This window comes from Aotus nancymaae, unplaced genomic scaffold (assembly GCF_030222135.1).
Source record: "Aotus nancymaae isolate 86718 unplaced genomic scaffold, 86718_ANA_hifiasm-v0.15.2.pri h1tg000081l, whole genome shotgun sequence".
NCBI classification, from domain to species: Eukaryota; Metazoa; Chordata; class Mammalia; order Primates; family Aotidae; genus Aotus; species Aotus nancymaae.
The window spans coordinates 1,253,400-1,397,578 of NW_026988496.1; the positions used below are offsets into that span (position 1 = coordinate 1,253,400).

Consider the following 144,179-nt stretch of genomic DNA (forward strand, 5'->3'; position numbering starts at 1 on the left):
CGCATCAGCCTCCCAAAATACTGAGATTACAGGCTGAGCCACCGTGCCCGGCCTCAATGGTTACTTGCTATTTGAAGACTTCCTAACTTCCCCAGGCAGTACTAGATGATCCTTCTCTACTCTCATAGTTTTCTACTTTATCAATTTCTCTAGATTAACCTAATCAGATTAACCTATAAGGTGGTAGATTTTATTTACTCATATCTATATCCTAAACTGAGGACTACTTGAGCATAAGAAATCTGTCTTTTATTTTTTTAAGACAGGGTTTCACCATGTTGGTCAGCCTGGTCTTGAACTCCCGACCTCAGGTGATCCGCCCGCCTTGGCCTCCAAAGTGCTTGGATTACAGGCGTGAGCCACCACGCCCAGCCAAGAAATCTGTTATACGTCAGCATCTAAAGGATGTCTCCCATCTGACACACACACATACATGCACACACATTCTCTAGATCCTCATATGCCCCTTAAGATAACTTTCTCTCCTTTCTCTCCTCCCCTTAATGACAAAACTCAAAGTTGTCCATACAAGCTGGGTATGGTGGGATGTACCTGTAGCCCCAGCTACCCAGGAGGCTGAGACAGGAGGAACACTTGAGTCTAGAAGTTCTAATCCAGCCTGGGTAACATAGCAAGACCCTGACTCAAGTTAAAAAAAATTTTTTAGCTGGGTACAGTGGCTTATGCCTGTAATCCCAGCATTTGGGGAGGTGGAAGCAGGAGGATCACTTGAGGCCAGGAGTTCAAGACCAGCCTGGGTAATATAATGAGACCTTGTTTCTGCAAAAAATTAAAAAATTAGTTGGGCATGGTGGCACACACCTGTGGTCCCAGCTACTCAGGAGGTTGAGGTGGGAGGATTGCTTGAGCTTGGGAGGCTGAGGCTGCCGTGAGCCGTGATCATGCCACTGCACTCTAGCCTGGGCGACCGAGTGAGACTCTGTCTCAAAAAAAAATGTTTTTCAAGTGTCTACACTCACTGTCTACATTTTTCACCTCCCATTGTTTCTTTTTCTTTTTTTTTTTTTTTTTTTGAGAGGGAGTTTCGCTCTAGTTACCCAGGCTGGAGTGCAATGGCGCTATCTCGGCTCACCGCAACCTCCGCCTCCTGGGTTCAGGCAATTCTCCTGCCTCAGCCTCCTGAGTAGCTGGGATTACAGGCACGCGCCACCATGCCCAGCTAATTTTTGTATTTTTAGTAGAGACGGGGTTTCACCATGTTGACCAGGATGGTCTCGATCTCTTGACCTCGTGATCCACCCGCCTCGGCCTCCCAAAGTGCTGGGATTACAGGCGTGAGCCACCGCGCCTGGCCTCCCATTGTTTCTTAAACCAACTTTAATCAGGCTTTCATTACCACCACTCCACTGAAACTATTGTCAATAATAGAATTACCTTCATTTTGCCAAATTCATTTTGCCTCAGTTCTCAGGCATTATCCTACTGCATTTCTTCTTTTTCTTTTTTTTCTTTCTTTCTTTCTTTCTTTTTTTTTTTTTTTTTGAGATAGAGTCTCACTCTGTCACCCAGGCTGGAGTGCGGTGGTGCAATCTTGGATCACCAGAACCTCCACCTCCCAGGTTCAAGTGATTCTCCTGCCTCAGCCTCCCAAGTAGCTGGGATTACAGGCATGCACCACCACACCCAGATAATTTTTGTATTTTTAGTAGAGACAGGGTTTCAGCATGTTTACCAGGCTGGTCTGGAACTCCTGACCTCAGCCTCCCAAAGTGCTAGGATTACAGGCTTGATCCACCGCGCCCAGCCATCCTATTGCACTTCTAAGCAACATTTGATACAGTTTGATTTGATGCCAGATCATGACTTCCTTTTTGAAATTCTTTTCACTTGGCTTCTGGGAACTGTATTCCCCACTCCATTCCCACCCACAATTTTCTTCTTACTTCACAGACTGTACGATGGTCTTCTTATTGGCCTCCACATTTCTTGGAATACCTTGGGGCTCAGTCCTCTAATATCTTCTATGTTTGCACTCAATTCTTAGGATAATTTATCTAATCCCATGGCTTTAAACACTATCCACATAGTGATAATTTCCAAATTTATATTTCTAGTTTCAACTACTCCCCTCAACTCTAGACTCACATACCCAGTTGCCTATTCAATGTCTCCACTTGAATTTCCAAATGGCAACTCAACCTAACATGCCAGACAGATCTTTATTTTCCCCTCCGAACCTTCTTTTTCCTCAATGTTCTCTATTACATTAAACAGCAGCTCCAGCCTTCCAGTCTCTCAGGTCTGGCAGTCATCCCTGACTCCCCTCTTTGTCTCATAACTCACATCCAATACATCAGCAAATCCTGTTTGCTCTAGCTTCAGAATACATCCTATCCCTTCTTTTTTTTTTTTTGAGATGGAGTTTTGCTCTTACTGCCCAGGCTGGAGTGCAATGGCTCCATCTCGGCTCACTGTAACCTCCACCTCCCGGGTTCAAGCGATTCTCCTGCCTCAGCCTCACAAGTAGCTGGGATTACAGGCATGCGCCACCACGCCCAGCTAATTTTGTATTTTTAGTAGAGACGGGGTTTCATCATGTTGAGCAGGCTGGCTGGTCTTGAACTTCTGACCTCGGGTGATCTACCTGCCTCGGCCTCCCAAAGTGCTGGGATTACAGACGTGAGCCACTGCGCCCGGCCCATCCCATCCCTAATGACTTCTCACCATTTTCATTACTACCAACCTCATCCAAGCTACCATCATCTCCTGCCTAGATTACTATAATAGCCTCCTAACTAGCCCTTGCATGTATTTTCTCTTTGCCTGGAATGATTTTCCCCCAGATTGCCACACAATTTATTCCCTCACTTCACTGATGTCTCTGATCAAATGTCACCTTCTCTGAAAGGCCTTTCCTGACCACCTTATCTAAAATAGCAACTCTCCCCTCCTCAACACATGTACGTTCTCTTTATACCATTTATACTTCAGTGTTCTTTATAGTACTTATCGCCACTTTACAGATATTTATTGCCTCTCTCTACCTCCATGAAAGGACTTTTGTTCAATGCTGTATTTGCAGCACTTAGATCAATACCTGGCACATAGTATTCACTTAATAAATATTTATTGAATGAATAAATGAATTATTTCTGGCTTTTAGAAGAATAGGTAACTACATAATTGAATAAATATATCTCTGTACTCCAGGGCCCAGCATACTACGGGGTACACAGTGGGAATTCAATAAATGTTTGTTGAATGAATCAAGGCTGTCAACACACTCATACATCTCTTTTTTTTAACCAACAGGATCCGTGGTGGAGTGCAGTGGTGTGATCGTAGCCCACTGCCACCTCCAACTGATGGGCTCAAGGGATCCTCTTGCCTCAGCTTCCCGAGCAGCTGACTACAGGTATATGCCAGCATGTCTGGTTAGTTTTGTTTTGGGTTTTGTTTTTTGAGACAGACGGTCTGTTGCCCAGGCTGGAGTGCAGTGATGCAATCATGGTTCACTGCAGCCTCAAACTCCTGGGCTCAAGTGATCCTCCCACATCAGCCTCCCAAGTAGCTGGGACTGCAGGTGCACACCATCATGCCCAGATTTTTTTTAATTTTTCATAGAGACACGGTCTCTCTATGTTGCCTAGGCTGGTCTGGAACTCCTGGACTCAAGGGATTCTCCCACCTGGGCCTCCCAAAGTGCTGGGATTACAGGCATGAGCCACCGCACCCGGCCAGGAATTGTACTTTTCTTTATGGCTTTCTCACTCGTGTTTCTGAACCTTGTATACATAGAATCATATCATATGAATTCTTCTGAACTTTCCTTCCACATTATGTTTGTGGGATTAATCTATGTTGATATTTGAAGTTGTAGGCATTTTTACCAATGTATATGTTTCCATTTTTTAATAATACCGTAATTTACTAAACCATTCTCTTACTGAAGAACATTTGAGCTGTTTCCAGCTTTTTGCTATAAAGATCAGTGCAGCTATTAACACTCTTGAATTCTTGTATATGTCTTCTGGTACAGTGGTGCAATAACTTTTCTAGGGGTGGAATTGCTGATTATGTCATAGGGTGTAACCGCATTCAGATTTGCTAAATATCAAAAGGTATCCAGAGTGAGTATATCAGTTTATACTTCTGCTAGTAGGATTTCCATTGCTCAACACAACACTCCTGACCTCAAGTTATCTGCCTGCCTCGGCCTCCCAAAGTGCTGGGATTACAAGCATGAGCCACCATGCCTGGCTTCAAAAGTTTATATTTTTTAACATAGTTAAATGCATCCAACTTTTATTTTATGATTTGTCCTTTATATTATTGTCTAAGAAATCCTTTTGTATACCAAGGTTGTTGAAATATTCTTGGTGGGCACAGTGATTCACACCTATGATCCCAGTACTTAGCACTTTGGGAGGCTGAGGTGGGAGGATAGCTTGAGGCCAGGAGTTTGGGACTGGCCTGGGCAACATAGTGAGACCCTGTCTCCATAAAAAATACAAAAATTAGCCAGGCATGTGGCATGTGCCTGTAGACCCAGTTGTTCAGGAGACTGAGGTGGAGGATCAATTGGGCCCAGAAAGTTGAGGCTGCAGTGAGCTGTGATTGCACCACTGCACTGTAGCCTAGGTGACAGAGTGAGACTATGTCTCAAAAAAAAATTAAAATTAAAAAAATTTAAATCATCTTATATTTCTCCTAAAAAGTCTAAAATTTTGCTCAGGCACAGTGGCTCATGCCTGTAATCCCAGGCGTGATGCATGTAATGCATGTAACCTCTCATGCATAATCATGGCTCACTGCAACCTCAACCTCCTGGGCTCAAGCAATTCTCCTACCTCAGCCTCTCAAGTAGCTGGGACCACAGTCATGTACCACCATGCCTGGCTAAAGTGTTTTTTTTGTAATTTTTGTAGAGCTGGGGTTTCATCATGTTGCCCAGGCTGATCTTGAACCCCTGGACTCAGGCGATCCTCCACCTCCACCTCCCAAAGTGCTAAAATTACAGGCACGAGTCACTGCACCCAGCCTAAAGTAAGTCTTGATATCAGAGAGGGCAAGTTTCAGTTCCCTCACCCTGTTTGTCTCCTTAGTTATTTTGGATCAGTTCCTCTTCCATATAAAGTGTCAAATCATTTTGTCAAATTCTGTGAAAAACCTTATTGAAATTTTGATGAAACTGCCTTGGAATTCACAGATCAATTTAACATATAGCCTGGGCGTGGTGGCTCACGCCTGTCATCCCAGCATTTTGGGAGGCCAAGGCAGGTGGATTATGAGGTCAAGAGATCGAGGCCATCCTGGCCAACATGGTGAAACCCTGTCTCTACTAAAAATACAAAAATTAGCTGGGCATGATGGCACGCACCTGCAGCCCCAGCTACTCAAGAGGCTGAGGCAGGAGAATCGCTTGAACCTGGGAGGCGGAGGTTGCAGTGAGTCACAATTGTACCACTGCACTCCAGCCTGGCAACAGAGTGAGACTCTGTCTCAAAAAGAAAAAAAAGATATCTTTCCATCTGTGTTAGTCCATTTGCGTCACTATAGAGAAATATGTGAAGCTAGGTAATTTATAAAGAAAAGAAGTTTAATTGACTCATGGTTCTGCAGGCTTTACAGGAAGCATGGTGCTGGCATTGCTTCTGAGCAGGTCTCAAGAAGCTTACAATCATGGCAGAAGGTGAAGCGGAGCCAGTATGTTACATGGTGAGAGTGGGAGCAAGAGAGAGAAGGAGGAGTTGCCACATTCTTTCAAACAACCAGATCTCAGTGAACTAATAGAAAACTCACTCATCACCAAGGGGATGGTGCTAAGCCATTCATGAGGGATCTGCCCCCATGACCCAAATACCTTGCACCATGCCTCACTTCCAACATTGGGGATCATTTTTCAACATGAGAGTTGGAGAGGACAAACATCCAAACCATATCAATATGTTTACTATATTGATCTTGCTATTCATGAATCTGGAATGTCTTTCCAGTTATTTAAGTCTTTAATATCTTTCAGTAAAATTTCATTATTTTCTTCATAAAGATTTTGAAAATCTTTTCTTTAGATTTATTCTAAAGTATCATATTTGTTATTTTAAATTATGTATATGCTGCATTTTGTGTTTGTTCAATTGTTCTTCAAGTCAGTGCAAATCTATTTCTACTCCTACCACTCCACTAAACTCTTTATTTATTTTTTATTTTTTTTGTTTTGAGATGGAGTCTCTCTCTGTCTGTCGCCCAGGCTGGAGTGCACTGGTGCGATCTCGGCTCACTGCAACCTCCGCCTCCCAAGTTCAAGCAATTCTCCTGCCTCAGCCTCTTGAGTAGCTGGGATTACAGGTGCGCACCAGCACGCCCAGCTAATTTTTGTATTTTTAGTACAGACGGGGTTTTGCCATGTTGGCCAGGCTGGTCTCAATCTCCTGACCTCAGGTGATCCACCCACCTCGGCTTCCCAAAGTGCTAGGATTACTGGCGTGAGCTACCATGCCCAGCCTCCACTAACCTCTTAATTGCCATATTCAACAGATACTTTTCAGTTCTTATCTTACTTGACCTCTCTGTTTTGTTGTTGTTGTTGTTGATTTGTTTTGTTTTCTTTTTGAGATGGAGTCTCACTCTGGAGGCTCTCAGGCTGGAGTGGTACAATCTCAGGTCACTGCAACCTCTGCCTCCCAGGTTCTAACGATTCTCCTGCCTCAGCCTTCTGAGTAGCTGAGATTACAAACGCGCACCACTGCACCCGGCTAATTTTTTGTATTTTTAGTAGAGACTGGGTTTCACCATGTTGGCCAGGCTGGTCTTGAACTCCTGACCTTAGGTGATCCACCCACCTCAGCCTCCCAAAGTGTTGGAATTACAGGCGTTGAGTCACCACACTTGGCACTCTGTTGCATTTTAAATACAGATACTGATTATTCCTCCATTCCTCACATTCTGTTCCCCCTCTAGCTGCTTCTACCTTTGCCCACCCATTGAACATTGAGTCTTTTCCCAAGTTCTCCCCTTGGGCCTGATCTCATCTCCATAACTTTACATTCTGTCCATTAGCTAATGACTTAACCCAACCTTTCTCCTGAGCGACACTATTTCCAACTACTTACTGAACATCTCTACGTGGAGATCTCCCAGACATCTCACTCGCCAAATATGACACTTAACGCATTACCATCCGCAACCCAAAACCTATTCCTTAAGTTCTTCCACAGTCATGTCCCACCCCCATCCCTGATTTCCTAAGACAAAAACCTGGAAGAATTCCACTCTCCCCTTTCCTTATTACACTCCCGGCAACTCAAGCAGTATTTCAGTTCCTCGAATACACCAACCTCTTTTTTGCCTCAGACCCTTTGCTCTTACTGTTCCCTCTGCCTAGAATGATCTTCCCCTGGCTCAATGCACTGATGGCTCTTTCTCATCTTCAAGCCTCAGCTAAAATGCCACGTCACTATTAGACACCTTCTCTGCCTACTCCATCTAAAGCAAGATGGCCTCTACTCCAACCCAGCCAAAATTACTTTAATATATCACCTTCTTTTATTTCTCACATTTTGTGTTTACTTGTTCACTGTCTGTTCTTTTCCACTGGGATGCAAGTTCCATGAGAACAGGGTTTATATCCATGTTTTCCCTGCTATATTGCCAGAGCCTAGAACAGTGTCAGGTGTATGGTGGGTACACTATATTTATTGACTGACTGAATGAATCCTATATGCCTCCTTCTTCCTTGTCTGCCAATAATAGTCACCAAATGCGGTTGAGTCTACCTCCTAAACATCTCCCAAATCTAGCCCATATTCTCCAACCCAGTCATTGCTTTAATTGAAGCACTCATCACCTCTCACCTTATAGTCTTATAACAGGTACTTTTCCCTCAAGCCTGGCCCCTTCCCTAGTACATTCTCCACATTCAATACATACATACTCTGAAACCAGTACTAATCTCTCTGCAACCAAACTAAATCTAATCACATCCTTCACCTGTGTGAAATTCTGCACTGTCAATCAAGATCATGTCCAAACTCCTTACCATGGCCTATAAATCCTCTGAGGACCTCTTCTTTCTTTCTTTCTTTTCTTTCTCTCTCTCTCTTTCTTTCTTTTTCTTTCATTTTTTAGACGAAGTTCTGCTCTTGTCACCTGGGCTGGAGTGCAGTGGCGGGATCTTGGCTCACTACAACCCCTGCCTCCTGGGTTCAAGAGATTCTGCTGCCTCAGCCTCCTGAGTAGCTGTAATTACAGGCACCCACCACCACGCCCGGCTAATATTTCCACTTTTAGTAGAGGCGGGCTTTCACCCTGTTGCCGAGGCTGGTCTTGAACTCCAGACCTCAGGTGATCCACCTGCCTTGGTCTCCCAAAGCGCTGGGATTACAGGCGTGAGCCACTGCGCCTGGCCAGAGGACCTGTTTCATGATCTGCCCTGCCTTCTTCACCTTTCCCCAACCCTCACCTTCCCTCCCCATGTACACAATGCTCCAATTATACTGGACTAATTTGCAGCTCTCGAAACATTCCATGGTAGTTCATGTCTCTGGTTTGTTGTTTTTAAGAGTTGGGGTATCATGCTCTGTTTCCCAGGCTGGAATGCAGTGGCTCCATGTAGTGGCTCACGGCTCACTGTAGCCTCTTTGAACTCCTAGACTCGAGTGATTCTCCCACTTCAGCCTCCCAAGTGGCTAGGACTACAGGTGCACACCACCATGCCCAGCTAATTTTAAAAAAAAAGATTTTTTTAAAGAGGTGTAGTTTCACTGTGGCAACGTCTCAAACTCATGGCCTCAAGTAATAATCCTGCCTCAGCCTCTCAAAATCTCCGGTATTACAGGCAGGAGTCACTGCACCTGGCCACGGCTCTGGCTTTGGATATGGTACTCTCTGTCTGGAATAGCCTCACCCCACCTCACCTGCCGACCTCCTGTTATCCATTCAGATTCAGCTTAAAGGTCTTTTGTACTGTAAAGCTTTTCCTCACACTCACCCGCCATGCCTATACCCTGCAAAGTTGATTTCTTTCTCCTCCCAAATTTCCCCCTTCCTGTCATGTATTTCTGCTGCATCAGCCACATTGTACTCCCAGGTTTGTGCCTATTGTGTCTGTGTGACTACCTGTGACACTTGAGGTTGCCTTCACTGGAGGGCAGTCAAAGCTACTCACTGTAGCTTTGACTGTAGAATGCTCTGTCTCATTCTTCGTATTCTCAGTTGTCACATGTAGTAAATGCTGGAATGTTTACTGAACAAATGAAAATGAGAAAAAAAAAAACTCTTTCTAAATAATATCTAAAGTTGTCAAAAGTGTAATGAAATTAGTATGTTTACATAGGACTTCTGGCAATCTTGCCAAAACAAATATAAACTTTTGGAAAGCAATATGACACTACATATCAAAACTCATAAATATCTTGTAACAGATAAAAGTGGTCACCTCTGGAGAAAGTGAGTGGAGGAGAAAAGGGAAGTGGTAGGGAAGGGAACTTGCTATTCACTCTGAGCTGCTCTGATTTTTAACTATGTATTCCATAGATAACGTATTATATTGTATTGTATTTTTCTTTTTTTTTTTTTGAGACGCAGTCTCATTCTGTTGCCCAGGCTAGAGTACAATGGCCAGATCTCAGCTCACTGCAACCTCTCCCTCCCAAGAATCTCCTGAAGTGATTCTCTTGCCTCAGCCTCCTCAAGTAGCTGGAATTACAGGTGTGTACCACCATGCCCAGCTGACTTTTGTATTTTTAGTAGAGACGAGGTTTCACCATGTTAGCCAGGCTGGTCTCAAACTCCTGACCTCAAGTGATTTGCCTGCCGCAGCCTCCCCTGTGCTGGGATTACAGGTGTGAACCACCGTACCCAGCCAATAACAGTTTCAAATAATTGTTTTTGATCTTTGGCCTAATAATTCTACACTCAAGAACCGATGCAAGAGAAACAATGAGACAGAAGTAAAAGCTATGTGGATGAAATGTTCATTGTATTATTGAAAATTCAGAAATCTTAGAACAAACTAATAATAATAGGGAAATGGCTAAGTAAATAAGGATAAATTAATTTAATAAACTATTAAGCCAAGGGGGGCAGATTGCCTGAGCCCAAGAATTTGAGACCAGCCTGTGCAAAAGCTTTTATCTATTAAAAAACTACAAAAAATTAGCCAGGCATGGTGGCACATGCCTGTAGTCCCAGCTACTTGGGAGGCTGAGGTTGAGGCAGGAGAATAGGGTCTGGAGGCAGGGGACCTAAGGCCATTTCACACTGACTTCCTAGAACTAAATTGAAAGGAAAACTCTAACTTTCCATGTCTAAGTAACAAAAGAACCAGAGCAGAGGCAAACCCCCTTCTTTTCTGCCTGGCAGATGGGAAATTGAAAATACCTCAACCAACCAGAGGTTTGCATAGGAGTGTAACTTTGTAATGTCACTTCAGCCTCAGATTGGTTGCTGTCCACAACCAATCAGACTGATTTTGGGCCACCACTTCATTTACATGGGGTGAACACCATCAAGTAGCCAATGGGAAACCTCTAGGGGGTATTTGGACCTGAGAAGATTCTGTATCTGAGCTCTTGAGTTGCTGCTCAGTCCTCTCCTACCCTGTGGAGTGTACTTTCATTGTCAATAAATCTCTGCTTTTTTGTTGCTTCACTCTTTCTTTGCTTTGTTTGTGCCTTTTGTCCAATTATTTGTTCAAAACGCCAAGAACCTGGACACCCTCCACCGGTAACAAGGTGGGAGGATCATCTGAGCCCAGAAAGTCCAGGCTTCAGTGAGCCATGATTGCACCACTGCACTACAGCCTGGGCAACAGAGGGAGACACTGTCACATTAAAAGAAAAAAAAAATTAGGCCGGGCTCGGTGGCTCATGCCTATAATCCCAGCACTTTGGGATGCCAAGGCGGGTGGATCACTTGAGGTCAGGAGTTCGAAACCAGCCTGTCCAACATGGCAAAACCCGTCTCTATTTAAAAAAAAAAATTAAGCAGCTATAAGCAGCTATGAAAAGTGACCATTTCATAAACTACGTAGAAACATGGAAGACAATTTATAACATACTGTTTAGAAAGCATTATATATATCTGGGTTCCATTCATATGCATATATATTTTGAGACATGGTCTTTCTCTGTTGTCCAGGCTGGAGGGCAGTGGCAATGATCACCACTCACTGTAGCTTTGACCTCTTGGGCTTAAGCAATCCTCCCACCTCAGCCTTCCCAGTAATTGGAACCACAGGTGCATGCTACCTGTTTTTTATTTTATTTTATTTTTAGACACGGGTTCTCCCTTTGTTGCCAGGCTGCTCTCTAACTCCTGGCCTCAAGTGATCCTCCCACCTCAGCCTCCCAAAGTGCTGGGATTACAGGCATGAGCCACCACACCTGGCCTATACATTCTTTTAAAAAAAAAAAAAAATGAATGGAAGGGCTAGGGCACAGTGGCTCACGCCTGTAATCCCAGCACTTTGGGAGGCTGAGGTGGGTGGATCACTTGAGGTCAGGACTTCAAGAGCAGCCTGGCCAACATGGTGAAACCCTGTCTCTACTAAAAATACAAAAATTAGCTGAACGTGGTGGCGCATGCCTATAATCCCAGCTACTCAAGAGGCTGAGGCAAGAGAATCACTTGAGCCCAGGAGATGGAGGTTGCAGTGAGCTGAGACCACGCCACTGCACTACAGCTTGGGTGATAGAGCCAGACTCTGTCTAAAAAAAAAAAAAAAAATTAGGCTGGGCACCGTAGCTCAAGCTTATAATCCCAGCACTTTGGGAGGCTGAGGCAAGGAGATCACTTGAGGTCAGGAGTTCGAGATCAGCCTAACCAACATGGTGAAACCCCGTCTTTACCAAAAATAAAAAAAATTAGCTGGACATGGTGGCACGTGCCTATAATCCCAGCTACTCAGGAGGCTGAAGCAGGAGAATGACTTGAATCTAGGAGGTGGAGGTTGCAGTGAGCCAGGATCAGGCCACTGCACTCTAGACTGGGCAACAGAGCAAGACTCTATGTCAAAAAAAAAATTAGCAGGACATGGTGGCTGACACCTGTAATCCCAGCTACTCAGGAGGCTGAAGCAGGAGAATCACTTGAACCCAGGAGGCGGAGGCTGCAGTGAGCCAAGATCACGCCACTGCACTCCAGCCTGGGCGATAGAATGAGACTCTGTCTCAAAAAAAAAAAAAAAAAAGAAGGCCGGGCATGGTGGCTCATGCCTGTAATCCCAGCACTTTGGGAGGCCGAGGTAGGCGGATCACCTGAGGTCAGGAGTTTGAGACCAGCCTGGCCAACGTGGTGAAACCCCGTCTTTACCAAAAATACGAATATTAGCTGGGTGTGGTGGCAGGCGCCTGTAATCCCAGCTACTCAGGAGGCTGAAGCATGAGAATCGCTTGAACCTAGGAGGCAGAGGTTGCGGTGAGCTGAGATCACATCACTGCACTCCAGCCTGGGTGACAAGAACGAAACTCTATCTCAAAAAAAAAAAAAAAAGAAAGAAAGCAAAAAGGAAAATAGGCCAGGCTCGGTTGCTCACGCCTGTGATCCCAGCACTTTGGGAGACCAAGGCGGGTGGATCACCTGTTGCCAGAAGTTCAAGACCAGCTTGGCCAACATGGTGAAAGCCAGTATCTACTAAAAATACAGAAAATTATCCAGGTATGGTGGCAGGCTCCTGTAATCCCAGGTACTCGGCGGCTGAGGCATAAGAATCGCTTGAACCTGGTAGGCAGAGATTGCAGTGAGCTGAGATCACAACACTGCACTCCTGCTTGGGTATTGAAGTGACACTCTGTCTCATTAAAAAAAAAGAGAGAGAGAGAAACAGACTAACTAGTCAGGCACTTCGGCTCACGCCTATAATCCCAGCACTTCGGAAGGCCAATGCGGGTGGATCACTTGAGGCCAGGAGTTTGAGACCAGCCTGGCCAACATGGCAAAACCTCGTCTCTACTAAAAATACAAAAATTAAGTGGGCATGGTGGTGCGCGCCTGTAATCCCAGCTACTCGGGAGGCTGAGGCAGGAGAATTGCCTGAACCTGGGAGGTGGAGGTTGCAGTGAGTCGAGATCACGCCATTGCACTCCAGCCTGGGTAACAAGAGCGAAACTCCGTCTCAAAAAATAATAAAATAATAAAAATAAAACTTCATTATCAATATATTTATTCTGGAGACACTTGATGTGGGAGGATCACTTGAGCCTCAACTCCCCAGGCTCAAATGATCCTTCCACCCGAGCCTCCTAAGTACTTGGGACTAAAGGTGTGCACCGCCATGCCTGGCTACTAATTTTTTACTTATTTGTAGAAAGGAGGCTCCCTATGTTGCTAGGCTGGTCTTGAACTCCTGGGCTCAAGCAATTCTCCCTCCTTGGCCTCTCAAAGTGTTGAGGTTACAGGTATGAGCTACTGTGCCCAGCCACCATTATTATTTTCCAGACCTTTTCTACACTTAACAAATAAAGTGATCATACTTAATTTTGTATATTGTCTCACTTATTATGTTACGAGTGTTTCCCCATTTCCCACGTCCATCTTGTGGCCATACCCTTTTTCTTTGTCACCCAGGCTGGAGTGCAGTGGTGTGATCATAGCTCTCTGCAGCCTTAAACTCCTGGGCTCAAGGGATCCTCCTGAGTAGCTGGAACTACAAACACATGCCACCACACTCAGCTAATTTTATTTTTTTTAGTAGAGACAAGGTTTGCTTTGTTGCTCAGGCTGATCTGAAACTCCTGGGCTCAAGCCATCCTGCTGCCTTGGCCTTCCAAAGTGCTGGGATTACAGGTGTGAGCCACCACACCCACTCTCCTTTTTTTTTTTTTTTTTTGACACAGGGTCTCCCTCTGTTGCCCAGGCTGGAGTGCAGTGGCACAATCATGGCTCACTGCTGTAGCCTTGACCTCAGGCCCAAGCAATCCTCCTGCCTCAGTCTCCCAAGTAGCTGGGACCACAGGCTCACACCACTATGCTTGGCTACTTTTTTTTTTTTTTTTTTTGGTAGAGACAGGGTTTTACCGTGCTGCCCAGGCTGGTCTTAAACTCCTGGGCTCAAGCAACCTGCTCGCCTCCGCCTCTCAAAGTGCTAGGATTAAAGGTGTGAGCCACCAGACCCAGCCTGTTTCCAATTTTTAATATTAAACATATAGCCAGGTGCGGTAGCAGGTGCCTGTAGTCCTCCCAGCTACTCAGGAGGCTGAGGTGGGAGGATCGCTTGAGCCCAGGAGTTCTGAGCTATAGTGCGCTATGCTGATCGGGTGTCCATACTAAGTTCGGCATCAATATGGTGACCTCCCGGGAGCGGAGGACCACCAGGTTGCCTAAGGAGGGCTGAACCGGCCCAGGTCGGAAATGGAGCAGGTCAAAACTCCCGTGCTGATCAGTAGTGGGATCGCGCCTGTGAATAGCCACTGCACTCCAGCCTGGGCAACATAGCGAGACCTCGTCTCTAAAAAAATATATATATTTATTTTTTAAAAATGAAAAAAATATAATGCTTTGATGAGCATATTTTACATGTATCTTCATGTTCATCTCTGATTATTTCCTTAGGATAATTTTCTAGAAATGACATTACTACATGCAAAGGTATGAACATCCTTTTATTTTATATTTTATTTTATTTTATTTTTTGAGACAGGGTCTCTGTTGCCCAGGCTGGAGTGCAATGGCACTATCACGGCTCACTGCGGCCTTGATCTCCTGGGCTCAAGCAATCATCCCATCTCAGCCTCAGAGTAGCTGGGACTACAGGTGCGTGCCACCATGCCCGACTAATTTTTTTTTTTTTTTTTTTTTTGAGACGGAGTTTCGCTTTTGTTACCTAGGCTGGAGTGCAATGGCGCAATCTTGGCTCACCGCAACCTCCGCCTCCTGGGTTCAGGCAATTCTCCTGCCTCAGCCTCCTGAGTAGCTGGGATTACAGGCACGCGCCACCATGCCCAGCTAATTTTTTGTATTTTTAGTAGAGACCGGGTTTCACCATGTTGACCAGGATGGTCTCGATCTCTTGACCTCGTGATCCACCTGCCTCAGCCTCCCAAAGTGCTGTGATTACAGGCGTGAGCCACTGCGCCCGACGGAAATTTTTGTATTTTTTGTAGAGATGGGTTTTCACTATGTTGCCCAGGCTTGTCTTGAACTCCTGGACTCAAGCAATTCACCCACCTTGACCTCCCAAAAGTGCTGGGATTACAGGTGTAAGCCACCAGGCTCAGCCTGAAAATACTTAATATTCTTGATGCACAGTGTGAAATAGCTTTCAGCAAAGTTGTACTGTACACTCTCAAGCAGTGTTTCAGAACCTGCTTTACCACATTCTCATCATAATATTTTCTTTAAAGGTGTATTGTATTTTGTTTTGTTTTGAGATGGAGTTTTGCTCTTGTTGCCTAGGCTGGAGTGCAGTGGTGTGACCTCGGCTCTCTGCAACCTCCACTCCCAGATTCAAGTGAGTCTCCTGCCTCAGCCTCCCGCGTAGCTGGGACTACAGGCATGCGCCACCATGCCCCACTAATTTTTGTATTTTTATTAGAGACGGGGTTTCACCATGTTAGTCAGGATGGTCTCGAACTCCTGACCTCAGGTGATCCACCTGCCTCAGCCTCCCAAAGTGCTGGGATTACAGGTGTGAGCCACCGCACCCAGCCTAAAGGTGTATTGTCTTTAAAAACGTGTTTTGAGGCTGGGCACAGTGTGGCACATGCCTGTGGTCCCAGGACTTTGGAAGGCCGAGGCAGGCAGATCACAAGGTCAGGCGTTCAAGACCAGCCTGACCAACACGGTGAAACCCTGTCTCTACTAAAAATACAAAAATAAGCCAGATGTGGTGGTACATGCCTGTAATCTCAGCTGCTCAGGAGGCTGAGGCAGGAGAATTGCTTGAACCCGGGAGGCGGAGATTGCAGTGAGCCAAGATCGCGCCACTGTACTCCAGCCTGGCTACAGAGCAAGACAGCAAGATTCTGTCTCAAAAAAAAAAAAAAAAAAAAAAGTCACTTAATCGTTCTAATCTTCAGTTTTCCCTTCTGTAAAAACAGGCATACTACTACCTACCCTCAGGGTTATTATGAGGATTAAGGGAGACTACATACTAGATTGAAACATATGAAACTGCCAATATTTATTCATTTTGACCTACAAAAATGTTTTTCATATGGTTAAACCTAATACATAAAGCATATTATATGATCTGGAATATTATATGATCAATAAATGGTAGATGTAGAAATTATTATCATGGATAATAAAAGTGAATGGCATCCTACTGAAACCTCCCAATCTTAGAAGAAATAAGCACAGATAAACCCCTCAAGAAAAACTGGTATTTTTAGAAAAGGATTGGAAGCCAGGAGTGGTGGCACACACCTGTAGTCCCTACTACTTGGGAAGCTGAGGTGGGAAGATTGCTTAAGCTCAGAAGTTCTCGGTTATGATGATCGGGTGTCTGCACTAAGCTTGGCATCAATATGGTGACCTCTTGGGAGTGGGGGACCACCAGGTTATCTAAGAAGAGGTGAACCAGCCCAGGTCAAAAACCAAGCAGGTCAAAACTCATGGGCTGACCAGTAGTGGGATCACCCCTGTGAAAAGCCACTGTAATCCAGCCTGGGCAACACAGTGCGACCCTGTCTCTCAAAAAAAAAAAAGAAAGAAAAAGAGAGAAAAAAAGCAAAGCAAAGCAAAGCAGTAAAGGCCTCAAGGAAGTAATCAAAACTATGGGGAGGCTGGGCGCAGTGGCTCACACTTGTAATCTCAGCACTTTGGGATGCCAAGGCGGGCAGATCACCTGAGATCAGGAGTTCGAGACCAGCCTGGCCAACATAGGGAAACCCCATCTCTACTAAAAATACGAAAATTAACTAGGAGTGGTAACAACACCTATAGCTACTCAGAAGGCTGAGGAAGGAGAATCGCTTGAACCTGGGAGGCAGAGGTTGCAGTGAGCAGAGATCGCACCACTGCACTCCAGCCTGGGCAATAGAGAGAGATTATGTTTAAAAAAAAAAAAGCTAGAGGGAAACAGATGGAGATCACCTTCCCTTTCCCGTCTGTAAATCTCTCTTGTAGTTTACATTTTACTATTCTTAATTTTGGTTTTTTGTTGTTTTAGATGGGGTCTTGCTCTGTCACTCAGGCCAGAGTACAGTTGTGTCATCATAGCTCACTGTAGCCTTAATCTCTTGGGCTCAAGATATCCTCCTGCCTCAGCCTCCCAGGTAGCTGGGATTACTGACAAGTGCCACCACATCTGGCTAATCTGTTTTTTTATTTTTAGCAGAGCTGGATCTCTCTATGTTGCCCAGCTGGTCTTGAACTCCTGAGCTCAAGCAATCTTCCTGCCTTGTCCTCCCAAAGTATTGGGATTACAGGCGTGAGCCTCTGTGTCCAGTCTAAATAATATCCTTACTTTATGAAAGATGGGAAGTGCAAATTTCCTAAATTTCGAAAAGGAAAATAAGGAAACTATACATAAATAAGGAAATTATAGGTTGGGCGCAGTGGCTCAGCACTTTGGGAGGCTGTGGTGGGAAGATCACTTGAGCCCAGGAGTTCAAGACCAGCCTGGGCAACGAAGTGAGATCCTGTTTCCACAATAAAAAATTTAAAAAATTAAAGAAAAATAAAAACTAAAAAAAAAAAAAAAATTTTTTTAAATAGCGGAGTACGGTGGCATGCACCTGCAGTCCCAGCTACTTGGGAGGCTGAGGTGGGAGGATTGCAAACTATAGAATACTGAGGTGTAAAGCCAGGCGCGGTGGCTCATGCCTATAATCCCAACACTTTGGGAAGCTGAGGAGGGCGGATCACGAGGTCAAGAGATTGAGACTAGCCTGGCCAACATGGCGAAACCCCGTCTCTACTAAAAATACAAAAATTAGCTGGGCGTGTGTGCCTGTAGTCCCAATTATTGAGGAGGCTGAGGCACGAGAATCGCTTGAAATTTAGGAGGCGTAGGTTTTACTGAGCCAAGATCACGCCATTTGCACTCCACCCTGGCCACAGAGCAAGACTCCATCTCAAAAAAAAAAAAAAAAGTGAGGTGTATGTCCATGGTTAGCTAATAGAAAACAGGGAGTAAAGAGAAATGATGCATAAGCCAGTGCTTCTCAAATTTGTGTTACAGTAAGAATCAGCTGAGTTGCTTTTTTTTTTCTTTTTTTTTTTCTTTTTTCCCCAATTTTCTTTTTTTTTTTTTTTTTTGAGATAGAGTCTCACTCTGTCACCCAGGCTGGAGTGCAGTGGTGCGATCTCGGCTCACCACAACCTCTGCCTCCTGAGTTCAAACCATTCTCCTGCCTCAGCCTCCCAAGTAGCTAGGATTACACGCACTCGCCAAAATGCCCGGCTAATTTTTGTATTTTTGTAGAGACGCGGTTTCACCATATTGGCCAAGCTGGTCTTGAACTCCTAATCTCAGGTGATCCGCCCGCCTCAGCCTCTCAAAGTGCTGGGATTACAGGCGTGAGTCACCACACCCGGCCTGAGTTGCTTTTAAAACTAATTTCCAAGCTCGTACCCCAGACACACTGAATCTGACTCTAGAGGAGGGGCTTGGAAACCAATGTACCCAGGTGATTATAACCAGACAAGTCTGGGAAACTGCTGTACCTTATGGTTTTCAAGAAGGCAAACTCGCAATAACCTCATGGATGAGGAAATATGAGGTGGATGATAGTGCAGGCAATATTGGTAATGATAAAATTAGGACGAGTCAAAATGGTGGTTTTAACATATGTCCACAACTTCTTGGATATATCTCCCTCTGCAAGGTGGAACTTAATTTCCCCCGCTTTTGAGTGTGAGCTGGACTTAGTGACTTGCTTCTAAAGATTATTGTATGCAGCTAGACTTGGTGGCTCATGCCTGTAATTCCAGCACTTTGGGAAGTCAAGGTGGGAGGATCACTTGAGGACAGGAGTTCCAGACCAGCCTGGCCAACACAGTGAAACTCCATGTCTACTAAAAGTCCTAAAAATTATCCAAGTGTGGTGGTGTGCACTTGTAGAACCAGCCACTCTGGAGACTGAGGCACAAGAATTGCTTGAACCCAGGAGGTGGAAGTTGCAGTGAGCCGAGATTGCACCAGTGCACTCCACCCTGGGTGACAGAGTGAGGCTCTGTCCCCCGCCACCACCAAAAAAATTGTTTTGCAGACACAGTGGGGGGTTCTATTCCCTATGTTGCCTAGGCTGGTCTCAAACTCCTGGCCTCAAGTGATCCTCCTGCTTTGACATCCCAAAGTGTTGGAATTATAGGCATGAACCATCAGGCCCAGCCAACAGCAACTTTATAATGGAGAAATCTAGCATTGCTTTTCAGCTTTCAGACTTTTGGCTAAGATCAAGTGGAGAAATTTGGCAGACAGCCAACTGATCAATGTTAATATCACCAATAATAAGTCATGTTGATGTTATGTGTACCACCTGAAATGATGCAGATATACTTCATCTCTGTGGTATTCTGCCCAAAAATACACTACCCAGTCTAATAATGAGAAAAATATCAGACCCAAATTGAAAGACATTCTAAATACCTGGCCAGTACTCTTCCAAAATATCATGAAAGACAAGGAAAGACTGAGAAGATTCACAGATTGGAGAAGACTAAAAAGACACAATATTCCACATTGAAATACTAACTGAATATCACAAAAAGATAAAAAATAAACAAACAATCAAAAACAAAAACAAGAAGAGACATAATGACCAAATGCAACATGGTATCCTGAATTGGATCCTGGAAGAGAAAAAGGATGTTAGTGAAAAAACTAGTAAAATTTGAATAAAGTCTATAGTTTAAAGAACTGTACAAATGCTAATATTTCAGTTTTAATAAATGTGCCTTTAGTAGTATGTTAACATTAGGGGAAGCCAGGTAAAGAGTATATGGAAACTCTGTTCTATAAATCTAAAATTAGGCAGGGCGCAGTGGCTCATGCCTGTAATCCCAGTACTTTGGGAGGCCAAGGCAGGCGGACAATGAGGTCAAGAGTTTGAGAGTAGCCTGGGCAGCATCGTGACAACCCTGTCTCTACTAAAGATACAAAAAATTATCCGGGCGTGGTGGTGCACACCTGTAATCCCAGCTACTCGGCAGGCTGAGGCTGGAGAATTGTTTGAACCCAGGAGGTGGAGGTTGCAGTGAGCCAAGATCGCACCATTGCACTCCAGCCTGGGTGACAGGGCGAGACTCCATCTCAGGAAAAAAAAAAATCTAAAATTAGTCCAAAATAAAAGTATTGAAGGAAAAATGTGATTTCTTAAGCTAGGTGGTAAGTACACATTTAATGGTTTTATTATTTTCCATATCTAATATATCCTATATTACTTTAGGATAATATTTTAGGATAATTATTTAGGACTTTTTTATTCTATATTATTTTACACATGAACCATTTCATAGTTTATTTTATTTTATTTTTTCTTCATTATTTTTCTGAAGGAATATTTCATAGTTTAAAAACCAAGGCTGGGAGTGGTGGCTTACACCTGTAATCCTAGCACTTTGGGAGGCCAAGGCAGGAGGATTGCTTCAGCTCAGGAGTTTGAGACCAGCCTGGGCAACATAGTGAGACCCTTGTCTCTACAAAAAAATTAATTAGCCAGATGTTATGGCACAAGCCTGTAGTTCTAGCTACTCAGAAGGCTGAGGTGAGAGGATTCCTTGAGCTGAGGAATTCAAGGATACAGTGAGCTGTGATTGTGCCACTGCACTCCAGCCTGGGTGGAGAGTAAGACTCTGTCTGTAAAAAATAAAAATAATAAATAATTATATTTTCCTTTATTAACAAATAATAAAGGAAAAATCTAAGGCTTCTAAAATAAGCCATCCTTGGAAGGGATCTGTGAGATTTTTAACACTCTAAAATCAATTAAGTTTATTTGGGATAAGCACAGGATTACCCCAAATAAATCAGTAGGTGTCAGTAGGTAAGACTCTTCTATTTCAGCAACTACACTGAGCTCTATCTGATGAAATGATGTATTAACAGAATAAGGATAGTAAGCAAATCATCAGATGAGAGTCCAGAATACAGGCCAAATTCATCAATATTCACCAGCACTATCTGGAAGTGGGGAGTGTCCTGGTAGAAATGCATCCCTATAGAGAAAATGGGTGCTTGATGATAACCAGGCATTACAATCATTGAACACGACAACCAGACATCACATGCCTTCTCATGTGATACAACAGGAAGCATATGCCATCACTTATAAAGCATCTTGATCCACACAAATAAAATCATTTTTACCTGAATCTAATCCAGCCTACTGGATTGATGGTCTAAATGTCCACTGATAGTACAGAAAAATACTGGGAGTACAATCAGCCATACCGTGAGAAATTCAGTCATCTGGCTTCCTCAAGAAATAAATGCCATTTTTAGGCTGGGCAAGTTGGCTCACCCCTGTAATCCCAGCACTTTGGGAGGCCAAGAGGGGGGATCACCTGAGGTCAGGAGTTCGAAACCAGTCTGGCCAACCATGGCCAACATTGTGAAACCCTGTCTCTATTAAAATAAAAAAATTAGCTGGGCATGGTGGCAGGTGCTTGTAATCCCAGCTACTCTGGAGGCTGAAGCAGGAGAATTGCTTGAACCTGCCAGGCAGAGGTTGTAGTGAGCCAAGATTGTGCCACTGCACTCCAGCCTAGGTGACAGAGGGAGACTCTGCCTCAAAAGAAAAAAAAGAGAAATAAATGCCATTTAAAAAAAAATCCTGTATAATTAGCTCATGAAAGAAAGAAAAAGATTGGTGGGACTTTTTTTTTGGTGTGTGTATGTGTGTGTGTGTGTGTGTGTGTGTGTCTGTGGAGACAGGGTCTCACTCTGTCACCCAGGCTGCAGTGTGGAGTGCAGTGGTGGGCTCATGGCTCACTGCAGCCTCTGCCTCCAGGCTCAAGTGATCCTCCTGCCTCACCCTCCCAAGTAGCTGGGACTTATGGGCACATGTCACCATGCCTGGCTAAGTTTTGTAATTTTTGTAGAGATAGGGTTTCATCATGTTGCCCAGGCTGTTCTACAATTCCTGACCTCAAGCGATCTGCCCGTCTCAGCCTCCCAAAGTGCTGGGACTACAGGCCGGAGCCACCTCACCTGGCCTAAACTCTTAATATAAAAGACTTCAAAGATAATGTCTAAATCCTGATTTCAACAAGCCAAATGTATAAAGACATTTTAGAAACAATGGGGAAATTTGAACATAGATTGGGTATTAGATAGTATTAGGGGATTATTATTACTTATTTGATAAATGTTATAATGGTAGAAGCGTTTATTTTTAGAGAGGATCTCATTCTGTTGCCTAAACTGGAGTGCAATGGTGTGTGTGATCATAGCTCATTGGAGCCTTGAATTCCTGGGCTCAAGCGATCCTCCCACCTCAGCCTCCCAAGTAGCTAGACTACAGGCATGCGCCACTACGCCAGCCCATTTTATTATTATTTATCTTTTTGTAGAGATGGAGGTCTCGCTATGTTGCCCAGGTTGGTCTCAAACTCCTGGGCTCAGGCAATCCTCCTGCCTCAGCTTTCCAAAGTGCTGGGATTATAGGCATGAGCCACTGTGCCTGGCCAGAAGAGTTATTAATTTTAGAAAAATTTTTCTGTAAGAGATACTGAAGAATTTACTGGTAAAATAAAATGTCTGGGATTTAAGATACCACAGCACCTTTCCAAAAAAAAAGGGTGGAGGCTGAATAGATGAAAGAAGACTGGCAAAATATTGTTAACTGTTAAAGCTTGATAATGGTTCACTGTACTCTTGAAGGTTCATTATACTCTTTCTACTTTTAAGTATGTTTAAAATTTTCCATAGCAAAAAGTTAAAAATTCAATTCAATTCACTGCCTGGTTCTGATTTTCTCATTGAGCAATATTCTGATTAAAATGTCTACAGTCAGCCAGGCATGGTGGCTTACACCTATAATCCCAGAACTTTGGGAGGCTGAGGTGGGCGAATCACTTGAGGTCAGGAGTTTGAGACCAGACTGGCCAACATCGTGAAACCCTGTCTCTACTAAAAATACAAAGATTAACCAGGCATGGTGGCATGTGCCTGTAATCCCAGCTACTCAGGAAGCTGAGGCATGAGAATCACTTGAACCCGGGAGGCAGAGGCTGAAGTGAGCTGAGACTGCGCCACTGCACTCCAGCCTGGGTGACAGAGTGAAACTCCATCTCAAAAAAAAGTCTTCTGATCTTCTGACATGTAGATTTGCCAACCAGGAGAGAATATGCCGATCAACAAATATGAGTATTTGCCTATTTGTTAAATTTTTCATTGTAGATTCTTAATAGTCAATGTTTAGATATCAGTCTGATTTAAGGTTTGGACACACCTGATTGGTGAGACTTGAAAACATGAATTATGATGAATGCTATCAGTGGTCAACTAACTGGATGGTCAACTGGTCTTCTCTAAGAGGATATACTCTCAACAGTTTTATTTATTTATTTATTTATTATTATTATCATTTTAATTTTTCTTCCAGGCAGCACTAAAGGAACTCTCAACAGTTTTGCATTCACTGTTTTACCAGCATGCTGTGCTCTTCTACTTGAACTGCAACACTGGAAGCTTGTGATTGAGGAATTGATGAGCTGTGGAATTAGAACAAGGGAAGATCCACCTCTCTTCTCCTACATTCATTATTATTATTTATTATATGTCATAAAATAACACACTGAATAGTTACTATGTGCCAGACATTATCCTAAGCACTTTACAATAAATTATTTCATTTAATCTTTACAACCATCTTAGTGTCCTATATTTACAGATGAGGAAACTAAGGCTCAGGTGACTTGCCTAAAGAGTCTGAGTTTAAGCACAGGAGTTTGACTTCAAAGCCATGTTCTTAGGTACTAATACTATCTTAATTTGAGAACAATGTCACCAGTCACTTAGTTTATTTTGTAAATCATGGACATGAGCATCTCTGAACAGTCTATAGCAGCATACTCAAACTAGGCAAGCAAATAGGTCCCTGGCAAAATGCACAAGATTAGCTTATGTTGGAGAAAAAAAGTGAGTTAATGGGAATTTGCAGTTATTTTGTAATGAATATTGGAGGGAGGGGACAGGACAGCATAGCCTCTCTTACACTTACACACACACACACACACACGTATATATGTGATTTTGATTCAGGGTCTCACTCTGTTGCCCAGGCTGGAGTGCAGTGGCACAATCTTGGCTCACTGCAACCTCCACCTCTTGGGCTCAAGCGATCCACCTCAACCTCTCAAGTAGCTAGGACCACAGGGGCGTGCCACCATACCTGGCTAATTTTTTGTATTTTTTGTAGTGATGGGGTCTTACCATCTTGCCCAGGCTGGTCTCCAACTCCTGGGCTCAAGCAATCCTCCTCCTTCAGCTTCCCAAAGTGCTGTGATTACAGGCATGAGCTACCACACCTGGCCACTTACAGGCCACTTATTGAGAGACCACCTCTGAAGTTTCAGGGCATTATCTATGGTAAGACTTGACATCGAGGGAAAGCTCCAGGCAGTCCTATTTACACAGCTCCAACTGAAAGCAAAAGCAGTCTAACTGCTTGAAACTTTAATAATTAGAGGTTTGCATGGAAAAACCTAGAATTTGTTATAAAATGAAGAGCCCTTGAAATTAGGTCAATTTGCTACACTGGGATATAAAAATGTATTTTAATGGAATGGATATATTTACTATGTAATAACTTCTAAATATCAATTAAAAATAATCATGCCAGAATTGAGTTAAAGGGAACACCTTCTGGTTTAATTGTAAGAAATTTTTTTTGAGACAGGGTCTGTCACCTAGGCTGGAGTGCAGTGGCATGATCATGGCTCACTGCAACCTCAATCTCTTGGGGTTTAAGCAATCCTTCTTCAGCCTCCCGAGTAGCTGGTACCACAAGCATGCACCACAATGCCCAGCTAATTAAAAAAAGTTATTTGTAGAGACGATAATGGGGGAAGTCTATGTTGCCAGGCTGGTCTCAAACTACTGGCCTCAAGAGATCCTCCCACCTCAGCCTCCAAAAGTGTTGGGATTACAGGCATAAGCCACCATGCCTAGCCTAATAGAAATTTGTCTTACCTTTTAAAAAATTTATATTACACCTTCTGGTAAACAAATTCTGCCCAGTCTGATACGTATTGCTTAAAATTAGGAGACCCCGTACTTACTTGGTGATCTTAAATCTGTTGACTTAGAATTTAATTCCGAAGTTTAAAACAATGAAGAGAAAATGAATTGAGAAGCAAACCTCTTAAAACCCCTGATTCTTACTCTAAACTTGAATTTTGGAAATATATCAAGAAACTGTATTATAGTACTTGGAGCTGTCGAGAGCTCTCAAGTATTTGTTCTGCTTTCATTTGACTGTGTCATAGTTTATTTTAAATAGCAGAGAGTCAAGTAAGTTGAAAAGGTTACTCTTTCTAACCCTGTCAGAAACGGGGGACAAAGTAAGTGGTTCTAAAGCTTTTCCCCTACCGTTTTATATATATATATATATATATTTTTTTTTTGGTAGAGTCATGTTCTTGCTATGTTGCCCAGGATGGTCCTTTATACATTTTCATCTGTAACAGTGGTTCACTAAGGCACTGATTTATAGCCAAGAGGGTACTACTTCTCTAGTTTTTACTATTTATGTTTCCAATTTCCCATTATAGCCTTTTCTTTCCTTTAAAGTATTCCTGATTTCATAGGAAAAAGGAACACAAGGAGAGAGTAATTTTGTGATCATTGATATAACATGGCCTCCAACTACTCAAATGTAATTTAACTGTTTACTCTATTTGACCACTTCTTACATATACCGTAAGATAACCAAATTTCTGGTTAATGGAAGGTCTTATGTAATACATAATAGAGTCACAAACACAAGATACAAGTGTACATTTTTATTTTATTGTAAATTAAAATGAACGAATATTTAAACAAGATGAAACGCTGTAATACGGAGTTGGCTGAAAACACTAGATTCCAAGTCCCCAAAATGTGGAAAATCCAAACCTATATAGGCAAAATTTAAAAGAAACTATTTTCAAACTTTTATATCGATTTAAACCAGCTTGTAGAATTCAAATGTAATTTTAATCATAATTTATGCATGACAGATGAAATATAAAATGTTAAGAGCAATTCATTACTTAAAAAGACCTCAACTATTAAGTTACTAACTAAAAAGCAAAGGATAAATCTGCAATGATATACCTAGTAATTTTTATATATTTCTTCTAAAGTACTTGTATTTACCAAAGGATTATTATTAATAATGTTGCTACTGTTTTTTGGTTTTTGTTTTTGTTTTTGAGACAGAGTTTCATTCTCATTGCCCAGGCTGGAGTGCAATGGCACGATATCGGCTCACTGCAACCTCTGCCTCCCGGGTTCAAACGATTCTCCTGCCTCAGCCTCCTGAGTAGCTGGGATTACAGGCATGCGCCACTATGCCCAGCTAATTTTGTGTTTTTAGTAGCGACAAGGTTTCTCCATGTTGGTCAGGCTGGTCTCGAACTTCCAACCTCAGGTGATCCACTTGCCTTGGCCTCCCAAAGTGTTGGTATTACAGGCGTGAGCCACTGCACCCAGCCTGTTGCTACTGTTTTAGAGACTATCTGCATCAGAATTACAGGTGTGCATATTATAAATGCACATTCCAAGCCCAGGAATGGAAATTTCACAATAAGCAATCTCTACTCCATTTTGATGCATACTAGTTTAAGAACAGCTGATATAGAGAATAACATTAATTTGATAATGTTGCTGGATCAGTTTCCCAAACTTCTCAAGTAAGAATCACTTGGGCCATCTATAAAATATACAGACTACCACCTCTTCTCCAGTAGATATTCTGACTCAAGAGGGCTGAACTGAGGCCTAAAATCAGTATCCTTTTAACAAGCACACCAGCTGTTTATTTTCAAAGTTGGGGGAAGGGAAAAGATCATTATATTTAGCAAATATTGTAATGTAATTCCCAAGACCCTAGATCTGTAAATGAAGTTTAAACTACCCATAGGAAAAAAAATTTTTTTTGGATGGCCAGGTGTGGTGGATCACACCTGTAATCTCAGCACTTTGGGAGGCCAAGGTGGGTGGATCACAGGAGGTCAGGAGTTCGAGACCAGCCTGGCCAACATTGCAAAACCCCGTCTCTACTAAAAACACAAAAATTAGCTGGGCATGGTAGCGCATGCCTATAATCCCAGCTACTCGGGAGGCTGAGGCAGGAAAATCGCTTGAACCGAGGAGGTGAAGGTTGCAGTGAGCCAAGATTGTGCCATTGCACCCCAGCCTGGGTGACAAGAGTGAAATTCCATCTCAAAAAAAAAAAATACTTTTCGGCTATTTCCACTGATTTGGAAACATAAACCTGAGGTCATCTTCTCAGGTTCTACCCCATTCCCACTGAAAATTTCCCACGACTCTTATTGCCCAGACTGATCTCAAACTTCTGGGCTCATGTGATCCTCATGGGCTCCCACCTCAGCCTCCCAAAGTGCTGGGATTACAGACAAGCATGAGCCACCACGCCAGGCTGACAAAACTTAACAGGGCCTACAGTGCGCAAAGGCATGGTTTTACCCCCTTCCTACTGCACATATATGCATCTTTCTGGCCTTAAAGAGAGTTCTTCTCCAGTGCAAGGCTAATACCTCTATCTGTATGACCCTGAACAAGTTCCCTCATTTGTAAAATGGGAATAATACATATCTCATACATGGTTCAGGATTAAATGAGGTCAGGTAAGTAGAGCTCTCTGTGGAGAGGCTGGCACAAAGAATAATAGCTATTATTTAATCAAATCAAGCTCCTAGAAACTGTTGCTACTTCTTTTCATTCAATTCTTCAACCTACTTGTCATCTGATTTCAGCTCCACCCACCATTCCAAAGAAACTGTTTTCACCAGGCTCGCCAATTGCCAAATCCAAATGACAAATTTCGGTCCTTATCTGATTGACCTTTCTACAAGTACTGGACACTGCTGACCACTCCATCCTTTGAAACTTTCCTTCTTTGGCTTCTCTAAAAACAGTATATCCTGGTTTCTACATACTTTTCTGGACAGTCTTTCAAAGTATCTTTCGAGGTTCTTTTATTGCTTGCCTTTTCACACTTAAAAAAATGTTTTAACTTTACCAAAGTAATACATGTATATTTGCGTGCCAATGATAGTTACTCAGCAAGGTCTTCTCTGACCATTTTTAGCACCCTTCATCAGGTGCAGTGGCTCATGCCGGTAATCCCAGCACTTTGGGAGGTTAAGGCAGAAGGGACTGCTTGCGTCTAGGAGTTCAAGACCAGTCCAGGCAAAATAGCAAGACTCTGTCTCTACAAAAAATACAAAAAAATAATTAGCCAAGTGTGGTGGCACGTGCCTATAGTCCCAGGTACTCAGGAGGCTGAGGTGGATCACGTGAGCCTAGGAGGCTGAGGCTGCAGCAAGCTGTGATTGAGGCCACTGCACTCAGCCTGGGTGAGAGAGACCCTGTCTCAAAACAACAAAAAACCTAGCACCCTCACTCACACCCTCTCACATCACTTTTATTTTCTATTTATTATTATTATTATTATTTAAGATGGGGTTTCACCACGATGGCCAGGCTGGTCTTTCCTGACCTCAGGTGATCCACTCACCTCAGCCTCCCAAAGTGCTAGGATTACAGGCGTGAGCCACCGCGCCCGGCCCACTTTTATTTTCTAAATAGTACTTCTCACTGTTGTTTATTGTCTCCTTCCTTCACTAAATTCTAACCTATTTGAGGGAAGGGGCTGTTTTATTCATTGCTGTATCTAGAACAAGCTTGTCCAACCTGTGGCCCACAGGCCACATGCGGACCAGGAAGGCTTTGAATGCAGCTCAACACAAATTCATAAACTTTCTTATAACATTATGAGATTTATGCAGACATTTTTTTAAAGCTCCTCAGCTACTGTTAGTGTATTTTATGTGTGGCCCAAGACAATTTTTCTTTCAGTGTGGCCCAGGGAAGCCAAAAGATTGGATATCCCTGATCTAGAATAATGCCTGGTATCCATTAGACTCAATGAATATTGACACATCTAATCAGTTATCAAATCTTAAATATATTCTACCTCCTAAATTCTCTCAAATCTCTGACCACTGTTCCTGCCTTACAGCTAACTCGTGTCTCACCTAATGATTGCCATAACCATTTCCAGTCCTGCTCTCCTACCATCCACATTCTGAATTGCTGCTGAAATGCTCCTACCATCCACATTCTGAATTGCTGCTGAAATGATCCTAGTCCTTCAACAGATCCCCACTACGTTTAGGATAAAGTCCAAATTCTTTAGCAAAGCATACAGAGCTCTCCAAAATCTGGACCCTGGCTAATTCCTCAGTTTCAATTCTTGCCAGCCCTTCCATGTGCACCATGCTCTAACCATTCCTAATTCTTTAGTCACATGCTCATTGCACAGGCTATTTTTTCTGCCTGCAACGATACCCATTCCCTACCCCTATTGCTTTCTTTGCCTAATTCAAGCTAGTAATCTCCGGAAAGGTTTCCCTTAGATCCAGAGTTGGGATTACTCTGTACCTTCAGAGTATGCCATATGTATTTTATCATTTCACTTATCACACTCTTGCATGGACTTGTCTTAACACTAGACCATGAGCGGTATTCACAGAACCTAGCACAGTGCTTGGTAGAGAGTAGTCAAGAAAGGGTTACTGAAATGAAATTCACCAATCTATTCCTTATAACCAGGTTTTCACCCCAGACTGCTTTACCATATGTGCTTCTACACCCTGACCAGTGGTGCTGCTAAGTACCTTTGGAGAAAAAAAAAAAAAATCACACCACAATAAATTGGCATCATTTTAAATTAAGTCTTTAACCTCCCTTGTACATAAAGCATCCAGTAATCCTTTCATGGATCCCTGGTCAGCTCCAACTCCCATTTTCATCAGTGACTATTGTAAAATTAAAAACAAAAATGCTTAAACTTATTTTTTTGAGATGGAATCTCGCTCTGTCACCCAGGCAGGAGTGCAGTGGCCCAATCTTGGCTCACAACAACCTCCACCTTCCAGGTTCTAGCAATTCTCCTGCCTCAGCATCCCAAGTAGCTGGGACTACAGGCACGTGCCACTGCACCCAGCTAATTTTTGTATTTTTAGTAGAGATGGGGTTTTGCCATGTTGACCAGGCTGGTCTCGAACTCCTGGCTTCAGGTGATCCACCTGCCTCGGCCCCAACAAAGTGCTGGGATTACAGGCATGAGCCACCACGCCTAGCCTGCTTAAACTTACTTAGAAAGGTCTGAAGTGAAAAAAATGAATCCCCACTCCCGATTCCACCTCACTTTTAAGAGGTGTTAATAGTCTGAAGTACATCTTGCCCAATCTTTTCTTTGGGTATATAAACATGGATTTCTTCCCCTTTGCCCTCTAAACAAATGAAATCAAACACTACCTACTAATTTTTTCCCAAGAATATCTTTTCACCTAGCACATATAGATTTTCCTTTTTGTTTTTGAGACAGAGTTTCACTCGTTGCCCAAGCTGGAGTGCAATGACTCGATCTCGGCTCACTGCAACCTCAGTATCCCAGGTTCAAGCGACTCACCTGCCTCAGACTCCTGAGTAGCTGGGATTACAGGCACACACCACCATGCCTGGCCAATTTTGTATTTTTTTTCGTAGAGATGGGGTTTCACCATGTTGGTTAGGCTGGTCTTGAACTCCTGACGCCCAATGATCCACCCACCTTGGCCTCCCAAAGTGCTGACATTACAAGCGTGAGCCACCACGCCCAGCTGATTTTCCTCATTCTTTTAGCAGCTGCACACTTTTTAACTGAATGGATATACCATAAATCAACCTCTCTGCTACTGATGGACATTTAGCTTGTTTCCAGTTTCTCATTATACCCTACAGGACAAGTATTCAAGCCCCTAGTCCCATTTTCACTTTTGTCATAAGGATGATCTTAGTTTCACAGAGGAAGCTGAAGCTATGAAGCGTGAACTCCTCAATTTCCTATCTCCCTATACGCACTGATATATAACTACATCCATTCTTTTCTCTCAGGGTAGAAGATCTCTCAAGGCAGTATCTCTACCTATGTTAGCTAACACCCTCTCCCGTTTTCACAGGTCCTTCCAACAATTATCCTCTCTTGCTTTCTTCCCCAAGCCTACACAGGTATACTTATTTTCCATCTTAAGACTCTCCCTCTCCCTAGTTTCTTAAAAGAATAGTCCATGGGCCAGGCACAGTGGCTCATGACTGTAATCCCAGCACTTTGGGAGGCCAATGTGGGCGGATCACTTGAGGTCAGGAGTTTGAGACCTGCCTGACCCAACATGGAGAAACTCTGTCTCTATGTTTAAAAAAAAAAAAAAAAAAAGAGTAGTCTATGATCTCTATCATCACTTCCTCACCTCCCATTTGTTCCTTGCCCCACTACTGGTGGGATTACAATCTTACTACTCTGCCAAAACTGCTTTTGATTGCTCAGGTCACCAGGGAACTACTAGTTGACAAATCCAAATGCTCTCTCTTGGGCTTGACTTATTTTAATTTTCTGTGGTAAATATATTGTCTTTTTTTCCCTTCATTAAATCCCTTCTCTGGTTTGAGAAACACCACTCTTCAGGATTTCTATTTCTGACTACCCCTAAATACTGGTCTTCACCAGGAGTCTATCCTCCATACTCTGACTCTACACATGCTTCCTGGGTGATCTCACCTACTTACAAGATTGTACAAATCCTATACTTTATACATACCATACTTCAAACTTAACATGCTTCAAACTAAGCTTAGTTGTTTCCCCTAGCTTCCACCCTCAACCTGTTCAGTAAATGGCATCACCATTTATCCAGTCACCCAAATCAGAAACCTAGGTTCCACTCCCTTACTTTCCATTATCCAATCAGTCATCAAGATATACCACTCATTCCATCCCTGCTGCCAATGCCTCAGTGACAGTTTTGGCCTCCATTATGTCTTATCTGGCATCACCCCTTCTCCACTCTACTTTCATACTGCTGCCAGAGTGATCACTTTAAAATGAGCATTTGATTCTGAGCTTGTGATCACTATACTACATATGTTCCCTGCATTCCAGCTGTCCATAACTACTTGTAGTTCTATGAACGTGTCATGCTAAGCATTCTGTTCCCTCTGCTTAGAATGCCTTCCCACCCCCACCCCTATGACAATCTGGTAAATTCCTTTCCACTCTCCATGATTTTAAGGGTCTTCTCTGTGAAGCATTCTTTTTCTTACTTCGTAGAGTCAAGAACTTTTTCCTCACTAGGGATTCTTGTAAATATTTATTGCAATGATCACTTTTTATTAGACTTCTTCATTTACATACCTACCTCTCATTCTAGACCCTAAGTTCCTTGCAATCAGGGACTCATCTTACTCCTATATCAGCATCTGGCAGGCTGCTTATAAAAACAGGTGGCTTCGTCAGGTTCAGTGGCTCATGCCTGTAATCCCAAGACTTTGGGAGGCTGAGGTAGGTGGACCACTTGAGGTCGGGAGTTCGAGACCAGCCTAGCCAACATAGCGAAACTCCGTCTCGGTTGGACGTAGTGGCTCACGCCTGTAATCCCAGCACTTTGGGAGCCCAAGGTGGGTGAATCACCTGAGGTCAGGAGTTCGAAACCAGCTTGGGCCAACATGGCAAAACTCTGTCTCTACTAAAAATACAAAAATTAGCTGGGTGTGGTGGCAGGCACCTGTAATCCCAGCTACTCAGGAGGCTGAGGCACAAGAATTGCTTGAACCTGGGCGGCAGAAGTTGCAGTGAGCTGAGTTCGCATCACTGCACTCCAGCCTAGAAAAATGAGCCTGGCGTGGTGATGAGCGCCTGTAATCCCAGTTACTCAGGAGGTCAAAGCAGGAAAATCACTTGAACCCAGGAGGCGGAGGTTGCAGTGAACCCAGATTGTGCCACTGCACTCCAGCCTGGCAAACAGAGGGAGACTCCATCTAAAAAAACAAAATAGGTGGCATGATAAATGTTGAAATAAACCAATGAATACCATGTATTCACCCAATCCCCCCAACCAAAATTCTGGAAGCCACCTTCCATTCCTCCTTCTCTACCCCCAAATGCCAAGTCCTACTACTCCCTAAAGATCTCTCAAATCTATCCCCCTCCTCCCCATCCCAATGCCATAGCCCCAGTTCAGGATCCATTCTCTCTTACTTGAACTAGATCCATCCAAACTATTCTCCACACTACTGCTGGAATTTTAAAAAAATTTTTATTACAAAAATAATACATACTTGTAAAAAAATTCAAAGAATACAGAAACAAAAGCACAATATCCCACCCTGCACACATACAAACACAGAAGCCCACTCCCCTCCAATCCCGTTCCTGGGGGGCTTATCATTGTGAACAGTTAGCATATCCTTTCAGACTTGAACTTTGCATACACAAGTATATATAAACACATATAAAGAAACATGGTTCTGTCTTTTACAAAAATGGGATCACATGTATCTGTTACATGTGATTCTTCAATTTCTTTCTTCATTCATTACACAGATTTATAAAACACAAACCTGATTATATCACTCCTCTGAGAGCTTATTTCCCAGAATATAAAAATCATACGCATTAACATCAAACACAAAGCTCGTGATTATATGGTTCCTGCCCATCTTTCAGTTTCATCTCTAGCCATTCCAGCATTAAAGGACTGGAATATAAACCACCTTAAATCCTTCCTGGAACAAGGCAGGTACAAACAAACAAACAAACAAACAAACTAGGAACACACTCTGCCATTTCTAGACTGTGACCTTTCCACTTCATATTACACTTTGCCTGGACATTTCCATCTGGCAAGCTTCTACTAATTCTTCAAAATCAAAAATTACCTCTAGGGAAGACTTCCCTGATTTTTCAGACATGATTACTCCTCTATTTCCCCTAGACTTTATAGCTAGCTTCTTAACTGCACTTATCTCACAGTACTATGATGATTTATTAACATGTTTTTAATTCCACTTCCCCTCCCCCAACTCGATGGTGAGCTCTTTGGATAAAAGGGGTTTCTCTTATTTACCTTTGCATCCCAAGGATCTGATAGAGTGCTTATCATGAAAAGCAGATGCTCAGTAATGTATCTGTTGAGGATTTTATGATTCTACGAACATTTACTGAGTACCTACTATGCACAGAACCATATCCTAAGCATGAAAAGAAACAGAAGACAGTCTTTGCTCTAAGAAACTTACCATTTTCCTACCATTTCCCCTTGGGCGGGGCGGGGGGGGGGGGACAGAAAACATTTAGATGGCAACATTATCATTTCTGACATAAAGGCTGTTTTAAAATTTACGGTCATTTGCCTCAAATCCATTTAGGAACTAGGCATTGCATAATTAAATAATAAAATAATGGGCGGGTTGTCTCATAGGTTTAAAGTGTAGCACAGAGTCCACTAGAACCCAATTCTCTGTCCCAGCAGGAGGGCTCTCATCTGTTCCAGCCTGTAAATTAGAAAAGTGAGATAATACCATGCTTGGAAATAGTTTTGTTTTGTTTTGTTTTTTGAGATGGAGTCTCACTCTTTCGCCCAGGCTGGAGTGCAGTGGTGTGATCTCCACTCACTGCAACCTCTGCCTCCCAGGTTCAAGCAATTCTCCCGTCTCAGCCTCCCGAGTAGCTGGGATTACAGGCATGCGCCACCATGCCTACCTAGTTTTTGTATTTTTAGTAGAGATGAAGTTTCGCCATGTTGGCCAAGCTGGTGTCGAACTTCTGACCTCAGGTGATCTGCCCGCCTCGGCCTCCCAGAGTGCTGAGATTACAGGTGTGAGCCACCACGCCCGGCCAGAAATTTCCTAATACCTCAAGAAGACATAAAGTTACTAGTTCTTTCATAATTTCCCCTCCTTCCCCAGGGAAAAATTATACCAAAAGCAGTAAATGGAGTTAAAGGAGGACACGGAAGAATGAGCTTGCTCTTTTTGATAGTGGTAGGGAAAAGGGGGTTGCTTTGTTTTAAACCACAGGGTGACATTGCCCCAGGAAGATCAGGAGAGGTGATTCATTATCATTTACTTATTACTTTTAAAAAGGCTAAGGTGTTAGTTAATCCCATGATTTCAGGATCAGATACTGTACAAATACGAACAAATTGGGGAAAGGTGAACCACCTAGCTGGAGAACAGGGAAGGCTGACCAAGGAGGCCCAAATGAAGCCTCATTCATCAGAGTCCAAGTCACTATCCCCAGCAATGGAGTGGAAATCCTCACTGTCCTCCTCGTCCTCTGACAGGTGGACCTGGCTTAGTACGCTCGGCCCAGAGCGCTGCTCTTCCTCCTCCTCATCTTCTTCCTCCTCTGATACCTCATACCCACCGATGCTGCTGAAGCTTGTGTCTTGGGTGTTCGACTTGGGATCGGGCTCCTCATAGCTCCCATAACTGAGAAGAGAAACATGTCATCTCTCAAGCTCGGACACCATTCTCTAGCTGATCATTCCCATTCTTAGTGCCACCAAATGATCAGCCCATCTCACCTCCCCTGGATACTAAAGTGACTGGTTCTGGACTGTTCTACATGTCCCTGAGAGAAAAATAATCCTGTTCAAAAACTTCAACTTGCCAACTTCATATACACAAGAACCTGAATGAAAGAAACTCCCTTACAGCTGAACAACACACTGCCATCTTACATGACCATAAATGCTCTGTCAGCCTCATGGTTTCATCTACCACTTACAGTATTCAATTAGTCAATAGTCCTGAAGATTCTCTCTTTGATATATCTTGTCTCTATCCCCTCCTTTCCTTTCCTACTCTGCCTGCCTTGGCTTAGTCCTTTGTTATCTCTGGCCTGCACTACTGAAATAAGTCGTTATGCCTCCAGTCTTGCTCTCTTCCAATTACTTCTTCACACTTCTGCCAGAGTGCTCTTTATTTTTTGTTTGTTTGTTTATTCTTAATTTTACTTGAAAAAAAAAAAATCACACAAGTAATGCACGTCCACTGGTTAAAAAAATTAAACATACACCAGAAAAAAAAAAAAGTATCATCAATAACTTCATCATCCAGAGATAACCTTTTGGTATATTACCTTCCAAAATTTTTTGTGCACTTTAGATGCTTAAACACTTTTATCTAATTTACAAAATCGGGATACTCTACATACGCTCCAGCAATCTGCCTTTTTCACTAATGATTATAATGAACATCTTTCTATGTCAATAAACATATGTCTATAGTATAATTTTAATAGCTACATGGTATTCTACCATATGGCTGTAACATGACTTAACACTCTCTCACTAGGACATTTAAGCTGTCTCCAATTTTTCCACTATTAGAAACAGTGCTGTCATAAACATCCTTACACAAACATCTTGATGGTGTGTTAATTATTCCCATAAAATGATTTCCTAGATGTGGATTTTTTGGGCCAAGGGGGATGCACATTCTTAAATGTTTTTATTTATGATGATAAATTGTTAAGACTCTCTCCAAACCACCCCATTTTATCAACTGACATTATCACCAGTAGTTTGAGATTATCTTTTTCCTCATACCCTTTCCAAACACTAGGCGTTATTATTCATTTTAATCACCAATTTGATAGGTAAAAAATTGCACTTCGTGATTTTACTGCATTTCTTTATTAGGGAAGTTATTTTTCTTTCTTTTTTTTTTTTTTTTTTTGAGACAGAGTCTCGCTCTGTCACTACGCTAGAGTGCAGTGGCACAATCTCGGCTCACTGCAACCTCCACCTCCCGGGTTCAAATGATTCTCCTGCCTCAGTCTCGCAAGTAGCTAGGACTACAGGCGTGCACTACCACGCTCAGCTCATTTTTGTATTTTTAGTAGAGATGGGGTTTCACCATGTTGGCCAGGATGGTCTCGATCTCTTGACCTTGTGATCCATCTGCCTCGACCTCCCAAAGTGCTAGGATTACAGGTGTGAGCCACCACGCCTGGCTGAAAGTTATTTTTTCATATATTTATTGGTCATTTGCATTTCTTTTGTAAATTAGTTCGTGCCTTTGCCCATTTTTCTTTTGGGGCACAGAACAATCTTTCTAAAATGTAAATCTGATCATACTAACCTCATTCAATGACTACCCAGAACTTTCAGGCCCTTCATGATTTGGTATTTACCTTCCTCTTTAAATCATTTCTATCACATGAATTATAGATCTTACATGGATCAATCAAAAATTTCCAGTCACACTGAGCTACGTGTGTTCTCTAAAAGTATTTCATGCCTGTGTCCATAAATGCTCTTCCTAGTCTCTGGAATGCCTATTGCTATTTTTCATTTAGCTAATTCCTATTCATATCTGGCTCAGTTTCCTTCTCTAACCAGCTCCCCTCCCCCACCTCTACCTAAGTCCTAGAAAAACCCTATGGTTGCTTATCACAGAACTTTTCATATTACTCTGTGATTGCCTGTTTACCTGTTTTAGGCTTCCTACTAGACTGAGCTCCTTGAAGGAAGGGACCATATCTTAGCTGTTTCTGTACCTATGATAAATATGTGCTGAAATAAAAAAATTTGTTTACAATGTTATTTGCATATTATTTGCTTACTGGTTAGATGTATCATAGGTATATTAAATCCAACATGTCCAAAGCCAAATCCAAATCCATTTTTTCCTCCTTTACTACCCCATCTAATACATATTCTTCCTCTTTCCTCTACTAGAGACATTCCCATTCATCATTCATCTAACCTCCTTACCTCTTTATGTCCCTTTATTTTCCCCACTCCTGACAGGTCCCTATTGATATCCTCATCATCTGTCCCACAATGTCCTAAGTTACACAAATTTGATGTTACTTCCTTTTCCTTAAACTGATGACTCCTATTACCCACAAGTTAAGGTCCAAATGTCTTAGCATGCCTTCTGAAGTCCTCCACAATATAATCCCCTTTGCTACTTCTGAAGCCTCAACTCCCCAACAACTTTCATTTGCTCTGGAACATATGTGTTCTATTTCTGTGTCTTTGAACACATTGTTCCATCAATAAAGATCTCCCTACCCTCTGCCATAATACCTACTTAGTAAACTTCTATTCATCTTTTAAGCCCTAATTCAAATGTTCCCTTGCCCGTGAAACTTTCCCTGATAACTCCAAGCAGAGTGAGACACTCCTTCCCCCGTGGTGCCTTGGCACTTTGTCTTACTTATGCTATAGTATTTATCACATTGTATTTATAATTATTTGTTTGTGTCAGTCTCTTTCACTAGTCTGTGAGCTCTTCAAAGGCAGGATATGTTTTGCTCCTCTGTGTATCCCCAGGGCTTAGCACAGTGCCTGGCCCTAGTAGGTAGGTGCCCAGGAAACGTTTGACGGATGAAAAGTAATCTGATGCTGGGCCCCTTGTCATCATAGTTGGACACTGATGCCACAGCCCTGTAGCATGTTGCTGCCGATTACCTGATGTTGGTATCCTCCAAACCATGGGAAGCCTCCCCACCGTCTCCCTCATAGGACATCATGCTTTCTTCATTTTCCATGCCCATCCTTGTGTTCTCCTGAAGCATGCGGGGTTGTTTGGGTCTTATTCCACCAGATCCCACATCAGAGTCACTTCCACTTTCACTCAGCTGGATAGCTGTTAAAAGAGACAGATTCTGGTTCATCAAGAGTTAAGCTTGACAGAATTAACATCTTTGGCTTGATCTTCCCCAACTAGTCACTCTCACACATCTACACAGGAATCCTGCCTATACGCCTCACCTCAAAGGCCTCTCTTATAACTGCCTAGAGTCAACAGTAGCAAGGTTTGTAGTTTAGAATCTGAATCCAAATAAAAATTTCCTTTTCCATCTCAGGCCAATCTAGCTGTATTTTTTCTACCATCTCCCCCCATACTTTTCCCTGGCCATTGCCATTAATCCACAAAACATCCCCAAACAGGATTTTTTTTCTTAATTTTCCTTCCCTGTTGCCAAATATAACACTTTGCCACTCTGTTCTCATCTTTTTTTTTTTTCCTTTGGAGACAGAGTCTCACTTTGTTGCCTAGACTGTAGTGCAATGGTATGATCATGGCTCACTGCAGCCTTGAAGTCCTGGGCTCAAGCGATCTTCCTGCCTCAGCCTCCTGAGTAACTGGGACTATAGGCATCTGCCACCACACCCAGCTAATTTTTGTTTATTTACTTTTTGTAGAGACTTGGTCTCACTATGTTGCCCAGGCTGGTCTAAAACTCCTGGTCTCAAGTGATCCTCCTGCCTTGGCTTCCCAAAGTGCTGAGATTACAGGCATGAGCCACTGTGCCCAGCCTTTAACAAGTATCCAAATCAAAGCTGTTACTTAGGCACTGTCTTTTCCACTGTTGTCTTTCGTACCTCCTGCTAATGAATATGATCACCCTATGCGTGAGTGCTCAGTACTCTCAGGTCTATTAATAGGAAATCAACAAAAGAGGCAGCTTCCAATAAAAGCATATGTGGTCAAGAGTGCCAATCCGGTCCAGTCCTGAGGGTGCTACAGTGAGTTACAAAGGAACAGAAGCAATTGTCGAGGACTACCAGAGAAAGGATTGTCTCCTTCTTCATCACTCCCAGCATCTTCCTCATCATCTTCTCCTTCAGACATAAGCAAATCCTCATACAGGACACTGGCTTGAGGCTGCTGTACAGTTCCTTCCTCTTCATCTGCAAGATCACCATCTCCATCTTCACATTCCTGAATCAGACCAGTTGGGGGTCAAAGTCCTATCAACTGACCAGACACCAGAAGCCACCACCAGGCACCTCCCTCACCCACCCCTCCACTTGCTGCCTCACAAGAAATTAACTATTTTTGGTGGATAGATTGTTTAGTTGGTCCCAAGGATTAAAGTCTGATTGGGGCTCACTAAGGAGACCACCTGATATCACCTGAGGATTTGGCCTGCCCTGTACTGATGGGGCTCCTATCATATAAGAGTATAACGTAACCATAAGCTTTCTGTAAGCATACTCACTGGGGCTGGAGTCTTAGGTTTCCCATCCTCCTCCTCATCATCATACCCTTCAATATCTACATCAGAGTCTTCCTCGCCCAGCCTACCTCGGCCCTGGCGCATCTGAGTAAGAACACAAATAGCACATCATTGAGGGACGTGCCTGTAGGAGGAGTTAACCAAGGGCTCTCACCCAGGATGGATGCTCCTCCCTGATATCCCAGCCAACTCCACTGCTAGTGGGGGCTGTTTACACAGCTCAAGGCATGCGCATTTTCCCCCATTCTTTGGAAATCACAGCCAGAGTAAAAAACCCAAAGAATAGGAAAGGCACTTAGTCTACTCTTACTATATCATTACAAAGAGACTCTTCCTTTCTAACCCCAAACTTTCCTTATAGCTTGTGTTGAACTCTTTGGGTTAGAAAAACTCTCCTGGGTTTTACACTTTCCAGTGGAACCCTGACTGAGAATAGCTATAGCATTTCTGGCTTCAGACTAGGAGTATCTTCTGATACCTCTAGAAAAGGCCAATTTTTAAAATTATTTTATAAATAATTTTAATTTAAATTATAACACACATAAAGTAGGCCAATTATTTTGAACTGTCTGAGTGCAGTTGGTTGTTCTAGTCACCTGTCAGGCTACTCTGATGCATCATACACTTTTTTTGTACTTGTGCTTTCCCTAAAGTTCTGCTGTGCCTGACTCTGCCCATGGGGACAGACAGAAGATAACACCAGTCACGCCACCTGCCACCATCCCACCTTGAAATCCCATTTCTTTTTTTTTGAGACGGAGTCTAGCTCTGTCACCCAGGCTGGAGTGCAGCGGCACAATCTCAACTCACTGCAACCTCCACCTCCCGGGTTCAAGCGATTCTCCCACCTCAGCCTCCCGAGTAGCTGAAATTACAGGTGCCTGCCACCATGCCCAGCTAATTTCTGTACTTTTAGTAGAGACGGGGTTTCACTGTGTTGGCCAGGCTGGTCTCGAACTCCTGATCTCATGATCCGCCCGCCTCGGTCTCCCAAAGTGCTCGCATTACAAGCGTGAGTCACCGCGTCCGGCCTTGAAATCCCATTTCTAAGCTTTCATTCCCAAGGCCAAAGGGCCCAGTCATTCTTGACATATGTCACATATCACCACCACCATTCCTCTAGCCCCACTTGCAGGCATAATACCAATCTTACAGAGAGAAAAAGAAAATCCTACCTGTGTTACCTGCTTTTCTGGAGTGGCAGTGGGAATATCCAAGACCGACATATTGCTCTCATCTTGAAATACAGAGGCATCTCGAGACATACTGAGGGATGTGTTGGTATCATACAAATCAGGAGGCTGTGGCACAAAACATACAATTTAGCTTCTTATCTAGGAAAGGGAAAACAAATACAGATAATTCCCCTTTAAAGCATTTACTGCAGAAAAAGATCATGCAGAGCAATTCAGTTAAAGAGAAACGCAGTTTGACACAGCTTCACAGACAAGTTTTTGGGACTCATAAATGTTGCCTATTCTAGTATACAGGTGCCTGATGCATGTAATCAGAAGCCTGAAGCAGAAATGCACCAAAGCTATGGGACAATTTTATGTCCTAACAGCCTTTCTGGTCAATAACCTAGTTTTTTCTAAGCCTTGTCTTTTGGTTTTTAGGCCCAAGGCTTCATATCAGTGCTATTTTGATTGTTTGATTAGGAGACATCTAAGAAGAAATGAGATAAAGGAATTTCAATTCCAACAAGAGCATGGAATGCTTTGATAGTTTATGAGCCTATCAGAGGATGCTATAAAGCAAAATGGCATGGTGAAAAACCATAGGCTTTGGAGTAAAATGCCCTGGGTTTGAGTCCTGGCTCCAATACTTGCTAGCTGAGTAACTAACAAATTACTTAACATCTCTAAGCCTTGGTTGACTCAACTATAAAAAAAAAAATATGGATGATAATGTCTACCTCACAGGGTTGTTGCGAGAATTAAGAGATGTATAAGTTCCTTACCCAATGCCTGGTACTCAATAAATTATACATCCCTTCCCTGTTTTCTCCCCTGGAAAGAACAGGGATTTAGCAAATGGACTATTCAGTGACAGGAGGGCAAAAGGGACTAAAGTGCTCACAATATAATGTAAAGTGAAAAGAGTAAGACATAAAACTGTATTGATCATATTTCATTTTAAAAGTGTGTATATAAACACAAATACAGACACTACAGATATGAAAGAAATCAAAATAGGCCAGGCGCGGTGGCTCACGCCTGTAATCCCAGCACTTTGGGAGGCCGAGGCGGGTGGATTACGAGGTCAAGAGATCGAGACCATCCTGGTCAACATGGTGAAACCCCGTCTCTACTAAAAATACAAAAATTAGCTGGGCATGGTGGCACGTGCCTGTAATCCCAGCTACTCAGGAGGCTGAGGCAGGAGAATTGCCTGAACCCAGGAGGCAGAGGTTGCGGTGAGCCGAGATCGCGCTATTGCACTCCAGCCTGGGTAACAAGAGCGAAACTCCGTCTCAAACAAAAAAAAAAAGAAATCAAAATATTCACAGTGGTTGATGTTGCTTCTGAGTGGTGGAAGTGATTACAAGTAACTTATTTCTTTTTATTTTCCAATCTTCCCTAATGAACATGCTACTTTTATCAACAGAAAACCAATATATGTGTTACACTGTGTTTTCTGAAAAAACAAGACTGATTCAGAAGAGGGTTTTGGAAAAATAAGAGACAAAACAAAATTCAAGGCGTTACAGAGCAGATAAATCAGTGTGGAACAGAAGGAGGGACAAATAAAGGTATGAAATTTCTGCAAAACCTTACAGCACAGTGTAGAAACTGCAAAGTCAACACTTTTAGATAAAGTGTTATATTGAACAGATGATGCAATGCAAGTTAAGTGGAAATAGTTGAGTGAAAATATGTTATTGACCCTACCACCATTTAGAAGTTGGAAGGTATGATTACTATCATGCGTCTTACAACCAAAATTGTATTAAGACAGGTTTAACTTTTGCAAACACACTCTGTAACATCTGAGTTTGAGAATAGTAATGTGTGAGGACAGTCACTCATGTACACCTTGCTCAGGTTAAGAGGTAATGAGTTGGTTACTATCTTAAACTGTTTGTGAATGAAGGGGATGATGAAAAAGTGAACTGGAATAATGAAGCAGTACTATCTAATCCTACTCTTCATAGGAAACCCTCTAACTGCACCAAACAATAGCTAATACTAAAGAGAGAGAATACTTGACAGGTTTTCCTTAGCCATTTGAGGCAGTGTGGGAGATGAAGGGAAGAAAGGAAGGTGACTTTGGGGTCCAAGGCTTTGACTCACCAAAGGACTAGGCTTAGGCTGTCCTAGAAATGAGCAAACCATGTGCCATTTAATGGCTAGGCTCTCCTGGGGAATGATGGCTAATACCCAGGCTTTAACTTACCAGAAAGTACCTTGTGGAAGCTGTGGGCCTATTAGCAAATAGGGCCTTCCTGGGCAACATCACTCACCCAAGCCCCCTTGACCCAATCTGCCCACACAATCCAAGAGCCTTTCCTTGTTCTGGACCTTGAAGAAGTATCTGAGGGTTCTTTTATACCTGGCCCCTCAGTAACCTAGGTTGTGGGATGAAAGAGAGTAAAAGATAGATAGGGATAGTGCATGAACGAGATTTAGAGACAGCAATAATCCAACAGAGGTCACACAGGTTGCATTATCAGTTCAGAAGAAAACCTGGATAGAATGAAAAAAAAATTTCCTGGGGAAATTGGCAGAGTTCTGCATTAAAATATTTCATTAAATTTGAAAGGGCCTCGGAGAACAGACAAAGAAACAAGCATTTACTGAATGTTTACTATGTGTCAGGCAAATTAAATTAATTCATTTAATGTTTACAACATCTTGAAAAGATTTTATAGAAAAGGAAACTGAGAGTCAGGTTAACTTTCCAAGATCACAATGCTAGACAGAAGGAGAACTAAGACTCAAACCCAGGTCTGTTTTATGTCAAATCTTATATACTTTCCACCCTACCATAGTGCCACCAATACAGAAACCAAGCAACAGTGATATTCTGTTAAGTCCTATTCTTCAGATACCAACCGTCTAAGAGTACAGTATAGAGGAAATATACCCTTAGTGTATTTCAAGGGTTCAGTTAGACCAGAAAGACTAAAAATTTCTTATTTATCCTGCTCTCTAATTCTTTTGACATGAACATTTAAGAACATTATAAACACTACCTTTCTTCATTTACTAGGAGTCAATCCAGAAAAATGGCTGACTTCTGAGCTACACTGAGATACCTCTGAGGGAATGAGTAACCAAGTGTCTGTAAGGCGCAAGAACAGTGTCCTATGTCTATAAGAAGTCTATACTCTAGGGATGTTCTAGAGTCCCAAATTCATGGACAAGAGAATTCCAGAGACCCAGAGGATGGCTGGGAGAGGAATCTGGTATTCCCAAACACTGCCTAAACAACTAAGGCCCCACCCCACTCATTCATCCCACAGCTGCCTCTTCTGGATTCAAGGCCACCAAGACCCATGGCCCTCACTCACCTTAGCCTTTGAGAAGACAAGAAAGCACACGAAAGGCATATGAAGAGGAAGGACAGAGAAGAATGGTATCTCAGTAAACGGATTTGTTAACATGCTCCCAATTTCCCAAAGCAATAAGAAAACTATTAAGAGGAGGTATTTAGTCCTCAGACTCACCTGAGGTGTGTAGGGCCCTGGGGTCATTGGATCCAGGCTTTCTAATTCTGCTTCCTCCAAAGCTGCTTCTTTAGCTGTACAAATATCCTTCTCAAGCTGAGTCAAATGCTCATCATACTGAGAAATAAAATAAATTCATTCAACATGTATTTTAAGTACTGGGGATACAAAAGCCAACAAATCTTCATGGACAAATATCCCACTTATATTCTAGTGGCAGGACACAGATAATAAAAAGCAGGGAAGGAAATAGGGGATGTGGAGTTGGGGGACAGGGAATACTACATTTTAAAACAGGATAATCAGGGAAAGCTCCTCATTCAAGGGAACAGGATTTCAAAAAGCTAGATCCCAAGAGGACCTTCTTTTATTTTTTGAGACACGGTCTCGCTGTTGCCCAGGCTGGAATGCAGAGATATGATCACTGCTCACTGTAGCATTGACCTCCTGGGCACAAATGATCCTCCTACCTTAGCCTTCCAAGTAGCTGGGACCACATGTAGGCACCACCACACCCCACTAATTTTTAAATCTTTTTTGTAGAGATGGGGTCTCCTTATGTTGCCCAGGCTTGGGATCTCCAACTTTTACCACCTACCTCAGTCAATGTCTGGTAACAGATGTTCACAATCTCCTGAGCAGTCTTAGTATACTGACTCTCAGGCCCTATAAATAAAATAAGAAAGTGTCATTATCTTTGCAGACTTGGTCTAGAATTTTATATTCTGTCACCAGCAGTATGTCCCATTAACCTAGACCTAGAAAAATCATGCTTCGGCTTTAACTTGGACTCTTGTTCTACTTCCAGAGGCAGTAAATTTCAAACATATGCAAAAATACACTAACATAATAAACTCCCATGTACTCACTAGCCAGCTTCAATGATTATTAACACATGGCCAATCTTGTTTCATTTACTTCAATTTTCAGACTCTTCTCAAATTTTTGTGTAGCAAATTCCAGTATCATAACAATTTTCCTTTAATTGTTCAGTATGTGTTGCTAAGGATGCTTTTTTTTTTTTTTTTTAAAGACAGAATCTCACTCTGTGGCCCAGGCTGGAGTGCAGTGGTGCGATTTTGGCTCACTGCAAACTCCACCTTCCAGGCTCAAGCAATTCTTGTGCCTCAATCTCCTGAGTAGCTGGGATTACAGGCATGTGCCACCACGCCCAGGTAATTTTTACATTTTTAGTAGAGACAAATGTAAACGTTGGACAGGCTGCTCTCCAACTCCTGGCCTCTTAATAAGTGGTCCACCCGCCCCAGCCTGCGAAAGTGCTGGGATTACAGGCATGAGCCACTGTGCTCAGCCTAAGGAGGCTTTTAATAAACAATTATGTATGATAATAGAAGGTGGATATATGTCATTATACATTTTTCAAAACCCATACAATGTATATACCACCACCAAGAATGAACCATGGACTTGGGGCGATAATGACATGTCAATGTAGGTTCATCAGCTAACACAATTAATATAGCACTTTGGTGCAGGATGCTATTTTTGTTTTTTGACAGGGTTTCACTCCATCACCCAGGTTGGAATGCAGTGATACAATCATGGCTCACTGCAGCCTTGAACTTCTGGTGTAGGTATGCACCACCATGCCCATTTTTGTTTGTTTGTAGGGATGCGGGTCTCGCTATGTTGCACAGGCTGGTCTTGAACTCCTGGCCTAAAGAATTCACTTACCTCTCTTATCTCGGCCTCCCCAAAGTACTGGGATTACAGGCATGCACCACCACGCCCAGCCTGGTACAAGATGTTGATAATTGGGGAGGCTATATGTATGTGAGGGAAGGAAGTATATGGGAACTCTCTGTAACTTCTGCTCAATTTTGCCATTAATTAAAGGTGCTCTAAAAACAAACCAACTATATCACATATAAAATAATTAACAGTAATTCTTTAATACTATCAAATAGCCTGCCAAGATTCAAATTTCCCAAATTACTTTATAAACACTCTTTTGCATTTGATTTCTTTGAATCATAACCCAAAAAAGGTCCATACATCGCATTTGGCTGATGTGTCTCCTTAAGACAATTTTACCTATAAAGATGATTCTTAACTATACAGTTCCCCAAATGGCCTTAGTTACAAGTTGCAAACTGGTGGCTTGTAGTTTTGTTTGGCTCACATAAAAAATTAGTTCAGTTTTTAAATATGGATTCAGCTATACACTCATAATACATAAAACACTTCTGTATCTAAGTTATATTTCAATAAAAGGGTTTTTGAAAAAAAAAAACTTATCAACTAAGTTAAATGTTATCAACTAACATTTAACAGTTGTGAGATTTCACATAAAAACCTAAACTGTCTGGCTTCTTTTTTAGAAAATTTAAAAATGTGGCCAAGACAGGGTCAGCATTCCCACAAGGCACCAATGGGCTGGGGCTGAGTAGCAGCTGCTCCTTTTAGATAAAGCCTGTGTTCTCCAGGTTATCACAGTCCCTTCCAGGTCTGCTTATCTTATGCCTAGACCCCGAAGGCATTTGAATTTTCAATCCCTACCTTAAATACTTAAAATGTTCTTTAATATACTGATCATTCACTTATTTATTCATAAGACATTTTCTCAATACCTTTTGTGTGCCAGGCACTGGAGATGATAGAAATGAGTGAGATATAGGTCATATCCTCAAGAAGTTTATAGCCTAGTACAGTGAGATTGACTGTAAACAAATACAGGGCAGTACAATGCAATAGAAAAAAAAAAAAAACAGTGGCACAAAGGAAGTGGCTGATTCTGGGAGGTAAAAGGGGAAGAGGAATTAAGAAAGCCTTCACAAAAGGTGATCCCTAAATTAAACCTACTGTTTTATCAGGATATAAAGGATAAAAAATACCACAGGTCAGGCAGGGTGGCTCAAGCCTATAATCCCAGCACTTTGGGAGGCCAAGGTGGACAGATCACTTGAGACCAGAAGTTTGAGACCAGCCTGGCTGGCCAGCATGGTAACACCCTGTCTCTACTAATAATACAAAAATTAGCTTGGCATGGTGGTGCATGCCTGTAATCCCAGCTACTTGGGTGGCTGAGGCATAAGAATCACTTAAACCCGGGAGGCGGAGGTTGCAGTGAGGCAAGATCGCACCACTGCACTCCAGCCTGGGTGATAGAGTGAGACTCTGCCTTAAATACACACACACACGAATTTCAAATTATACCACAAAGCTATGTAACCAAAATGGCATGGTACTGACATAAAAACAGACACACAGACCAATGGCACAGAACAGAATACACAGACAGATATTAATCCATACACAGCCAACTCATTTTCAACAAAGGCAACAAGAACACACACTGGGGGAAGATAGTCTCTTTAATAAATGGTGCTGAGAAAACTGGATATCCCCATCTTTCACCATATACAGAAATCAACTCAAAATGGATTAAAGACAAATATAAGACCTGAACTATAAAATTACTAGAAGAAACATTGGAGAAATGCTATAGGATGCTAATCTGGGCAAAGTCTTTTTGGGTAAGACATCAAAAGCACAGACAACAACAAAAGCCAAACAGACAAAGGCACTCAAACAACCCAATAGCAAAAAAAAAAAAAAAAAAAAAAAAAAAAATCTGATTAAGAAATGGGCAAAAGACCTGAATAGATATTTGTCCAAAGACATTCAAATGGCAAACAGGTATATGAAAAGGTGCTCAACATTAATAATCATTGGGGAAATGCAAATCAAAACCACCATGAGATTGCTTTTTTCTTTTTGAGACAGGGTCTCACTCTGTCACCCATGCTGGAGTGCAATGGCGCAGTCATGGCTCACGGCAGCCTAGCTGGCACTACAGGCAGGTGCCACCACACCTCGCTAATTTTTGCATTTTTTGTGGAGATGGGGTTTTGCCATGTTGCCCAGGCAGGTCTTGAATTCCTTGGCTCAATCTGCCCACCTCGGCCCCCCCAAAGTGCTGGAATTACAGGTGTGAGCCACCACACCTGGATAGAATGGCTTTAATCAAAAAGACAGCGAATAACAGATGCTGATGAAAATGTGGAGAAAGGGGAACCCTCGCACACTGTTGGTGGGGATGTATAGTAGTATACAGCCATTATGGAAAACAGTATAGAGGTTCCTCGAAAAACTAAAAATAGGATTTTCATAGGATGATCCAACAATACCACTGCTGGGCATATACCCAAAAGAAGGGAAATCAGTACACTGAAAAAATATCTGCACCCCCATGTTTACTGCAGCACTATTCACAATAGCCAAATATGGAATCAAGTTAAGTGTCCATCAATAGATACATGGATAAAGAACATGTGCTGGTTGGGAATGCTGGCTCATGCTTAATTATAATCCCAACACTTTGGGAGGCTGAGGCAGGTGGATCACTTGAGGTCAGGAGTTCCATTCCAGACTGGCTAACATGGCGAAACCTTATCTCTACTAAAAATACAAAAACAATTAGCAGGGCATGGAGGCAGGCACCTATAATCCTAGCTACCCGGGAGGCTGAGGCAGAAAAATCACTTGAACCCGGGAGGTGGAGGTTGCAGCGAGCTGAGATCACGCCATTGCATCCAATCTCAAATAAAAAAAAAATTGTTATATATATGCGATGCAATATAAGAATGAAATCAAATCAGTATGGTTGGAAACAGAGATGATTATGTTACGCAAAATAAGTCACGCACAGTAAAAAAATATTACACGTTCTCACTCATGTGGGAGTTAAAAACGTAGATGTCATGGAGGTAGAGAGTAGAATGGTGGTAGCAGAAGATGGGAAGTGAAGAGATGTGAGGGATGAGATAGGAGAAATAAATTCTAGTATTTGATAGTATAGTAAGGAAATTAGTTAACAATAACTTATTATATATTTCAAAATAGCTAGAAGAATTGTAATGCTTTCAATACAAAAAAAAGATAAATGGTTGAGGTGATGGATATCCCAATTACCCTGATTTGATCGCTACATATCATATACATGTATCAAAATATCACAACTATGTACAACTATGATCTATCAATGAAAAACAAAAAAAAAATACATACCATATGTATATGCGAAGCTTTCAGGTCGTATCTACTATGACTATTACAAGCTATTACCTAAATAAAAAAAGTCTTGGCCGGGTGTGGTGGCTCACACCTGTAATTTCAACACTCTGGGAGGCCGAGGCAGGAAGATCACTTGAGGTCAGGAGTTCGAGACCAGCCTGGGCAACATGGTAAAACTCTGTCTCTACTAAAAATACAAAACTTAGCTGAGCATGGTGGCACACATCTGTAGTCCCAGCTAATCGAGAGGCTGAGGCATGAGAATCACTTCAACCTGGGTGGAGGCTGCAGTGAGCCGAGACTGCACCACTGCACTTCAGCCTGGGGACAGAGCAAGACTCTGTCTCAAAAAAAGTGTCCTCTCACAAGTATAGATCATTCTTTAAAATATGTAAAATAAAGTTGTATCCTAACAGAAACTAAGAAAAGTCAATTATCAAGATATTTAGGGCTGGGCGTGGTGGCTCATGCCTGTAATCCCAGCACTTTGGAGGCCGAGGCAGGAGGAACAGTTGAGCTCAGGTGTTCAGACCAGCCTGGGTAACAAAGTGAGACCTTAATTCTACAAAAATAAAAAAGTTAGCCAGACATGGTGGCGTATATCTGTAGTCTCAGCTACTTGGGAGGCTGAGGCAGGAAAATGGCTTGATCCCAGGAGAGTCAAGACTACAGTGTTCACACCACTGCACTCCAGCCTGGGTGACAGAGACCCTCCTTCCAAAAAAAAAAAAAAAAGACATTTAAGACATATATAAAGATAGCCAGAGATGGCTCACAATCAAGAACAGTTTGATGGTCAGGCATGGTGGCTCATGTCTGTAATCCCAGCACTTTGGGAGGCTGGGCAGGATCATCACTTGAGCTCAGGAGTTCAAGACCAGCCTGGGCATATAGCGAAACCCTGTCTATACAAAAAATACAAAAATTAGCTGGGCATTGTGGCGTACACCTGTAGTTCCAACTACTCAGGAGGCTGAGGCAGGAAAATTGGTTGCGCCCAGAAGGTCAAGGCTACAGTGAGCCATGATCACACCACTGCACTCCAGCCTGGGCAGCCTAGGTAACAGAGCAAGACTCCATCTCAAAAAACAAACAAAAAAAGAAAACAGAAATGTTCCTAGAGAAAATAGAAAGGCTGCATACAGGTTACAGGCCTCCTTCACCAAGCTGGTACAATAGTTCCTTACAGTAGTGTAGGCTCTTCTACCTACAGGGACCTGCCTCATGGCTAAAACTCCAGCCTGTAAATTAGGAATTCAATCTTTATTCTACTTTAGTTTCGAAACTTAAACAAGAACCAACTTCTCAATATCTCAATCCCCTCACTTTATAATACGAGGAAAAATTAGTTTTATACATTTGTAAAGTTTCTTTCTTACTTTAATCCATTTTGAAAATGGGACCTCTTCCCTACCCATTTTCTTTGCAACACATCACTCTAAGAAATACCCGCTAATGGCCAAGTGCAGTGGCTCACGCCTGTAATCCCAGCACTTTGGGAGGCCGAGGTGGGCAGATCACCTGAGGTCAGGAGTTCAAGACAAGCCTGATCAACATGGAGAAACCCCGACTCTATTAAAAATACAAAATTAGCTGGGTGTGGTGGTACATGCCTGTAATCCCTGCTACTCAAGAGGCTGAGGCAGGAGAATCACTTGAACCTGGGAGGCGGAGGTAGAGGCGAGCAGAGATTGTGCCATTGTACTTAAGCCTAGGCAACAAGAGTGAAACTCTGTCTCCAAAAGTCATCTACTAATACCTCTAAAATATTTTTTTAAAAAAATCACACACACACACTTACACAGCTGATATACTTAGGTGTTTGATTGTTAGCTGTTTGTGTCTGTTATCAGTTTTAGACAGTCCATGTTCTCAAGTTATAAGGGCTTCAGCTATGAAACTCTATTACACTATTATATGCAAAGGAGCATTTAAGTCTTTCTAATGAAATATGATGGTGGAACTGGCAAACCACTGTTAACATAATGGATAAAAATATCCGCTGTGATGTTTTCTTATCCCTACCTATACCAGGAGTTCTTGGAGTGGTTAATGTGAGAGAGATCTACAAACCCCTTAAAACTATAAACAAAATTCTGTATGCAATATACATTTTTGAGAGTAGAAAAACCATAGTTTTTCATCGGATTTTCAAAGGGTTCCATAACTGTCTCCATAAATCTAAAAATACCGCTCTACATTCCGGAGCAATCAGGAGCTTACTAAAAGTAGGGTGATCAGCTATAGGTTTTGTAGCTTAGGAAGAAATAAGGAATCCAAGTAAAGAGATAGACAAGGACAATAGAGCCTCTATAGAAATAGTAAAGGTGCTGAAGCTACCATGGGGGTGCTGGGAAGAAGATAAAACAGAAACTGAACTCCAATTCCCAGTCCCTAAAGGGTTATTATATAGAAAACCAGAATTAAGTTATAAAGAATTTCTAGAATGACACCAAAATGAATGAAAGATAATCTGTGATTTGTCACTGTACTCAACAGAATAAGCTACCCACACATAAAAAGGAATGTTTTTCTGAGTATATTTTGCTTTTTCTCTCTCTTCTTGTTAAATGATGGCCAAAGCAACTCTACATGTCTCGGAGAAACGTATTTATTTATACTTTGCCTCATACCAAATAAGGAACCATAGAGTCTACAGAATCACATACAATTCAAATTCAAATGTCCTTAAATAGAGATAATTCCAATGACAGCTTTGGAAAGTTGATATTACACCAAGAAAATTTCTTTTCTGGTTTCAAAGTTAATTTCCTTCTTTATGGTGATGTGCAAAGAAATGCAAGTCACAAGCTTCATGGTTCTAGTTAGAGAGGGAAAGCAAGCATTATTGCTGCTAATTTTCTTTTCTTTTCTTTTTTTTTTTTTTTTGACACAGTGTCTCACTCTGTCACCCAGGCTGGAGTACAGTGGCTTGATTTCTGCTCATTGCAACCTCCACCTCCCAGGTTCAAGCATTCTCCTGCCTAAGCCTCCCCAAGTAGCTGGGATTATAGGCGTGCACCACCACACCCAGCTAATTTTTTAGCAGAGATGGAATTTCATCATGTTGGCCAAGGCTGGTCTCAAACTCCTGACCTCAGGTGATCTACCCGCCTTGGCCTCCCAAAGTGCTGGGATTACAGGCGTGAGCCACTGCACCCGGCCTATTACTGCTAACTTTCTGAAAGGTTTCAGAGAAAAACACCAGTCAGGTTGGTAAGCACCCCCTGGGCACCAAGGAAAAAAAGGAAGATCACAAATTCCTTGAGAACTCTCCCACAAATAATAAAAATAATCCCTCCCTATGAAAATGAGTACTCTGTCAAAACAGCATAAATTATCTTGACAGTGGATGGTGTGGGGATATGTATTTGTTCCAATGTGAACCATTAATAATAAAAAATAAAAGCTCAGCAGTAGAAAGCTTTTTTAAAAAATATCAGTGCCAGATATAAAAAGAAAAATCTGCATACTAAATTCCGAAAGAAATTACAATTACTAAATACAACTACGCATAGTCCGAATCCCAAAGAGGTGAGCTCTGAGTTTGAAATTCTTATTTATCTTCAAACTAGATCCAGAACAAGTGAAAATTAAAGAGAAGTAAATCTAATCTTTCACAATATAGCTAGGCTCCTTACATTATGTAGAATGAGGATCAAATGTAAATTAGGATGTTTAGTTTTCAAGATTAAGAGGTTCACAGTCTCTCAAACCTGAGTAACATAATCTCAGTCAGAATCTAGACTAGAAATTCAAGAAGGCAGAAACCATCCAGAGGGAATTGAGGTGATAAATCTCACTGGCCAAGGGTCTATTTGATGAAAAGCCCAAAGACCCTGAAAATGTTTTTTTCCCCACAAATGAACCACCATTCCATTTAGCAACTTAAAAATATATAAATAAATAGATAGCTTTGGCTAAAAACATATCCTCATATCTCTACAACTAGAAAAATAATATAAACACCTCAAAACACCTTTTCCTATAGAGTAAAATTTGTAAAAGGCCTTGACTCTTCACTGTAAAGCACTTACTATAAGCCAGGTACAGCGCCAGGCTCTGGTGATACAAAAATAAAAAAACAAAAACCAAGAGATAGGTCCCTGATGCTCTTTTTAAGGGTTCATGGAAGTTAGATACATAGAAACTTGTAATTTCAATACTAAGGAACTATAAAGAAGTAACTGTGTCAGAGAATTAGGCAGTGTTAAAGAACACTTCACAACAAAACAATATTGTCATAGAAACGAAATGCCAAATGACAGTTACCACTGGGCAATTTCCCTCAATCTGTTTCAACCACAGTTTTTTTTTTTTTTTTTTTTTTTGAGATGGAGTTTCGCTCTTGTTACCCAGGCTGGAGTGCAATGGCGCGATCTCGGCTCACCGCAAACTCTACCTCCTGGGTTCAGGCAATTCTCCTGCCTCAGCCTCCTGAGTAGCTGGGATTACAGGCACATGCCACCATGCCCAGCTATTTTTTTGTATTTTTAGTAGAGACGGGGTTTCACCATGTTGACCAGGATGGTCTCGATCTCTTGACCTCGTGATCCACCCGCCTCGGCCTCCCAAAGTGCTGGGATTACAGGCTTGAGCCACCGCGCCCGGCCTCAACCACAGTATTTTTAAAACAAAATGGAAATCCAATTTAGATATTTTTTTCCAGAAACATTCATAATGACATCCTTTGCCTTTTTTGGGTTCCATATGATGAAGAAAGTCACATACGATTTGTCTACCTTACACAAATTTTACTTAAACAATATCAAATACTTATATGAATAAAAATTATCATAACATATTGTCAAGTTAATACTTGACAGAACATGGAACTGGGCATGGTGGCTCATGCCCGTAATCCCAGTACTTTGGGAGGTAAGGCAAGTGGATAACTTGAAGCCAGGGGCTCAAGACCAGCCTAGCCAACATGGCAAATTACCTATTAACAAAAAAAAAAAGAAGAATTTAACTATTTCACTTGTCAAAAAGGAAAAAGCATATACTATACATAAAAAAAGGTCCAGAATACTGGCTACTAAGGGGATGGAAGGAAGGGAAGAATAAGAGTTTTCCTTTTTACTTTATATAATTCTGTTTTTTCATTTCTTCAATGAATATGTAATTTTTATAATAAAATATTGAGTTATATACTTTAATTTTACAGGAATAATTTTTAAAGTGTTTATTATTCCCAGTGTTAAAGAGGTTATAGGGAAACAGATATTTTCTTTCACTGTTGTTATGACTATAAACAGGCATAGCCTTTTGGAACACAATTTCAAAATATCAAGATTTCCTACAGAAATTTTGCACAAGCACACATCAATAAAATATAAAAATAGTTAACAACTAGGCCAGGCACAGCGGCTCACACCTGTAATCCCAGCACTCTGGGAGGCTGAGGGAAGTGGATTACCTGAGGTCAGGACTTTGGGACCGGCCTGGGCAACATGGGGAAACCCCATCTCTACTTCTATGTAAAAATAAAAAAATTAGCCAGGCATGGTGGTACACACCTGTAATAGCAGTTACATAGGAGGCTGAGGCACAAGAATCGCTTGAATCTGGGAGGCAGAGGTTACAGTGAGCCAAGATCACATCACTGCACTCCAGCCTGGCCGACACAGAGACTCGGTTCCAAAACAAACAGAAAAAATAGTGAACAACTATCTGCAAGCCAGCATTATGGAAATACTTTAAATGCCTATCAATAGGGGAATGGTTAAATTATGATACATACATCCATGCTAAGAAATATGTTTAAAAGAATGTATAAATTTGTATGTACTAACATGAAAAGAGAATCAGTAAAGATGTCAATTCTCCCCCAAATTGATCATGGGTTTTAACACAATTCTTACCCAAATCCCACTAAGACTTTTTTATACATATAGACAAGCCCCTTCTAAATTTAGTGGAATGGTAAAAGAACTAGAATATAAAATAGTTTTGAAAAAGAGTGAGAGAAATCACTCTGACAAGACTTCTAGAAATAAATCAACACCCTCAACTGATTTTGGATAAAGGTGTACGTACAGGACAATTCAATGGAGAGAGGACAGTTTTTTCAATAAATTATGATGAAACATTGGACATCCATAGGCAAAAAAAAAAAAAAAGTACTTCAACCTAAACTTCATACTGTACACAAAAAATAACTAAAAATGGATCATGGATTTAAGTGTAAAAGGCTACAACTTCAAACTTTTAGGAAAAAACATAAGAGAAAACCTTTATGATCTGGGCAAAGACATTTGTTTTTCTTTTTTTGAGACAAGTTTCACTTTGTCACACAGGATGAAGTACAGTGGTGTGATCTTGACTCAATGCAACCTCTACCTCCCAGGTTTAACCAATTCTCCTGCCTCAGCCTCTCGAGTAGCTAGGATTACAGGTTTGCACAACCATACCCAGCTAAATTTTTTTTGTATTTTTAGTAGAGATAGGTTTCACCATGTTGACAAGGCTGGTCTCGTACTCCTGACCTCAAGCAAGTCACCTGCCTCTGCCTCTCAATGTGCTGGGATTATAGGCATGAGCCACCACACTTGGCCAACTTCTTAAGAGATAAAAACACTGGCCATGTCTGTGGACTCACCACTATAATCCCAGCACTTCACCTTGACCTCCTGGGTCAGCCTTGACCACAGCCTTACCTCATGGGCTCAAGTAATCCTCCCATCTCAGCCTCCCGAGTAGGTGGGACCATGGGCATGCACCACCAAACAAAGATACTTTTTAAAATTTTTTGTAGAAATGGGGTCTCACTATATTGCGTAGGCTGGTCTTGAACTCCTGGGTTCAAGTAGTCTTCCCATCTTGGCCTCCCAAAGCATCAGGATTACAGGTATGAGCCACTGTGCCTAGCCTGAAAGACACTATTTAGGGACTGAAAAGGTAAGACACAGACTGGGAGAATCGTATATCTAATAAAGGTCTTGTACCTAGAATATATAAAGAACCCTTAAAACTCATTATTAAGAAAACAGGCAGGGCAAGGCAGCTCACGCCTATAATCCCAGCACTTTGAGAGGCCGAGGTGGGCAGATCACTTGAGTTCAGGAGTTCAAGACCAGTCTGACCAACATGGCAAAACCCCATTTCTACTAAAAATACAAAAATTAGCCAGGAATGGTGGCAGGCACCTGTAATCCCATCTACTTAGGAGGCTGACGCAGAAGAATTGCTCAAACCTGGGAGGTAAAGGTTGCAGCAAGCCAAGCTTGCATCACTGCACTCCAGCCTAGGTGACAGAGCATGACTCTACAGACTGGACGTGGTGGCTCATGCCTGTAATCAACACTTTGGGAGGCCGAGGCGAGCAGATCACTTGAAGTCAGACATTCAAAAAACAGCCTGGCCAACATGGTAAAACCTCGTCTCCACTACAAATACAAAAAAATTAGCTGGGCATGGTGGCAAATGCCTGTAATCCCAGATACTCAGAAGGCTGAGGCAGAAGAATCGCTTAAACCTAGGAGGCAGAGATTACAGTGAGCCGCTGAGATTGAGTCACTGTACTCCAGCCTGGGTGAGAGTGAGACTGTTTAAAAAAAGAAAGAAAGAAAGAAAGAAAGAAAAGAGAAAAAAAAAGGAAACAACACAATTAACACTGGGTCAAAGAAATGAACAATCACTTCACCAAAGAAAACATACAGATGGGGCTCAGCACAGTGGCTCACACCTACAATCCCAGCACTTGGGGAGGCTGAGGTGGGCGAATCACCTGAGGCCAGGAGTTCGAGACCAACCTGGCCAACATAATGAAACACTGTCTCTACTAAAAATACAAAAATTTGCCAGGCATGGTGTTGTGTGCCTGTAATACCTGCTACTCAAGAGGCTGAAACACAAGAACTGCTTGAACCCAGGAAGTGAAGGTTGGAGTGAGCAAAGATTACACCACTGCACGTCAGCCTGGGGAACAAGCAAAACTCTGTTGAAAGAAAAGAAAGAAAATACAGAGATGGCACATGAAAAGATGCCCAACATCATTAGCCATTAGAATAGTACAAAGTATTTGAGGAAATTATTTTAAGACTGAGAGCAAGAAAATGTTTTTAATTTAAAAAAAGAAAAATGCCAAGTAAAATCATAATGGAATAGAAGAACAGCTAAAAATCTAAAAAGTGCTAATAATGGGGCCGGGCGCGGTGGCTCACGCCTGTAATCCCAGCACTTTGGGAGGCCGAGGCGGGTGGATCACGAGTTCAAGAGATCGAGACCATCCTGGTCAACACGGTGAAACTCCATCTCTACTAAAAATACAAAAAATTAGCTGGGCATGGTGGCGCGTGCCTGTGATCCCAGCTGCTCAGGAGGCTGAGGCAGGAGAATTGCCTGAACCCAGGAAGCGGAGGTTGTGGTGAGCCGAGATGGCACCATTGCACTCCAGCCTGGGTAACAAGAGTGAAACTCCGTCTCAAAAACAAAAAGTGCTAATAATGAATGCTGCAGAGAAACTGAATCACATACATTGCTGGTGGGAATGTAAAATGGTACAGACACTCTGAAAGTGTGGCACAAACCTTTTGTAGTTCATAAGCTTATGATGACCTAAGTGTGATGACACTGGGTTTTCACACTCATGTGTGAGATATGTCTCCCTCAAACCTTATTACAATGTCAGTACATTACCCATCTGACGTGGAAAATAAAACTATTATAGTACAGTTTCTTATAAAACTAAACATTTACATTCTATTCTTGGGCATTTATCCCAGAGAAATGAAAAATTAAACCCACCTAAAACCCTGTCCATGAATATTCACAGCAGCTTTACTCATAGTGACAAAACAGTGAAAATCTGAATGTCCTTCAATGAGTAAATTTTTGAACAAACTCTGGTACAACCACACAATGGAACACTCAACAATTTAAAAAATGAACTACTGCAACAACAATTTAGATGGATCTCAAGGGAATTATGCTTTGTGAAAAAAGTCAACCTCAAATTGTTACATATGACATTATTCCATTTATGTAACATGCTCAAATGTCAAAACTATAGTGATGGAGAACAGACAAGTGGAACAGAACAGTGGTGGGTGTGGTGGTGGGTGGGGGTGCAGATACAAAGAACAGGGAGTTCCTTTACAGTAATAGTGCTAAATCTTGATTGTGGTGGTGGTGGTTATAGGAATATATGTGTGGCATAAAATTACACATACATATGCACAAATGAATAGATTTTTTAAAAGGTGAAAACTAAGTTTTGTAATTTACTTAACAGTAATGTACCAATATAAATTTCCTGGTTTTGATATTGAAGTACAGCTATGTAAGATATTGCCACTGAAGGAAGCTGAGTGAAAAGCCCACAGGACTCTGTACTATTTCTTGCAACTTCCTGATTCTATAATTATCTCAAAATAAAAAGGATCAGAATATATTCATGAACAAAAAAGAGCAAATTACAGAATAAAACAAAAACTTGAAAAACATACGTGTAATTTTCTTTTCTTTTCTTTTTTACTGCTCCTGTGGACCAGGGCTACCCTACAGGCAGTGTGCTGAGAGCAGCATGTGTAATTAGTAAACACGTTTTGTGTAAGCATAGAAAAAAGTACTTAAGAATATATACCAAGTTGCTATCTCTGGGGAAATGAAAATATGAGAGACAGGAGTGGGACGGCAGGGCAGAGAGGGCAAGCAGAGGCTGTACCTTTTAATTTTATATATTTCTAAATTGTTTGACCTTTTTGTAAGAGGGTTTTTTCTTTTAATTTTAATTTAATTTTTTATTTTTCTTAAGACAGGGTTTCACCATGTTGGCCAGGCTGGTCTTGAACTCCCGACCTCAGGTGATCCGCCCGCTCGACCTCCCAAAGTGCTGAGATTACAAGCGTGAGCCACCATGCCCGGCTGTTTTTTTTTTTTATGAGACGGAGTGTCTCACTCTGTTGCCCAGGCTGGAGTGCAGTGGCACAACCTTGGCTCACCACGACCTCCACCTCCCAGGTTCAAGCGATTCTCCTGCCTCAGCCTCCTGAGTAGCTGGGATTACAGGCATGCACTACCAGGCCTGGCTAATTTTTTTGTATTTTAGTAGAGATGGGGTTTCACCATGTTGGCCAGGCTGGTCTCAAACTCCTGACCTCAGGTGATCCACCCACCTTGGCCTCCCAAAGTGCTGGGATTACAGGTGTGAGCCACTACACCCGGCCAAAGCTGAATATTGTCATGGAAGCCAATCACAATACAGTTGCAAGGAAAGAATGGTCAATGATGTCAAATACTAGGGTGAAGTCAAGATAAGGACTGAAAAGTGCCCACTCTATCTGACAATTATGTGATCCTGTTTACTTGATAGGTTGGGCAGGGTGGAAACCAGCTTAAAGCTAAATGAGGCATTACTGGCAGGCAAAGAAAATAGTGAGAGATGTTACATATTCATAAAAGAAGTCTGGCTGTCATAAAAAAGAATGAAAGTCTGAAACAAGCTACAACATGGATGAACCTTTAAAATATGCTAAGTAAAACCAATCAGACATAAAAGAATATTGCATATGTTGTATGATTTACTTATATGACGTACCTGGAATAGGCAATTTCATAGAGACAGAAACTAGAATAGAGGTTACCAGGAGCTGGGAAGAAGTGGGGTTATCATGTAAGGGTAAAAAGTTTCTGTTTGGAATAATAAAAAAGTTCTGGAAATAGACAGTGGTAATGGTTGCACTACATTGTGAATATACTTAATGCCACTGATTTGTACACTTAAAAATAGTTAAAATGACAGCTGGGTGCAGTGGCTCACGCCTGTAATCCCAGCACTTTGGGAAGCCAAGGTGGGTGGATCACCTGAGGTCAAGAGTTTGAGACCAGCCTGGCCAGCACAGTAAATCCCCATCTCTACTAAAAATACAAAAATTAGCCAGGTGTGGTGGTACATGCCTGTAATCCCAATTAATCTAGGGGCTGAGGCAGAAGAATTGCTTGAACCCAGGAAGCGGAGGTTGCAGCAAGCCAAGAGTGTGCCACTGCACTCCAGCCTGGGCAAAAGAATGAGACTCCGTCTCAAGAAAAATAAAGATAGATAAAAGGACAATTTTTATATTATATAAATTTTACCATAATAAAAGAAGTCCATCTGGAAAGAGAAAGAGACAAGATAGCAGCAAGAGACTGAAGCAGGATTGGGGGAAAGTTTTTCTTCTCTTCAATGACATGAAGTGACTTAACCTTCATATGGAAGTATTTCTTCCTCTTTTTTTTTTTTTTTTTTTTGGGACAGAGTCTCACTCTGTCGCCCAGGTTGGAGTGCAGTGGCATGATCTCAGCTCCAGGCATGTGCCACCAGCCACAGCTAATTTTTGTATTTTTAGTAGAGATGGGGTTTCACCATGTTGGTGGCCAGGCTGGTCTCAAACTCCTGGCCTCAAGCGATCCACCCACCTTGGCCTCTCAAAGTGCTGGGATTACTGTTGTGAGCCACTAAGGCTGACAGGAAATACTTATATCTTGGTCCCAATCACTGATGGAAAAAAAAAGACCCTTATTATTCATTAGTGGTCAAACTTATAGTAGTACCCTCATAGCACAGACTTAGAAACTAGTATAATAGAAATACCTTAAGCATTATATTTAACTTATGAACAGTACTGAATCATCTATTCATATTCTTCAAACTGATAGAAACTTTTAGACTTAACCAGTTAGAAAAAAAAAAGCACATGCACAATGGCAGTAAAACTAAATTTTATATTGAATATTGACAATGAAAAATAAAGAAAATAAAAACTTTTAAGTTACCTAGGGATAAACTCAACAATGAGAAATTCAAAAGCAACGAAAACTATAAAATGTATAGGAATAAATTTTAAAAAGACGTCTAGAAACTACATGAAGAAAACTAGAAGCCATTATTGGGGGACATAAAAGAAAATGTGAATAAATAAAGAAACCTAAGCTTCCAAGTGGAAAAATGCAGAATCATAAAGATACACAGTTTCTCCAAATTAACCCATGAATTAAATAAAATTTTATAAATTTAATTTGTATAAAGTTGTAAATATATGTTATTTAAAATTATGTAAAATTATAAAATTAAATTTAATTTATGGATTAAATAACATAAATTAAAGTAATCCATAAATTAAATCTCAATCATGTTGAGAATTAGAATCTAACAAAAATGACCTTAGAGTTTATTTAGGATAATTAGGCAAGCACAGTCAAGGAATTTAAAATTGTAAAGCCTTAGTGATTGATAGAAACAATTATATTATCTGGTGATAATAGCATCAGACTAGACAAATAGATTGAAGCAGAACAGAAAGCTCTCAAATAGGTTCAAGAATATGTAAGAATTTAGTATATTACAAAGGTAGCATTTTGGCCAGGTGCAATGGCTTATGCCTGTAATCCCAGCACTTTGGGAGGCTGAGGTGGGTGGACAATTTGAGCCCAGGAGTCTGAGACCAGCCTGGGCAACATGGTGAAACCCCATCTCTACTAAAAATACAAAAATTAGCCAAGCTTGGTGATGTGTGCCTGTAGTCCCAGCTACTTGGCTGAGGTGGGAGGACAGCTTGAGCCTAGGAGGTAGAGGCTGGAGTGACCCATGCTCACACCACTGGACTCCAGCCTAGGCAACAGAGCAAGACCTTGTTTAAAAAAAAAAAAAAAAAAAAAAAAGAGGCAGCATTTCAATTAGTAGAAAAGGTTAGACTGTTCCATAAATGGGACTTGGACGCTTCGGCTAGTATTTGGGAAAGAAAGTAAGTTATGTATTTATCTTATATTTAAGGTTCTATTCAAAAAGTAGATAAACATTTAAATATTTAAAATACTATATGTATTAGAAGAAAATATGGTTTGCTATCTTGGGGGTAGGGAAGATCTTTTAAACAGTTATAATACCAAAGACAAGAATCATATAGAAATAACTAATAAATATGAAGTTTCTGTATGTCAGAAATACCATAAAATCAAAAATTAAAGGACTTTCTGGGCATGATGGAGTAAATGCTATTTGATTAGTCCTCCTACTATAACCAGAAAACTAGAAAAAAAACAAATGAAACAACTGTTTTCAGACACTGAGCAACAAATAGTATAAGACTGTGTGATCTCTGTGAGAAGGTACAATTGTCCCTGGCTTTCTGTTGAAGGCAAGCCAAAGACAGCAATCTTTCTGAGCTGTGGAGACATGCCGGAGTCTGAGGAGGTTAAGACAGCTGGAAATAGCAAAGCATAACTGGAGAAGAGGGTGCTCCACAGAAAAATATCAAGATCTGCAAGGGTTCCCTTTAGTCTCTGGCTGAATAACTACTAAGCTGCACAGGCGTAGGATGAGACTCCAGGATGCCAGGCAAAGTCCTATAACCTGAACAACTATCAGAGCCCACAAAAGTTGGGGGTAGGGGAACATTTCTCAGTTTTTCTTTGTAAATTCTAGATTGTGGAGTCCAACTCAGTCTTCTAAAACTTCGGGCTCTCAGGTTTCATGACACATGTTCTACCTATGTCCATCCCAAAGATGGCTTCTTACTGGAGTTGATTTTGGTTTTAAGAGCACTAGAGGAGAAACTCGCTATGAAATCTTTGGGAAAGGGAATCTCATCATGCCTAACTCAGTGTCACCTATTGGTTCAGACTATGCAGTTCATTTCAAATGAGATCAGGCACATTTAGGGTGGTACAGTCACAGACTATGCAGCTCATTTCAAATTTAACTAAATATTAAGTAGTAAGGCCTCTGCCAACTTTGTTAAGTCTGGCAAAAAGTTTGGGTTGTATTTTTCAGAAGGGATTTATCTGTATGACTCTCTCCTTTAACTGACACAGAATCTTGTGGTCCTTTTGGGACTGCTAAATAACTCCAACTACTTAAAAGTTGTGGGCTTCTTTGATTATTAATGTTCTTTTCAAATGCTATTTAAACATGAACAGAGGTTCTGAGATTGATCTAGTACTTACGTGGTAGCCAGAAGGCACAAGGGCTTAACTCTATAATTGGTGTACAGTCCATTGTCATCACTTAAGGACAAGACTGATTCCTCTGATACATACTGCCTATGTCCAGAGGCGTTTTGTATGGAGTGTTACTTATATTCTGGTTTTTGCCTAATGACCCTAATCTTAGTGCTAAGTATTCTGGCTATATACAATATAGTTCATGGGCTAAATATGTGACTAATAAAGGGTAAGCCAATGAAGTCAGTGTAAAAGGTTATAGAAATATGCTCATATGCAGTATGATATTATGTGTGAAGGATCTGAATAGAATAATGTTAACCGATATACCATTCTACTAATTTAGACTAACTTTAATACCTAGTAGAGAATAAAGTCCACATGGACTTTGTTACTATTTTTATTTTTTGTTTATTGAAACAGGGTCTCACTCTGACAACCAAGCTGGCATGCAGTGGCACACTCATGGCTTACTGCAGCCTTGAACTCCTGGGCTCAGCAATCCTCCGGCCTCAGTCTCCCAAGTAGCTGGGACTACAGGTGCACACCACCATGCCCAGCTAATTTTTAAATTTTTTTGTAGAGACAGGGTCTCTAGCCAGGGCTGGTCTTGAACTTCTGGCCTTAAGAGATCCTCCTGCCTTAATTTTCTTTTTCTTTTTTTTTTTTTCAGGCCCACACTGGCCGAATGCCTTAATTTTCATATCCTTAATTTTCCCCCAAAGCATTAGGATTACAGGAAAGTCACTGCACCCAGCTCAGACTTTGTTACTATTAATTAAAAACAGAGGTGGGATCATATTTGGCTGAAACAACAAAGTTTTAAACAGATATTATTTCATGTATTATTACATGATAGTAGGAAATATTTTTTATGTGCCTTTAATTCCTCAATGTCTTTCTAGATGTCACCATTTCATATCACATGGCACTACTAACCCTTAGAGACCTATTCAGAAGTGTCCTATTCTCTCATCCACTGGTTAAGGATGGGGAAAAGTCAGCCTTCTAGGTTGTCCACTGCTACTACCAAGACATTATTTACTACTACTTGAGGAAAAAAAAAAAATTCTCTCCTACTCTAAGGGCTGGCTTTTTTTTTTTTTTTTTTTTTTTTTACTATGCCAGAGGTTGAAGACTAGGAGCCAGATTTGGCCTACAGATAGACGTTTTCATTTGGCCAATGGAGTTAAAAAATATTTAAACTATTTGCAAGTATGTAAAAAATTGAAAATGTCACATAAAAAGTCCAGATTTTCAGCTTCTCCTGAAAAATATCTAGCAACACTGGATACTCATTTTTTTTAGGACAACCAAATACAAAAAAATTAGCCAGATGCAGTGGTGCATGCCTGTAATCCCAGCTACTCAGGAGTCTGAGGCAGGAGAATCACTTGAACCTGGGAGGTGAAGATGGCAACGCTGCACACCAGCCTGGGCGACAGATTTTTTTTTTTTGAGACAGAGTCTTGCTCTATCGCCCAGGCTGGGATGCAGTGGCACTATCTTGGCTTGCTGCAACGTCCGCCTCCCGGTTCAAGCAATTCTCATGCCTCAGCCTCCCAAGTAGCTGGGATTACAAGGTGCCCACTACCATGCTCAGCTAATTTTTGTATTTTTAGTACAGACAGGGTTTCACCATGTTGGCCAGGCTGGTCTCAAACTTCTGACCTCAGGTGATCTGCCTGCTTCGGCCTCCCAAAGTGCTGGGATTACAGGGGTGAGCCACCACACCAGGCCCAACTGCATTTATTTACTAGTGCAACAGAATACTTACTCATGTTTGTTATTTAATTTTTGTCTTCTGTGATTTGTCCATCTGCCCTCTGCTTACTTTCCTATTAGTTCTTCTGGGTTTGTCTTACTGTTTTACATAAGTTCCTTGTAAGTCTGCCCTATGTCCTAAGTCAGCCATCAGGAGGTCAAGTGCCTGTTAACACTCTTGCTTATCACTTGCTACACACAGTCTTTTTTAGACATCTGTGAGCTTATCAACACTTCCACTGCCAGAATTCTGGATGATTAACTTTAGGTGTTTTCATGAAACAATAATGGATAATTGAACCAACAAGGGGCATTTCCACTCTCTAATTTCCAATGTATAATAATCAGAGCAGAGTAGATTCTTTCAACCCAAACCAGAATGAACAAAAATAGAAGTCTCATCTCCTTAAAGATATATGCATGTTCTGGTTACGTATAGTTCCCTGAACTTGCCCTGTTCTTTCATTCTTCTATGATATTAAACACTGTGTTCTCTGCTCAGAATGCCTACTTCTTCATCAGTCTTTCTGATTGTCCAGTCCTTCACCTTTTCTCTCCAATTCTCTGCCCCTTCAGACAAACTTAATAGCCATACTACTTACTGCTAAAAATTACAGGATAAAAGTCTTATAATCATATGGATTCTCAGTTGAGACCGCAGTATGCTAGGCAATTCTCTCAAGTGCCCTTAGCTCCGTCTTCTATTTGTTTAAGGAATTGTAAGAAATCATTTCCCTGCTTCATTCCTTCAATGTTTTTCCATTTAGGATCAAGTACAAACTCAAGTATGGCACACCAAACCCTCTGATTTGACTCTTGCCTGCCTCCAGTCATTCACCAATATGTACACTTTAACTGCAACCCCAACTCCTTGTTTCTTAAACCTATCATGCAATTTCAGGCCTCTGTGCCTTTATATATTGCTGTTCTCTCCACCTAGAACATTTTCTCCTCCACATTCTTTGCCAAGTAAACACCATTGATCTTTCAGAACTCAGCTTAAGAAAACTCTCTTCTGGATGGGTGTGGTGGCTCATGCCTGTAATCCTAACACTTTGGGAGGTCAAGATGGGAGGATGGCTTGAGCTCTGGAGTTCCAGACCAGCCTGGGCAACATAGTGAGACCCCCATCTCTGTTTGTAAAAAATGAAAAAGAAAACCCTCTTCCAGAAAGCTTCCTCTAATGCCACTTTTTTCTTCTTTTTGAGATGGGGTCTTGTGCTATGTTGCCCAAGCTGGTCTTGAACTCTTAAGCTCAAGTGATCTACCCATCTCAGTCGCCCAAAGTGCTAGGAGTACAGGCATAAGCCACCACGGCCAGACCCATTCTAATTTGGATATACTGTCCTGTGGCACTCTGTGCATGCTTATAGCAATAAAATGTTTTTCCTTTTCTGTTTCCCCAACTAAACTAAACTAATCTGGGGCAAAGACCATATCTAATTTTGTATTTGTAACATCTATCAGTGCCAGCACATATAATTACTCAAGGTTTGCTTAACAATTGAGTCATTCGAAACGGAATTATTATCCTCTGAAACACAGGCAGAAAGAATGAATTAAAAAAAAAAAAACTGAAGTATTAACTCGTTTAAGAAGCCTTCCCTAACCCTCAGGTTAAGATATTCCTTGCTCTCATCTGATGCACTTTGTATATATTTCTATTACAGCCCTTGTTAAGCTGCATTTTACTTATTTATTTATAGAGACAGGGTCTTGCTGTCACCCAGGATATAGTGCAGGGGCATGACCATAGCTCACTGCAGTCTTGAACTCCTGAGTTCAAGCGATCCTCCTGCTTTAGCCTCCCAAGTAGCTAAGACTTCAGGCACTCACTACCACCTCCTAGCTAGTTTTTTATAAAGACGAGGTCTTGCTATGTGTGCTCAGGCTGGTCACAAACTCCTGGCCTCAAGCAGTCCTCCACTTCAGCCTACCAAAGTTTTGAGATTATAAGCATGAGCCACTGTGCGTGGTTCCAAGCCGCATTTTAATTGTCTCTTTCCACCAACTGGATTATGAATTACTTGAGGACAGTGACTGTCTTTCCTATCAGTAGATTAAGCAGCTAGCACAGAGTCTGGCATATGTTATTAAATCAACTCATGTACTGAGGAAAATTGCATGTACCAAGGAAGCTCACCATAGTCTACAGCTACCCATTTCCATAAACTCCATCTAAGGGCCTGGGGCATAGTTAAGTTTTCACATCCCAGGAAAAAGCAGTGATGCCTCAGAGACCAGAGTAATATCCATTTGATTTTTATTCTCACCTCCTTTTTCTGTGCCTACCAAGATTTCAAAAGTAAGCATATATTACTTTTTCATCATTAAAGGCTAATGGCAATCTTTATACAACATACACACTAAAATATATGCTTTCTTTAAAACAAAACAAAACAAAACAAAACAAAACAAAACAAAAAGACTGGCCTGATGTGGTGGCTCATGCCTGTAATCCCAGTACTTTCGGAGGCCAAGGCAGGTGGATCACCTGAGGTCAGGAGTTTGAGACCAGCCTGGCCAATATAGTGAAATCCCATCTCTACTAAAAATATGTAAGTTAGCTGGGGGTGGTGGCGGGCACCTGTAATCCCAGCTACTCAGGAGGCTGAGGCAGGAGAATCGCTTGAACCCAGGAGGCGGTACTTGCAGTGAGCCAAGATTGTGCCATTACACTCCAGCTAGGGCGACAAGAATGAAACTCCATCTTAAAAAGACTAAGTCATTCAACTGATTCTGCTGTCACTGCTCAAGGCTTCTTTATGCACATAAATTTTAATAATGCTGGCTAGGAGCGCTGGCCCACACCTGTAATCCCAGCATTTTGGGAAGCCTAGGTGGGAGGATTGCTTGAGCCCAGCCTGGGCAAAATAGCAAAACCCTGTCTCTACCACAGACACAAAAAAAGAGCTTGGTGCAGTGGCAGGTGGCTGGTTCAGTGAACTATGATCACATTCCAGCCCTGGCAACAGAGCAAGATCCTGTCTCAAAAAAAATTTTTTTAATAATGCTAACTAATGTTAGATGGATAGAAGATGAACAGATAGAAAGAAAAAAAAAAAAGAAATACTCACCATTATATTTAACACTGTTGGCCAGAATAAGGTTTACATCATCTAGAAAGCTCTCCCGACTCTGATACTTGTGTTTGGAGATATTCTGTGATGAAAATAATCAGGCACTCAGATACACACACACAGTCACTTGATTGTAAAAAAGCATTTAGACCAAATCACTCACTTACCTTACGTATGGTCTCTAAATCCATTGGACTGACAATCACTTTGTAATAATCTGGAACAAACTTCTTATTAACTGGGTGATGAAATGGCCAAGACTAGTAAATAGAAAGCATAGGAAATTAAATGGAAACCACTCTGAAGAATTTCTCTACCTTTGTTGGGTCACAAATATTCCTGAAAAAAAGCTATGGACTTTTTTCCCAGAAAAACACAGTCATACAAAATGTCTATATATAATGTAAGGGGTTCATAGATTCCTTTAAGATTTCTATGCCATGATAGGGTAAGAACACTTGCTCTATAGTCATAATCAAAATTCCTTATTCCCTAGTCCCATCCCGAAGTTTTATAGCATTACACATGTAGAACACACTCCTATAGTGCAACAGTAAACTCATTTGAGAATTCCTGGGGAGGATCACTATAACAATAAAAAATCGAAATAAAAGACAACCAACAGTCGCTAATTATCAAAGTATCATTTGCCTGGAAGCACCTCTAAATCAAAAGCCTTGCATTAGCAAGCATCCTCTCTCTACAGGGCTATTTAGGAGAATTCTTATACTGACTGTCAACAACAGGAAGCAGAAACCTCCCTACATCCAAAGATTCCTGGCCTCTTTGATTTCAATGATAATGTATGCTTAAAAAAAAAGATAACGTACAAATACAGCAAAAGGTCAATATGTAAAATCGCACACCAGTCACAACTGACATAAACCACCCAGACTCCAAAATACATACATATGTAAACCCTATACATCTTTCCTTCTCCCGCATGATCCTCACAATATTTAGCACAGAGACAGCTTACATCTGGAACTGCCATCATTTTCTGGGTGACAATGTTGTCCAGAATGAAAGAAAATGCCACCTGGTCATCATCATCCAGCAAGGGGTTGATAGCTTTCTCTAAACGAGCTAATTTGTCTTCCTTCTGAAATTAAACAAAGCAAAGCCAAGACAGAGATTTCCCTAAGGTGTGATCACCATAGAAAAATTAAGGGTAATTTAAGGTTCAGCTAACTATGTATTACCCTTGTCCCAAAAAGTCTAACTTTGAATTATCTACTGAATGACAACAAGTCAAGATAAATGATATTCCAGGCTGGGCACAGTGGCTCACACCTGTAATCCCAGCACTTTGGGAGGCCAAGGCAGGTGGATCACATGAGGCCAGGAGCTCAAGACCAGCCTGGCCAACATGGCAAAACCCCATCTCTACTAAAAATACAAAAAAAAACCAAAAAACAAATTAGCTGGGCGTGGTGGCACATGCCTGTGGTCCCAGCTACTTGGGAGGCTGAGGCACAAAAATCACTTGAACCCCGGAGGCAGAGGTTACAGTGAGCGAAGATTGCACCACTGCACTCCAGCCCAGGTGACAGAGCAAGACCCTGTCTCAAGAAAAACAACAACAAAAAGATATTCAAGGAAAAGGGTTAAAAAAGATGTGTCAACAACTTCTTTCGGTACTCTACATTCTATTCTTCTAGTTCTCCAAAATTTATACATACCTGAGTGTCAATATCATAGCTCGCAAACACACACACACAGACACAAAACGTCTTTAGCAATTTAGGCTTTAAGATCATGCTGTTTTTGTTATAAAACTATTGCTGAAAACACTAAACATTATTACTGATTAGTGACTTTTGTATAATGGTGACCTAATCCAATAAATTTATTTTAGACTCTAGTAGGAAAAAGTTTGTATTCCTATTGCTCCAAATCCTCATCAACACTTAGTATTGTCAGTTTTTTAAATTTTAGCCTTTCCAGTGGGTATGTAGTGATATCATGGTTTAAATTTGCATCTCCTCAATAATCAATCAAGTTGAGAATCTTTTCATGTTTACTGGCTAGTTATTCTCTTTTGTTAAATGTCTACTTCTTCCTCCTTCCTAAAACACTGACTAGTCTCTTAGGTACAGCTAACTTCCTGGAAAGTCACTTTCCTTTGTCCTTTCTAATGAGTTATGTAGGTGCTGGATCTTAATTCTAACTTAATTAATAGTCAAGATGTCCAGAACAAATAATTTTCTTCTATGGGCCCAGTTTTTTCATCTACAAAAGAGACTGGCCTATGAGTTCTAAAGTCCCTTCCAACTTTCACATATACTAAAGATCTGCTACTCCCACATATACTTTTCCTTCTGTTAAATTCCCTACTTCCCAAACCCTGATATCCCCCACCTTCAAATTCCACTGCCTTTCTCTCATTCTAAATGTCTTACCTCTTTGAGTTTTTCATCACAGAGATCCAGCATGGATTGAGAGATCTGAGTCAATGAGTGTTTTGGCCCTGTAGAGGAACAGTAAGAGATAAGACCATTAAAAATGGGAGGCAAGGCCGAGTGCAGTGGCTCACACCTATAATCCCAGCACTTTGGGAGGCCGAGGCAGGTGGATCACCTGAGGTCAGGAGTTCAAGACCAGCCTGGCCAACACGGTGAAACCCTGTCTCTACTAAAAATACAAAAAAATTACCCAGGAGTGGTGGCGGGTGCCTGTGATCCCAGCTACTCAGGAGACTGAGGCAGGAGAATCACTTGAACCTGGGAGGAGGTGGCTTCAGTGAGCCAAGATCATGCCCTGGCACTCCACATTCCAGCTTGAACAACAGAGCAAGACTGGGTCTCAAAAAAAAAAAAAGGGCAGGGAGAGGCAAGTGCTGCCAACACTTCTTTATCCTTTTAATGTACTTACTTAAGAACCTAGTATGTGTCAGGCAGCAGGCTAATTGATGGGTTAGACAGATATACTGGACTTAGGTCCATTTTTCAGTGCCTAAAACACAGCAGGTACACAATATGAATGAGTAATTTTAACTCTTTCCTTAATTTGTGTGTATATACACACAGTGGTACTACTGCTGCCTTTAATACCTTGAAAATGATACTATGGAAGGGCAACGATAATTTCTTTAAGAATGACTGAAGACACCAATGGAAGACTTGAAATTTTCCCACACTTAGCATATACAATTTGTGATTGAAATTTTACTGTGTAGAATTTAGTTTGTGGTGTTCTCATAACATCAGGTTAATCCAAAGCCTGTGTTATTAAAGAATCTTCAATACTTATCCATATCAGAAGCTTCAGAAAATCCTTGAACTATCTGACCTATCTCCTATACTCTCTGCTTATAAATGCCCTAATTTAAGCTCATCATAAAGAAGCTAAAATATTTTCATCTAGCTAGTAATTCCAATTACTTCTTTTACATATCCTTTGCTAGACTGTATTCCTGTCTATCCTTTTGTGTTAGTGCTCCCCAGAGCCTAAAGCTCAGTTCTATTCTCAGTTACTAATTACTTAATTCAGCATTCACTTGTTTGTTCATTTAACAAATGTTTAATGATTGTGTACAATGTGTTCAATGATGGGAATATAAGGAAAAATAAAACAGACTTCCTGCCTATGAGACTTACTGGTTTAGGCCAGGCACAGTGGCTCACGCCTGTAATCCCAACACTTTGTGAGACTGAGGCATGATGGCATGCACCTGTAGTCCCAGCTACTCGGTAGGCTGAGACAGAAGGATTGCTTGAGCCCAGGAGGTGAAGACTGCAGTGAGCCAAGATTACGCCACTACACTCCAGCTTGGGTGATAGAGTGAGACCCCCATCTCAAAAAACAAAACAAAAAGAATAAAATATAGCTACTGGTCTACTCAAAGAAATGACTTGAAAATAAATTATTGTGGCCAGGAGTGGTGGCTCACGCTTACAATCCCAACACTTTGGGAGGCTGAGGCAGGCAGATTACTTGAGGCCAGGAGTTTGAGACCAGCCTGGCCAACATGGTGAAACCCTACCTCTATTAAAATTAAAAATTAGTACTTCATTCCTTTTTTCTTAGTATTAGTACTTCACTCCTGTTTTCTTTTCCTTCAAGACAGGGTCTCACTATGTTGTCCAGGATGGAGTGCAGTGGTGCAGTCATGGCTCACTGCAGCCTCACCCTCCCGGGCTCAAGGAATCCTCCCTCCTACCTTAGTGTCTCAAGTAGCTGGGACCACAGGCGCATGCCACCATGCCTGGCTAATTTTTATTTTTTATTTTGTAGAGACAGAGTCTCACTATATTGCCCAGGCTGGTCTCAAACTCCTGGGCTCAAGTGATCTTCCTGCCTTGGCCTCCCAAAGTGTTGGGATTATATAGGCATAAGCCATTGTGTATATTTCAATAAAGCTGCTTAAATAAAAGGTTATTTCTGAAATGTGGCCAGTGGATCCAGCAATTAGAATGTAGCTAGTACTTCAGCCGAAGACAAGTACAGGGGTGTGAGGCATAAATGGTAAGTGAAAAAGTGGAGAAGGGTATATTGAGCATGTTAGTTAAGAGTACAGGCTCCTTCTTAGAGAACCACAGGAAAAAAATAAACAAAATAAATAAAAATTTTAAAAAAAGAGTACAGGAGAATCGCTTGAACCCAGGGGGCGAAAGTTGTAGTGGGCCAAGATTGCACCACTGCACTCCTCCAGCCTGGGCGACAGTGAGACTCTGTCTCAAAAAAGAAAATCAGCCGGGCGTGGTGGTTCACGTCTGCAATCCCAACACTTTGGGAGACTGAGGTGGGAAGATCACCTGAGATCAGGAGTTCAAGACCAGCCTGGCCAACATGGCAAAACCTCATTTCTACTAAAAATACAAAAATTAGCTGGGCATGGTGGTGGGCACCTATAATCCCAGCTACTCAGAAGGCAGAGGCAGGAGAATCACTTGAACCTGGGAGGTGGAGGTTGCAGTGAGCCGAGATCGTACCACTGCACTTCAGCCTGAGCAACACAGAGAGCCTACATCTCCAAAAAAAAAAAAAAAAGAAGATCACAGATGTAGGTTAGAAATGCCCCTAAAGGTAAAGTCATCTTCCTTTTCTTTTTTCATACATGGGCAGGACGTGCAGATTTGCACGTAAACGTGTGCCACGGTGGTTTACTGCACACATCAACCCATCAGCTCATCTTTCTCATTAAACAAAAAAATTTTTAAGCTATTTAAACACTACAGACCTGTATGTTCACCTGGAAAATGAGGGTTATAAGAGTACTCATTTTAAAGATTTCTTATGGTGAAATTAAAAAAATGTGGCCGGACACAGTGGCTCACGTCTGTAATCCCAGCACTTTGGGAGGCCAAGGTGGGCAGATCACTTGAGCTCAGGAGTTTGAGACGAGCCTGGGCAACATGGTGAAACCAACACTTTGGGAGGCCAAGGCAGGCAGACCACTTGAGGCCAGGAGTTCACGACCACCCTGGGCAACATGGCGAAACCCCATCTCTACCAAAAAAATACAAAAATTAAGCCGGGTGTGGTGGCTCACGCCTGTAATCCCAGCACTTTGGGAGGCCGAGGCAGGTGGATCACGAGGTCAAGAGATCGAGACCATCCTGGTCAACACGGTGAAACCCCGTCTCTACTAAAAATACAAAAAATTAGCTGGGCACGGTGGCGCGTGCCTGTAATCCCAGCTACTCCGGAGACTGAGGCAGGAGAATTGCCTGAACCCAGGAGGCGGAGGTTGCGGTGAGCCGAGATCGCGCCATTGCACTCCAGCCTGGGTAACAAGAGCGAAACTCCATCTCAAAAAAAAAAAAAAAAAAAAAAATTAGCAGGGCACGGTGGCAACAGCCTTTAGTCCCAGCTACTCGGGAGACTACTGGGCAATAGGAGTGAAACCCTGTCTCACAAGGAAAAAAAAAAGACACACAAACAGATTTCTTCTTCTTTTGTCTTCTCAGCTTTTGAGTGCCTCTAACATATTTGTAGATCAAATCAAAGATTCAGACACAGCATGGTCACAAGTGCATACTCTACACAGGTTTCATCCACACTGAATGTCTCTCTCTTCTAACCTAGGCTCACCTCTTCCACTACTTTCCATGCAACTGTTTCATTGCAGTGGACAGACTCCAAATTCTCCAGAGGATATAAGAACTAAAAACAGTGGGAATAAAAGGAAGTGATATTTATTAAATGACTGAAAATGTGTATTACCTGATTTTCATATCCACAAATGAATGCACAAATGCACTGTAGTCCTCTCAATCCAATCCAGTCTGAATTTAGGGCCAGTAAGGAATGAATAAGGATCTGAACAGTGACCTTTGCAGTCATGGGACATATGATTCTTACCATTGTAGGTTGCACTATTTTTCACAATTAGCTCCAGATGCTCTCTGAACTCTTCCCGAGATGGGTAGAGGCGTTTACGCACATTTTCACGAAGTGTTTGCAGGTCCATTGGCCGAGTGATGATTTTGTAGTAGTCCTTTACAACCTTCGCATTAACTGGAGTGTGGAAAGGATATGTCTGCAAACAAGAGCCAGAACCATACATCAGCAAAGAACACTTGCCAGAGCCAATTCCTGAAGACTCACACACCTTAACCTGTCTATCAACTCTGAAAGGGATCTTTCTAGATGGAGCAGATCTGTTTCCTCTATTAAACTGCTTAAAAAAAAATAAAAAACTACATCCCTCAAAATTCGAGGTGCCTAGACCTATAGATTACTGCCCCCTACTGGAAATCACAGACAGAACAAAGGACCTTAATTAACATCCATACTATAGATATTCAATGCAATGAACTCACATTTGGAAGATCTCTCATGTCATTGATGATGGACTCCAAGATGGATGATAGCGTCACCATAGGGTCTGTGCGGCGCCGATGGATGGACTTATGAGGTCTCTAAGGAGAAACAAGACATAAGAATGCCTCCTCAGACCAAAAAAAAAATCCATATTCTGTATGGGCACGGTAGCTCACGCCTATAATCCCAGCACTTTGGGAGGCCAAGGCAGGCAGACCACTTGAGGCCAGGAGTTCAAGACCCTCCTGGGCAACACAGAGAAACCCCATCTCCAAAAATTAGCCAGGTGTGGTGGCATGTGCCTGTAATCCGAGCTACTCAGGAGGCAGAGGTAGGAGGATCACTTGAACCTGGGAGGCAGAGGCTGCAGTGAGCCAAGATCACACCACTGCACTCCAGCCTGGGTGACAGAGCAAGACTCTGTCTCAAAACAAAAACAAAACCAAAAAAACCCCCACAAAATCAGCCAAGCACAGTGGCTCACGCCTGTAATTCCAGCACTTTGGGAGGCTAAGGCGAGTGGACTACCTGAGGTCAGGAGTTCAAGACCAGCATGGTCAATATGGCAAATCCTCATCTCTAATAAAAATACAAAAATTAGCCAGGCGCAGTGGCTCATGTCTGTAACCCCAGCACTTTGGGAGGCAGAGGTGGGCGGATGACTTGAGGTCAGGAGTTCAAAAACAGCTTGGCCAACATGGTGAAACCCCGTCTTCAAAAAAACAAACAAAAAAAAATACAAAAATTAGCTGGGCATGGTAGTGTGTGCCTGTAATCCCAGCTGCAGAAGAATTGCTTGAACCTGGGAGATGGAGGCTGCAGTGAGCTGAGATCACGCCACTGCACTCCAGCCTGGGCAGAATAAGATTCCATCTCAAAAAAAAAAAAAAAATCCACATTCTCTAACTAGACAAACATGTTTTAGAAATCTTACAATAAGTGCTCGCTTCAGCAGCACATATACTAAAATTGGACCTATACAGAGAAGATTAGCATGGCCCCTGTGCAAGGATGACACGCAAATTCGTGAAGTGTAAAAAGAAAAAAAATTTAGAAAAAAAAAAAAAGAAGTCTTACAATGAACAGTACCCATAATTCTCAGGGCAAGGCAAATGGAGAATCTAAGGCTGTCAGAGCCATGGCATACATGGCCAGGGGAATCAATGAGAACCCACTTAATCAGAAGGAAGCAACGCCCAGACTCACATTCAAATAGTCACAATGAACAGTGGTTCCAACTCGCCGTTTTTTCTTTGGAGGAAGCTGCTGTTTAGGAAACTTGAGAACCAGAGATTTTCTTCGAACCTCATCCGCACTGCAATCAAAACACTTTTTCATAAGATGCAGCTCCGATTTCTAGTCCCCAGGAAAAAAAAGCAACTATAATACAAAAAGTCCAAGGTACCTAAGAACGAGCCTAGGGAGGAAAACACCAAACCAAAGGCCAGACATCTACCTTCTAAGGCTCAGATCAGGCAAGCCCTCATAGGCTCTCCAAATTAATAAATAACTAAATCACAACTTTACCTCAGTTTCCTATTAGGAAGATAAGGAAACCAGGCTAAAGAATTTTAAGAATCGAGTTCCAACATTCTATCTTTTTTTTTTTTTGAAATGCAGTTTCACTCGTTACCCAGGATGGAGTGCAATGGCGCAATCTCAGCTCACTGCAAATTCCACCTCCCAGGTTCAAGTGATTCTCCTGCCTCAGCCTCCCAAGTAGCTGAGATTACAGGTGCCTGCCACCACACCTGGCTAATTTTTGTATTTTTAGTAGAGACGGGGTTTCACCATGTTGATCAGGCTGGTCTCAAAATCCTGAGCTCAGATGATCCACCCGCCTTGGCCTCCCAAAGTGCTGGGATTACAGGTGTGAGCCACCATGCCCAGCCCCAAGATTCTATCTTAAAGGTTAAAAGGCTAGTACACCTAACTCATTCAGAATGGAAACAAGAAATTAAAAACTGGTTTGAAAAAAAACAAAACAAACTAGTTTGGGCTTCCCTCAATCATTAAAGAGTATTCACCTTCTTCTCTTACCCTATAAGGGATCAAGGTATCACATTTTCCTCTTCTTCATTTTTTAAATTTTAAAACTGTTTTTTTAGTAATACAAACAGGGTCTCACTATATTGCCTAGGCTGGTCTCAAACTCGAGCTCAAGTGATCCTCCCACCTCAGCCTCTCAAAGTGCTGGGATTATAAGCATGAGCCACCATGCCCAGCCTATCTTCCTCTTTTAATGTGCTTCAGAAAACAATGACTATTACAGATATTAATAATTAAATCAACAAGGATGGGGGCTGGGTGTGGTGGCTCATGTCTGTAATTTCAGCAAAACTGAATACAAATAGAAATAAATGACTCTAACTGTATCAAATTGATTTCTTAAATTACACACAAAAAAAGAATTGATTCAGTATGTTTGAGATATAATATCCTAACTATACCACAGTGATATATAGTCTAAGAAAAACTATGAAAAACATCTTGAACCTACTTTATAGGTTTGTTGTTGGTCATGGTATTATTATAGTAATTCTGAAACTATTTTGTACATATAGTAGGACAGAGCAAATTTCTCAATAAATACATTGATTTCTAAGTAATTATATAGAGAAACTAAGTTATTTCTTGAGAATGGATATAAATATGAAATGAGGGAAGATGAGAAAAAAAATCTATAGATATAACCTAAATTGGAGGTAACAGTATAAAGTTGTGATTTAAAATATATGTATATGGGCCAGGGGAGGTGACTCTTACCTATAATCGCAGCACTCTGGGAGGCCAAGGCAGGGGATCACCTGAGGTTGGGAGTTTGAGACCACCCTGACCAACATGGGAGAAACCCCCATCTCTACTAAAAATACAAAATTAGCCAGGCATAGTGGTGCATGCCTATAATCCAAGCTACTCTGGAGGCTGAGGCAGGAGAATCACTTGAACTCGGGAGGCGGAGGTTGCGGTGAGCCACAGTCACGCCATTGCACTCCAGCCTGGGCAACAAGAGTAAAACTCCGTATCAAAAAAAAATAAAAGTGTATGTGTGGGGGAGGGTGTGGGGTGTGTGTGGTTTGTGTGGTGTGTGTGTGTGTGTGTGTGTTTCCCAGTTCTGTCCAAAAAAGAGTCCTGAAGCAGAGACATCTCAATGGTAATGAGCATATCTAACACCTAGATCTTGGTTTCTAAATAGCATTCCCCAAAAAAAGGAACCTGAGGGGCACAGTGGCTCACGTCTGTAATCCCAGCACTTTGGGAGGCTGAGGCAGGCAGATCATTGAGGTCAGGAGTTCAAGATCAGCCTGGCCACCATGGTGAAACCTCATCTCTATTAAAAATATAAACATTAGCTGGGCAAGCTGGTTACTTAGGAGGCTGAGGCAGAATTGCTTGAACCTGGGAGGCAGGGGTTACAGTGAGCTGAGATTGTGCCATATTCTAGCCTGGGCGACAGAATGAGACTCCATCTCAAAAAGAAAAAGGAACCTGGGCTCTTGGAGAAATGGCTGACTATAGGTATAGGACAAGAAAAGATCAAAGAGAGCCTTTAACATCTTGTGCCAGAAGGCTGGGCACGGTGCCTCAGGCCTGTAATCCCAGCACTTTGGGAGGCCGAGGCAGGCAGATCACCTGAGGTCAGGAGTTTGAGACCAGCCTAGCCAATATGGTAAAACCCCATCTCAACTAAAAATACAAAAATTAGTCAGGTGTGGTGGTACATGTCTGAAATCCCAGCTACTTGGGAGGCTGAGGCAGGAGAATCGTTTGAACCCAGGAGGTGGAGGTCATGGTGAACCGAGATTGCGCCACTGAACTCCAGTCTGGGGAACAGGGCAAGACTCCGTCTCGAGAGAGGGGAAAAAACAAAAAATCTTGTGCCAGAAAGCAAAAAGTTCTCAAATATTTACAAGGTCATTAAAAAAAAAACACAGAGAGATCCAAGATGGCCGATTACTAGCAGCTCAGGATTGTAGCTCCCAGTGAAAGCGCAGAGAACGAGAGGATGCCACACTTTCAGACGAATTTTTGTTGCTCACAGACCAGGAGATTCCCAGTGGAGGAGCCCCACGGGTCACCAGCGCAACTCTTGTGGCCGGCGCGGCGACTCTCGGTGTAGAGTAAACAGGACTGGGTCCCCTTTTGCTCGACGTTTGGAGCTCCAGGAAGGCAGAGTCGCCCATTCAGCTGATTGAAAAAGGGACTCAAGAGGGAAGCCAGACCGGAGATTCCCAGGCAGAAAAGCACCAAGAATCAACGCTGCTGTTTTAGCTGGCGCAGTGGGTTGCTCAGATTTCGGCGCTGGGAATCAACAAGTTGGACATCCTCTCAGAGACCTAATTTGAAAGTCGGTAATTACAAAGACGACAGGTGAATAAATTTACAATGATGGGAAGAAACCAGCGTAAAAAGGCTGAGAACACCCAAAATCAGAATGCCTCTCCCTCTACAGGGGATCACAGTTCCTCATTAACAAGGGAACAAGGCCTGATGGAGAATGAGTGCGTTCCATTAACAGAATCAGGCTTCAAAATGTGGATAATAAGAAACTTTGGTGAGTTAAAAGAACACGTTCCAGTCCAATGCAAAGAAACTAAGAACGTTGAAAAAAGGTTTGATGAAATCCTAACGAGAACAGACAATTTAGAGAGGAATATAAGTGTTAATGGAACTGAAGAATACAATAGGAGAACTCAGCGAAGTATGCACAGGTTTTAACAGTTGAATTGATCAAGCAGAAGAAAGGATATCAGAGGTTGAAGACCAACTTAATGAAATGAAACGAGAAGACAAGATTAGAGAAGAAAGAGTAAAAAGGAATGAGCAAAGTCTCCAAAAAATATGGGACTATGTGAAAAGACCTAATTTACGTTTGATAGGTGTACCTGAATCTCATGAAGAGAATGAATCCAAGCTGGAAAATATTCTTCAGGATATTATTCAGGAAAACTTTCCTAACCTAGTAAGGCAGGACAATACTCAACTCCAGGTAATACAGAGAACACCACAAAGATATTCCTCAAGTAGGGCAACTCCAAGACACATAATCGTTAGATTCATCAGGGTTGAAATAAAGGAGAAAATTCTAAGGGCAGCTAGAGAGAAAGGTCAGGTTACTCATAAAGGGAAGCCTATCAGACTCACAGCAGATCTCTCAGCAGAAACTCTACAAACTAGAAGAGAGTGGGGGTCAATATTCAATATCCTCAAAGAAAAGAATTTTCAACCCAGAATCTCATATCCAGCCAAACTAAGCTTCATAAATGAAGGAAAATTAAATTTTTCACGAACAAGCAAGCACTCAAAGATTTCATCACCACCAGGCCTGCTTTACAAGAGCTTCTGAAAGAAGCACTACACACAGAAAGGAACAACCAGTATCAGTCATCCCAAAAACTTACCAAAAGGTAAAGAGTATCTCCATAATGAAGAATCTATATTAACTAAAGGGTAAAATAGCCAGCTAGCATTAAATGACAATATTAAACTCACAAATATCAATATTAATCCTAAATTTAAATGGATTAAACATCCCAATCAAAGACATAGACAGGCAAATTGAATAAAAAGTCAAAACCCATCGGTACACTGTATCCAGATCCATCACACAAGCAAGGACACACAAAGACTCAAAACAAAGGGCTGGAGGAAGATTCACCAATCAAATGGAGAGAAAAAAAAAAAACAAAAAAAAACAGGAGTTGTAACTTTTGTCTCTGACAAAATAGACTTTAATAGTAACAAAGACTAAAAGAAACAAAGAAGTACCTAATGGTAAAAGGATCAATGCAGTAACAGGAGTCAATGATCATAAATATGTATGCACCCAATATAGGAGCACCCAGCTACATAAGACAAGTTCTTAATGACTTATAAAGAGACTTGGACTCCCGCACAATAATAGCGGGAGACGTTGACACCACATTGTTAATATTCGACGGATCAACGAGATAGAAAATTAACAGGGACATTTATGATTTGAACTCAGACCTGGAACAAGTAAACTCAGTGAACATTTATAGAATTTTCCACCCCAGGTCGACAGAACATACATTTCTTTTAGTATCACATTACACCTATTTTGAAAGTGACCACATAATTGGAAGTGTATCACTCTTCAGCATTTGCATAGCATTTCACAGATTTAAATGAAATATTGGTTGGCTGTTTGTTTGTTATTTTCTTCCCTTATTCCTTCCTGTCTCCGCTGTTAAGCACAATTATCGGCATAAAAGAGGTTTTTAATACCTATTTTTAGATTGTATTCCAGCCTGGGCAATAGAGCAAGACTCTTGTTCTCTCTCCCCCTTTCTGTCTCTCTTTTTTAACATAAAAAATAAGCTCTATTCCACTTCTTCACTGACATTCTGATCACTTCTTTCTTCAAAGCCTTAGCTTTTCTGACTCATCTCTTTGGATCTTATCTACTTCTACTCCAAAAAAAAAAAAAAACACACACACAGGATCTGGTTTGAGGGAGTCAAATTTGGGACACTATGTGAGCATCAAAATTCATTATGTGAAGAATTATACAACACTGAATTTACAAAGGTAACAATTTCAGAATCCATAGTAATACTTAAAAAGGGAGAGTAGAAAGCTCTTTTTTAGAGAAAAATGTTAGCCAATGTAGAAGAAATGCTAGAATTAGAAAAATTACCATTTTGGAACCCCCACTGAAATAACTGAATAAGGCAATGGTCATCAACTGATGTTGAAACTATTCAAAGATGGTCAGGCAACAGGATATTCACCAACATGTTAATTACAAAGAAAAAGCATACTTTATTATAGGATCTGAAAATTACCACTTTAACAAGATGATCAAAACAGTGACATTATGTGCTTGCTGATATGGTATAATAAGTATATTACCTAAATATGACATTAAATGTCTTGCCAACAATATTTAATTGGAATCTAATCAATGAGAGAATAATCAGACAAACCCAGAATGTGGAATATTTTGAGACAACTGGCCTGGAATCTTCAAAAAAATTCAATGTCATGAAAAACATAATGGGGCTGGGTGCAGTGGCTGATACCTGTAGTTCCGGCACTTTGGGAAGCTGAGGCAGGAAGATTGCTTGAGCCCAGGAGTTTGAGACCAGCCTGGGCAACATGGCAAAATCCTGTCTCTACAAAAACTACAAAAATTAGGCACGTGTGGTAGCGTATGAGTGTAGTCCCAACTACTCCAGATGCTGAGGTAAGAGAATGACTTAAGCTTGGGAGGCGGAGGTTGCAGTGAGCTGAGCTCAAGCCCCTGTACTCCAGCCTGGGTAACAAAACCAGACCCTATCTTTAAAAACAAAAAAAAAGAAAAGAAAAGAAAAACATAGTGATTCAAAATATATTTAATGTTTGAACTGGGATTGAATCCAGAACTGGGGACAAAAGCAATAAAGGACACAGAGACAACTGGGGAAGACTGAATGAGATCTGAATATTATATATTATCAACGTTAACTTTCTTAGGAGTGAAATATGATGCCTCCAAGTTACTTCCAAATGATTCAGGAAAAAAAAAAAGTTTTAGGTATATAAAAATGAAGCAAACGTAGCAAAATGTTAACAATTGGTGAATATTGAGAAATTATATACTATAGTCTTTCAATTTTTCTGTAGGTTTACCATTTTCAAACTATAAAAGTTACAGGAAAGAACTTTACAACTTCTCCATTTTAATATCTATTAAACTCTCTGAGGATAAGACACAAGTATAAGCACAGTTTATATGTCTCTTCCATGTTTTGGGATGGTCCTTTATTAGAACACTACAAGGCTGGGCGCGGTGGCTCACATCTCTAATCCCAGCACTCTGGGAGGCCAAGGCAGGCAGATCACTTGAGGTAAGGAGTTCTAGTCCAGCCTGGCCAACAGGTGAAACCTTGTCTCTATAAAAATACAAAAATTAGCTGGGCATGGTGGCAGGCATCTATAATCCCAACTATTTGGGAGGCTGAGGCACGAGAATCGCTTGAACCCAGGAGGCAGAGGTGGCAGTGAGCCACTGCACTCTAGCCTGGGTGGCAGAGCAAGACTTTGTCTCAAAAAAACACTACAAGATTAGGGACCTTGCAAATATCATAAGCATCTAGAAGTAGAAGAGAAAATTAACATCTACTGAGTATCTACTATATGTCAGGCACTGTACTATATGCTTTGTAGTCTGTCTCATTTTCTCTTAACTACCCTGGTAAGGATGGTTTTATTTTGTAACTAAGGAAACAGACTCAGAAGTTAGGCATCATGCCCCAAAACAAGTGGTACAACCTAACGAGTGCTATAATTTCATATACTGGCAACAATTACTGAGGAAAAGCCATCAAAATTCCAGTTCCTTCAGTTCTACTTCAGAGAACACATCACATCCACCCCTGCCAGCCACCAATACAACCAACCTCAAATAAATCTGTCCCACAGCACTTCCTGCCTGCTATCTCTTACCTCTCAATTAGCTGTTTCCCCAAGACAATTTTGGTTCCTTCAACCTTGATAAGTTCTTCATTATCATTATGAATGACTGTCTTTTCCAACTCTTCCTCCTGCTCTTCTGTCATGGCAACAGGGTTGGAAGGTGGTGCATTTGTTTGATAATAGAGGGGGCAGAATTTGTTAGTCCTCATGTGTCCAATGGCACCACATGCCCCACATTTCAGCTGCAAAAGGAAAAGTATCAAACATGTCAGAGGTAAGTAGGCTAAAACACGTATCAGAGATAAGCAAGTAAGAAATACAGTCATCCCTCAGTATATGCAGGGGATTAGTTCCAGGACCCCCAAGTATAACAACATCCACACATAGTGAAACCCATATATACAAAAAGCCAGCCCTCAATATACACAGGCTCCACATACCACGATCCACACATAAGTGGACCCATGCAGTTCAAATCCATGTTGTTCAAAGATCAACTGTATATACAACATAGGGAGAAAACAAAGTCAGCTTCAGAACTTTTGCTCCAATAGAATTGTTATGCACTGATCAATCAGAAGCCACTAGAAAAACACTGCATGTACAGAAACAACACATGGAGAAAAAAAGAAATCCAGAGACTAAACATTGCTTTAAATATCAGGTAAGGGAAAAAAAAAAAAAAGAAGATTCCCACTCCCAATTTAAGTTGTAAACTATGAAAATATTAAATATGCAGGAGAAAAGCTGTTGGAAGCCCCAATGTCTACATTCAGAAGCATAATCAGCCTGCAAAGTATATTCCCATTCTCTATTCAAACAAGAAAAAGGTTTGATAACACCAAGTCTCCATCTCAGTTGTGCAAATGAGTAGCTCTGGTATCCTAGACCTTAGTTTCAGCTGTAAAATGGGACCAATACTGTATCACACTTATCTAATGCCACATACAAGAAAGGAACATTAAAATACTTAATGATCTCAGTACACATTAAGAACTCTTTACATTTGTTGAATATTTTATAGTTTACAAAGTGCTTCCCTTGAATTATATCATTTAACACAACACCACTGTGGACGTATTTTATATTAGAGAAAACAAGCTTGGAGAAGGTCACAGACCTATTAAATGAATTCAGATCTTCCATTTCTAAGTTCACGGCTCTTTCCACTATACCACAACTACCTCATCTTATGATGCTAGTACAATCACAGTAGTATCTGTAATCCTACTAAGTTATGGAAAAACATGTTTTATTTTTGTTGCTTCTTTTAATATGTGCAATATTTTAAAGATACATATTTAAAAATATATACAACGTATACACACAGGCAAGAGACATGAACGTACATGTTAAAAAACCTACCAAACCTGGGCCAAGAGTGGTGGCTCAAGCGTGTAATCCCAACACTTTGGGAGGCCAAAGTGGGAGGACAACTTGAAGCCAGGAGTTCGACACCAGCCTGGCCAACATAGTAAAACCATGTCTTTACTAAAAATACAAAAAATTAGCTGTGCATAGTGGTGCATGCCTGTAATCCCAGCTACTCGGAAGGGTGAGGCATGAGAATCCCTTGAACCCAGGAGGCAGAGGTTGCAGTGAGCCGAGATCACACCACGGCACTCCAGTCTGAGCGACAAAGCAAGACTGCCTCTAAAACAAACAAACAAAACACCTACCAAACCTATCTCAACTCCTAGAAAATATTTCAGATAAAGAATAAGGCCAGGAGCAGTGACTCATGCCTGTAATCCCAGCACTTTGGGAGGCTGAGGTGGGCAGATCACCTGAGATCAAGAGTTTGAGACTATCCTGGCTAACATGGTGAAACCCCATCTCTACTAAAAATACAAAAACTAGCTGGGTGTGGTAGCACATGCCTGGTAGCACAGCTACTTGGGAGGCTGAGGCACGAGAATCACTTGAACCCAGGAGGCGGAGGTTGCAACGAGCTGAGATTGTACCATTGCACCCCAGGCTGGGAAACAGAGTGAGACACTGCCCCCCGAAAAAAAAAAAAAAAACAATAAACGACAGGCCATGCATGGTGGCTCAACGCCTGTAATCCCAGCACTTTGGGAGGCCAAAGCAGATGGATCACCAGGTTAGGAGTTCAAGACCAGCCTAGCCAACATCGTGAAACCCCATTTCACTAAAAATATAAAAAATTAGCCAGGCATGGTGGCAGACACCTGTAAGTCCAGCTATTCAGGAGGCTGTGGCAGAAAAGTCACTTGAAGCCAGGAGGCAGAGGTTGCAGTGAGCCAAGATCACACCACTGCACTCCAGCCTGGACAACAAGAGCAAAACTCCATCTCAAAAAACAAACAAAAACAAAACAAATGACAGCCAATGAAAACAGCAGCACTGGGTGGGCACAGTGGCTCATGCCTGCAATCCCACCACTTTGGGAAGCCAAGGTAGAAGGATCACTTTAGCTCAGGAGTTCGAGACTAGCCTGGGCAACATGGCAAGACCCCATCTCTACAAAAAATACAAAAATTATCCAGGTGTGGTGGCACATGCCTGTAGCCCCAGCTACTCGGGAGGCAGACGTAGGAGGATGGCTTGAGCCCGGGAGGCAGAGGCTGCAGTGAGCCAAGATCATGCCAGTGTGCTCCAGCCTGGGCAACAGAGCCAGACCCTGTCTAAAAAAGAGAGACAGACAGACAGAGAGAGAGAGAACAATGGCACCAGACTGGATGTGGAATTGTCAATACCACTCACATTAGTACTGAGAACGCTCAAGAAGTCACATCAATTCAAACTAGCTTTCCACAATATACTTCCCTCATTCCCAGTAAAGGAGGATGTCAAAAGCTAAAGGAAAAGGTATACTTTCTTCCTTTGTTCCGTTACCTGTAATCACATAACATTATACTTACTTTTAGGTCAGGACGCTCCTTCATTTTCTTGGGCTTCTTCTCAGGAGGACCCTTGAGCTTCTCCTTTTCCTGGTTCCGCTTAAGACGCCTCAGCTGCTCTTGAATCCTCCGCCGTTCTTTCCGCATCTCTTCTCGATGTTGTTCATCAAAAAGGGCAAATTTTCGACTGAACAATGTGGGAGGCAGAGGAAGAAAAATCACAGGACCATAAGCAAACCTTAACCAAGAAGACTATCCTGATAGTTTAACACCTCAGGACTAAAGTAATCCATCCAGGGTAAGATAAAAAGGGCTACGTGCCGTTCCCATCTCCCTCCCTAATCAGCACTCCATTTGCAGAGGTATCTCTTAGAATAAGTCCTGAGTAATCCCTAAGATTTTTGCAAACCAATCAGTCAAAATGCAAAGGACCAAAATGGAACAAGACATGCCTTTATCTTGTGGCAAATAAAGGACAGAATTTTCCCTGTAATTTGGCTCTATTCAAACCCAAAATCTAAAGGCAAGACAGTTCTCAATTACAGCAGAGTTCTAGAAACAACTGTGAAGAATCCTGTCACTAAAACTTAAGCCCCCTCCCCCAATCACCATTCCCCATCATTATTATTCTCCCTATCACACTCTAAAGTGGTGAATTAGGACAGGCGCTGTGGCTCATGCCTGTAATTCCAGCACTTTGGGAGGCTGAGGCAGGCAGATCGCTTGAACCCAGGAGGTGGAGGTTGCAGTGAGCCAAGATCATGCCACGGCACTCCAGCCTGGGCCACAGAGCAAGAGTCTGTCCTCAAAGAAAAAAATAAAAGTGGTGAATCAAACTCACATGAATTCTTCATCTTTTGTAGTCCGTATACGCACATAGGCATCAATGACAGTTGGTTTTCGGACTGTCTCACAGCGAACATACTCTTTCCCCTCTTCATCTCGAAATGTGCGATAAATCTTGAGACAGCGTCCAGTGGCGGAAGAGTTAAGGCTAGTCACAGAAGCTGTGTCATCATCTCTGTGATTGTTTCCTGATGTTGCTGAGCCTGCTGCTGCAAGGTACAAAAGATTTTCAAATGTTCCCCTTATCTCCCAAATGATCATTTTCTTGGGGTTCAGTGGAGATATCAAAGCTCAATTCTACAAAAAGCATCAAAGTAATCATCAGTCCCAAGAATATACTGATTTGTCCTTTCCTGACTTCATTTTAGGCACTGTCAATTTCCCCACTTTTTTTTATTTTATTTTTTTTGAGACAGGCTCTCCCTTGCTCTGTCGCCCAGGCTAAAGTACAGGGGTGCAATCTCAGCTCACTGCAACCTGCACCTCCCAGGCCCAATCCATCCTCCCACCTCAGCCTCCTGAGTAGCTGGGACTACAGGTGTGTGCCACGACACCCAGGTAAATTTTCGTAGAGATGGGGTCTTGTCATGTTGCCCAGGCTGGTCTCTTAACTCCTAGGCTCAAGCAATAGGCCAGCCTTGGCCTCCCAACAGGCTGGGATTACAGGTGTGAGCCACCATGCCTAGCCAATTTCCCAACTTTTCTAAGTACAAAAAGTTCTGAAAGAACCTCAAAGAACTACATATTTGCTATAGGAGACCGAGAAACAGACTCCTCTGAACAAAAGGGCAAGAGAAAAGACCAAGTAGGAAGTGGGTGATGATCACATTACAAATAAAAGCATGCAAGGCCAAGCGAAGTGGCTTATGCCTGTAATCCCAGCATTTGGGGAAGCTAAGGTAGGAGGATCGCTTGAGCCCAGGAGTTTGAGACCAGCCTGGGCAACAAAGGAAGACACTGCCTCTATAATTTTTTTTCTACTAGCCAGGTGTGGTGGTATACACCTGTAGTCCCAGCTACTCAAGAGGCTGAGGTGGGAGGATCCCTTGAGCCCAGGAGGTTGAGGCTGCAGTGAACGAGCCATGGTTGCACCACTGCACTCCAGCCTGGGCAACAGAACGAGACCATTTAAAAAAAAAAAAAAAGTACCCAAGCATGCAATTCGGAGAAAAATAAATGGCACTACAAAAACAAGTCCTGAGTCTTAAAGCCTAGCTAGCATATGCTTCTCAAACATTAATATGAATAGGAATCACCTGGGGATCTTGTTCAAATGCAGGTTTCTTTTTTTTGAGACAGAGTTTACTCGCTACCGCAACCTCTGCCTCCCAAGTTCAAGTGATTCTCCTGCCTCAACCTCCCAAGTAGCTGGGATTACAGGCACCCACCATCATACCTGGCTAATTTTTGTAGAGATGAGGTTTTACCATGTGGGCCAGGCTGGTCTTGAACTCCTGACCACAGGTGATCTGCCCGCCTCTGCCTCCCAAAATATTGGGATTACAGGCGTGAGTCACCATGCCAGACCTTGAAATTTACTACTTTTGTAATTAATGGTACCAACATCTTTCTAGTAATCCCAGAATAAAATCTTAAGGCTGCCTTGATTTTCGTCCTCAATCCCCTCCATATCCCAACTCAATTCAGGTCATTATTATTCCCACCCTCAATTTCCATAATTTTAAAACTCTTTTTTTAGGATCTAAGACTCCTTCTGAGGATCTTCTGAAAGCCATCAATGTTCTCAGAAATGCACATATAAGGCTAGGTACAGTAGCTCATGCCTGTAATCCCAACACTTTGGGAGGCAGAGGCAAGTGGACCACTTTGAGCTCAGGAGTTCAAGACATCCTGGGCAACATGGTGAAATCTCACGTCTACAAAAAATACAAAAATTAGCCAGGCATGGGGGCGTGCACCTGTAGTCCCAGCTACTCGGGAGGCGGAGGCAGGAGGATTGCTTAAGCCTGGGAGGCGGGGGCTGCAGTAAGCCAAGATCGTACCACTGCACTCCAGCCTGGGTGACAGAATGAAACCCTGTCTCCAAAAAAAAGAAAGAAAATGTACATTTGCATACATGTAATTTCAGAAGTTTCAAAGACAACTCCCTAAATTCACTTACAGATTCTGTATTAATAACTCTTGGTCAGGTGCAGTGGCTCACACCTATATTCTCGGCACTTTGGAAGGCCAAGGCAGGTGGATCACCTGAGGTCCAGAGTTCAAGACTAGCCTGACCAACATGGAGAAACCCTGTCTCTACTAAAAATACAAAATTAGCCGGGCATGGTGGCGCATGCCTATAATCCCAGCTACTCGGGAGGCTGAAGCAGGAGAATCACTTGGACCAAGGAGGTGGAGATTGCAGTGAGCCGAGATCGCACCATTGCACTCCAGCCTGGGCAACAAGACTGAAAATCCATCTCAAAAAAAAAAAAAAAAACTCTTACCCTCTAGGATAAATGTACAAAAAGCTCATTTGAAGTACGGCACTGAGAGCTCAGGCTTGGCCAAGCACCTGATACAGAGGCAGCAGTGGATTGACAGCATCTTTTCAATTTATCCTCCACAGACGAGCCTAGAGCCCAGTTTGTAAAAAGCTTTCTACTTCATCTACAGACTTCCACATGCATCCCCTATATCTTCTGCCTCCAGATCCACCTCAATTACAGTCTGCAGTTATTTATGCTCGTTTTTCAATCCTTCTCTTTTGTATCTGTCTGTGAAGTCACTATCCTCACCCAGTAGCATTCGCTGTAGTTCCTTCCGCTCCTGCTCCTCCCGTTCACGTGATAGCTGAGAGCTGGTTTTCTTGTTCTGCAACATGTTTTCAATGTTCTTTCCCATTTCTTCAAAGTCACTATCTTCAGCTGAGCTACTGTCTGTGTCAGTTGATAAGACTTCAGTCGACGACAGAACCCTAAAAAGAGAAAAATCAATGTGCAGAAAGAGCTAAAGAAATATGGTTGCAGGCAAAAGTAAAAAACTGGGAGATCAACCTTAAAAAAGGCATACTCAAAATCCACTAAGACATGGGGCCCGTAACAGAAAAGCTTTACAAAGTTTTCCTAGACCTTTGGTAAACAAGACAAGTTTGAAAAACTGTAGTAACTCTTTCAGAATTCCTGGAGAGAACTTGAGAAATAAATCAGCACACTGGTCATTTTTAATAGTGTATTACTCTCCTCTCACACCCCACCCACCTGTCACCTGCTACCATTGTGCTGTCTGTTAGGCCCAAGTAGGCCATAAGAGTTGTCATGAAACCTAGAGCTTAAGACCAGCATCTCTTTCTATTCAAAAATTTTGCCAAGTTGGTTTGAAGGAGTAGGTACTCTGGTGGTGGTATTACAAACAGATACTACCCTGACATGTTGGATATCTGACTACCTTGGTAGTGATACTTTTAAGTGACCTTCTCTTTATTATGAAATAGTGCCTGGAACTTCTCCCCTTTCCAGCTTGGATTTTCTGCAGCACTAAAACAACCCACTTGTTCTGTAGGTCAAAGATGCGCTGACATTCCTCTTTGTAACGCTCTTGATGCTCAGCCACAGAAAACCTTGATCCACGTGCAAATTTACTCATGGGCCCCTCTCCAGAACGAGCCTGTTCTGTTGACATTGTGCGCACCACATCAATCACTTCCCAGCGGGACAATTTTTTAATCTATAAGACAAATAGCCACAAGAAAATATATATATATACACACACACACACACACACACACACACACACACACACAATCATTCAGAGATTTCAAAGGACTAGCCAATGTACACAATTAGACCAGAAAAAAAAAACATCCCAAAGCAGATTACAAAGAAAGATAACTCCTAAAACAATATCTGAGACTTGGCCTACTATACCCTACAATACAAAGTTCCCCAGATAGTTCTTTACATCTGCCTTCTAGCAATTCCCTCTCTATAGAAAGCCCTTAGTATCCTCTGTGTTTTCACTTCCACACTCACCTCTTCCTCAGGCACACCAAATTTACGTAGAAGTTGCTTGGCATTTTTCAGAGAAAGGCGACGAAGGTCTGCATCTGTTCCTGTCACTGTCTTCTTCACTGGCTGGGGCTCTTTATCATCCTACCTCAAACAAAAAAAAAAAGTGAGAATCCTAAAAACCTGAGCTCCTTATAAGTAGGCATCTAAGTCATTCTTCTAATTTAACTACATTCCAAGTCCTTCCCTCACCCATTTCTTTCTCCCTTGACTTTCTCATTCTAGAATAAACACAATCTCACCTTCTGCTGTGTTGGTTTGTTTGGAATCTTCACATAGGAGAATCCTTCACCACACCCTGTGGGATCGGCCACCCCAGTCACCTCTAGGAGACACTTGCCCTTCATGGCAGCAATGAAGGCCCTTGTGGTGTTCCAAGGAGCAGTGCGAACCTGAGATTAAAAACAAGATTTTCAGGGCAATGGGAAACATTTGTTCTATGTCTAGCCAATACCTACAAGAGTAGAATAATTACAAACAATTTCATGCTTTCTTTTTTCCTACTTTTTAATTTTTGTGGGTTCATCCTTTCTTAAACTGTCCACAAAAATCAACAGTTAAATAAGAGCTCAAGAGCTCAGCCAAGATAAGGAGAATAAGAAGGAACAGTGGTATCCCTTCAGCCCCATATCCTTTGGACTTCAATAAGCATTCTTAAGGACAGTATTTTCCTCACAGTCATGATGCTCAAAGTTAGACTAATGCCTACATTTTATTGTCCAATTGCTCAAATAGCTGTTAGGGAATGAAATCTATTTTCTCAAAATAGTTGATATGCTTGCTTTAAAAGCATGGGCCCCCTATGCCAGTGACACTAAACCAAAGCCCATTCTATTTCTGCCACTGGTTTGGTCAAAAAGGTCTGTCCTCTCCTGGGACCCTGAATAGTGTTTACCAAACCCCTCAAAATTCTTACAAAATTAAGCCAAGGGGTGACTGTGCCTGCCCACACAGACCAGTCAAGAGTACACATGAGGCCAGGTGTGGCGGCTCATGCCTGTAATCCCAACACTCTGGGAGGCTGAGGCAGGCAATTATCTTGAGACCAGGAATTCAAGACCAGCCTGGCCAACATGGTGAAACCCCGTCTCTACTAAAAATACAAAAATCAGCCAGGTGTGGTGGCGCACATCTATAGTCCCAGCTACTCAGGGGCCTGAGGCATGAGAATGGCTTGATCCCAGGAGGCAGAGGTTGCAGTGAGCAGAGGTTGCACCACTACACTCCACCCTGGGTGACAGAGTGAGACTCTGTCTCAAAAAAAGAAAAAAAAAAAAAAGAGTAGACCAGGCATGGTTCACACCTGCCTCCCCTACTTTGGGGAGGCCAAGGCGAGCAGATCACCTGAGGTCAGGAGTTCAAGACCAGCCTGACCAACATGGAGAAACCTCATCTCTACGAAAATTACAAAATTAGCCAGGTGTGATGGCCCATGCCTGTAATCCCAGTTACTCCGGAGACTGAGGCAGGAGAATCACTTGAATCCAGGAGGTGGAGTTTGCAGTGAGCCGAGATTGTGCAATTGCACTCCAGCCTGGACAAGAGCAAAACTCTGTCTCAAAAAAGAATACACGTGATTAGCAAGAAAATGGCCAATTCTCTAAAATTCAATCTTGAAAGCCACTCAACAGAATTCATTTTCACTTTTTAATTAAAAAAATTTGTTTTTCTTTTTTAGAGACAGGATCTCACTATGTTGGCCAAGTGACTGGTCTTGAACTCCTGGCCTCAAACAATCCTCCTGCCCTGGCCTCCCAAAGTGCTAGGATTACATGCCTGAGCCACTGTGCCTGGACTCAACAGAATTCTGAATTTCTGAAATTCTTAGCTATCCACTCATTTTTCATTCCAACCTCAAAAGAGTAGTACAACAATGATTCTTTACTCACTCTGTGTGGCCTCATTTTCTGCTTCATTTTATAATTAATTCATTCATTTAACAAATATTTATTGAATACCAACTACACACTACTTCATGCTACTTTTCATGAACCTCAAGTCGATGAGGGAAAAACAGCCAACCAAGTTCAGTACTATGAGATCATGGTAAGAAAGTGAAGGACGCCAGGCACAGTGGCTCATGCCTATAATCCCAACACTTTAGAAAGCCAAGGCAGGACGATAGTTTGAGCCCAGGAGTTCAAGATCAGCCTGAGCAACACAGTGAGACCTCATTTCTTTTGTTTGTTTTGAGACGAAGTGTCGCTCTTTTTGTCCAGGCTGGAGTGTGATGGCGTGCTCTCGGCTTGCTGCAACCTCTGCCTCCCAGGTTCAAGTGATTCTCCTGCCTCAGCCTCCCGAGTAGCTGAGATTACAAGCATGCGCCACCACGCCTGGTTAATTTCGTATTTTTTTTTTCTGAGACAGAGTCTCGCTCTATCATCCAAGCTGGAGTCCAGTGGTGCGATCTTGACTCACTGCAACCTCCGCCTCCCAGGTTCAAGTGATTCTCCTGCCTCAACCTCCTGACTAGGTGAGACTACAGGTGCGTGCCACCACGCCTGGCTAATTTTTGTATTTTCAGTAGAGATGGGGTTTCACCATATTGGTCAGGCTGGTCTCAAACTCCTGACCTCGTGATTCACCTGCCTTGGCCTCCCAAAGTGCTGGAATTACAGGCATGAGCCACCACACCTGGCCTAATTTTGTATTTTTAGTACAGATAGGATTTCACCAGGCTGGCCAAGCTGGTCTCGAACTCCTGATCTGAGGTGGTCCGTCCACCTCGGCCTCCCAAAGCGCTGAGATTACAAGTGTGAGCCACTGCACCCGGCCATGAGACCCCATTTCTACAAAAAATGTAAACAATTAGCTGGGTGTGGTGGTGTGTGCCTGTTGTCCCAGCTACTCGAGAGGCTGAGGTAGACGGATTGCTTGAGCCCAGGAGTTCAAGGCTACAGTGAGCTGTGATCTCGCCACGGTACAGCCTGGGTAACCACAGCAAGACTCTGTCTTGGAAAAAAAAAAAAAAGTAAAGAGGTGCTATATGTACATAATGAAAGGAGAATTATCATCCAATCCAAACCCAGGGTGGAATGAGGGAAAAAGGAAAAGATTCCCAGAGAAAATCACTTGTAGATGAGAGCCAAATGGCAGAGGAGTGGAGAAAAAAATATGTCAGCATAGGACGCAACAGTTGCAAAATTCTGGAAGAGGAGAGAAATTTAAGAAACTGAATGAACTTCAGTATGATTGGAGCTTAGACTATAAGACAGGCAGTGACAGGAGGTGAAAGTAGGTCAGAGTTATATTCAAGTCCCAAATCACATAGAGTCTTATAAATCATGTCAAAGTCTTCTTTCTAAAAAAAAAAATGAAAATTCTGCCAGGCACAGTAGCTCATGCCTGTAATCCCAGCATTTTGGGAGGCCAAGACACGGGGATCACTTGAGGTCAGGAGTTTGAGACTAGCCTGGCCAACATGGTGAAACCCCATCTCTACTAAAAATACAAAAAATTAGCTGGGCATGGTGGCACACACCTGTAGTCCCAGCTACTCGGGAGGCTGAGGCAGGAAGATCGCTTGAACCCAGGAGGCGGAGGTTGCAGTGAGCCAAGATCACACCACTGCACTCTAGCTTGGTGACAGAATAAAACTCCATCTCAAAAAAACAAACAAAAAACCTATCATAGCAAATATTTGACATATCAAATATCATCTTTTCTGACATGAATAAAGCAGGAAGGCATCAAATAGTATACTTTAAACGTGTGCCGTTTACTGTATGTCAATTTTATCTCAATAAAGCTGTCTCTTTTATTTTCTGCTGGCATGGATAAAGTAGGAAGCATCAAATGGCATACTTTAAATGTGTACAGTTTATTGTTTATTAATTTTATCTCAACAAAGCTGTCTCTTTTAAAAGGATAAATGAGATGTATTAAAGACTAATACAGGCCGGGCGTGGTGGCTCACACTTGTAATCCCAGCACTTTGGGAGGCCGAGGCGGGTGGATCACGAGGTCAAGAGATCAAGACCATTCTGGTCAACATGGTGAAACCCCGCCTCTACTAAAAATACAAAAAATTAGCTAGGCATGGTGGTGCATGCCTGTAATCCCAGCTACTCAGGAGGCTGAGGCAGGAGAATTGCCTGAACCCAGGAGGCGGAGGTTGTGGTGAGCCGAGATCGCGCCATTGCACTCCAGCCTGGGTAACAAGAGCGAAGCTCCGTCTCAAAAAAAAAAAATACTAATACACACTAGTATAAAGCCTTACTTCATCATCAATCTTCATCTGGAAATCTTCCTCATTTTCTTCTTCTGGAGCAAAAAAGGATTTCTCACCATAGCCAGCATCCTGGAAATGACAGATCCATGCATAAATCAGTCAGTTAAAAAACACAAAGCACAAGTTTTTTTTACTGAATAGCAAGTACAGAATATGCACAGATGGATTCCACAAAGTTTTCACTGTATCTAACACCACGGCACATCCTTAAGCCATGAGAAGATACATTACCACATGCCAAGGAGCTTACTAGCGGATATACAGATAGTTACAGCCCATAAACAAGCTGAACAGAGATGCTCATTAACTGACACTCATTAACTCAGGGGGACAGAGCTGTGCCGTCCCACCCCAGCTGGACCTTTTCTATTTTGGCCTTGTAAGAATTCTGTAAACCATACATTCAGCACCATCATCATCTCTGCCCACCTAAGAGGCTGACAAGTACTTTCCCTGCTTATATGCTTATCGTGCAAAGAAGAGATTAAAGTCACCCAGTCACCATTTTCAAAGCAAAACAATATGCCCAAAGTTCCTCATTAAGCCTTCCCACTGATACTTAGCTACACTGTAGTTTTCTCCAGAACTGATGGACATAGGAAGTACTTTATACAACTTGAACTTTTTAGTAATTGGTAATAATCTAGTAACCACCATCCCTAAGCCAGTGAGAGAGAGAGTCTTCTCTCTCATCTCTCTGGTGGGGGGAGGGAAACAACCACAGGCATAAGTGGTGTCTAAGAGGAAGGTGTTCACCTTCAGTCGTTGCTCTGCAGCTATCATGCTATAATAAGCACAGCACTGCTCTGGTGACACCATAGCTCTGATCTCTTCTTCCGTTGGTAAACGAAAATCAGACTTAAGCACCCACCAGTTTGAGTCCATCCCTGGAAAAGACATATACATAGAGAATGAGACCATTCTGAATTATTCCAAAGGCCCTGATATTTACTGACAGCAACAGAGACAGCAAACCAAAACTGCTAACAGGCCTAGCCACAGTTGGCATGACAGGCCAAGAAAACCCCTACTGCTAAGTTTCCTACAATTAATAAAAGATACCCAACAATCACATTAAATTTCCTGGCAGCCAAAATCAAAAAAACAACCAGAGCCTTAGAAGATTTGCTACCTCCTTTCAACGGCCATCAATTTCTATTTTATTAACTGTATGTTTATCCTTTAACTCAAAGCCATCAAAATACTTTTCTTGGAAAAAGGCAGACAAATAACTAGTTACAACGTATGACCTGTGCGTTTGAAGTCAGCGCAGAGCTTTAGCCTCTTCCGGATGCTGCTTTCTGAATGAGAAGGAAAGGCTTTTTTTATATCTTCCATTCGTATCCTCCGTGGCCGATCTTTACTCTTCCAGAAAAGACGGTAAATAAAAACCTGCCCAACAAACCAAGTGTATTTTTTTTTGGCAAAGGAAAGGATAAAAGTCCTCACTAGGGCCTCTTCCCTTGCTAAGCTCTAATGTATTTTCATCTTTCCTAATGTGCTCCCAAACCCACACACCCCACATTTTCTGAGACAGTCTCACTCTGCCTCTACCCAGACTGGAGTGCACTGCCATGATCTCAGTTCACTGCAACCTCTGCCTACCAAGCTCCAGCAATTTTCTTGCCTCAGCCTCCAGAGTAGCTGGGACCATAGGCACACGCCACCACGCCCGGTTAATTTTTGTAGAGACAGGGTATTGCCATGTTGGCCAGGCTAGTCTCAAACTCCTGACCTCAAGTGATCCACTCGCCTGAGCCTCCCAAAGTGCTGGGATTACAGGCATGAGCCACCACACCTGGCTCCAACGTACTCTTTCTATATACAACCCAATCCCCTCCCTATCCTCCCATTCTTACCTGTAGAAAGTCTCGAATATGCGTATTGGCCCTTTTAGAGTTAGGCCCAGGAACTTCAAATAAGGGACACTGCTGGCCAACCACAAAAATATCCACTAATTCCCGAATATAGTAACCCTGTCTTGTCCGAATGATCAGGAAATCAGTTTCTGGCATCTTATGAAGATAAATTGGAGCACGAAAAAGGTTGTTCTCAAATGCCTAACAAAAGTAAAACCACAAAAGTTATATACAGAGTAGTCCTGGGAAATTCAGTCCACTACTGAGAAAGAAAAATCAAGCTTATTGCTCTCCATCTTCATTATGCCATCTAAAGTCTATCCAGTAATACAAATAAATAATAATATGGATTATCAAATACAATTAAACAATTTTTCATCCACTGTCTATCCTTCAGAGTCAGTAGGGGAGAAAATACAGCATGTAAATTCAGATGATGCTAGCACTGCCATTACCTGTATGATGTCAGACAAGCTATTTAACATGTCTGAGCTTAGTTTCCCTCATCTACAAAACAGAGATAACTTAAAAATGCCTATACCTTGGGGTTGGGGTAGGAAAAAAAAAATGCCTATGCCTCACAAGACTGCTATGAAGATTACACATGAAAATTACTTTATAATGTACTAAGTACTATACTACTACTCTAGATCCCAATGTAGCCCAACATACAACAGATGAGAATAACATTTGTTGAATAAATTAGAGAATTAATTAACAAATAAAACAACACTGGGCACAGTGGCTCATGCCTGTAATCCCAGCACTTTGGGAGGCCGAGGCAAGTAGATCACTTGACCTCAGGAGTTCAAGACCAGCTTGGGTAACATGACAAAACCCCGTCTCTACAGAAAATACAATAATTAGCTGGATGTGGCGGCATGTACCTGTTGTCCCATCTACTTGGGAGCCTGAGTTGGGAGGATGGCTTGAGCCCAGGAGGCAAAAGTTGCAGTGAGCCAAGATCATACCACTGCACTCCAGCCTGGGTGACAGAGTCAGACCCTGTCTCCAAATAAATAAATCATAAAACAACCAATGAGGTACAAAGAGTGCTAGACAGAATAGGCTGGAAAAAAAAGGAAAACAAGACAGTAGGACAGAGGACAGCTGAACACAAACATGTGAGCTAGTTTAAATAGAGGCCAGATAGGGATCAACTGTCACAAGAAGCCTGAGTCTAAGGAAAGCCTTCCCAGAAATCAGAAGAGTAGACAGAAGGAGGGAAGATCACCACTATGAGTGTGGGAAGAAAATTCTAAATGTGAAATATAGGCAGAAAAAAGAATTACAGAAGAATACAGTAAAAGATCTTTAAGAGACTACAAAAGTAGCCACAAAAGAAGAGGCTGGATTGGTAGAAAACCTCAACAGAAAGTTTCAGGGAGAGAACAACAATATAAAGATGATACTCAAAAGTCTGGTAGGCAATAGACTATGGATATAAAGGATAAAGAAAAAACAGCTTTGTTGATGCTTTTGGAGAATAAACAGTAACAACAGTAGAATAAACTAGGTATAAGAATAGGACAAATGGTTAAGATTGCCAAGAGTAATGAAATGGAGGAAAAAACAAGATAGGAGCGTGCTAGAGATTTTCCACATCATTTGTGAACCACCATACTCCCCCCTTGAATATATAAAAGCTGTTACCAGAGGGCCTCTTTACACGCATTAGAACAAATGAGAAAAAAAAGCATTTCACTATGGCGGGGGACTGTAGATGGCACAGTTACCTGTGGTTCAATATTCACAAAAAACACAGCTAATATGATCAAAATGTTATCAATTTTATATACAAAAATTAAACATTCATAAATTATAGTAAATTCATCCTATGTTGACTATCTTATGCTTCCCAGATGTTACTGAGCTTACCAGTGTGTATTTTTAAAAATCTATTTTATATTTAGAATAATAACAACACAATTCACAGTTTTTTGTTTTTTTTTTTAAGAGACGGGGGTCTCGCTATGTTGCCCAGGCTGGAGTGCAGTGGCTATTCACAGGTGCAATCCTACTACTGATCAGCACGAGAGTTTTGACCTGCTCCATTTCTGACCTAGGCCGGTTCACCCCTCCTTAGGCAACCTGGTGGTCCTCTGCTCCCAGGAGGTCACCATATTGATGCCAAACTTAGTGTGGACACCCGATTGGTATAGCGCACCACAGCCCAGAACTCCTGGGCTCAAGCGATCTTCCCACCTCAGCCTCCCAAGTAGCTGGGACTACAGGCATGTGCAACACGCCCAGCCACAATCAGTTTTAAGAAAAAGATTTCTTTAAAACATTTTTGGATTATACGGATCTTCTTTGTACTTGATATATAAACCATCTCAATCAACTAGAATTATAATCTTTCTGGGCTGACTGGCTCCTCATTTATCAATTTCCTTAGTTAACAGTAAAAATAGGAAAGAATTCCTCACCTGCAGTAATTGGCCAGGATGGAGAGAGCCCAGAAAAGGAGATGTATGGCAGTAAACAGTTTCCCCATATTTACAATCTGGTGCTCCAGGATCTTTTCCAGGTTTCTATAAGGAACACAGAAGATCCAGTTATTAATCATAGAATATAATCAATAATCCTACACAATATGAGCATAGCACTTTACTAATACAGATTGAGTATCCCTTAGCCAAAATGCTTGGGACCAGAAGTGTTTTGAATTTTGGAATAGTTGCATTATACTTACCAGGTGGCCATTCTAAATCTGGAAATCCAAAATGCTCCAATGAGCATTTCCTTTGAGTATCATGTTAGTGATCAAAAACTTTTGGATTTTGACTTTGAATTCTGAGATTTGAGATACTCAATGTTATTACAAAAAAGGTACCACTCCTTTCTCCCAAGAAATTTATGGTATAAATGTATTCACAGATTATCAGTCGTTCTCTAACTACAGCTATGTTAATAACAAAAAGTTTGTACATAAGCAAAATACGTCTAAAAAAAATTTTCTGAGCAGACTCACCCGTTTATAGTAGTTCTTTATCTTGGTTGCCATGCCAACCTGCATCATTAAGGGTCCATTTTCCTCACTATATTCTGCAAGAATAAGATCTCCATCTTTGCCTGTGAGGTCCTGAGGTGTGCGCATAAAAAACATCTCTCCACCACCTGAAGCTTGCCTCTCTTGTTCTCTCATCTGCCCAAAACAAAGAAAATACCATCTAGCTCCTGACAGGACAATTACTACACACAATGAAGTTGTTCAATCTGAGACAAACATATCAAAAAAATTTTACCTTGCTATTTTTCAATTTCATAATGAAAACTTTCAAATATACTGTAAAGTTCAAAGAATAGTACAGCCAGCCCTCCATATCCACCTATGGGTTCTACATCCGTGAATTCAACTAACCACAGATAGAAAATATTCAGAAAAAACTGCATCTGTGCTGAACAGATACAGACTTTTCTTGTCATTATTCCCTAAACAGTATAACAACTATTCACATAGCATTTACATTGGAGTAGATATTATAAGTAATCTAGAGATGATTTAAAGTATAAGAGAGGATATGCACAGATTATGTGCAAATACTAAGCTATTTTATCAGAGACAGGAACATCTAAACATTTTGGTATCCGGAGGAGATCCTAGAACCAATCTCCCATGGATACCTAAGGACGACTGTACTATGAACACTTATTATCCCACATAACTGTTTATATTTTGCCGTTTTTAAAAACCTGTATTTTCTATAGACTTTGCTGGATGATTTTTGAAAGATGCAGTCATTGTGACGCCTCACCTTTAAATATTTTCACATGCATCACTTAACAATAAAGACATTCTCTCCTAAATAACCAAAATAACATTCTATCACATCTAACAACCAATTCCCTAATACCATCTAATATCCAGTACATTTTCCTAATTTATATCCCAATATCCTTTATAGCTGTTTTCTAACCAGAATTCAACTATACCTTGGCCTTTTTTTTGATGTGCTTTAGCAAAGGTTGGACTGAGTGGGGACCTGGCTGAGACAGTGCCCCAAATGAGTACTTTTTCAGAGGTGGGCGATGGAACTGCCGGAGTTTGATGGGCCCCATGTGGGTAGGAAAGAAGGGCTGCCGTAACTCCACAGCAGGAATTGAGTGCTAAAACAGGAAACAAAAGGGTTAAAATTAGCTAATTCCAGCCTAAATAAGATTTTCCCATATCCTCCATCAGAACAAAGCCATGGGGTTCTCCTCTATCACAGAAAAGACACTATTTGTACCTGGATAATATTCCCTCCAAAGGTGCCTCGAAGACCCTGTTGCTTGGGGTAATAATACTCATCATTGGAGAGATTCCACGGATCTTTCACTTCTGGCTGAGACATGTTCTAATGATAGATCATCAAACAAATCTTAGTCAGACTACCCTTCCCTATTACCTTTCTTTATTCTTCTAAACACCAAGTCCCTTTTTTCTTCACACACCTGCTGTGGTTCCTCCTTGATGACTCCTGTTTTCCCTAAGAGAATTCGACTCTTCTTCAGAGATGACTCCTTCTTACTCTCCTTGGAGGGGGAGTTAGAGGTGGCCTCTTCCTTCTCATCAGGAATTTCTGAGGATAAAACAAAAATCACTTGAGTTGCTATCCCTGAATATTCACCTTTCCTACAGACAAGTTTCCAGTTTTCTTTTTTAAGGTGGTGGATGTCCCAATGAAGTTCTTAACTAGGTCTTTCATCTCACCCCAGATCACTTCTAGTCCATGATTTACTAACTGAACTATACCTATATCTTTCATCCCAACCCAAATCACTTCTAGTCCATGATTCACTAACTGAACTACACACTTGACATCTCAAAAGTACTACTTTCCAACATTCCTACATGAGTTTTTCCTAAGCAATACACAAAAAATATAAAAAGTCACAACTCTGCTCTCTCAAACTGCTACCTAGAAGTTTCTAGTCCATGATTCACTAACTGAATACACTATACTCTTGACATCTCAAAGTTACAACTTTCTAACATTCCTACATGAGTGTTCCCTAAGCATATACACAAGTAATATGAACAGTCAAAACTTCGCTCTCTCAAGCTGCTACCTAGAAGTTTCTAGTCCTAATCTTCTCCAACCCTTCTGATTTCCTCCTGTTCCTTGACATTAACAGCAAGTTGCCAAAGGAGAAAGAACACTGGCCTCTGCCAGTAATATACCCAAAATGAGGTTCTCATCATTGGGATCAAGTGTCAAAACAGGAGGTTCCAACAGCCGGGGCATGGCCTGAGCATCCCAAATGATATTGTCTTCCCAGCGTCCATATACCAGATCCTCATTGTCAATGGGAAAAATGGAGTACCAAGGTTTGTCATCATCCAGAGTGGCTGCAAAACCTAGTTAAAACACAAGGAGAAAATATAACAGAAAACATTTATGCCACTTTCAATCATGATTCTGTCAAAGATAAAAAAAAGTCAATGTTAGTAGAGTTACTCATGCACCCACTAAAAAAGAACCTACACCGCCTATTTCTTAATGTTGCAGGCCTGACACATGGCTCACACCTGTAATCCCAGCATTTTAGGAGGCCGAGGTGGGTTGATCACCTCAGGTCAGGAGTTCGAGACCAGCCTGACCAACATGGTGAAATCCTGTCTCCACAAAAAAATACAAAAATTAGCTGGGCGTGGTAATGCATGCCTGTAATCCCAGCTATTCAGGAGGCTGAGGCAGGAGAATCACTTGAACTCGGGAGGCAAAGGATGCAGTGAGCTGAGATCATGCCATTGCACTCTAGCCTGAGCCAACAAGAGTGAAACTTCATCTCAATCAATCAATCAATAATGTTGTAGTCAAAAATGTTCATTGCAATATTGTTTATAATAGTTCAAATTTAAATAGTCTAAATGTTTAAGAAGGAACTGGTTAAATTATGATAATAAATGATATGGTAAAGTATGCTAACAATAAATGGTAGTCAACTGTATTAACAAATACAACATCTATCAATAAATAAATTATGAAACGTTCATAATAACACACAACCCATAAAGTGGGCAGAATGAAAGGGAAAAACCCTATGTCTTAGGTTTTAAAAATTAGACATTTTTGTATCCCGGGGCAGTGGCTCACGCCTGTAACCCTAACACTTTGGGAACCCAAGGCAGGCCAATCACTTGAGATCAGGAGTTCCAGACCAGTCTAGCCAACCTGGTAAAACCCCCATCTCTGCTAAAAATACAAAAATTAGCTGGGCAGTGGCACATGCCTGTAATCCCAGCTCCTCGAGAGGCTGAGGCCCAACAATTACTCCAACCCGGGAGGCAGACGTTGCAGCGAGCCAAGATCACGCCAATGCATTCCAGCCTGGGCAGACTCTTGTCTCAACAAAAAAAAAAACCTAGACATTTTTGTTTTTCTACCAAATTACAAAAGTAATCTAGCTTTCTGTTTATACAGTCTTCTTTTTTTTCATTTACACTAATAGGGTATCTCATATGTTGTTTCATATCTTGTTTCTTTCCATTTAAAATGAGTTTCTCAAGCCAGGTGTGGTAGTATGCACCTCAAGTCTCAGCTACTCGGGAGGCTGAGGCAGGAGGATCACTTGAGCCCAGGAGTTGAGTCCAGCCTGAGCAACACAGCAAGACTCTACCTCTACAAAAAACAGTAATTTAATTAAAATGAGTTTCCCATGTCATTAAACATTTTTATAAAGAACTCTAAATGTTCAACCTGAGGAAGCTGACTGCCCTGAGTTTAAAAAAAAAAAAAAAAAAACTCTAAATGACAGAAAAATTTTTATTTATGTGGCTGGGTGGGGTGGCTCTTGCTTGTAATCCTTGTAATCCCAGCACTTTGGGAGTCCAAGGCAGAAGGATCACTTGAATCCAGGAGTTTGAAACCAATCTGGGCAACAAAATGAGACCTTGTCTCAATAAGAAATAAAAAATAAAAGAGAAAAAAGTATTAAGTGAAAAGCACAGTATACAAAACTGTACATATAGAAATGAGCTCAACTATATACACAGAACATTGAAAATATACCAAAAATTAACAGTTGATAATCTCCAGATAGATTAACAGTGATTTTCTTTACGCTATACTATTTTCAAAATTTTTTACATTAAGGATGGCATACCTTAAAAAAAAAAAAAAAAAACACCTATTTAAGGAGAAAAAAAAGAAACTCTCAAATTCTAAATACAAAGGGACTTGGGAAACAAAAATATACTATAAAATACTGTTATAGTTCAGAAAGATATTTAACTTCAGGCCAGGCGTGGTGGCTCATGCCTGTAATCCCAGCACTTTGGGAGGCTGAAGCAGGTGATCACCTGAGGTTAGGAGTTCAAGACCAGCCTGACCAACATGGAGAAATCCCATTCCTACTAAAAATACAAAAATTAGTGGGGCATGGTGGTGCATGCCTGTAATCCCAACTACTCAGGAGGCTGAGGCAGAATGCTTGAACTCAAGAGGCAGAGGCTGTGGTGAGTCCAGATCGTTGTCACTGCACTCCAGCTGGGGCAACAAGAGGGAAACCCCGTCTCAAAAAAAAAAAAAAAAATCACAGCTAAGCCCACCTATGGTGACTAAGATTAAGGGCAGTATATGCTAGACACAGTTCGCAAAGAAGCACACCTTGCTGAACATTGTAAGCCATAGCATTCCTAGTCATGCTAGAAGGAAGCCAGCCTGCCAGGCTTGCACGCTGAGGTTTTGTCCCTTTGTGTTTGACATCCTCCCCATCCCAGATAATGTCATCCTCCCAATGCAGCTGTGTCACCATCAGGAAGTTTTCATCAGCCAGAAGATCAGTGCCATTGCTTTCCTCAAGTTTCCTAAATTCCTGTAGAAGTAGCGAAGGAAAAACACATTCTTAATTGGTCACTGGTCAAAGTGTCCACATTAGAGATATATTAGACACATCATAAGTGGTCTTTTTTTTTTTCTTATTACTTTTTGTTATATGTGGTCCTTTACTTGAAACAACCACCTGATAATGGAGGAATATTTGCCTCTTCCGACTCCTAGTCTGGCACAGCACTCATTTCACAAACAGAATCCTTAGAATAGGGCCTAGTTACCAGGGTGACATACCATACCAAATAAAAGGCTGAGATACCTAAATCTCCCACCAAAGAAACCCTACCCAATATCTCCCCAATTAAAATGTAAAGTCAGTAAAAGTGATAGGACCCTGAGTACACTGATTATTTTTTTACATACCAGTGTTACTCACCTCTACCATTCTAGATTTTATCACAGGTTCATGTTCTGTCTTTTTCAGTTTGAAGCCATAGTCAAACCCACTGCCATCTTCAGGGACACCCAGCATATCATACCACAGTCGGGCAGGCCCATAACGCCACTCAGCCACTCTTGGTTTAGTATCTGTCACTTTATCTATATCTCCAGTTGATTGGGAAAATTTGGACTCCACAGGAGCCATCATCGTAATCTGTAACACAAAAAAGAAGTTGAGCAGGGAGAATTTTCTGATCCCAGATATCCTAAGGCTATAGAGAGTTAACAGTCAGGTGGGGAACTTAGAGAAACTGTGAGGATGATTTACCTGGAGTTAGAATGTAAACAATGGAGGTGTATCATAGCACATTCCACCTATCAATCAAATCTTTGCAGCAGCATATCACCAAACACCCCTCTCATACCCCGCTACTTCACCAAACATTTTTCTTCCCAAACAGGGAAGGGACAGCCACTGAGAGTGAACCCATGATTACTCACTGAGAATTAGCACAGAATTCTACCTGCTATGATGCTATTTACAATTTAGAAATAAGCTAGGGAGAATTCATTGAATTCATTTGTTCCTCTCATAGGCCTTAATCCCAGGTCTCTACTTTGCCTACTTCATCATCAGAGAGACACTGCTCTGGAGGTGGTGGTGGAGCATAGTCGTAGTTCCACAAAGACTTCTGGCTGACTTCTGATTCTACTGAGCATTCCACCTCCTGGATCTGTTCTTCCTGTATCAGCTCACGGTGCTTCCTTTTCCTCTTTCTCCGAGCACTCCGCCAAACAGATGGGACATTCTTCCCTGGTCCAAAAAGACGTAGGAAGCGTAATACCTAGAACACGGAACACATTACTATGACAGAGACTCAAAGTCAGATAGGAAAACAGCATCATCTGGACCCGAAAACTCCCTTGAGACCTACTCAATTGTGGGGGAGAAATAGGAGTGCTGCATTCAGACTTGTAACATCTAACAACAAAGTAAAGGAGTTTCCTTAATAATTTGGACTTCTTTTTTTTTGTTTTTGTTTTTTTGAGATGGAGTCTTGCTCTGTCACCCAGGCTGGAGTGCAATGGTGCGATCTCAGCTCACTGCAACCTCTACCTCCCAGGTTCCAGCGATTCTCCTGTCTCAGCCTCCTAAGTAGCTGAGATTTCAGGCGCATGCCCAGCTAACTTTTGTATTTTTTAGTAGAGACGGGGTTTCACCATGTTGGCCAGGCTGGTCTCAAACTCCTGACCTCAGGTGATCCACCTACCTCGGCCTCCCAAAGTGCTGGGACTACAGGCATGAGCCACCGCACCTGGCCTAGACTACTTCTTTTAAGATAACAGGGAAATTTCCAAACAGTATAAAACCTATTTACTAACAATATATACAACTTTTAAAAAAAGACCTGGGCTGGGCGTAGTGGCTCACGCCTATAATCCCAGCACTTTGGGAGGCTAAGGCAGGTAGATCACCAGGTCAGGAGTTCAAGACCCACGGTGAAACTCTATCTCTACTAAAATACAAAAATTAGCCGGGCATGGTGGCGGGTGCCTGTAATCCCAGCTACTCCGGAGGCTGAGGAAGGAGAATTGCCTGAATGCAGGAGGTGGAGGGTGCACCGAGCCAAGATCGTGCCACTGCACCACTCCTCTGTTGCCTGGGTGACAGAGCCAGACTCGGTCTCCAAAAGAAAAAAAAAAAAAAAGATGACGACTTAACAGTGTGAAAAGCTCCATACTCAGCATCTTAACAACAAAAATCATTATCTGTAAGAGGTCAATGGTTTGCAATGTAGGTATTCACCATAGAACATACCTTTCCAGGTCGAAATTCTGGAAAAAGTTCTGTGACACTTGGCAACAGCTTGGTGGCATCGTGCTGCATAATCCCAGCCAAAGGAAGGGTCAGCTTTCCGTCCTCAGATTCTGCCTGTGTTGCTTCCTGAGGTCCCATCTCAGATTCTGAGTCAGAGGAACTACTGAAGTCCATTTTCTCTGAGGCCAAAGAGGAAGGGGCAATGATGGAGGGCAAGATGATGCCTTCTCCATTTTCAGACACTGCAACAAGGAAGAGAAACCCCTTTGACATGTAACTGTGAACATATGTCCTCAAATTCCATAAACACCCACTTTAGGCTATACACATAGCTCCATGCCAGGAGATATAGTACCTAGCACCCAAATCAAAATACTAGTATGCAACCCAGAAAACTCATTCCAACTTGTTATCTCCCATCATCCCCCAACTCACCATGTACCTGGTACCTTAGGGTTGTGATGAGGAAACAAATACTATTACTACGTTTACTACTTTCCATTTTGTTTTGTTTTTTTGAGACAGAGTTCTACTCTGTCGCACAGGCTGGAGTGCAGTGGTGAGATCTCAGCTCACTGAAACCTCTGTCTCCCAGGTTCAAGTGATTCTACTGCCTCAGCCTCCCGCGTAGCTGGGATTACAGGCATGCACCACCACACCTGCTAATTTTTGTATTTTTAGTAGAGACATGGGGGTCTCACCATCTTGGCCAGGCTGGTCTCAAACTCCTGACCTCAAATGATCTGCCCATCTCAGCCTCCCAAAGTGCTGGGATTACAGGTGTGAGCCACCATGCCTGGCCCTACTTTCTGTTAAGGGACCCATATTGTAACCAACATTGTGACCAATAGGAAAATTATTTAATACTTTATACCAGTCAGGTAGTCCTAGTTCAGAGACTCATGAGCTGCAGAATTTTTTTAAACCCACAGGACATTAAGATTGTTTGGCAGCCAGGAGTGTTAAGGTGTTTTATCGGCTAAAACACCACACTCAGCTGTTTTAAAGACTCTTAAGTGGGCTGGGTGCACTGGCTCACTCCTGTAATCACAGCACTTTTTAGGAGGTCAAGGCGGACGGATCACCTGAGGTCAGGAGTTTAAGACCAGCCTGGCCAATGCAGTGAAACCCCGTCTCTACTGAAAATGCAAAATTTAGCTGGCCATGGTGGTGGGCACCTGTAATCCCAGCTACTTGGGAGGCTCAGGCAGGAGAATTGCTTGAACCCAGGAGGCAGAGGTTGCAGTGAGCCAAGACTGGGCCACTGCATTACAGCCTGGACGACAGAGTGAGACTCCATTTCAAAAGAAAAAAAAAAATACTCTTAAGTGATTCTGATGGGTAGCCAGATGTGAGAAGCACTGACTAAACTACTACTTCTTGAGCATATGTGAAAATACCGTTGCCAAGTGTTTTAAAAGTAAACTTCCCTTTTATACTAAAATTTGAAATTGTATGAATTATTTCTAGAAGTTTTGTCCTTTCGTATAAGCTTAAGTTTGTCCCTTATGTGTGTGCCGCAAGCCTGGACTTATGAATGGAAACTTGCTCCTAAGACAAAAGTAGACAATTTCTACTTCTACTTGCCACCGGTAATAGCATCCTGGTCTTTATCCTTCTTCATTGGTCCCAGGGGTGGAGGTGGAGGAGGCATCAACTTGCAATCAATGTCTTCACAATCAGCATCATAGTCATCTTCATCATAATCTAAAAAACACAAGAACGTGATCTCCCCAATATCCAAAACATTATACAACTGCCTTAAGCTTCCTTGCCACTCAAGAACTTAGAAAGCACCACATGAAGCACTATACATATCCCTTAGGAACACAAAGTGAAAAAAGCAAGGTGAGGGCCAGGCATGGTCGCTCACACCTGTAATCCCAGCACTTTGGGAGGCCAAGACGGGCAGATCACTTGAGCCCAGAAGCTCAAGATCAGCCTAGACAACATGGAGAAACCCTATCTCTACAAAAAATACAAAAATTAGCCAGGTGTGGTGGGACACACCTATAGTACCAGCTATTCAGGAGGCTGAGGTGGGAGGACAGTTTGAGCACAGGAGGTCAAGGCTTTGATGAGCAGTAATCGTGTGACAGAGCAAGACCCTGCCTCAAAATAGTTTACACACACATACACACATGAAATGCAGCTTTAACCTTCAGAAAGAGATGATGTTGAGGTGCAAGTCAATTGCTGTAACAGTATGTATAATATCTCACACAAGGCCAGGCACGGTGGCTCACATCTGTAATCCCAGCACTTTGACAGGCTGAGGCAGGTGGATCACCTGAGGTCAGGAGTTCGAGACCAGCCTGGCCAACATGATAAAACCCCATCTCTACTAAAAATACAAAAAATTAACTGGGCATCGTGGCGGGCGTCTATAATCCCAGCTACTCAGAAGGCTGAAGCAGGACAATCACTTGAACCCAGTAGGTGGAGGTTGCAGTGAGCCGAGATCGTGCCACTGCACTCCAGCCTGGGCAACAAGAGTGAAACTCCGTCTCAAAAAAATTAATTAATTAATTAAAAAATATATATTTCATACAAGATAGGATGGCTGGGGATGGTGGCTCACACCAGCACTTTGGGAAGGCTGAGGCGGGCAGATCACCTGAGATCAGGAGTTCTGAGATCAGCCTGGCAAACATGACGAAACCCCGTCTCTACCAAAAATACAAAAATTGGCCAGGCACAGTGGCTCACGCCTGTAATCCCAGCACTCTGGGAGGCTGAGATGGGCAGACCACCTAAGGTCAGGAGCTCGAGACCAGCCCAGCCAACATGGTAAAACCCCATCTCTACTAAAAATACAAAAATTAGCTGGACATGGTGGTGGGCGCCTATAATCCCAACTACTCAGAGGCTGAGGCTGGGGAATAGCTTGAACCCAGGAGACGGAGGTTGCAGTGAGCAGACATGGGACCATTGCGCTCAAGCCTGGGTGCATGAAAAAAAAAAATTAGCCAGGAGTGGTGGCATGTGCTTGTAATCTGAGCTACTTGGGAGGATGAGGCACGAGAATCACTTGAACCGGGAGGCGGAGGCTGCAGTGAGGTAAGACCGCACCATTGCACTCCAGCCTGGGCAAGAGTAAAACTGTGTCTCAAAAAAAAAAAAAAAAAAAAAAAGGCCGGGTGCCGTGGTTCACACCTGTAATCCCAGCACTTTGGGAGGCCAAGGCAGGCAGATCATGAGGTCAAGAGATCAAGACCATCCTGGTCGACATGGTGAAACCCCGTCTCTACTAAAAACACAAAAAAATTAGCTGGGAGTGGTGGCACATGCCTGTAGTCCCAGCTACTCAGGAGGCTGAGGCAAGAGAACTGCTTGAACCCAGGAGGCAAAGACTGCAGTGAGCGGAGATAGCACCACTGCACTTCAGCCTGGAGACAGAGACTTTGTCTCAAATTAAAAAAAAAAAAAAAATCATACAACATATGAAAGAGCTTCCAAGAGCCGTTTGAAACCTTTGCTGCTTTCCTGACCACAAATATATATATATATATATATATATATATATATATATATTTTTTTTTAAATCTTTTTAACTTAAAAAGTTTTTTTTCTTTTTAAGACGGGGTTTCACCATGTTGGTCAGGCTGGTCTTGAACTCCCAACCTCAGGTGATCTGCCCACCTTGGCCTCTAAAGTGCCTGGATTACAAGCGTGAGCCACCACGCTCAGCCACCTGACCATATATTTTTTAGAATTTTCATACTGGGCTGGGCATGGTGGCTCACACCTATAATCCCAGCATTTTGGGGGCCAAGGCGGTGGATCACCTGAGGTCAGGAGCTTGAGACCAGTCTGAAAACATGGGGAAACCCTGTCTCTATTAAAAATACGAAAATTAGCCAGGCATAGTTGCAGGCACCTGTTATCCCAGCTACTAGGGGAAGCTGAGACAGAACAGCTTGAACCCAGGAGGCAGAGGTTGCAGTGAACTGAGATCGTGCCACTGTACTCCAGCCTGGGTGACAGAGCAAGACTCCATCTAAAAAAAAAAAAAAAATTCATACTGTTCAATCTCATAATTGAATTGAATCTTCTTACTTTGTCAGTTTCCCGTAAGATTGGTCTTTCTTCTCATCTCTCAAATGAGAGATTACACACTTTTTCTGTCTACTATCTGCAGTTTATTACTCTTTTCACAATCCTTTAACCATTGGCATCACTCAAGACTTGGTCCTGAGGACTCTGCTTTTATTCCCCTACACATTCCCTATTGCCTTTTTCAAGAATCACCTGGCTGGGCATGGTGGCTCACACCTGTACTCTCACCACTTTGGGAGGCCGAGGCGGGTGGATCACCTGAGGTCAGGAGTTCAAAACCAGCCTGGACAACATGGAGAAATGCCATCTCTACTAAAAATACAAAAAAATTAGCCGGGCATTGTGCGGTCGCCTGTAATCCCAGCTACTTGGGAAGCTAAGGCAAGAGAATCGCTTGAACTAGGGAGTCGAAGGTTGCAGTGAGCAAAGATCGCACCATTGCACTCCAGCCTAGGTAACAGAGTGGGACTCTGTCTCAAAAAAGAAAAAAAGAATCACCTTCACCTAGATTAAACCCAAATCTACATATGCGGCCCTAATTTACCTCCTCTACAATCCCACCACTCTTCTGCTTCCTAAAGAATCTTTCTACTCAGATATTTAACAACTGTACCTTCTAAAACACTGAAATATCCTTTATCTCTTTTAAATTCCCTTTTGTTACTATAACATTATACTACGTCTTTTAACATCATGTGATAATGAACTTAAATCTCACAAAAGTATTATTAATGTAACTATGATCACCTTTACTACAGACAAGAACACTGAGAAATTATTACAAATGAGAAATCCAAGCCTCAAAGATTGAGCAACCTGCTCAGGGTCATACTAAATATGGAGCTGGAATTTGAACCTATGACATTCTAAGCCTAGAACACTTTGACTCCAAAGTCCTTTTCTTTTCATTACACCATCCTACCTCTCACTCAACAATCTATGTTGGTTCACAATTCCTTATGGCATCAAATCCCAAGTAATGCATACAGAAAGGTACTGTGAAACTGCTCTAGCCTTGGTTCTTGTTATTTGGCAGCATGTTTTCTACTCGTTTCAAGAAAACTTACTGGCCAAAAACCCCCTCAACACACTCTACTTGCTTATTTCTAAATATCTCCAAACCTTTAAACAAGCCATGTTTCCAAACCAAAATACCCTGCTGCTCCTTCTCCACCAAACCTTGCCTCGCCTTCAAAATTTTACTCAAAATTCACCTCCATGAAAACTTTATTAACAATCTATACCCACTTCCAATTATTACAAAGAAGCACCCTTGTAAATCAAGCCATGCAAAGAAGCCAATACCAAGGAAGGAAAAAGCTAAGGGTATAGTTGAAGACACTCCAGAGGACAAGAGAACTTGGAAATCAGCATCCCAGAGTACTGAGTTTCTATCAAATGTAGCATCCTCCTTTTCCAGAAAGTTAACTCATAAAACTGACCTAGGGAAACTCTCAGCCTTTTCCTTACCATCCCTAGTCAAGACAACAAACACAAACCTAGAAATTATAACTTCTACTGAAAATAATAACTGCCACCATCTCCCCTCAGTAAGGGTGCTCAAAAATGACAGCTGTTGACTCACCTATTCTGGCAGCTCATCAAAACTAAATGTAACACTCTATATACAGAAACATGAGCTCACAGTTGGTTTGTTTTACTATGAATAATTGTTTTGCATTTGTTTACGTCATCTTTTCCACAAGATAACAATATTCTTAAAGGTAGGGCTTATATCTTCCATTTTTCATAGATTACTTCTTATATATGCAGTACAGTTAATTCTTTTCATATAAACAGCACTCAAATCCACTAATTGGTCCCAAAAAAACTAAGTTCAAGTATTTACCAAAGTTTTATCCTCATTTATCAGCAGACTGAAATCTAGTTCAAAGAGGTAGATAATGAATAAATAACAAGCAACTTCATATAAAAACTTCAGGCAGGCCGGGTGCAGTGGCTCATGCCTGTAATCCTAGCACTTTGGGAGGCTGAGGTGGGAGGATCACCCAAGGTCAGGTGTTCAAGACCAGCCTGGTCAACATGGCGAAACCTCGTCTCTCTACTAAAAATACAAAAAAAATTAGCTGTGTGTGGTGGTGTACGCCTGTAGTCCAGCTACTGGGGAGGCTGAGGCGGGACAATCACTTGAACCAGGTAGGCAGAGGTTGCAGTGAGCTGAGATTGTGCCGCTGCACTCCAGCCTGAGTGCCACAGCGAGATTCCGTCTCAGGAGAAGAAAAAAAATTTTCAGCCAGGCGTGGTGGCTCACGCCTGTAATCCAAGCACTCTGGAGGCCAAGGAGGGCGGATCACCTGAGGTTGGGAGTTCAAGACCAGCCTGACCAACATGGTGAAACCCCGTCTTTAAAAAAAAAAAAAAGAAAAAAAAGTTTCAAGCAGTGAGGGAACAGAGCAGTGCCAAGAATGAACTATGGACCAATAGCCCTAGATTCCAGACCACTAATTCTCAAGATCAGAAAATGCAATTCATTATCTTTTTTTGAGACAGGGTCTGACTCTTGTCGCCCAGGGTGGAATGCAGCAGCGTGACCTCAGCTCACTGCAACCTCTGCCTCCTGGGTTCAAGCAATTCTCATACCTCAGCTTCCCCAGTAGCTGGAACTACAAGTGTGCACCAACATGCCCAGCTAATTTTTGTATTTTTAGTAGAGACGGGGTTTCTCCATGTTGGCCAGGCTGGTCTCAAACTCCTGGCCTCAAGTGATCTGCCTGCCTCAGCCTCCCGAAGTGCTGAGATTACAGGCCTAAGCCACCACACCCAGCCAACCTCATTATCTTTGAAACACACAGCCTATCACAGTTTAGAGTACACAACAAGTGCTCAAACAATGTCTAATGAACTAAGTTAGAGTCTACCACTAGCTAATTGCGTAACTTTTGATAAAATTCCACATTTTATTGTAAAGTTCTCTAAAGTTCAAGTTTTCCTTTCCTATTAGAGATTACGAATAAATAATTGCTAAGACTCCTTCCACTTACTGACTCTCTTTTAAGTCTGACATTCTGATTCTACAATGTAGCACCTTATACCAACAAGGGAAAAAAACCTATTTGCAAGCAAGTATTAAGTTCATTGTTTTGGGCCCAGTGTGGGTGGCTCACACCTGTAATCCTAACACTTACGGAGGCTTAGGGAAGCACACCACTTGAGGTCAGGAGTTCGAAATCAGCCTGGCCAACTTGGTGAAACCCCTTATCTACTAAAAATACAAAAAAAGTAGCTGGGCGTGGTGGCAAGCCCCTGTAATCCCAGCTACTCAGGAGGCTGAAGTAGGAGAATCACTTCAAACCGGGAGGCAGAGGTTGCAGTGAGCCAAGATCGTGCCACTGCACTCTAGCCTGGGCAACAGAGTGAGACACTCTGTCTTAAAAAAAAAAAAAGTTCATTGTTTGTTTTTGAGAAGGAGTTTCGCGCAATGGTACCACCTCTGCTCACCACAACCTCCGCCTCCTGGCTTCAAGCAATTCTCCTGCCTCAGCCTCCCGAGCAGCTGGGATTACAGGCATGTGCCACCACACCTGGCTAATTTTGTATTTTTTATTAGAGACAGGATTTCTCCACATTAGTCAGGCTGGTCTCAAACTCCAGATCTCAAATGTGATCCGCCCATGCTGGGTTACAGGCATGAGCCACTGTGCCTGGCCTTAGTTCACTGTTTATATATGATGTTGTATCCTTCTTGAATTATTAATTTCTTGAGGGCAAAGACTGAATTTGTTTCATAGTTTCCAACAAACCCTGTAGATACTCAAATACCAGGTGACAAGGAAGCTACCTGAATTAACCAAGAATTCAGGACTGAACAGTACGAGGAATAACCTCATTAAGTATGGTTAAGACTGGCCAGAACACACACAAAAAAAGACAGCAGCTACTTGGAACTGAGCTGACAAAGGGAGAGAAGCAAAGCAAAGGCATAGAGAACAGTAACAATGGCAAACAGCAGGCATGGAAACGAGAGCCCATACTGGACTATACAGCAAAACTGGAATGCTCAAACCATGACACTAAAAAATCACCTGAGTGGCAAAGGGGCTGCAAGCTCCCCATCGTCTGCTGGTATCTTCGACTCTCATCTTCTGCCACCTCGTTAATGTCCGAATAGTCCACAGCATCTTCTGTACTCCTAATCCACCCTATGAAAAAGCAGGGAGAAACTCAGCAACAGCAGTGACCCCCACTCCCTCAGATAAATCCTATTTAAAAGTATATGTACAGGCTGGCCACAGTGGCTCACACCTGTAATCTCAGCACTTTGGGAGGCCCAGGCGGGTGGATCACCTGAGGTCAGGAGTTCGAGATCAGCCTGATCAATATGGTGAAACCCCATCTCTACTAAAAATACAAAAATTAGCCAGGTGTGGTGGCGCGCGCCTGTAGTCCTAGCTACCCGGGAGGCTGAGACAGAATTGCTTGAACCCGGGAGGCAGAGGCTGCAGTCAACCCAGATCGCACACTGCACTCCAGCCTGGGCAACAAAGACTCCGTCTCACACACACACAAAAAAAGTACATGTATAGTAAGTGGCCAGCCGCCTCCCCCGCCTACTCCCCACGACCCAGACTTCACCTTCATCATTTACCAAGGCACCGTCAGTCCCAGCCAATTCTTCATTTGCCGTGAGTTCAGTGATCAGGCTCCCCAGCCCCAAAGCCCCCAAGCCTGCCAAGTGCTTCTTACACTCCTGAAAAAGGGACAGCACCAGAATTGAAGGTAACAACTAAACCTACCATTCCCACACCTCAGGGCTTATTTCCCTGGACCATGACAAAGTCATAAATCCACATGAAAAAGGACCCTACAGTGTGCCAAAAGGAGCAACACGTTCAAGAACTGTAATATACGTATACCAAACTAGGCATCAATCAGATCGTTATTACAGCACCAAGGCCAACTGCATCCCCCACACTTTGAAGTATACTACTACAAGAGAAGACGAATCCAAGAACCACTACCAGGACTGAACGAATGGAACAGTCGTTCTCGGAATAAGGGCCAAGGCAGGGAGGTAAGTGGCACTGGAGGCAGCAAGAAGGGGCTCGTCCGGGCCACGTATCGCCGGCGCCTGCGGCACAGGAGGGGCCACGGCGGCCAACAGCTTTACAGCTCAAGAAAACGGGTCTAAGTAAAGGCTAGGAGTTTCACTTGGGTGCAGGACACTGTTTCACAGATGTCAGTGAAGGCGCTGGGAGAATCACCTAAAACGTGCACTGGGACCAGGAGGCCTGCCAGGGTGCTGGGAACACCCCCTGTCTTAAGCCTGGGGCTGGAACCAAATGAGCGGGGAGCTCCTGTCTAGTCCTCCGGTCCTATAGAGCCATCTCAGGTCAGCGATGTCAGAAGGGCAGGCAGTGTCACGAATCTCCAACCAAGGTTACGGGTGGAAAGCCATCTCAGTAAGCGAAACGAGCATGTGTCCTACTGACTGGTCCGCAGAGCGCTAGCTCCAAAGCTACCATCCCCTGCGCCCCTGGTCCCGGGCTCGCCTTACGCTCTCTTCTGCCCCTCCTCGCCCAAAACTGATCACCCCCACGCCACGCTGCCCCCGCACCCACTAGGACGGGATCCTCCTGCCCGGCGTTAGCCGCGCCCTCTCTTCTCACTGCCTGAGCACCCCCTCCTTTCCTCCCTGCACCTCCTTACTCTGCTTAGCCGCACCACCCCCAGCCCTATCCCCACGCCCACCCCCTCACATCATCCAAGACGCTTTCTCCCTCCAGCTGCCCGGCTCCATTGATGTTGCCGAAAAGGAAACCGGCTAAAGAAAATGGGCCGCCTCCAGCGGAGTCTTCGTCGCTATCCGTGTCTGACATGATGGCGGTAGCAGAGATGGTAGCTCCTGCCCACAGCAGCAAATCGCAGCCGGGTCTCGTAGACCGGAAATAAAACAAGAGTCGCCCAGAAGTGACTCACTGAGCTCCCTTATCCTACCAGCTTCCACCGGAAGCAGAATGAAGGGAAAAAAACCGCACACACACACAAAACAAAACCAAAAAAAAAAAAAAAAACCCGGAAAGACCGACTATCCTAAGAGAAAGAAGTAATGGCGTACTACTTTACTAGCGGCTTTTGATTCGCCGCTACGGGATCAGGAGGCCGGATGTGTGTTAAACGGTTGGTCAAAGAAAATATTCAGTCCTGCCCACTCCCACCGCTCTGTGCACGAGCGTTCTCACGCATCGAATTACAGCAGCGGCTCTTCCTCCAATCAGAAGGAGCTGCTGGGGTCACGTGGCTTACGCGCTAGCAACCTCGGGTCACTGTGCCACAGTACACGGAAGTAAGGGTAGGCGCTTGTCTTTGTGGCGTTCCGTCCGGAGGGGAGATTAGCCGTATTGTGTAGGCAATCCCCAAGTGTGCTGAATGTACCTTTGCAGGTTACTTGTTTTGAATAGACATTTTCCCCTAAATATTTATTTTTTGACCGGGCGTGTAATTCCAGCACTTTGAGAGGCCGAGGTGGGAGGATTGCTTGAGCCCACGAGTCTGAGACCAGCCTGGGCAAGAAAGCGAGACTCCATCTCTACACAAAATCAAAGAAATTAGCCGTACGTGGTGGAAAGTGCCTGTAGTCCAAGCTGCTGGGGGCTCTGAGGTGAGAGCATGGAGTTGGAGTCTGCAGTGACCTATGATCGGGCCACTGCACTCCAACCCGCCTCAAAAAACAGTATTTTTTCCCCCAAACGTTTTATTTTGGAAAATGTGAAAGCTTAGTAAAATGAACAGCTGACTCTTCACCTGGGCTGACAATTGTTAACATTTTGCTAGGGTTTTTGTTTTTCTAAACCATTTGAAAGTGGGTACACCCTTGTGTTCATAAGCCATATTTTCCAACCAAAAAAAAAAAGAAAGTGGGTTACGGGCATATTGTTCTTCACCTCTAAAAATAGAAAACTACGAAACAAAAGTAGCTTTATCACATCTTTAGGAAGTAAGTCAGTATTACCAATTTTTTTTTCAGAGTAAGTCAATATTATTTAACATAGAGTCCGCACTTAAATTTCCCCAGTTTTCCTGGCTAGGGCATTTTACGGGGTTTCGTCATGTTCCACAAGCTGGACTCAAAACTCCTGGGCTTAAGCAGTCTGCCCGCTTCATCCTCCCAAAGTGCTGGGATTGCAGGCATGAGCCACCACGCCTGGTCTGGAATGCTTTTTAATGTACTTTATAATAGTTGTTTAGTGACCAGCCTGGCCAACATGGCGAAACCCCATGTCTACTAAAAATACAAAAAAACATTAGCCAGACGCGTGGTGCATGCCTATAGTCCTACCTACTTGGGAGGCTGAAGCTGGAGAATCGCTTGACCCTGAGAGGTGGAGGTTGCAGTGAGCTGAGATCGTGCCACTGCACTCCATCCTGGGCAACAGAGCGAGACTCTGTCTCAAAAAAAAAAAAAAGTTATTCAAGGCCGGGCGTGGCAGCTCATGCCTGTAATCCCAGCACTTTGGGAGGCTGAGGCGGGCAGATCACGAGGTCAAGAGATCGAGACCATCCTGGCCAACATGGTGAAACCCTGTCTCTACTAAAAATACAAAAATTAGCCGGGTGTGGTGGCACGCGCCTGTGGTCCCAGCTACTTGAGAGGCTAGGCGGAAGAATCACTTGAACCCAGGAGGCGGAGGTTGCAGTGAGCCGAGATTGCACCACTGCACTCCAGCCTGGCGACAGAGCAAGACTCCGTCTCAAAAAAAAAAAAAAAAGTTGAAATTCAATACACTATATTGTCTCTTGGATGCTTGTGCTAGAGGAAAAGCAGATTCAATGAGAGGTGGACAGAGGCTTGTAGGATGTGGAATGGGACTTCAGGTCCTATAAATATAAAAGATGTACCATTCTTGTTGTTGTTGTTTTGTAAAGACAGGGTCTCACTATGTAGCCCAGGGTGGTCTTGAACTCCTGAGCTCAAGCAGTCCTCCCGCCTTGGCCACCCAAAGTGTTGGAATTATAGGCATGAGCCACCACATCTGACCTAAGATACCATTCTTGATACAAAACATGGTTTTATATATTCACGTTGTTCTGTCCAAAAAGTAAAATAAAATTGTTTTAAAAAATAAATAAAAATAGAAAAAAATAAAAAATAAAAAAATAAAAATAGTCTGAGCACGGTGGCTCACACCTGTAATACCAGCACTTTGGAAGGCCGAGGTGGACTGATCATGAGGTCAGGAGTTCAAGACCAGCCTGGCCAATATGGTGAAACCCTGTCTGTACTAAAAATACAAAAATTAGCTGGGCATGGTGGCGTGTGCCTTAGTCCCAGCTACTTGAGAGGCTGAGAGGCAAAAGAATCGCTTGAACCCGGGAGGCAGACATTGCAGTGAGCTGAGATCAAGCCAGTGCAGTCTAGCCTGGGTGACAGAGTGAGACTCTGTCTCAAAAAAAAAAAAAAAAAAAAAAAAAAATTAGCTGGATGTGGTGGTAGGTGCCTGTAATCCCAGCTACTCAGGAGGCTAAGGCAAGATAATTGCTTCAACCCGGGAAATGGAGATTGCAGTGAACTGAGATGGCACCACTGCACTCCAGCCTGGGCAACAGAGTAAAACTCCCTTTCAAAAAAAAAAAAAAGGGGGGGGCTGGGTACAGTAGTGGCTCACACCTGTAATCCCAGCACTTGGGAGGCTGAGGTCACCTGAGATCAGGAGTTCAAGACCACCCTGACCAACATGGAGAAACCTCATCTCTACTAAAATACAAAATTAGCCGGGCATGGTGGTGCCTGCCTGTAATCCCAGCTACTTGGGAGACTGAGGCAAAAGAATTGCTTGAAACTGGGAGAAGGAGGTTGCAGTGAGCTGACATCGCACCATTGCACTCCAGCCTGGGCAACAAGCAAAATTCTCTCTCAAAAAAAAGTTTTTAAAAATAAAAATAGGCCAGGCATGGTGGTTCATGCCTGTAATCCCAGTACTTTGGAAGGCCAAGGCAGGTGGATCACTTGAGGTCAGGAGTTCAAGACCAGCCTGGCCAACATGGTGAAACCCCATCTCTACTAAAAATATAAAAAATTTAGCTGGCTGTGGTGGCACATGCCTGTGTAATCCCTGTTACTCAGGAGGCTGAGGCAGGAGAATAGCTTGAACCCAGGAGGCAGAGGTTGCAGTAAGCGGAAATCACGCCACTGCACTCCAGCCTGGGTGACAGAGTGAGACTCAGTCTCAAAAAAATAAAATTTTTAAAAAATGGTTTTACATAAATTTACCATGTGACCCAACAATTTCACTCATAGTTTTCTACCCAAGAGAATTAAAACATATGTCCACACAAAACCTTGTACATGAATGTTCACAGCAGTGTTAATAATAACCAAAAAGTAGAAACAACCCAAATGTCCATTAACTGATGAATAGATAAGCAAGGTATGGGATAGCCATATAATGGAATATTATTCAGCAATAAACAGAAATACAACCAGATATAGTGACAGGCACTCGTAGTTCCAGCTACTTGGGAAGCTGAGGCAGGAGGATCACTTGATCTCAGGAGTTCAAGATTTAGCGTGCTATTACTGTGACTGTGCATAGCCACTGGACTCCAGCCTGAGCAACACAGCAAGAACCCATCTCTAAAAAAAAAAAAAAGTACCAATGTGTGCTACCAAATGAATGTGCATTGAAAACATCCTAAATGAATAAAGTAAGTTACAAAAGATCATGTGTTATTTCATTTATTTATATGAACTATCCAGAAAAGACATATAAAAGAAAGTAGACTAGTTTGTCTAGGGCTAGAGGTGAGAACAGGGATTAACTGAATGAGGCATCTCTTTGGGGTGATAGAAATTAGAACATTAAAACTGGATTTTGATGATGGCTGCACAACACAGCAAATGTATTAAAAATTACTAAATTATACACTTGAAATGGGTGAATTTTATGTTATGTAAATTATACCTCAATAAAGCTGGGTTTCCAACCAAACAGAGAGTAAAAAAATAAACAAATAAATAAAAAGTAGGAGATGCAATTCTCGACTCTGATAAAATAGACTTTAAAGCAACAAAGATCAAAAGGGGCAAAGAAGGACATTACATAATGGCAAAAGGATCAAAGTAACAAGAAGAGCTAACGATTCTATAGATCAATGAGACAGAAAATTAACAAGGATATCCAGGACTTGAACTCAGACCCGGAACAAGTAAACTTAATAAACATTTATAGAACTCTCCACTTTAAATACACAAAACATACGTTACCACCTCACACCTATTCCAAAAGTGACTACATAATTGGAAGTAAACCACTCCTCAGTAATCGCATAGCATTTCATAGGTTTAAATGAAATATTGGTTGGCTGCTTGTTTGGTATTTTCTTCCCTTGTTCCTTCCTGTCTACATCATTAAGTATAATTATTGGTATAAAAGAGGTTTTCAATACCCATTTCTAAACTGCATTCTAGCCTGGGCAAGAAAGCAATACCCCCATTCTCTCTCTCTCTCTTTCTCTTCCTTTTTCTTCCTCTTCTTCATTCTTTTTTTTTCTTTCTTTCTTTCTTCAAAAAAAAAAAAAAACACCACTCAAGACACATATAACATGTATTTAAAAAAAAGTAAAATAAAAAAATAAAGCTGGGTTTGAATTTAAAAAATGGTTCTTTCCTTACTACTGCACCAGCACTACACACAATTACCCTCCATAATTAATCAGTTTTTATAACAAACAGAAGGATATTTTGCTGAGATAACTGGAAGAGGGAAAGCACATTAAATGATGTCTTATCTTTACAACTCCAGCCCCTAGTATGGGAATGCTTATAACATAGTAGGACCTTAATAATTATTTGCTGAGACTAGGTGTGGTGGCTCATGCCTGTAATCCCAGCACTTTGGAAGGTCGAGGCGGGTGGATCACCTAAGCTCAGGAGTTCAGGACACAGCGAGTCAACATGGTGAAACCCTGTCTCTACTAAAATACAAAAATTAGTTGGGCATGGTGGCACCTGCCTGTAGTCCCAGCAACTCAGGAGGCTGAGGCAGGAGAATCACTTGAGCCTGGGAGGCAGAGTTTGCGGTGAGCCAAAGTCATGCCACTGCACTCCACCTTGGGCTCACAGAGTAAGACTCCATGTCAAAAAAAAAAAAAAAAAAAATGTCTAAACAGGGTCTAGTTTCAGGCACTAAAAAGGATAAGACATCAGTTTGAAAAGAGTCCGTGACAGAGCAATATGAATTCTGCTAAAATTGAAGCAAGAACGTCAAATTTATGATAAAGTTTGGGTGAAAGAATGGTAAAATCATTGATGCTTTATGAAAAGTTTATGAGGACAAGGCCATAAAGAAATCAGCAGTTGGCTGGGTGAGGTGGCTCACTCCTGTAATCCAACACTTTAGGAAGCCAAGGCAAGTGAATCTCTTGAGGCCAGGAGTTCGAGACCAGCCTGGCCAACAGGCCAGGGCAAAACCCCACTTCTACTAAAAATACAAAAATTATCTGGGCATGGTGGAGTAGGCCTGTAATCCCAGCTACTCAGATGACTGAGGCATGAGAATCACTTGAACCTGGGAGGCAGACGTTGCAGTGAGCCAAGATCGTGCCACTGCACTCCACCCTGGGTGACAGAGCAAGCACTGTCTCGAAAAAAACAACAACAAAAAAAGCGGTTTACAAATAGATAACTTGTTGTAAGAAGGGACAAGACAATGGGAAAATGAAGCTGGCAGCCACAGGCCATCTATTTTTTTCTTGTTTTTTAAAACAGGGTCCGACTTTTTTTTTTTTCTCTAGATGGAGTCTTGCTCTGTCGCCCAGGCTGGAGTGCAGTGACACAATTTAGGCTCACTGCAACCTCAGCCTCCTGGGTTCAAGTGATTCTCCTGCATCAGCCTCCTGAGTAGCTGGGACTACAGGCACACACCACCATGCCTGGCTAATTTTTTGAAATTTTTGTTTGTTTGTTTTTTCAGTAGAGACAAGATTTTGCCATGTTGGCAAGGCTGGTCTCGAACTCCTGGCTTCAAGTGATCTGCCTGCCTTGGCCTCCCAAAGTGCTGGGATTACAGGTGTGAGCCACCTCACCCAGCCCAGAGACAGGGTCTGACTCTTGTCACCTAGGCTGGAGTGCAGTGGTGCAATCTTAGCTCACTGCAACCTCTGCCTCTTGGGCTCAAGCCATCCTCCCACCTCAGCCTCCCAATTACTGGGACTAACAGGCACACACCACAACCAGCTAATTTTTGTATATTTTGTACAGTCAGGGTTTCACCATATTGCCCAGGCTGGTCTCTTAACTCTTGAGCTTCAGCCCACCTTGGCCTTCCACAGTGCTGGGATTACAGGCATGAGCCATCACACCTGGCCTTTCCTCAGTTCATTATGTAAAAAACTGTATTTGTTAAATTCTCAGGACCCTCAGTTCTTTTTTTTATTTTTTTTATTTTTTAAGAAGGGGTTTCACCATGTTGGTCAGGCTGGTCTTGAACTCCCGACCTCAGGTGATCCACCCACCTTGGCCTCCAAAGTGCTTGGATTACAGGTGTGAGCCACCACGCCCGGCCAGGACCCTCAGTTCTTTCAGGATGGACTAAATGGCTGGTATCATTGCTTATGAAAGTGTGTTGGCCTGGCGCAGTGGCTCACACCTGTAATCCCAGCACTTTGGGAGGTCGAGGCAGGTGGATCAACTGGGGTTGGGAGTTCAAGACCAGCAAGTCCTCTCCTCAAAAGATTTTTAAAAATAGGAGAGAAATGTGAAAGGAAAATATCTTGGGCCCCCAAAATCACTAAGCTAAAGGGAAAAGTCAAACTGGGAACTGCTTAGAGCAAACCTGCCTCCCATTCTATTCCAAATCATCCCTCTGCTCACTGAGATAAATGCATATCTGATTACCTTCTTTGGAGAGGCTAATCAGAAACTGAAAAGAATGCAACCATTTGTCTGTTATTTACCCACAACCTGGAAGCACCCTCCCAGCTTCAAGTTGTCCTGTCTTTCCAAACCGAACCAATGTTCATCTGACATATGTTAATTGATGTCTCATGTCTCCCTAAAATGTATAAAAACAAACTGTCCTCTGACCACCTTGGGCACATGTCATCAGGACCTCCCAAGTGTGTGTCACAGGCTCACGTCCTCAACCTTGGCAAAATAAACTTTCTAAATTAACTGAGACCTGTCTCAAATTTTCAGGGTCCACATGTCCAACCTGGACTCTCCACAGCCATTAGACAACCAGTGGTGTCAACAGTGAAGAGCTCTCTGAAATGAAGGTTACAGTGATGAAAGAAAAGCCAAAAAAGAACACTTTAGCCCATGATGAGGGAAAAGGGAAAGCAGAAGAAAAGGAAGAAGAACAGGAAGCTTATGTAACCTTTTATCTTCTATCAATACTTGATATCTGCTTGACTTTCAGGTTCCAGATTCTCCAAGAGTAGGCTTGACAGATTTATCAAATAAAAACACAAAATGGCCCATTAAATTTGAATTTCAGATAAACAATAATGTTTTAGTGTATGTTCCAAATATTGCATGGTATATACACTAATTTTTTTTTTTTTTCTGTTGAAAAATAATACAGAGTTTGGGGATAAAAAACATTCTAAAAAATTATGTTTATTTGAAGTTCAAGTTTAACAGGGCATTGTGTATTTTGTCTGTCAACCCTATCCAGGAGGCTATTCTGACCAAACCTGTCAAAGAGCAACAGGGAGGCTACCACAGAACAAAGCACAGACACTTTACCCACTGCTGGGGGTAGGGACCACGTAATCCTTTAGCTTCATCTCCCAAACTCTCAAAACCCCAATGCTATTTGGCAGGAAGCATGTGTGCACAGTGGAGTTATCAACCACCGTGCACCAGGTAAAGAAGTAAGTTTTCCTTCCAGATCAAATGAAAAGGGTCAAAAATATAAGCAGGGAAGAGCAGGCCCACTAGGACAGGGAGTCTGACTCTGATTGCCCCGGGGCGAGCTGAGCAACTCCAGCAAAACCTGAACTCTATAACCACAAGGGGAATGGCCTCAGTGGCTAGAGATAAGATCCGGGCCTGCGGTGGTGGCTCACATCTGTAATCCCAGCATTTTGGGAGGCCGAGGTGAGCAGATCACCAGGTCAGGAGTTCAAGACCAGCTTGGACAACTTGGTGAAATGAGGTATCTACCAAAACTACAAAAATTAGCTGGGAGTGGTGGCGGGCACCTGTAATCCTAGCTACTCAGGAGGCTGAGGCAGGAGAATCGCTTGAGCCCAGGAGGTGGAAGTTGCAATGAGCTGAGATCGTGCCACTGCACTCCCAGCCTGGGTGACAAAGTGATACTCCATCTCAAAAAAAAAAAGACATGGATCCAAAACCCTCTTGGAGCAACTAAAAGACCTCAAAAGGCACACAGAGCTAAATAAACACACAGGGAGATGTTCCAATCAGGGAAGGACAGGAAGCAAGCAAGGCAGCCTGTGTAGACTCAGAACAGCTAAGCCCAGACATAAGGGCAGAAGAAAAGTCTCAGAAAAAGCTCAGAACTCTGACAATGACTGGCAGGACAGTTTTTTGTTTGTTTTAAGGGGTTAAATTTTTTCTTTTTTTCTCCTTTTTCTTTTAATGTTTAATAGAGATGGGGGTCTCCCTATGTTGCCCAGGCTGGTCTGGAACTCCTGGCGTCAAGCAATCCTCCTGCCTCAGCCTCGTGAGCAGCTGGGATTACAGAAGCGAGCCACTGCACCCGGTTGGGGGTTAACCTTGAGTGGTCTGTCCTTAAAGCTGAAAGCGACAGAGAAGCAACACGCAAGACTCAGACACAAGGTTTTTTTTCAGAGGGATTGGTAATTCCACATCACAAGGCCCACAGTGCTATCAGAATGTGATAACAGATCTCACTCTCAGATCCCACCTCCAAAGCACTATCATGACTAAGTGCCAGACCCATCTCCTGAAGCAGAGAAACAAATAACAAGCCCATGCTGATAAACATTTGTCTCAAAGGCATGAAGAAGAAAACATCAAAAGGAGCAAAACTACACTGTGCTTTTTAGTTTTATGGCCTCCTCCTGGGGAATTCCTGGGTCCCATTAACCCAGCTTCTTTCAAATGGTGTCACCAGACATATTAATAGGTGCTGCATGTGACCAAAAAAAAAAAAATTCAGTGAGCTGAGACCGTGCCACTGCGCGGTGAAATAAGTTTGAGAAATGTTACATGTGTCATATTAAGTTATAAAATCTTGCCATTAAAGAACCTGTTTAGTTTTATTTATTTATTTTTTAGCTTATTTATTTGTTTATTTTTGAGACAGAGTCTCACTTTGTCACCCAGGCTGGAGTACAGTAATACAAACCCAGCTCACAGCAGCCTCGACCTCCTGGGCTCAAGTGATCCTCCCACCTCAGCCCCCCAAGTAGCTGGGACTACAGGCACACACCACCACACCCCGCTAATATTCACGTATTTTGTAGAAACAGTTTCGCCATGTTGCCCAGGTTGGTCTCAAACTCCTGAGCTCAAGCCATCCACCCACTTCAGCATCCTGAAGTGCTGGGATTATAAGCATAAGCCACTGTACCCGGCACTATTTTAAATTGCTGGTTCTTGAATTTATTTGATGACAGAACCTTTTTTTCCTTTTTTTTTTTAAACCTCAGTAGAAAGAACAGAGTTCTGTTCTTTTTTTTTATTATTTCATTGAGTTAATCTTCAATATCTGATATCCTTTCAGAGTTCTGTTTTTCTGACAGAATTCTTTTAAGGAACATCTATTACCATCTCACAGAACTTTAGTAAACGCTTCTAAACCATTTTTGTGAAAATGTCTCATCTCAAGAATGGGAGAAACATGTCAACATTGAGAACACCCAGGAATCACACATAATATGGTTTTCAAAAATTAGTCAGCTGGGCACTGTAGCTCACACCTGTAATCCCAGCACTTTGGGAGGCCAAGATGGGAGGATCACTTGAGCTCAGGATTTCAAGACCAGCCTAGACAACATGGTGAAACATCATCTCTACAAAAATACAAAAATTAACCAGACATGGTGACACACACTCGTGGCCCCAGCTATTTGAGGCAAGAGGATCCCTTGAGGCTGGGAGGTCAAGACAGCAGTGAGCCATGTTTATGCCACTGCAGTCCAGCCTCCATGGATGACAAAGCGAGATCCTGTCTCAACAACCAAAAAAGGGCTGGGCGCGGTGGCTCACGCCTGTAATCCCAGCACTTTGGGAGGCCGAGGCGGGTGGATCACGAGGTCAAGAGATCGAGACCATCCTGGTCAACATGGTGAAACCTTGTCTCTACTAAAAATACAAAAAATTAGCTGGGCATGGTGGTGCGTGCCTGTAATCCCAGCTACTCAGGAGGCTGAGGCAGAAGAATTGCCTGAACCCAGGAGGCGGAGGTTGTGGTGAGCCGAGATCGCACCATTGCACTCCAGCCTGGGTAACAAGAGCGAAACTCTGTCTCAAAAAAAAAAAAAAAAAAATTCATATACGAGAAAGTTTAAGGCAATGATTTAAAAACTGGATAACAGGCCAGGTGCAGTGGTTCACAACTGTAAATCCCAGCACTTTGGGAGGCTGAGGCAGATGGATCACCTGAAGTCAGAAGTTTGAGACCAGCTTAGACAACATGGTAAGACCCCGTCTCTACTAAAAATACAAAAATTAGCCAGGTATGGTGGTGCATGCCTGTAATCCCAGCTGAGGCAGGAGAATCGCTTGAAATTTAGGAGGTAGAGGTTGCAGTGAGCCAAGATCACGCAACTGCACTCCAGCCTGGGTGATAGAGTGAGATTCTTTCTCAAAAAAATAATAAAAATAGGCCGGGAGCAGTGGCTCACACCTGTAATCCCAGCTCTTTGGGAGGCTGAGGTGGGTGGATCACCTGAGGTCATGAGTTTGAGACCAGCCTGGCCAACATGGTGAAACTCAGTCTCTGCTAAAAATAATCCCATCAGCTGTGTGCCTGTAATCCCAGCTACTCGGGAGCCTGAGGCAGGAGAATCACTTGAACCTGGGAAGCGGAGGTTGCAGTGAGCCAAGATCATGCCATTGGACTGCAGCCTGGGTGACAAGAAACTCCATCTCAAAAAATTATAATAATAATAATAATAAATAAAAACTAGATAAACTTGTCCTTCTGGGAGGCACTTGCTTAGTGGTAAATACAGCAAGGAAAGTTACAATTAGATTTAAAAGCAGACAAGCAAAAGTCTACAATGAACAGTCCTAAGCTGCTCTGCTTAGTCATGTCCTGGCCAGGAGAGAAAAGAACAGCACTGGGTGGCACCTCCTTTCACCATTTTGACAGGGGACACACACACACACACACACACACACACACACACACCCCCACACTGCTTCCTCCAAAAGTTCAGACCACACTTCAAAGCAGCCATGTACAAACAAGTCTGTCCTCGTTGCTCCAAAAGCTGAATATCCTGTAGTCTACGGTTTCTAAAAGAGACAAATGGCTCATGCTGGCACTCTTAACTGCTGACAAAGGAATATTGCCCTTATACTTCTTAGGTGCAGTCCCCAAGTAGCACCCAGAAGCTATAAGAGGATGCACTTCTTGGTGTTCTTCTTTGTGGCAGAGTAAAGCACAGCCCGGCCAGCTTCAAAAATACCTCTTGCACCCCATCCTGCATCAGGACCAAACATTCCAGATACTTCACAGCCCCCACCTGCTTAGCCAGGGAAGTGCCTTGCTGAGGTGTCGTGGGCACTAGGCTCTGCTTCTTCACTGTCTCAAGGTCACTTGGCAGGTCCCTCTTGGTGCCTACCAGCAGATCAGGTACATTGAGGCAATGATGGGAGAACTCCGGGTGCCATTGATGCCTCACATTGGCATAAGAGGATGGTTTGCCAATGGAAAAACAAATAACAAAGATACTGGTCTAGGGGCAGGAGAGCGTTTGCGGTCAGTCATACTCATCTTGGCCAGCAGTGTCCCACACGTTCAGGCTGACGATTTGGCCATACACAGATGTCTGGGCCCTATAGTTGTCATAGACAGTGGAGATATACTCCTCAGGAAAGGCATTTGTTGTAACTGATGAGGAGGCAGGTTTTACCTATAGCCCCATCTCCTACAACCACATATTTGATTGTCTGCATTCTTCCCTTGCAGTCTTATGTACAAGAAAGAAAGAATATTCAGAGATATTTGGTTAACGTAGGGAGCTAATGCTTTCTAAACATTTCTCTCTGAGGAGAAGGTGAGGAGGATAAGATGCCCCCCACACTCTCTGTACCCTTAATGCCATAAAAAAATCAGCTGCCAAAGGTTGTATAAGTCGAGTTCTTACCCTGGAGTCTGTGGACTACAAGAGGATGGGCTTCAGTAGGTCCTAGAAGCCTCTTCTGAAGTTGTGTGCAATACTATGTATATGTGCATAAGTGAATTTTTCTAGAAAGAAGATCCAAAGCTGTCACCAGTGTCTCACAAAAGGCTGTGAGCCCAAAAAGATTAAAAACCATTCATACACATAGGTATTTGTGTTACACTGTTATCATAAGGTCTGGAATCACAGTATCGAAGGTACTAAAATATTGTAGGTGCTCAATAAATGTTTAGTAATTTTTTTTAATTATCATAGAAGGTTTCCAAGGTTGAATCAAGAAACATGGCTCTCACTTTGGGTTTCTGGCTATAGACCCAGGAGATGAACCTCCATTCCTAAAAAAAAAAGAAACATCACAATACTGGAGAGAAAGGCAGACAAGTCACACTCAGCTAGAGAAATGGTTGAGAGTCCAGGCTCTGAAGTCAGAATGGCTGGAGTCAAAACCCATTTCTCTCTCTAATCTTTGTGAACTTGGGAAAGTTTTGTTGTTGGTGGTGGTGGTGGTGTTTTTAGGCAGAGTCTCACTCTGTCACCCAGGCTGGAGGGCAGTGGTGCACCTCAGCTCACTGCAGCCTCTGCCTCCTGGGTTCAAACAAATTTTCTCAGCTTTCCGAGTAGCTGGAACTACAGGTATGTACCACCATGCCCAGCTAATTTTTGCATTTTTAGTAGAGTCAGGGTTTCACCATGTTGACCAGGCTTGTCTTGAACTCCTGGCCTCAAGTGATCCACCTGCCTCTGCCTCCCAAAGTGCTGGGATTATAGGCATGAGCCACCGCCCAGCCAGAGAAAATTTTTAACCTGAGGTTAAATGAAAAAAGTCATGCGTAGTACTTATTAGTCCCTCTCACATAGACAGTACTCATTAAGTGTTAGAAGCTACTATGTCTTCTTAATAATTCTTCTACTATTCTACTACTATTGAAGAAGGCAAAAATTCTGTAATGTGGTTACAATGCTAGACAAACCCAGGGTCTCATGCCTTTCAACCTTACGTGAGTAAAACTACAGGTCATAACACCACCATACTCATCCATTTCTTCATGAATCAGTATTTCAGAGTAAATGATATGGCAAAGATGATCTTCAAGAAGCATGTTTACTATGAGTTCCTATATTTATACCCTCATATTAATACCCCATCAATGCCTTGCCCTCAATTTAGATCCCAAAGTACTACACTTTCTGAAGGTTCTTAACTACTGCCCTAATTTCAGACCTAATTCTTATAATAGTGCCTTCTTTAAGTGTCAGAGCACAGAGGAAAGGGCATTAAATAATCATATATATTTGAGGCCGGGCACAGTGTCTCACGCCTGTAATCCCAGCACTTTGGGAGGCTGAGGCGAGTGGATCATGAGGTCAGGAGATCGAGACCATCCCAGCTAACACAGTGAAACCCCATCTCTACTGAAAATACAAAAAATTAGCCGGGCGTGGTGGTGCGTGCCTGTAATCCCAGCTACTCAGAAGGCTGAGGCAAAGAATCACTTGAACATGGGAGGCAGAGGTTGCAGTGAGCCGAGATCACCCCACTGCACTCCAGTTTGGGCAACAGAGCCAGACTCCATCTCAAAAATAATCATCATCATATATATTTGGTTACAGAAAAAAATATTGAGAATCAATTTATTTCTAACCTTGAGGATTTGGGGAAATAGATACACCCCCCATCCTGTTGTCTTACTAGCTAAGGTCTACTTTAGGCCCATATGATAGGCAAAAACAAAATAAACAGAACACCTCATTTTGGTCACAATAAAGAAAAGTGAGCCAGGTTTGGTGGCTCATGCGTGTAATCCCAGCATTTTGGGAGGCTGAGGTGGGAGGATTACTTGAGCCTGGGAGATTGAGGCTGCAGTGAGCTATGATCACAGCACTGGACTCCAGCCTGGGTGACAGATGGTGACCCTGTCTCAAAAAGGAAAAAAAAAAAAAAAGAAAAAAGAAAAGCAGCCTTCAGAGTATGCTTTCCACAAGGCCACTAGGGGTTGCTCTCTGCCCACACAGAGCCAATTCTGAGTGACGAGGCCTCCCACCTTCTTTAGCACGGGTTCCACAGTTAAAAGAAGTCCAGAGTATAATTTAACTAACTCTGGTAGGAAACCACCCCGGGGTATTCACTGACCATCAGCCCGTTCTTTTTCCATCCAAGAATAGGCATAAGGATCAAACACACAAGGTCGATAGAAAAGTCACCACCAACTTCCTCAAGAATAGCCTTCTCTGACTTTCCTGATCTGGATAAATTTATTTCCCCTCTGAATTCCTACAACAATTACTGTCTATGCAACTCATTTTCCCAACTTCCTCTAGGTATCATCCACTGTCCAACACCTCTGCTCAGAGTGACTGCTTTCAGAACAACAGGACAATTTAAGCAGTTGCTGAACCAGAGTAAAACTCTTAGGCACAGGTCAGGCACAGTGGCTCACACCTGTAATCCCAGCACTTTGGGAGGCTGAGGAGGGCAGATAACTTGAAGTCAGCTCTTCAAGGCCAGCCTGGCCAACACTCCAACCTGGGTGACAGAGCGAGACCCTGTCTCAAATAAATAAATAAATACGTGAATAAAACAAAATTCATATTGAAACAATGCCCAAACGTGGAAGTATTGAGAGGTGGGGTTTTCAAGAGGTGACTGGATCTTGAGGGCCCTGTCCTCATGAATGGATTAATCCATTAATGGGATTAATAGATTAATGGCTTAATATGGGCTTGGAACTAGTGGCTTCATAAGAAGAGGAAAAGAGACCTAAGCAAGTATGCTCAGCCCCCTCACCATGGGATTCCCTGAGCCACCTTGGGACTCTGTAGAGTTTCCACCAGCAAAAAGCCTCTTACTAATTGTGGCCCCTCGACCCTGGACTTCCCAGCCTCCATAATTGTAAGAAATTTCATCTTTTCTTTTTTTCTTGCTCTGTTGCCAAGGCTGGAGTGCAGTGGCACGATCATTGCTCACTGCAGCTTCAACCTCCTTGGCTCAAGCCATCCCTGCACCTCAGCCTCCCAGTAGCTGGGACTACAGGCATGTGCTACCATATTCAGCTAATTTTTTATTTTTTGTAGAGACAGCATCTCCCTATGTTGCCCAGGCTGGTCTCCAACTCCTGGGCTCAAAGGATCCTCCTACAGTGGCCTCCCAAAATGTTGGGATTACAGGCATAAACCACTACACTCAGGAAAAAAATACATTTCTTTTATTTCTTTTCTTTTCTTTTTTTTTTTGGAGACAGAGTTTTACTCTTGTCACCCAGGCTGGAGTGCAATGGCGTGATCTTGGCTCACTGCAACCTCTGCCTCCCGGATTCAAGTGATTCTCCTGCCTCAACCTCCGGAGTAGCTGGGATTACAGGCGCCCACCACCACGCCCAGCTAATTTTTGTATTTTTAGTAGAGACGGGGTTTCACCACGTTGGCCAGGCTGGTCTTGAACACCTGACCTCAGGAGAATCAAATGACCTCCCCGGAGAATCATTTGAACCTGGGAGGCAGAGGTTACAGTGAGCCAAGATGGCACCATTGTGCTCCAGCCTGGGTAACAAGAGCAAAACTTCCCTTCAAAAAAAAATATATTTCTTTGAGACAGAGTCTTGCTCTGTCGCCCAGGCTGGAGTGCAGTGGCACAATCTTAGCTCACTGCAACCTCCACCTCCAGGGTTCAAGCCATTCTCCTGCCTCAGTCTTCCAAGCAGCTGGGATTACAGGCACCCACCACCAAGCCAACTAATTTTTGTATTTTTAGTTGAGACGGGGTTTTGCCATGTTGCCCAGGCTGGTCTGTAACTCCCAGCCTCAAGTGATCCACCCACCTCAGCCTCCCAAAGTGCTGGGTGCTGGGATTACAGGCTCACACCACCGAGCCCGGACAAAAAAATTTTTTTTTAATCTATAAAGAAAAGAAATTTGGCCGGGCACAGTGGCTCACGTCTGTAATCCCAGCACTTTGGAAGCCGAGGTGGGTGGGTCACTTGAGGTCAGGTGTTCGAGACCAGCCTGGCCAACATGGTGAAACCCCGTCTCTACTAAAAATACAAAAATTAGCCGGGCATGGTAGCGGGCACCTGTAATCCCAGCTACTTGAGAGGCTGAGGCAGGAGAATCACTTGAATCCAGGAGGCAGAGGTTGCAGTAAGCTGAGATCGTGCCATTGCAGTCCAGCCTGGGTGCCAAGGGCAAAACTCCGTTTCGGGGCGGGGCGGGGGGATGGACAGCTTGTTTACCTCAGCACCAGCATCTGGCATTACGCTGTCCTGTTAAGGATCCTCGACAGCTTTCCCCTCCTCATCATCACTACTGTCCACACACTCCCGGAAATTATACCGGGCAATGCACTGCTAGGAGGGATTTTCAAAAGGGGAAAAAAAAACTCTGAATGCTAGTAGCAAGGGCAGGATCTACCTAAAAAGGCAAACAATAAAACAGAGCAATGCATGGCTCAGAGAAAAAAGTCGCTATGGAGAAGCAAGAGGAAACTAAAAATTGAGAGCCCATCATAGGCACCGGGTACTTTAACACACCTTATCTTATTTAAGCCTTACAGTAGCACCGTGAAGTGGATATAGCAGCTTAGACATCTTTAGGTATGCCTAAAGGATTGGAAACTGGGAGAAGCCTGGAGCTGTAGAGACAGCACCCCAGAAGGCTCCTAAGTTAGTCATTCATTCCTAACCTTGGTATTACAGTGTCTTATAAGTCTTCCAATCTCATCTAGTAAAGCAGTAGTGTCCAATCTTTTGGCTCTGCTGGGCCACATTGGAAGAAGAATTGCCTTGGACCACACATAAAATATACTATTGATATGATGAGCTAAAAAAATTGCAAAAAAAAATCTTATTTTTTTAAGAAAGTTTACAAATTTGTGTTGAGCCATGGGTTGGACAAGCTTGTCTTAAAGCATCCCTCTCCACAGTCTGCCTAGCAGTCAACTTTCTCCTAGACTAGATACACAGTATGAAAGTCCCGGCCAGGCACAGTGGCTCACGCCTATAATCCCAACACTTTGGGAGGCCGAGGTGGTGGGGACCACCTGAGGTCAGGAGTTCGAGACCAGCCTGACCAACATGGTGAAAACCCGTCTGTACCAAAAATACAAAAATTAGCCAGGCATGGTGGCGTGCACCTGTAATCCCAGCTGCTCAACAGGCTGAGGCGGTAGAATCGCTTGAACTCGGAAGGTGGAGGTTGCAGTGAGCCAAGATCGCACCATTGCACTCCAGTCTGGGCAACAAGAGCGAAAGTCCATCTTAAAAAAAATAAAATAAACAAGAAAGTATGGCCCAAGCATAGGAAAAAAAAAAAGGCCCAGCAATTGGAATTATTAGTCAAAGACATTAATCACCTGTCTTAAATATGTTTAATGAGCTAAAGGAAACTATGGACAAAAAATTAAAGCAAATTATTGAAATAATGTATAAAAAAATGAGAACATTGATAAAGCGATAGAAAATAGAGCATGCAGAAGAAAGGATCACAAATTTGAAGATGAGTAAATTGAAATTATCCATTCTAAAGATCGGGGGAAAAGGAAGGAAGAAAAATAATCAGAGCCTGAGAGACCTATAGGACATCATCAGACATACCAACATATGCATTTTAGGAATACCAAAAGGATCCTGCTGAGCAGTCTAGGGAAATAAAAGAAAAAAAAAAGGAATACCAAGAGGAGAAGAGAAAAAGAAAAAGGCAGAACTATGTATACAAATATTTGGCCGGGCGCGGTGGTTCACGCCTGTAATCCCAGCACTTTGGGAGGCCGAGGCGGGTGGATCACGAGGTCAAGAGATCGAGACCATCCTGGTCAACATGGTGAAACCCCATCTCTACTAAAAATACAAAAAATTAGCTGGGCATGGTGGTGCGTGCCTGTGATCCCAGCTGCTCAGGAGGCTGAGACAGGAGAATTGCCTGAACCCAGGAGGCGGAGGTTGTGGTGAGCCGAGATCGCGCCATTGCACTCCAGCCTGGGTAACAAGAGCGAAACTCCGTTTCAAAAAATAATAATAATAATACAAAAATTAGCCAGGCATGGTAGTGTGCACCTGTAATCGCATCTCAGGAGACCGAGGCAGGAAAATCGCTTGAACCTGGGAGGCATAGGTTGCAGTGAGCCAAATCGCACCACTGCACTCCAACCTGGGTGACAGAGCAAGACTCCATCTAAAAAAAAAATGATTTATATGTATAGAAATATATATATACATAAATTTAGTTATATGTAAAACTACATATACATATATAGTTTTAGAGACAGGGTCTCACTCTGTCACCCAGGCTGGAATGTGGTGGTGCAATCATAGCTCACTGCAGCCTCGAACTCCCTGGCTCAAGTGATCCTCCTGCCTCAGCCTCCTGAGTAGCTGGGACTACAGGCATATACCACCATGTCTAATTTTTTAAAATTTTTTGTAGGGATAGGGCCCTTACTGTGTTGGCCAGGCTGGTCTTGAACTCCTGACTTCAAACAACCCTCCTGCATTGGCCTCCCAAAGTGTTTGGATTATAGACATGAGCCACCACACCTCGCTAGAAAAAATATTTGAAGAAATAATGGCCAAAAACTTCTCAAATCTGAGAAAAGACATGAATGTACATGCTCAACAGTTAAACTCCTAGCAGGATAAACTCAAAGAGATCCACACCAAGACACATTATAGTCAAATTGTTGAAGCCCAAAGACAAAGGGATAATTTTTATTTTTTTAGAGAAAGATCTCTATGATGTTGCCCAGGCTGGTCTCGAACTGCTGGCCTCAAGTGATCCTACCACCTCAGCCTTCCGAAGTGCCAAGATTATGAGTGTGAACCACTAGGCCCAAAATAACGACTAAGAAAAAGAAACTTAACATACAGAGAAGGAAAGAAGAAGGGAATCACAATGGTAAACTACCAGAAAAATCAACTAAGTTTTTTAAAAAGGCAGTAATGGAAGAACTGAGGAACAAAACCAATATAAGACAAAGAAACAAACAGATAGATGTCAAAAGTAAATCCCTCTTTATCAGTATTCACGTTACATATAAATGGATTAAACTCTCCTAGTAAAAGGCAGAAATCAGCAGAAAAGATTTTTTAAAAGATCCATCTATATGCTGCCGATAAGAGTCTCATGTTAGATATAAGGACACAAAGAGGTTGAAAGTAAAAAGATTGGAAAAGATACTGCATGCAAATAGTAACCAAAAGAGAGCTGTAGTGGCTATATTATTGTCAGACAAAGTAGGCTTTACACCAAAAAAGTTAGACAAAGGACATTAAATATTGATAAAAGTTTTATACAGCAAGAAGATATAACAATTATAAATATAAACATATATACACATGTCTTAGTCCATTTTGAGTTGCTATAACAGAATACTCAAGCCTGGGTAATTTATAAACAAAAGAGGTATTTAGCTCACAGTTGTGTAGGCTGGGAAGAGTAAGGGCATGGCCCTCGCTTCTGGCAAGGGGTTTCATACTACATCATAACATGGCAGAGAAGATCAAACTGGAAACAGACACCTGTGAACAAACAAACTTGAGGGGCATCCTGACTTTGTAACAGCCCATTTTTGCCGGGCACGGTGGCTCACACCTGCAATCCCAGCACTTTGGGAGGCCGAGGTGGGTGGATCAACTGAGGTCAGGAGTTCAAGACCAGCCTGGCCAACACAGCGAAACCCCATCTCTACTAAAAATGCAAAAATTAGCCGAGTCTGGTGGCAGGTGCCTGTAATCCCAGCTATTTGGGAGGCTGAGGCAGGAGAATCACTTGAACCTGGGAGGTGGAGGTTGCAGTGAGCCCAGATCATGCCATTGCACTCTAGCCTGGGAGACAGAGGGAGACTCAATCTCCAAAAAACAAATAAATAAATAAATAAGAAAACCCATTTTTAAGATATATTTTATTTTATTTATTTTAAGACACAGGGATTCACCATGTTGGCCAGGCTGGTCTAGAACTCCTGACCTTAGGTGATCCACCCACCTTGGCCCCCCAAAGTGCTGGGATTACAGGCGTGAGCCACCATACCAGGCCAAAACAACCCATTTTTGTGGAAATTAATCCATTCCTGCAAGAACTAATCCAGTCTCATAAGAGCAGGAACTCACTTACTACCATAAGAGCAACACTAAGCTATTCAAGAGGGATTTCCATCTCACTCCATGAGCCAGACACCTGCCACTAGGTCCTACTTTTCCCAACATGGCCACATTGAGCATCAAATTTCAGCATGAGTGTTGGTGGGTACCAAATCATAGCAGCACCTAATAACAGAGTTATTAGTCAAATATATAAGCCAAAATATATAAGGCAAAAATTGACAGAATTGAAGGGGAAAATACTTTTACAATAATAGTTGGAGACCTCAATACCTCACTTTCAATAATGGCCAATATAACCAGACAAAGGATTAATGTAGAAATGGAAAATTTGAACAAAACTATAAACTAATTAAACCTAACAGACATATACAGAACACTGCACCTAACAATAGCAGAATACAAATTCTTCACAAGCACACATGGAACATTTTGAGGAAAGACCATGTGTTAGGCCACAAAACAAGTCTCAATAAATTGAAACAGATTGAAATAATCTTTTGTGATCTGATCACAATGAAATGAAACTAGAAATCAACAGAATTAAAACTGGAAAATTCACAAGTATGTGGAAATTAAACAACACATTCTTTTTTTTTTTTTTTTTTTTTTTTTTTTAGATGGAGTCTCACTCCGTTGCCCAGTCTGGAGTGCAGTAGTGAGATCTTGGCTCACTGCAACCTCCACCTCCTGGGTTCAAGAAATTCTCCTGCCTCTGCCACCTGAGTAGCTGGGATTATAGGCTCCCGCCACCATGCCCAGATAATTTTTGTATTTTTAGTAGAGACAGGGTTTTACCATGTTGGCCAGGCTGGTCTTGAACTCCTGACCTCAGGCAATCCACCCACCTCGGCCTCCCAAAGTGCTGGAATTACAGGTGTGAGCCACCGCGCCCAGCTGTAAAGAACACATTCTAAAACAATCAGTGGGTAATAGAAAAAATCACAAGTGAAATGAGAAAATACCCTGAGACAAATTAAAATGAAAACACAAAATAGTAAAACTTATGGGACACAGTGAAAGCATTGAGAAGAGGGAAATCTGTAGTTGTAAATACATATATTAAAAAAAGAGGCTGGGCGTGGTGGCTCACGCCCATAATCCAAGCACTTTGGAGGCCAAAGTGGGCGGATCACCTGAGGTCGGGAGTTCAAGACCAGCCTGACCAACATGGTGAAACCCCGTCTATTTAAAAAAAAAAGAAAAGAAATGTCTCAGCCAGGCACAGTGGCTCATGCCTGTAATCCCAGCATTTTGAGAGGCCGAGGTGGGCAGATCACTTGAGGTCAGGAGTTCGAGACCAACCTGGCCAACATGGTGAAACCCTGTCTCTACTAAAAATACAAAAAATTAGCCAGGTGTGGGGGTGAGTTCCTGTAATTCCCACCTACTCAGGAGGCTGAGGCAAGAGAATTGTTTGAACCAGGAAGGCAGAGGTTGTAGTGAGCCGAGATTGTGTGACTGCACTCCAGCCTACACAACAGAGTGAGATTCTGTCTCAAAAAAAAAAAAAAAAAGAAATGTCTCCAATTAATAACCTAAACGTACACCTTAAGTAATGAGAAAAAAAGAGGAACCTTTGGGAAGCTGAGGCAGGAGTACTGCTTGAGTCCAGGAGTTCAACACCAGCCTGGGTAAGAGGGTGAACCCTGGAAGGAAGGAAGTGACCCAAATAAATCAGAAATGAAGATGGGAACATTATTACCAAATAACCTTTCCCATCTTCATAGCCTACACCTTAAGATTCAAATGTTTAAAAACCCAAAGGGAAAGGCTGGTGGTAGCTGGAGGGTCACCATGAAGTTCAATCCCTTTGTGAACTCTGACCACAGCAAAAAGGACATATGTCACTTCAGTACCCCCTCACACGTGCACAGGAAGATCACGTCATTCCTGCTCTTCAAGGAGCTTCGGCAGAAGTACAATGTCCACTCCATGCCCATCTGCAAGGATGATGAGGTCCAGGTAGTTCGCGGACACTACAAAGGTCAGCAAATTGGCAAGGTAAAATCCAGGCGTACAAAAAGAAATATGTCATCTACATTGAGTGGGTGCAGCGTGAAGGCCACGGCACAACCTTCCATGTGGGCATTCACTCGAGCAAGGTGGTTGTCACCAGGCTAAAACTGGATAAGGATTGGAAAAAAATTCTTGAACGCAAAGCCAAGTCTTGACAAGTTGGAAAAGAGAAAGGCAAATATAAGGAAGAACTTATTGAGAAAACGCAGGAATAAATATAACCTGTTGTGCAACCACGGTTTAACTGTAGATATTTAGGCTAGTGTGTGTTTGGAACGTTACAGAATGTCTCTGGAACATTTCATTTCCTGTTTTGTTACTTGTGGCTCTGTAAATCTACTTTTGCAATTTTGATTAATAATTTTATGAATAAAAATGGGAAATGCTTAAAAAAAAACAACCCAAAGGGAGGTATTGAACCCGCCTTTGCAAAATTATGACTGAGACAGTGAAAGAGATCTAACTTAACTGACTCCATCTTGCTTCTAACCTCCAAGCTGTCCTTGTTCATTCCTGGGCACAGGCTGAACTAACTTTGAGAAAAACTTAGTTTATAGTTTAAACAAAGACGGTAACAGTCCTTTCCCAAAGCAGACCTCCTTCTTGCCTGGGGACTAGATTGCCTTTGTAGGACTAACATTAGCCACAAGATTAGAAATTACAGTTTACAGTCATGCAGCTGGAGGCTGTAAGATTCTGACCCTCCCTAAACTGCTCCTAAGATAGGTGCTTGAGATATTTTGCAGACCCTGCCCTTCATGGATCAGCTGGCACCACCCAGATCAATAAACTGGCTCATCTGATCTTGTGGCCCCCACCTAGGAACTAACTCAGCACAAGAAGACAGCTCTGACTCCCTGTGATTTCATCTCTAACCAATCAGCACTCTTGGCTCACTGGCTTCCTCCCACCCAGCAAGTTATCCTTTAAAACCCTGCTCCCAGAATGCTCTGGGAGACTGATTTGAGTAATAATAAAACCCTGGTCTCTTGCATGGCCAGCAGGCTCTGCTTGAATTGCTCTTTCTCTATTGCAATCCCCCTGTCTTGATAAATTGGCTCTGTCTAGGCAGCTGGCAAGGTAAACCCCCTGGGCAGTTACAATTGTCAACAACTGCAAAGTAGGCCAAGTGCGGTGGTTCATGCCTGTACTTCCAACACTTTGGGAGGCCAAGACAGGTGGATCACGTGAGGTTAGGAGTTCAAGACCAGCGTGGCCAACATGGTGAAACCCTGTTACTACTAAAAATACAAAAATTAGCCAGGCACAGTGGTGTGTGCCAGTAATCCCAGCTACTCAGGAGGCTGAGGCAGGAGAATCACTTGAACCCGGGAGGCAGAAGTTGCAGTGAGCTGAGATCACCCCACTGCACTCCAGCCTGGGTGACAGTGTGAGACTCTATCTCAAAAAAAAAAAAAAAGAACTGTAAAGTATTATAACAGAATACTATCAATAATTGTACACCAACAAATTGTATAACCTAGATGAAATGCATAAATTCCTAAAAACACATAGTCTACCAAGACCAACCCATAAAGAACTAGAAATCCTGAAAAGATCTATAACTAGTAAGGAGATTGAATCAGTAATTTAAAAAAACCTCCCAACAAAGAAAAGCCCAGAATCATATTGAATTCACTGGTGAACTCTACCAAAAATTTAACGAAGAATTAACACTAATCATTCCTTTTTTATTTTTATTTTTTGAGATGGAGCGCAATGGCACGCAATCTCGGCTCACTGCAACCTCCGCCTCCTGGGTTCAGGCAATTCTCCTGCCTCAGCCTCCTGAGTAGCTGGGATTACAGGCACGTGCCACCATGCCCAGCTAATTTTTTGTATTTTTAGTAGAGACGGGGTTTCACCATGTTGACCAGGATGGTCTCGATATCTTCATCTCGTGATCCACCTGCCTCGGCCTCCCAAAGTGCTGTGATTACAGGCGTGAGCCACAGTGCCTGGCCAAGAATTAACACTAATCTTTTTGATAGTCTTCTGAAAATTTAAAGAGGAGAGACCACTTCCTAGCTTATTCTATGGGGTCAGCATTACACTGATACCAAAGCCAGAGAAAGACACTACGAGAAAACTACAGACCAATATCCTTTATGAATATTGATGCAAAAACCTTAACAAAATGCTAGCAAACCAAATTCAGCCACATAGTAAAAGGTAATAGACCATAACTAACTGGGATTTTTTCCTAGAAGGCAAGAATAGTTCAACGTAGGAAAATAAATCAATGAATATAACTACATTAATAGAATGAAGGAAAAAATCACACAATCATCTCAATTGATACAGAAAAAGTATTTGACAAAATCCAACATCCTATCATGATAAAAAAAAAAAAAACGGTAAACTAGGAATAAAAGATAACTTCCTCAACGTGATTTTTAAAAAAGGCTCTATATGAAAAACCCATAGGTAACATCATACACAATGGTGAAAGATTGAAAACTTTCTTCATAAGATAAGGAATATCTGCCTTCACCACCTCTATTAAACATAGTAGTAGAAGTTTTAGCCAATAATTAAGCACGAAAAAGAAATAAAAGGCAACTAGATTGGAAAGGGAGAAGCAAGATTATCTCTTTTCACGGATGGCATGATAATATTGTGCTAACCTATTCTATATTAGCCAGACAGACTCCATTTTGCTGAGAGTCAGACAGACTCCATCTTAACCTCCCCCTCACTCCTCCTGCCATTTCTCCTTTGAGTACATATATGGGTCATGTTCCTTTGCTGGGTCATGCTGTACTTAGAACTATAGAAACATATAACCATTGTAACCATATTCTGCCTGGCAAGCCCACTTGTTATTGTGAATACCTTCCTCGATTGATTGTATGACGAGTACCAAATACCCACCTTGGTAACCAATAATCATGGGAACCACTTCCGTATACCCTCCTCAGTAATCAACAATCATGGGAACCTCCTGCCTCCTTATCTAACTCGCTGTAAATTCTGCTTCATCTAGGCTCCCCCTCCTCTTTCCTAAGCAAGGTATAAAAAGGAATCAAGCCCCTTCCTTGGGGCCGAAAGATTTTGAGTGCTAGCTGACTCTCGGTCACCAGCAATAAAGGACTCTCAGTTGGAACTGAATGTGGTGCTTTCCTTCTAACTCACTCGGGTATAACAGTATATATACACAAAACCCTAAAGATTACACAAAAAACGATTATAGCTAATAAGTTAATTCAGCAAAGCTGTAGTATACAAAATCAACACACAAAAATTAATTGAATTTCTATACACCAAAATGAAAACTACAAAACATTGCTGAATGAAATTAAAGAAGACATAAACAAATGGAAAGATATCCTGTCTTCATGGATTGGAAGACATTGTATGATGAATTACTCCTCATATGTTTATGACAAAAATATAGCTCACACCTGTAATCCCAGCACATTGGGAGGCCAATGCAGGTGGATCATGAGGTCAAGAGTTCAAGACCAGCCTGGCCAACATGGTGAAACACTGTCTCTACTAAAAATACAAAAAATTTGCCTGGCGTGGTGGCACATGCCTGTAATCTCAGCTACTCAGGTGGCTGAGGCAGGAGAATCACTTGAGCCCAGGAGGCAAGAGGTTTCAGTGAGCCAAGATTGCACTACCGCACTCCAGCCTGGACAATAGAGCAAGACTCTGTCTCAAAAAAAGAAGAAGAAGAAAAAAAAGAGAGCCCAGAAATAAACCCTCACATATATGGTCAATTGATCTTTTTTAGTTTTTATAATCATAAATTAAAAAAAATACAAATAAAAAAATCATAAATTGACAAATTATAGATGTAAATATTTATGGGGTCCAAAGTGATGCTATGACTCATAAATACAAGTGGAATAATTAAATCAGGCTGATGAACACATTCAGCGCCTCAGATACTTACCATTTTTGTGGTAAGAACATTTGAAATATACTCTCTTAGTGATTTGCGTTTTGTTTCATTTTGTTTTATTATTTTTCGTAGAGACGTGGTCTCTCTATGTTGCCCAGGCTGGTCTCAAACCTCAAACTCCTGACCTCAAGATATCCTCCCACTTCAGCCCCGCAAAGTGTTGAGATTGCAGGTGTAAGCCAGCACACCTGGCTTCTCTTAGCAATTTTAAAATGTACAATACATTATTATTTACTATATTCATTACACTGTGCAATATATCTCAATTTTTTTTTGAGATGAAGTTTCACTCTTGTTGCCCAGGCTGGAGTGCAGTGGCAGATCTCGGCTCACTGCAACCTCCGCCTCCCGGGTTCAAGCGATTCTCCTGC

General features: G+C 42.4%; 1 protein-coding gene, 1 non-coding gene and 3 pseudogenes across 8 annotated transcripts; 3 read left to right on the forward strand and 2 right to left on the reverse strand.

Moving 5' to 3' along the window:
* Positions 1–3,370, forward strand: part of LOC135271542 (inhibitor of growth protein 1-like) — an 18,670-nt pseudogene extending 15,300 nt beyond the window's left edge.
* A 22,469-nt stretch (positions 3,371–25,839) lies between these two features.
* TAF1 (TATA-box binding protein associated factor 1) lies at positions 25,840–117,504 on the reverse strand. 7 transcript variants are annotated; one of them, XR_010339684.1, is made up of 40 exons: positions 117,207–117,503; positions 116,083–116,197; positions 115,533–115,649; positions 109,018–109,137; positions 107,431–107,672; positions 106,238–106,456; positions 105,607–105,825; positions 105,006–105,213; positions 102,578–102,754; positions 101,848–101,975; positions 101,643–101,750; positions 101,347–101,520; positions 100,385–100,558; positions 99,840–99,944; positions 97,411–97,611; positions 96,802–96,943; positions 96,308–96,438; positions 95,540–95,620; positions 91,563–91,712; positions 91,285–91,404; positions 90,804–90,979; positions 90,052–90,230; positions 87,306–87,519; positions 86,486–86,651; positions 83,631–83,842; positions 76,386–76,494; positions 75,179–75,277; positions 74,718–74,895; positions 70,814–70,881; positions 69,391–69,513; positions 68,579–68,671; positions 68,409–68,493; positions 45,206–45,273; positions 44,608–44,724; positions 41,114–41,239; positions 39,921–40,022; positions 39,484–39,640; positions 38,383–38,560; positions 34,659–35,389; positions 33,195–34,450 (listed from the first exon to the last, which is right to left on the reverse strand). XR_010339684.1 is itself a non-coding variant. In XM_064369005.1 (39 exons), the coding sequence occupies exons 1-39, from the start codon at positions 117,324–117,326 to the stop codon at positions 25,930–25,932; spliced, it is 5,538 nt and encodes a 1,845-aa protein (XP_064225075.1). In that variant the 5' UTR covers positions 117,327–117,503; the 3' UTR covers positions 25,840–25,929. The 7 variants fall into 7 exon arrangements, 6 of the variants coding, with proteins under 6 accessions (XP_064225075.1, XP_064225071.1, XP_064225072.1 ...); XM_064369005.1 differs by lacking the exons at positions 33,195–34,450; positions 34,659–35,389 and adding an exon at positions 25,840–25,966; XM_064369001.1 differs by having other exon boundaries at positions 33,195–35,389; positions 87,306–87,516; positions 117,207–117,504.
* LOC135271568 (small nucleolar RNA U13) lies at positions 58,173–58,294 on the forward strand (annotated as a pseudogene).
* LOC135271565 (U6 spliceosomal RNA) lies at positions 76,119–76,225 on the forward strand. Its single transcript, XR_010339690.1, has one exon. It is a non-coding gene; the product is annotated as a U6 spliceosomal RNA (small nuclear RNA).
* Positions 117,505–129,001: 11,497 nt separating the features above from the next.
* On the reverse strand, positions 129,002–129,565 carry LOC105732787 (rho-related GTP-binding protein RhoG-like; annotated as a pseudogene).
* Positions 129,566–144,179: the final 14,614 nt, after the last annotated feature.

Coding starts and splice junctions, on each gene's coding strand:
- TAF1 (XM_064369000.1), bottom strand. CDS start 117,326: ATGTCAGACACGGATAGCGACGAAGACTCCGCTGGAGGCGGCCCATTT. Junction 109,138..115,532: donor GCAGCCCCTTTGCCACTCAG/GTGATTTTTTAG, acceptor TGTGTTTTTTAG/ATTATGATGAAGATGACTAT. Junction 70,882..74,717: donor AAATAGTGCAACCTACAATG/GTAAGAATCATA, acceptor GTTCCTCTACAG/GGCCAAAACACTCATTGACT.